This window comes from Aquarana catesbeiana, linkage group LG06 (assembly GCF_042186555.1).
Source record: "Aquarana catesbeiana isolate 2022-GZ linkage group LG06, ASM4218655v1, whole genome shotgun sequence".
Taxonomy (NCBI): domain Eukaryota; kingdom Metazoa; phylum Chordata; class Amphibia; order Anura; family Ranidae; genus Aquarana; species Aquarana catesbeiana.
Window position 1 is genome coordinate 68,740,790 of NC_133329.1, and position 123,436 is coordinate 68,864,225.

The window sequence follows — 123,436 nt, forward strand, 5'->3', positions numbered from 1 at the left end:
TCCCCATCAGAGTCCCCCCACAGCAGGTGTCCCCATCAGAACCCCCCACAGCAGGTGTCCCCATCAGAGCCCCCTCACAGCAGGTGTCCCCCACAGCAGTTGTCCCCATCAAAGTCCCCGCACAGCAGGTGTCCCCCATCAGAGTCCCCTATCAGAGCCCCCCACCAGAGCCCCCCACAGCAGGTGTCCCCTATCAAAGCCCCCCACAGCAGGTGTCCCCCATCAGAGTCCCCCACAGCAGGTGTCCCCCATCTGAATCCCCCACAGCAGGTGTCCCCCATCTGAATCCCCCACAGCAGGTGTCCCCCATCAGAGCCCCCCCTGCAGGTGTCCCCCATCAGAGCCCCCCACAGCAGGTGTCCCCCAACAGAACCCCCCACAGCAGGTGTCTCCCATCAGAGCCCCCCACAGCAGGTGTCCCCCATCAGAGCCCCCCCACAGCAGGTGTCCCCCATCAGAGCCCCCCCACAGCAGGTGTCCCCATCAGAGTCCCCCCAAAACAGGAGTCCCCCATCAGAGCCCCCCACAGCAGGTGTCCCCATCAGAGCCCCCCACAGCATGTGTCCCCCATCAGAGCCCCCCACAGCAGGTGTCCCCCATCAGAGCCCCCCCACAGCAGGTGTCCCCCATCACAGCCCCCCACAGCAGGTGTTCCCATCAGAACCCCCCACAGCATGTGTCCCCTACAGCAGTTGTCCCCATCAAAGTCCCCCCACAGCAGGTGTCCCCCATCAGAGCCCCCCCCCACAGCAGGTGTCCCCCATCAGAGCCCCCCCACAGCAGGTGTCCCCCATCATAGCCCCACAGCAGGTGTCCCCATCAGAGTCCCCCCACAGCAGGTGTCCCCATCAGAACCCCCCACAGCATGTGTCCCCTACAGCAGTTTTCCCCATCAAAGTCCCCCCACAGCAGGTGTCCCCATCAGAGTCCCCTATCAGAGCCCCCCCACAGCAGGTGTCCCCTATCAAAGCCCCCCACAGCAGGTGTCCCCCATCAGAGCCCCCCACAGCAGGTGTCCCCCATCAGAGCCCCCCACAGCATGTGTCCCACATCAGAGCCCCCCACAGCAGGTGTTCCCCATCAGAGCCCCCCAAGAGCAGGTGTCCCCCAAAGCAGGTGTCTCAGAGTACCCCCACAGCAGGTGTCCCCATCAGAGTCCCCCCAAAACAGGAGTCCCCCATCAGAGCCCCCCACAGCAGGTGTCCCCATCAGAGTCCCCCCACAGCAGGTGTCCCCCATCAGAGTCCCCCCCACAGCAGGTGTCCCCCATCAGAGTCCCCCCACAGCAGGTGTCCCCATCAGAGTTCCCCCCACAGCAGGTGATCCCCATCAGAGCCCCCAAAGAGCAGGTGTCCCCCAAAGCAGGTGTCTCAATCAGAGTCCCCCCACAGCAGGTGTCCCCATCAAAGCCCCCCAAAACAGGAGTCCCCATCAGAGCCCCCCACAGCAGGTGTCCCCATCAGAGTCCCCCCACAGCAGGTGTCCCCCATCAGAGTTCCCCCACAGCAGGTGTCCCCCATCAGAGTCCCCCCACAGCAGGTGTCCCCATCAGAGCCCCCCCAAAACAGGAGTCCCCCATCAGAGCCCCCCACAGCAGGTGTCCCCATCAGAGCCCCCCACAGCATGTGTCCCCCATCAGAGCCCCCCAGAGCATGTGTCACCCATCAGAGCCCCCCCCACAGCATGTGTCCCCCATCAGAGCCCCCCCACAGCATGTGTCCCCCATCAGAGCCCCCCACAGCAGGTGTCCCCATCAGAGCCCCCCACAGCAGGTGTCCCCATCAGAGTCCCCCCACAGCAGGTGTCCCCCATCAGAGCCCCCCCCAGCAGGTGTCCCCATCAGAGTCCCCCCACAGCAGGTGTCCCCATCAGAGCCCCCCAAAACAGGAGTCCCCCATCAGAGCCCCCACAGCAGGTGTCCCCATCAGAGCCCCCCACAGCATGTGTCCCCCGTCAGAGCCCCCCACAGCAGGTGTCCCCATCAGAGTCCCCCCACAGCAGGTGTCCCCATCAGAGCCCCCCAAAACAGGAGTCCCCCATCAGAGCCCCCCACAGCAGGTGTCCCCATCAGAGCCCCCCACAGCATGTGTCCCCCATGAGAGCCCCCCACAGCATGTGTCCCCCATCAGAGCCCCCCACAGCAGGTGTCCCCATCAGAGTTCCCCCCCAAGCAGGTGTCCCCATCAGAGCCCCCCAAAACAGGAGTCCCCCATCAGAGCCCCCCACAGCAGGTGTCCCCATCAGAGCCCCCCACAGCATGTGTCCCCCATCAGAGCCCCCCCACAGCATGTGTCCCCCCATTCTCCACACAGCGGTACTTACCTTCAGTCTCCTGCGGTGTCCTCCTCCTCACACTGGCAGCAGCATTCTTCCTGTTTCCTCTCTCGGGCTCAATGAAAGAGAGAGACAGGAAGTGACATCTGACTCAGGGCAGATGTCAATCAAATCTGAAGTGCCAGGTAGCTTCCGCCCGGCGCCTGTAGTATGTATTACTATGGCCGGGCGGAAGCTACTTGGCGCTTCAGAAAATGCCCCAAGGCGGGCTAAACGCCCGCAAATGCAGCGCCACGTCTGCAATCTCATGATTGCATAGACGTGGCGCTTCCTATAAGTGCACTGTGTCCGGCGTCCGAACACAGTGCACTTAAGGACCTTTTTTTTTCTTTTTTTCTTTTTTTTAAAGGGCCAGTAGTTAAAAAAAATATTTTTTTTTTACTTTTTTTTTTGCTGCCTGGAGGGGGGGGGGGGGGGCGGTGCCCAGGTGCCCCCTATAGACGGGCCGCCACTGCACATGGATAACTTTTGGTAAGTGCCTCAGGGTCACCCTGAAATGAGGCTCGAGACCGTAAAGTATGATAACAAGTTATATTAAAGTTATTCTAAAGGTTCTTTTTTTTTTAAATAACAAACATATTATACTTACCTGCTCTGTGCAAGAGTTTTGCCCCTATCCTCCTCTTCTGGGGTGCCGGGCGGCGCTCCTGGCTCCTCCTTCCATGGGGGCACCCATGTGTGGGCACGCTCACAAGTCCCGCTGCTGCGTCCATTAACACAGACAGCAGGACTCTGCCCCGTCCCCCGCTCCGGTGTCAATGGATTTGATTGACAGCAGTGGGAGCCAATGACTCCCGGTGCTATCAGTCTATACAATGAGCGTGGAGACAGCGGCTGGAGTTGCTGGGCTCGTGCACATCGCTGGAACGGACGGACTCAGGTAAGAAAAAAAGGGGGGGGGGGCTCTAGGGGGCAGCTGCAGCACAGAAGGTTGTTGTCCATCTTTTGGCAGAAAAATGTAACTTCTTGAAAGAAAGGGTAACCATGACATGGCATTATTAAACCAGCACATTTCAGTTATAATGAGCCTAGTTACAGTATCCCAAGGGTTCTTTAGAGCATAAGAAGGATGAGAGCCACAATGCTCGATTCAGCCCCATAAGAATTTTATTTTTCAGGACACGTAATCAGAAACCAACGTATTTCAGGGGTAAAATCCCACCCTTCATCAGGTCTTGTGTGCTGACAGTAAATTTATATTTGTACCTTTCATTTAGAGTGAATTTTGTATTGGATTTCAATATTATTCTGGGACACTGATTTAGTGGAAACATATTATATTATATACTAAGTGAACTGTAATGTGTCACATTTTGAAAGTGGCACATTTTGGAGGCCAATAAATCTCTCTTCACCGAGCCTTAAACAACATATCAAAGTATTTAGTTGACTCACAGAACAGAACTCCCAGGCAAACAAATCTATAGCAGGAGATGTTCCTAACAGTCAATGAGTAGCTCTGCTATCAAAAGCATAACTACTCCTCTTCCTACCAACTACTACTATTGACTGTCCTTCCCATAGTGAGGGGAATCCCCCTCTCAGATTACTGTTCGCGGAACAGGTGCCCGCATGCAGTGGCGGCCCGCCCATTAGGGGTGCCGCCCTCCTTTCTATGCATCCAGCTCCTTAATATACATGCGGGGCACCAGACACGTGGATTCCAATAAGAGTTTTTTTTTTTTTAAGCAACTGATTTGAGCCTGAGGCTCTAATAGGCTTCCAAAAAGGGTTGGCCCAGGGTGCAGACCACTGTGCCCTGAGCCCACCCAGTTGTGTGACAATAGCGAATGAATATTCACTATTGTCACGCTGATTCTCCTCCCAGCCAATCAGGAAGTGGGTCCTGAGACCCGTTTCCTAATTGGCTGAAAGGAGAAGCCATCCTATTGGCCTAGGAGGAGGAGGGAGGAGACAGCCACTGTTATGCCGAGGACATGCAGGGGAAGCCCAACTGCTGGAGGGGGGACACGGAGGAGACTGAGGGGGGAAGCCCCTGCATCAGTCCGGGGGGCAGCACAGGGTGAGTAAGCCAGCGACCAGGAGGGGGTGGGGTGTGGGTATGGTGTGCGGTGCAGGCTGGAGCAATGGGGGTGGGGGGGCTGTCCATGGTCAGGTCCGCTGCCGCCCCCCCCTGACTGATGGAACTCCAACCGCCACTGCCCGCATGAGAAGATTTCTCCTCATTTCTTGCTCCAGGAACGGAGTGATGATAAAAGAGACACTCCAGCAAGCATGAAACCACCCATAAAAGGGAATGTATTAAGTCTAAGCACTTACAACCGTCCTGAAGTAACACAGCATATCACATGGTACAGCAGCATGGAATTCCAGCATCAAAATTGGCACCGTTCCTTCGCACATGCTCAGTAGCGTGTATCCGGGTCCGCCCTACCAGTTTCCTCACAGATTACATCGTTAGGGGCACGGATACATGCCCATACTGAGCTGTTTAAATAGACATATCCGGCCAAGGAGGATCACAACCCATTGGCTAAGAGAAACATCAATCAAATATTTAAAACAATGCTATCCACGGCGCCCTTGGATCAATGGATCAACACAAGCACTTGACTCAGCTCTATTCAGGGCCGGACTGGGAATGAAAACCAGCCCTGGAAAAAATGTCATACCAGCCCCATAGCATTAATACACCAGCCCAACAGCATAACGTCATTATTTTCTTGTTCATAAAATGGAAAACCATGCATTTTAAAGCACATTTAAAGAGTGCATTATATATAGATAAGACACATATAAAAGCACATAGGGCTTTATATATATATATATAGGGCATCGGGCATCTGAATTACAGCGGCGGGGGTGTTTTTAGAAGTGCCTGATTAGAGCCGTCGGCTCTAATAGGCTTCCAAATTGGTAAACAGCGGGCACACTGCTGTGCGTTCGCTGCTTAAACAGTGCTGTGTTAGGAAATCAAATAAATCACTTCCCTAAAACTGACCCGCCTCTCAGCCAATCAGGTGCACTGGGTCTGGTTACCTGTCACCTGATTGGCTGAAGCGACAGGCGCTGTGATTGGATGCCTATCGGAGGGAGTGTGGAGCAACGCGCTGACCTGAGACAGGTAAGTGCCGGGCGGGGGGGACACTGGCAGGATTTAATGGGCAAACTGGTGGCAATCGATGGGGCAAACTGGAGGCAATTGATGGTTACAGTGGCTGCGTTTGATGGGCACAGTGGTAGCGCTTAATGAGCACAGTGGCAGCAATTTATGGGTACAGTGGCTGCATTTGATGGGCACAGTGGCTGTGTTTAATGGGCACAGTGGTGGCAATTTATGGGTACAGTGGCTGCGTTTGGTACAGTGGCTGCGTTTGATGGGCACAGTGGCAGCGTTTAATGGGCACAGTGGTGGCAATTTATGGGTACAGTGGCTGCGTTTGATGGTACAGTGGCTGCGTTTGATGGGCACAATGGCTGTGTTTAATGGGCACAGTGGTGGCAATTTATGGGTACAGTGGCTGCGTTTGATGGTACAGTGGCTGTGTTTGATGGTACAGTGGCAGCGTTTAATGGGCACAGTGGCTGCAATTGATGGGTACAGTGGCTGCGTTTGATGGGGCACAGTGGCAGCAAATTATGGGTACAGTGGCAGCGTTTAATGGGCACAGTGGCTGCAATTGATGGGTACAGTGGCTGCGTTTGATGGGGCACAGTGGCAGCAATTTATGGGTACAGTGGCTGCGTTTGATGGGCAGGGCACAGTGTTGGCAATCTATGGGCACAGTGGCTGCGTTTGATGGTACAGTGGCTGTGTTTGATGGTACAGTGGCAGCGTTTAATGGGCACAGTGGCTGCAATTGATAGGTACAGTGGCTGCGTTTGATGGGGCACAGTGGCAGCAATTTATGGGTACAGTAGCAGCGTTTAATGGGTACAGTGGCAGCGTTTAATGGGCACAGTGGCTGCAATTGATGGGTACAGTGGCTGCGTTTGATGGGGCACAGTGGTGGCAATTTATGGGTACAGTGGCTGCGTTTGATGGTATAGTGGCTGCGTTTGATGGGCACAGTGGCTGTGTTTAATGGGCACAGTGGTGGCAATTTATGGGTACAGTGGCTGTGTTTGATGGTACAGTGGCTGCGTTTGATGGTACAGTGGCAGCGTTTAATGGTGCAGTGGCAACGTTTAATGGGCACAGTGGCAGCAAATTATGGGTACAGTGGCAGCGTTTAATGGGCACAGTGGTTGTGTTTGATGGGTACAGTGGCTGCGTTTGATGGGGCACAGTGGCAGCAATTTATGGGTACAGTGGCTGCGTTTGATGGGCAGGGCACAGTGTTGGCAATCTATGGGCACAGTGGCTGCGTTTGATGGTACAGTGGCTGTGTTTGATGGGCAGGGCACAGTGTTGGCAATCTATGGGCACAGTGGCTGCGTTTGATGGTACAGTGGCTGTGTTTGATGGTACAGTGGCAGCGTTTAATGGGCACAGTGGCTGCAATTGATTGGTACAGTGGCTGCGTTTGATGGGGCACAGTGGCAGCAATTTATGGGTACAGTGGCAGCGTTTAATGGGCACAGTGGCTGCAATTGATGGGTACAGTGGCTGCGTTTGATGGGGCACAGTGGCAGCAATTTATGGGTACAGTGGCTGCGTTTGATGGGCAGGGCACAGTGTTGGCAATCTGTGGGCACAGTTTGATGGTATACAGCTTTTCAAAGGAGAGAGAGAGAGAGAAGAGAGAGGAGAGAGAGAAGAGAGAGAAGAGAGAGAAGAGAGAGATTTTTTTTTAATAACTTAATTCTTGTGCTGCAGCTGGCCGGCCATTCACTTCTATTCTCCTCGTGCAGTTAGTGGGCGGTGCTGAAGCAGCACGGCGTTCTCCTGCTCCTCCCCCTCAGGCACACAGGCAGATTACTTTAGGGAAACACTGCTCTAGATGATGAATGTGGTGGGCGGCGCGCCGGAACGGAGGACACACAGACAGTGACTGACCAGTGACACAGTGACACAGCCACAGTCATTGCATACTGCAGCGGCCGCCGCTGCTCTTTAGATTGCTGACACAGGCAGCGAGCGGCCCCAGCGGTACTTAGTGCAGCCAGCCTACCGGGATATTTCCCGGTATCCCGGTAGGCCAGTCCAACCCTGGCTCTATTAATCGTGAGAGAGTGCTAAATATCCCCATCTTGTGCTCAAATAGTAAAGTACACTCCAGAAAAATAAAGAGTGCTCAATATCACTATCTTGTGCTCAGATACCATAATATGCTCTGGCAAAAATACACTCCATAAAAATACAGTGTGCTTAATACTTCAAAAATATTATAAAACATATAAAACCTCGCTTTATTAAAAATATTTTTAAAAACTGGAATCAATCCTCCTTGGTCAGAAAAATAAATAAATTGCAACATTATCAATAAAAATAAACCATTAGGACAAATAAGAAAACAAAAATGAAATAAAATTGCAAATAAAATCAAATTAAAAAAACCCTGTAAGATGTCACATAAAATACATGTTTAATTGTATGTGAATCTGTGAGATGTCTGCCCTGAATGGGAGCAAATCCGTCTCACATAAAAAAAAAAAATCAATTTTAAACATAGAGTCAACTTGACAGTTAAGTAAACGTATGAAGCCCACGCTAGGTTTCCATTCTGCTACTGGGAGTGAGGTAGCGGAGATACACTGCACAGGTGGAATGGGCATAGGCTCATCATGTCCCTCCTAAATGCAACTGTCTACAGTGAAGGTATACCTTAACACGGGAACAAAGAGTTAACTAAAGGACAGTTTGTTGTCAAGTGTACATGGTGCATGGCCATCTCTAAAGTTAGAGATCTGCCTTACAGTTGAGTATTCCCTGATGGCAGCCTCAGCCTTTTCCTAGGGCAATGATGGAAATGGTACAAGTAAAGGTACTCCATTTGCAAGAATGGCCCTGTTACAGTAGCCTAGCATAGCCCAGAAGATCCCACCCCAGGAATAGCCCTCTCATGTGACCCGTACTTGGTGCCCAACAAGTTAATAAGACAACATGGAGGAAGATCCATCACCTGCCCCACTGTTTACACATTTTTTGCCTTTCATTTCTATTTTAAACTGCATGGGTTGTTTTACAAGGTGAGGGTTCACATATACTATATGAACTTTTGCAATGTATGAGCTTTTGCATTATTATAAATCAGGTTAGGGCCCCTAAAACAAGAAATTGTCCAATTAACATGACTATTGTCCTGGACAGCAAAGACTGTGTACCTACAGGCTCCAATAATGGGAATCTAGCCCTGCCCTTCCCAAATTCTCTGGGTCACGGTTGATAAGTTAAACAGACAGCTTCATTGACTAGTACAGGCATGCTCAACCAGTGGGCCTAGGTTCCAGCAGAAGATAGCGAGTCTCACTCATCTGACCTAAAACACACATGTAAATCAGACACTGAAACCTTGGAAAAACATAAGGAGGATAAACCATAATATAATATGGCTAGTGAGAAAGAAGATAAAGGAGATCAATATCCATCAGGTTAATTGCCTGATCAAGAAGAACACACTGTTGAGTGGTAGTTCTTCTAAACTGGAGGCATAAGAACTGATGCAAAGTTCTTTCCTTTCCTCATATGCAGAAGAGGATCCAGGAAAATATTCTGTGAAGTTGGATGAGCAAGGTAGGAGAGGCCCAACAAATCATTCACCTCAGCAAGACAAACACACTGACACTGTCATGTCAATGGATAGTTCTTCATCTGAACTGAAAGAGAGAGTAGGGTGAATCCATGGATCTCCAAAACGTGGAGGTAGAACTGATGGAAATTCTTTGTTCCTCACATGGTTAAGAAGATTCAGGAAACTATTCTATCTAGATTATGAAGAAGGGAGATAAATGAGAAACTTTAGCAAGTCTATAATTGAACAAGTAGCATGGGCAGTTTGTCCTTTAGCTTGGAAAAAGACAAAGATTATTGATCTTCTAGTCTTGATAGCACTGGAGTTAAATAAATAACACAATATTCTTCCCATCCCCTTGTCCATTGCAAACAACAGGAGAATCTGCCAGGCTTGATTGTGTTAAAAGAGCAGTATCCCCATTATTATTAAAACCATATGTTTTCATATTAGAGAAGTGGAATTAAGCTCAAAACCACCAGTTAAATTTAACCATCCAGCATAAAGAAGATACTAGTGACCCAAAAAAGGTTTTTGCCATCCACTTTACAAAGAAATTACGAGTCTGCTTTTAATAAATCATAAAATGTCATTTATTGCATTATACACCACTGGCCCTCCTCCCTGCTATGAGAAAAAACATATCATAGGATATATTTAACTGAGTGGAGCACTGCAGGGATCATCACCCCACTGTCTGTCAAGAGCTGAACCACCGGCCTTCAGAATTTTGCCAGCCTTTTGTGCCATTTGACGGATGATAGGCTGTCCATTGGTCCTGCATTGTCTACGTGTCGTATCGTCATCTACGTATTGTCTAAGTGTGGAGGGGGTAAGAGCTTCCATCAGGTTTATATTACTGCCTGTGTACCTATTGGGAGATTTCAACTCACTTCCTGTCAGGACAGGAAGTAGGGGCAAACTCTCCAATGGGAACGCAGCAAAAACACACTTTGAGGAAAGTGAGAACGGGCTAGAATTACTGTTGTTATTGCTGTCTGTGCCTTCCTGTCCCTGTGACTACCGCACCGCTCATTTCTTATACAAGCATCACAGGGACACAGGATAGATGAGGAGTAATCTCCAAAAAGTAGTCTTTGATAGAAAGCACAAAAAATATTAACTCTTTCCTGTCCTATGTGAAACTTGTGTAATAGATGCTTACAAATGTTTGCAGAATTTTGTTCCCCTCATTTTTCAGGTTTTTACTATAGAAACCTGTCTGTAATTAATTTCTGGTATCTCAATAAATTATGTAGATCACGGTGATTGCCAAGAGTCAAATTTTGTTTCACAAATATTATATTTATGATGTGTAAAATGACAATTTCAATTATATTTTATTTATGTAAGCTTAAATTTATCAAAAACTGTTCTATATTATGTTTTCTTTTTTTCGGGAAAGGGGGTGTTCCAAAGAAGACAAACACCTTGTGCTCCTGCCCATCTCCTGTGTGCTTCCCTGCTTTCTGCTCTTTTTTGTCAATGCTCACAAAAGTATCATTCATAGCATGGGCAGACATGTGCAGTCAATCTATCACAGGTGAAAGCAGGATGACACACATAAGCACAGTGAGCTTCATGTCCTCTATCACTTGTTCATAACCCAGTGATACTCCCATATTTTAATGATATGCCCATAGTCCATAAAGAGTGATAGCTGCTCCCAACCACCTAAAGTATGCAGACAGCAGAGCAGTTGAAACAGCTACTTTGATATGTGACTTTGGTGGAAGCCGCCGTTCATCACAAAGAGTCGTGACCCCTGCCCCACAGAGCCCTGAAATACTAACTGCACTGAACTGTGGTAAGGTGATCACTTTACAACTATCATCAAAAAAATATTTATTACTTTTTTATTTTTCTTTAATGATGTGAATGCAATAAAAAACACTTGAATGCATTGTAAATTTTATCTTCTGTGTTCATATATACTTTCATATTATTTTAAATGTTTGCAGAAAGGATTCGAGGTAAAAAGAAGAACAAATTATGTGAGAGTATAAAAGAAGGAAAGGACCAATGTACAGAATCTCCTACAACCTTAGCAGAAGACAACAAGCCTCAATCATCTGACCAACAACAAACATGCAAACCAGAAAATGAAACCTCAAAAGAAAGTTCTGAAGAGCAACCAAAATGTCCTGTGAAAGTGGAGAAAAAAGACAACACTGACACTGTCTTAGCATTGTAAAATTCAAATATTCCACGCTTAGGACAAGTACCAACTGCAGCCCCCCAGAAAAAGAAAACACCAAGGTGAAATCCAAATGATAAAATACTCTGATAGGGGAATTGGCGCTGTTCACAAAAAATGTTTTGAATCCTCAACGTGAAAAAATGTGTGCATCAAGGTGCATCAACAAACTAGGTGAAAAATCCTGTAAAAGTGCTAAGACCCTTTAGAATGTATGTGCCATATAAGATGTTAGGTATACAAAACACCAAAAAATCATATAAAGTGAAATTAAAAACTTGTATAGGTGAAACTAAAACATCAATTGTATCCACTTTAAAAGTCCCAATAATGAATGTTCAAAACAATGTGACACCAAAAACGGCAGCTATAAATCCTCTGATGGTGACTGAAAAATCCCAAAAATGATATAAAAATGACAAAGTAAATAAAAAATGTTCAATTTTGATGAATTTTTTCGTGAATTTTTTCAATCAAAAAGAATATGTGATAAAATAATACTATGTGCAACCAGATACTGCAATAAAAATTGTCCAATAAAAATTGTCCTATGAGTGTGGAAAATATCCCTGTGAACAAATGGTGTGTGCATCCAAGTAATCCCAAACAGGTTTGCTGTGACTGATGCTATTCGTCTTTTTGTTGAACCCCCACTTGTGCCCTCACTCACCGGAACGCCCAACCCCTGCAGGGGTAATAGGCATGTGTATGTGAATCCAGTAGCCAGAATCCTGATCGATCGATATCCCTCTCTACGATTCTGTGGTCTCCTTTACACATATATCACTGTTGTCCTTTTAATGGTTTCCACCAGAAAGTGTCCATATATGATGAGAAAAGAGGAGCCTTATAGCGTAAATCCAAAAAATGTTAAGTTTATTAAAACAATACAATTGATGTTTTAGTTTCACCTATACAAGTTTTTAATTTCACTTTATATAATTTTTTGGTGTTTTGTATGCCTAACATCTTATATGGCACATACATTCTAAAGGGTCTTAGCACTTTTACAGGATTTTTCACCTAGTTTGTTGATGCACCTTGATGCACACATTTTTTCACTGTCTTAGCATTGGTTAGTTCTTCCTCCAAGCCAGTAGCGGGCCATCCATAGGGGGCACACGGGTCACAAAAAAAATAAAAAAATAAAAATAAAAAAATTATTTTTTTCAAAAACGCCCTTAAAAAAATTTGAAAATAATGTCCTTTAAGTGCACTGTGTTCGGGCGCCGGATACAGTGCACTATGGGAAGCGCCACATCTATGCAATCACGAGATTGCAGACGAGGCGCTTCATTTGCAGGCTTTTGAGTTGGCTTGTGGTGCAGTCCATCGCACCGGACAACTTCCGCCCGCCTGTAGTATCACTTAACTCAGAGGTGCTTTGTTCTCCAAGTTAAAACATCACTTCCGGTTTCCCTGTGCCAGTGGTAAACCGGAAGTGACGTCAGAAGCTCCGTGGAACGCACAGCCCGAGCAGAGCTGGTAAGTAAGGCTCTAATAGGCTGCAAAATAGGTCCACTCAGCTGTATTAGGAAAGAAAAGGACTATTTGCATTCCTAACACTGAACTGCCTCTCCGCCAATCAGGTGCTCGGGTCAGTGACCTGTCACCTGATTGGCTGAAAAGACAGGCACCGCTATTGGACGCCTATCAGGAGGAGAGGACGGGAGATGAGGCAGGAGATGCATGAAGGACCCTGCTCGTCGCCGTCACCCGCTGCCCCACAGACACAGGGTAAGTGCCGGGCAGACAGCAAGCGGCACACTGGCAGCATTTAATGGGCACACTGGCATCATTTGGGCACACTGGCAGCGTTTGGGCACACTGGCAGCACTTGATGGGCAGTTGGGCACACTGGGAGCGTTTGAAGGGCACACTGGCAGCATTTAATAGGCACACTGCAGCGTTTGATGGGCACAGTGGCAGCATTTAGCACAGTAGCTGCATTTGATGGCACAGATTTTTCCAACATTTTGAGCACCAGCCGCCACTGCTCCAAACTGGAGCTAGATAATCAGGTGGAATTCACTAATCTTGATAACATGGAGGAAAAAAACCTTTAACAAAATACTCCCCATTCCCCATACACAGAAGAGAATATAGGAGACGCATCTTTAATGGGAAAAGACCATAAAGCAGATCAAAGTCTAGGAAGTCAAACACCCAACCAAGAAGAAATCATTGACTCCAGCTTACCAATAGACATTTCCTCCCCTAAATTGGAGGGAGGTGATACAGAGGAACTCACTTTTCTTAATAACACGGATGTAGAGGACCTGACACAAAATTCTGCCATTCCTTTTATGTAGAAGAAGATCTAGGATAATTGTCTATGAAGAAGAAGGACCATAAAGAAGATCAAAGCGTAGGAAGTAAAACATCTGACCAAAAAGAACTCATTGACACCATCTTACCAATAGACATTTCCTCCACTAAATTAGAGCGAGGTGCAAAAGGAATTCACCATTCTCGATAACATGGATGTAAAAGACCTTACACAAATTCCTCCCAATATGCAGAAGAAGATCGAGGAGAATTGTTGATGAAGATGGAGAAACAACACACAGATGACCACATTTACTTAGTACCTATCACTTGTGTAGGAGATTGACCTAACGCTGTGAAGTAAAAATTATACAATAAATATTATTGTACCTATATATTAATTTGTCTAATCCCTATAGTTAGCTAGTCTATATTAAACTCTGACCACATGTTACTGTTGATATCACCATAATACAAGGTTAGCTATGAAACCAAACATGAGTAATAAAGTCTTATTTATTCCCAAGGAAATAAGAAAGCTAACATGAAAGTATTAAAAGATACTGTATTACAATATTACAAAGCTTACAATCAGAACATATAATACAAGAACATCAAGGATACTTATTACAAAGCTCTCCGCGAGGCTTTGTATCATCAGCTTTGCTCAGATATTGAAAAGAGGGCCAGAGCCATGAGGCTTAGGCCCAAGCCATGATCCAAAGGGAAAGGGACTATTTTTCTCTTCCTTGCTCAGTCTTTTATACTTCGATCACACACCATTCAAACCTAAGCCCAGTGCCATCCCCTTTCGACTTTCGACAAATCAGCATTTATTGGGGCTGTACTTTTCCACAGATTATATTAATGTCTGTCCTGCTGTACTTTGGCCTCTAGGGGTAGCATTGACCATGTCATCTCTGGGTGCCTGTTGATCCTTTGATCATTGTCACCCACCATCATCAATCATCTGTCAGCCATGGCTCTCTTTGAAGCTTGTAATCACACACATCACAGCAGGTGGGCTTGAGCCAGGCCCTTGTTATTCTGATATGCTACAAAGACAGGTAAATACACGGTGGTGAATGAGACATGTTGTGAAGATGCCTCACTCTGTGTTCTAGATGGGGAGAACATTGCCGGGAAGGGAACACCGGTGTATTATTTGGGACATAGGAGAGTGTGTTTCTTTGTCCAAGAGGATACCGATGTAACATTAGTCATGGAACTAGGGTGTTCCTTGAACCTAACAATAGGTAGGGGTGCATGGTATACCCTGGGCATGGTCTCTGAAATCCAGGCACAGGGATGGAATTTTGTGGTTTGTCATGGTTTCAGGTTCATATGTGTTAGACTCGATAGTTATATAGAAGGGTCTCCTATTTATCTATGCAAGTTGAGGGACAAATTGACGGTAGTGTCTCTGCGTATAAGTTAGAGGCTTTGCTGCCAAGACAGAGCCCCGCAATACCGCTGACACGCCAAAAGTGCGGTAGGAAAGGCCATTGTGAGCAAGCCTGCCTAAACCTGACCCGTATTTACAGTAAAGGGTTATAGGAGGTTGGGAGCGGGATGCGTAATTGGATGGGACACATATATATGCATATATTATGGTAATGGGTTGATTTACGTTATGGTATAGTGTGACGTGTATTTTAGGTTGGTAATATGGGTGAGTAAGGCCCTCCTCGAGACTGTATCTGAAAGCTGGTTAATATGTTGCTCTGAGTGTGTGCTGGTGAATGGTGAGTGAGTGGACACTCCTTGCCTGTAATGCACCCCGTTCTGAAGATACCGGAAAGGAGAAGATACCAAAGATACAGAATGGTGACATGGAAGCTGTCACTGAAGAATTATGGTGGTGTGTCACTCAGTGGCAAAGCGGCACATGTTGGGAAGCACAACCTATCAAGACCATTATGGACTGTTCCATAGGAGCTGTTTCTTAAGGACCTGTTGGAAACCTAACACATTAAGACAGTTATGAACTGTTCCATAGGAGCCGTGTCTGAAGAAGGGTGGTATGCGCCCTTTAGGCGCAAAGCGGCTTATGTTGGATAGCAACATGGTCTATATTTCCTGGTTGATACAGCCAGGTGGTCTAAGTTGGAATGTAACCAGTTACACATCAAAGCTTTGTAGCATATCAGAATAACAAGGGCTTGGCTCAAACCCACCTGCTGTGATATGTGTGATTACAAGCTTCAAAGAGAGCCATGGCTGACAGATGATTGATGACGGTGGGTGACAAAGATCAAAGATCTTTGTCACCCACCGTCTGGGTGCCTGTCATGTCAGGCACCCAGAGATGACATGGTCAATGCTTGCCCCTAGAGGCCAAAGTAGTGCCCTACACTTGCAGTGCACTTGTAATGCAAAGTGGATTTGCCTTTAGTAAATAATCCCCAAAGCGTAACAGTTCCTTTTACTTCCACTACAATCCCCTTGTAGTTCTTTAGCCCACTGACCTCCCAGTCTCTCACTAGACTCACTGATTCACTGTCACTGAATCCCTTGAGCTTCTCCAATCTTCACGGTGGTATCTTCCTCCAGCATCACCCACGCCTCTCTGCTGGGTCCCTAGCTTGGCACTCACGATACCTCTCAAACTTCACCCCCCTGGCCTGCTTGGTTACTGGCTTGAGCCACAAGGCTGCTCTGCAAGCTCCACCTCCACTGGCTGGGTCCCTGGCTTTATATCCACTGAAGTTTCCCAATTCCTCACCGTCCCCGGTTGGCGAGAATACTGCTCCGGTACTTGCTTCAGCTACTCACTGTGGTCCCTGGTAATAAGATGGTTGGTCCCTTAGTGGTGACAGCTTCCCCTCTACGTCCGACCACGACAGGTTCTCCGGCCGGCAGACCTGTCACTTCTGGTTGGACTGCAAGCCACAGTATCAACCCTGCGCTGCTCTCTTGCTTCTGCATAGGCCCTCAGACAGGCACCCCAGGCAGTACAACACATGTCCACCCAGACAGCCGCCCAGGTGGCACAGAACACCGATCACCTGACTCCATCCAAATATATAGGTTCTCCCAGCAGGCCAAGGGATTCAAGAAAACCCCTGCCCATTGGCTAAGATACCCCATATACCCATAACCTGACCTTGTGTTGCCCTCTTCGTATCTAGCACCACCAGGTACCCGACCACCTAGTGGTAGAAGAGAAAAGTGCAACAAGGCCAATCTTAGGGAGAAATCAACGGATCTCTAACAATTAGCCAAGATGACTATTCCTGACAAGTAAATTTTGGGGAGCAACCCTGCCTAAACCCCAGGGTGCTACATCATTAAGCCTTACGCAGTATGTCATCAAAAATATGATTCCTATTTTTTTTTTTTTTTTTTTATCTTTTTTTTTTTTTTTTTGCCACTTCAGCGAGGTGTTTTCCGGGGGATGTTACTTCAACTTTACAGTTCAGTATCTTTTTGCTTATGTCATCACATCATTGTGGCTTGATTATCATCTCAAAAAAAAGGAGAAACCAAACAATTACATTACTTTCAACAATGATTTGCCCCCCCCTTGTTTATCCCCAATTATTACCCGCCCCTACCCCCCTAATCCATTACCTCCCCTTATCCTGCCCCCCCTTTTAAGTCCCCCATACTTGTTCATACTTCTTTCTGTACCTTCTCTCCTGCTCCTTCACTCCTATCAGATCTTCAACTGCGTATTTACTGTTATCTTACCTGTCTAGCTTCTTTAATTATTTTTAATTATTTTGGGGCCTCTATCTAAATACCGCACACCTCTGCTGCTCTTATTGAGTATCTATATTTTACCCACTTACTCCAAGTCGTTTCAAAGGCTTCCAATCCCAACCCTTCGCTAAACCTCAAGTATTCTAAGTAGTATATTTCATTGACTTTGTTGAACCACTCCCGTATTGAGGGTCTTCTTTTATCCTGCCAATGTCTAGGAATAAGACTTTTGTCCGCGTTTATAAGGTGTGGTAGCAATGACTTCAAATATGTTTTCGTGGACATTTCACAGCCGTGGAATAAGCATATCCGGGGATCATCTGGGATGGCAATCTCAGTAATCTCCGCTATAGTACCCCTTATCTCTTCCCAATATTTCTTAATTTCCGGGCACAACCACCAAATGTGTGCCATTGTCCCGATATCGTTACATCCCCTCCAGCATAGTTGTGAGGTTTCCCGCCGAATCCTATGTACTCCTATGTCCTATGTCAGGTGTAAAATACATTCTGGCCAGTAGTTTGTAATTCATCTCCACTATCCTACAATCCACCGAGGTGGTGTTGACCCTTTTCAATATCTGCCCTAACTCCCGTTCATCAAACTTGAGACCCAGTTCGTTCTCCCACTTCACCATGAATGGAGGGAATTCTGCACCCCCCAAATCCGTTAAGACTCTATATATCTTCGAGACCCCCCCCCCTTTCCCTTTTTTCTCCGTGCATATTTTCTCCAGGGATAACAAGTTCTTTGTCGACCTAATAGGCTGAGGAATTGAATCAACAAAGTGTTTCAGTTGTTTATAACACCAGGGGTTTTTAATGAACCATGCGTCTTTATCTTTTAGTTCTTGGTATGTGCAAATATTGCCCTGTCTCATGATATCTTTTAATTGGGCATCTTCCTTCAGTATTCACTTCCCAAACATATCCTCCTTCCCTGGAGTGAAAAATTCTGTGTCTTTAAGTGGGATCAGTGGTGAGTTAAATTCCCATTTTTTCCCTTTTATGTAATTTACTAACAGAATTGACTAACAGATTTACGAATCATTTTGTATCAACGAAAATATATCTGTAAAATACAAATCCGAATATAAAAACTTGCTTCTAACGAATTTACGAATCATTACAAATAAACGGAAACGTAAAGAAACAAAACAAAACAAATTTTTATGTTGTGCACATGTCTACTAGAGACTATGGTCTACAGTTAATTTCCTACAGACCATGGTCTACAGTTAATTTCCTAGAGGCCATAGTCTACAGTTAATTTGTGTGCGTTTATGCACAGATGTCTATTGAAATTGCCCCCGAAGTCACCAAAAGTAATGCAGGAACTACTTTTGGAAACTGGTGAGTCGCCGCGAAGTCAGCATCGCACCAATTGGGACGCTCCTATTGCGGGCAATAGTCTGCGATTTGACATGCAATTTGACCTGTCAAATTGCACCGATGTGAATGGGGCTAGAACCTAGAAGCTGATTGGGTTCTATGCACAGCTGTACCAGATTCAGTGTGCACCATTTTTAGTAAATCTCCCCCAAAGAGTACTGGTGGGTGTTTTTCTACAAGAATTAAAAGATCGTAGATAATACAGTAGTGTAATGCCGCGTACACACGAGCGGAATGTCTGACAGAAAAAGTCAGACGGAAGCTTTTCATCATCTATTCCGATTGTGTGTATGCCTCATCGGACTTTTTTTTTGAAAATTCTGACGGACCTAGAAATGGAACATGTTCTAAATATTTCCGATGGAACCATTTCCTATCGGGAAAAACGCTCGTCTGTATGCTGTTCCGATGGACCAAAAACGACACATGCTCTGAAGCAAGTACGAGACGGAAGCTATTGGTTACTGGCTATTGAATTTCCTTTTTCTAGTCCCGTTGTACGTGTTTTATGTCACCTCGTTCTGGACGGTCAGACTTTGGTGTGACCGTGTGTATGCAAGACCGCTTGAGCGGAATTCCGTCTGAGAAACCTTCGGAGTTTATTCTGACGGCAAAACCGGTCATGTGTACAGGACATAAAATTGGCCAGCAGCAGGATAATTTTAATGAGCAAAAATAAGAAATATTAGGGGATAAATAGGGAAAAACGGTGCTACCCGAAAGACCTGTATGGCTCAGCCTATACAGGGAACGTTGTATAAACGTAATTTTATATATATCACAAGATTTCAAACCAATATGGGTGAAAGGGTGTTGTAATTAAATGGAAAACGAAAAATGTTGCAGAGTCACACTCCATTGGCTAAAGTACATATGTGTGGGTCAGTATATAATCGCATACAGAGATAATCAGAAAAGACTCTGTATGTGCTAAAATATCATATGCTTTTCATAGGACAGTGTAGTTTTACCCATCACAACACACATTCAGCACTTAGTACAAAATAAAGACATCTTGTTTATAGCGACAAAAATGCATGAAACATGCGTGGATCCACTTATGTTGGTTCCTATGGATGAACCAAGTATATAGGCCAAGTGTTTACAGGTTGCTGCCTCCCTTAAACAGAGACACTCCCTAGGAATGTCCTGCAGAAATAAGAAATATTAGGGGATAAATAGGGAAAAACGGCGCTACCCGAAAGACCTGTTTGGCTCAGCCTATACAGGGAACGTTGTATAAACGTAATTTTATATATATCACAAGATTTCAAACCAATATGGGTGAAAGGGTGCTGTAATTAAATGGAAAACGGAAAATGTTGCAGAGTCACACTCAATTGGCTAAAGTACATATGTGTGGGTCAGTATATAATCGCATACAGAGATAATCAGAAAAGACTCTGTATGTGCTACAATATCATATGCTTTTCATAGGACAGTGTAGTTTTACCCATCACAACACACATTCAGCATTTAGTACAAAATAAAGACATCTAGTTTATAGCGACAAAAATGCATGAAACATGCGTGGATCCACTTATGTTGGTTCCTATGGGGAAAAGAATTCCATATACAATATCGCAACAGTATCTCTATATCTCAGTGCACATATAGTTCATATGTTGTAGCAATTGTACAAATGTGTAATAGTCTCTTGTATTTCATGTGGCAATCAGACTTCATATTATCCCCAAAGTGACTTGGTGTGTACAGGGTAGGATGGTGACTTCTGTGATCCCCCTCAGATTGCTCTCTCACCAGATGTCGGAACCCCTACAGGGGTATCAGGCCTGTAATGCTGCACGGAAGACTGCTACTGCTGCGATGCTTCAGATGGCTCCAATGATCATGTTGCAATTAGCCCTCATATCAGGGAAAGAAAAAGGCTTCCATAGTATAATATAGTCCCAAAAAGTATTTATTTAAAAAGTAGTATAAAAGACAAAAAAATATAAAACAAAAATAAAAATAAAAAAAGTTGCAAACATCCAACAGGTCCCGTTCGTTCACCCCCCTTGGCCACTGGGGAGGGATATCACTCAAAAATGGGTTTTGTTGGTGTTTGGTTGTTCAGTCACTGTTCAGTCACTGAAACCCAAGCAGGTACAAATGGGGGAAGTAGCGATCAGCTGGAGATGTATTCCTCCCACTGTGCTGCCAGGAAGTGATGTGTAGGCGCTGGTCCGTCGTGCGCGCTTCGTTCTCTAACGTCTTCAGCGGCGGTCTAATACAGTAGTGTAATGCCGCGTACACACGAGCGGAATGTCTGACAGAAAAAGTCAGACGGAAGCTTTTCATCGTCTATTCCGATTGTGTGTATCCTCATCGGACTTTTTTTTAAAAAATTCTGACGGACCTAGAAATGGAACATGTTCTAAATATTTCCGATGGAACCATTTCCTATCGGGAAAAACGCTCGTCTGTATGCTGTTCCGATGGACCAAAAACGACACATGCTCTGAAGCAAGTACGAGACGGAAGCTATTGGTTACTGGCTATTGAATTTCCTTTTTCTAGTCCCGTCGTACGTGTTTTATGTCACCTCGTTCTGGACGGTCGGACTTTGGTGTGACCGTGTGTACGCAAGACCGCTTGAGCAGAATTCCGTCTGAGAAACCTTCGGAGTTTATTCTGACGGCAAAACCGGTCATGTGTACAGGACATAAAATTGGCCAGCAGCAGGATAATTTTAATGAGCAAGGCTAGGCCCAAATTTACTGGAGACAAAAAGCACAGGCTGGGACTTTACCACAAGAATTAGAATACTGCATGGGAGCAGCGTGCTGTGAACAAAGGGTGGCTCCAAGCACAGATGGTCAGCAACAAGTGAATGCTCCACTTTGAGTAACATAAACTAAAAAAAAACACAAAAGTCATGAAAACCCCAAAATACCACCCTTGAAACACTTTTATAAAGGAAAACCTTGCAGCATAAAAAAAAAAAAAAGAAGAATTTTTAAAATTAGGGCCATATCAACATAAAGCAAAAACCATCATACCCTGCAAAATAAATTAAAAACCTCAAAATACAAAATACCACCCCCTGAAACAAAACCCCAACTTTTTAAAAATTCCATCAGGGACAATATCTACTCAGGCTTTCTATAAAATATAATGTAATTTTTGTTGCATTTTGGTATTGTATGTACTATCGGTAAGTACTGATGGGGGGGATTAACAGAGATTGACGCACAGAGAAAAATACACAAATTTATATAAGCATGCATATTTAGCATTTTAGACACTAAATAAATGTGTGTGAGCGGGTATGTGTGTGATAATTCAAGATGAAGCCACGTGTGTTGGTGGCGTAATGCGTAGAGGTTGAGCCTGGCGACGGGATGTTTATTACATGCTTGTTTTTACCAAATAAAAATTAGTGTATTTTATGAAGTGGGGTTTGTGCGGTTTGATGAACGTAGTAACCCAGGTACTGCACTATTTGAGGCTGTTCTATTCTGTTTGTTGCCTATGACCTGTTTGTGAGCTGTGTGGAGCCATTTTGTAGAGGGAACCCTATCGCTCTTAAAGGAACCTGAACACCAGTGTTCTATCCATCAGATTGATTTGCCTACATGCTTAGTTGACCCTTTTGGGGCCTATAAAGAAGGTGAGTTTGCACTTCACCTGGTGAAAGGAGCACAAGTTAGAACTTGCTGAAACACTGAGGTGTTTTTCTGTGAAGCACTTTATTGAATATACTCTCATTTATATTCAAGTGGACTTTTTTCTTTTTTTTTTTGCACTATTTATTTATTTATTTTCACACATATATATATATATATATATATATATATATATATATATATATATATATATATTGTTCGCACATATATTTTGCACTGGCACTGTATACAGTTGTGCTCAAAAGTTTACATACCCTGGCAGAATTTATTGGTCATTTTTCAGAGAATATTAATGATAACACAAACTTTCATTCATGGTTAGTGTTTGGCTGAAGCCATTTATTATCAATCAACTGTGTTTACTCTTTTTAAATCATAATGACAACAGAAACTACCCAAACGACCCTGATCAAAGTTTACATACCCCAGTTCTCAATAACGTGTATTGCCCCCTTTAACATCAATGACAGCTTGAAGTCTTTTGTGGTATTTGTGGATGAGGCTCTTTATCTTCTCAGATGGTAAAGCTGCCCATTCCTCTTGGCAAAAAGCTTCCAGTTACTGTAAATTCTTGGGCTGTCTTGCTTGAACTGAAAGTTTGAGATCTCCTCAGAGTGGCTCAATGATATTGAGGTCAGGAGACTGAGATGGTCACTCCAGAACCTTCACTATACTCTGCTGTAGCCAATAACAGGTCGACTTGCCCTTGTGTTTTGGATCATTGTCATGTTGGAATGTCCAAGTACGTCCCATGCACAGCTTCCTGGCTGATGAATGCAAATGTTCCTCCAGTATTTTTTGATAACGTACTGCATTCATCTTGCCATCACTTTTGACCACATTTTCTGTGCCTTTGTAGCTCACACATCCCCAAAACATCAGCGATCCACCTCCGTGTTTCACAGTAAGAATGTTTTCAGAGAGTTCTGTATTTCACCTGAAGTTATTGTGGGTTTTTGTTTGCATCCCAAACAATTTTCCTGGCAGTTGTGGCTGAAATTTTAGTTGGTCTACCTGACCGTGGTTTAGTTTCAACAGAACCCCTCATTTTCCACTTCTTGATTAGAGTTTGAACACTGTTGATTGACATTCTCAATTCCTTGGATATCTTTTTATATTACTTATCTGTTTTATACAGTTCAACTACCTTTTCCCGCAGATCCTTTGACAATTCTTTTGCTTTCCCCATGACTCAGAATCCAGAAACGTCAGTGCAGCACTGGATGAAAGATGCAAGGGTCTGTCTGGAGTCCAGAAACTCATTGACCTTTTTATACACACACACTAATTACAAGCAAACAGATCACAGGTGATAATAGCCATTCAAACCCCTTTGTGTCAACTTGTCTGCATGTTATTAGGCCAAAATCACCAGGGTATTTAAACTTTTGATCAGGCTCATTTGGGTAGTTTCTGTTGCCATTATGATTTAAAAAGAGTAAACGCAGTTGATTGATAATAAATGGCTTCAGCCAAACACTAACCATGAGCGAGATTGACACAATATTTCGGTCATCTACTGTATATGAAATGTCTACATTTTTAGTTATTTATTGTCACGTTCCAGTCAATACTTTACTATGTTATTGAGGCAGAGCGATTAAACTTTTTCATATTGATTTCCTGTGGATGTGGGAACACATTTAGTGATTGCAGTAGCTGTACACTATTTATTTCTATCAGTAGGTGGCAGCGCACTACTACCTTATTTATATTTTTTATTTCTGATCATGCTGGGATGCTGTAAATCACTGTAGTAGTCCTGGCTACTACAGTGACAGCTGCAACCTTCCGGGTTCTGTACAAACGGCTCCCCCCCTGCACATAGAAGACTCGGAATTGGACGCTCAGCGTGGCTGCCCTTCACAGAGCACCTTGAATTTATTTTCAATGAAAATAAGGCATTCTCTGATTGGATGATGTCGAGAGGAGGGAGCTGACATTACGATCTCCACCTCATCCAATCAGAGAATGCCATGTATACACATTTCAGTGGGTTACTATGCACATTGATATCAGTTTACATGTGTGATTTTTATGTGCATTTTCACACTACATCACGTGTCATCACTTTTTCTTCCCTTTTGTGGGTTAAAAAAAAGGTAGGGTCAGATATAAACATGAAGGATAAGCAAAAATTAAAAAAAACATGTGGGGTCCCCCTTAATATCCATGCCAGACCCTAAACCTCTAATATGAATATTAACACAGAGGTACAAAAAAATAAAAATGGGCTTCCCACTTAAGGCAGTATTAACCTCAAAACATAGAATTGAATATATTGCAGCTTACCAATCATTAGATGTGGTGGCTGTATTGGTTTTCTTTTTTAGGCTTTTTTCCCTCTATTTTCACCTGATGATCTGGCGAGTAACACACCACCTGTATTAGAGAGCCTCCGCTCTGGATGAAAGACACCTCTGTACAGCAACATTGTCAGTCTGCGGGGAAGGGAGTGTTAAACGTACTAGCAGATTTTGATACACTAACAAATTGCAGCCAAACTCCAGCTAATACTTTTTAAGCAGTTACAGCAACTGTTTTGTTCCTTTTCGGAATAAATGTTTTACATAAATAAAAGCTGATCACTGAAATGTTTTTTTCTCAACCCTTTAACTGCTACATTTGCAGGACATCTTGTTCTGTTGAAAAACAACAGACTTACTGGCAGGATCACGAGGAGAAAACAAAAAGATAGAAAGCCTAAAAAAAGAAAACAAATGCAGCCACCACATCTAAGACCTCTGCCAGGTTACCCCCCCCCCCCCCCATATCAAAATTTGTGAAAAAATCTTATGCAGTTTGTTAGATCTTTGTTAGATCAGGTTAGATCAACCATTGTTTGCATTAGATCTCACACAGAAGAAGCAATATTAACAGTTATTTAATGGCGGGGGCGGCTAACCCGTCATCAGCCCCCCCTTATCAAAAAATTGACCAAACAGTTAGCTATTTTGGAAGCTATTTGTTAGATCCGGTAAGATCAAGTGGTTTTAACAATAGATCTCACATAATTTCAGAGATATTCCACATCAAAATAGAGATATTAGGTGGTACATATGGACGGGTTAGCCCCCTTATCAAATTTTCTGGCCAAAAATCATTCAGGCTAATAGATATTTGTTAGATCCGGTAAGATCAAGTGGTTTTAACATTAGATCTCACATAATTTCAGAGAAATTCCACATCAAAATAGAGATATTAGGTGGTACATAAGGACGGGTTAGCCCCCCCCACATGCAATTTTCTGGCCAAAAATCATTCAGGCTAATAGATATTCGTTAGATCCGGTATGATCAAGTGGTTTTAACGTTAGATCTCACATCATTTCAGAGATATTCCACATAAAAATAGAGATATTAGGTGGTACATAAGGACGGGATGACCCCCCACATGCAATTTTCTGGCCAAAAATTATCTAGGCTAAAAGATATTCCTTAAATCCGGTAAGATCAAGTGATTTTAACGTTAGAGACATTAGGTGGTGGTACATAAGGATGAGATTAGATCTCACATAATTAGAGACTTGACCCCCTCTTATCAAATTTTCTGCCCAAAAAATCACCCCGGCTAATTGATATTCATTGGATCCAGTAGGATTAAGTGATTTTAATGTTTGATTATCCATAATTACAGGGATATTATGGATATTTGGTAGCGATGCACGGATATCCACACTAGTGTCTATATCAGAGCCGATAATGAGCATTTTCATGTGTACCAGTGAGGAGTGCCCTTGAGCAAACCGAGGTATGCTGAAATTATGTGGGACATTAATCGACAGGTGTGTCCAAGCCCAGTGAAGCCTGAAGCACAGTGCCAGAAGCTAGGGGGAAACTTTGGAGGGCTCTGGTGAAGGAGCCAACCGGGTGCCCATCTACGATAGCTGGCTCAGAACCAATGACACGGAGACAGCAGCAAAAGTCCAAACCCTTGCAGAGGGCCCCCTGTTGTTGCCTCCAAGCAACCCAGTGTCCCGTTTCCTTTGACACATGCTGCCTGGTGTCGGAGGGTCAATGCACACCAGACTCCCAGAACTTAGCGCAGACTTAAGCCCGATCAGAATCAGACAGGAGTGCGGATACAAACCACCAAACAGGCCAGGGCCACCACTTCCTCTATGCTCCCTGACAAGCTGGTTGGGCCTTCTCCTGTTGTTCCCATCCAAGTAAAAAGGGAGTCTACACCAAGGCCCTTCTGGATACTGGAGCTTAAGTGACCCTTCTCTACAAAGACTTCTATGACAGGCACCTCAAGCACCTTATCCTTGGGCCCCAGCCTATGCATGCCTACATCTTGGACTGTGGGAATTGGAATGCGTCTATCCCTCGTCTCTGTACCTCAGCCACTGTCTCCTGTGGCTGAGGTACATTGATGACATGATCATGATTTGGGGAGGCACACCCCTTGAACTAATCACTTTCATTGAGGAACTTAAAAATAACAATCGGAACATAAAACTCACCTTTTCCTACGATCCTGTATCCTTACCCTTTCTTGACCTTACAATCCAAATTAAAGACGGCGTACTATCCACTAAAACATTTAGAAAAGAGACGACAGCAAATACCCTGCTATTAGCCTCGAGTCACCATCCCTGATCACTTATTCAGGGAATTCCAGTAGGTCAATTTTTACGCAGTAGGAGGAACTGTTCAGAGGAATTGGACTTTAAAACTGAAGCCTGTGAAATGTATGGGAGATTCCGTGAACGGGGATACTCCCATGGATGCATTAGAAAGGCTAAGAAAAGAGCTATGGTAGCGGATAGATCGTCCCTCCTTACCGAAACCACAGAGGGGCAGCAACCAGATAGAACCACATGTGCCCCAATCAGAATCATTACTAAATTCGGGGCCCAATGGGAACAGCCGCCATTGGCACATTCTAGCTGAGTCTCCCATTCTCGGGAATATTGTTGGCGACAGGCCCCTACTCACAGCTAGAAGAGCTACTGATCTTAGAGACTGTCTGGTTTACTCAGAGTACCGTAGACACAGAAAACGGGACTGGCTTACTAGCCTTCCCCCCACTCAAGGGCATGTATCAATGTGGTAGATGCCACATATGCAAATACGTGGACAAGACTGATATGTTCACCAATTCTGACGGTACTAAACAATTTAAAATCAATAATTTCATAAACTGCCAAACAACACGTGTCATATACATGCTCACTTGTCCATGTGGACTAATTTATGTGGGAAAAACAAAGAGGCAGCTCAAAACCAGGATTGGTGAACATATACAAAGCATAATTAATAAAGATGATGATCGTCCGTTATCTCTACATTTTTTTAAAATGCATGGAGGAGAACCGAGTGGCCTTAAATGCAAAGGTATCTACAGACTTAATCTACCCTCACGTAGGGGAGACTTTGATAGGATTCTCTGTCAAAAAGAAAAAATGTGGATATTTACCTTAAATAGTATGCAACCGCAAGGCTTAAATAACGAATGTAATTTGTCTGTTTTTCTTGAACAATAACAGATAAAGAACATTCCTTTTGCCCTAGCTTGGTATCCACACATGGGGGCCTAGGCTCGACTACATATTCTAATATACAAAACTGCCTCTCTTTTCACTCTAGATTGGATGTAATGAATGCCCCCTATGAGATGGGTTGAAAGAAGAGGGTAAATAAAAGGTTCTGTACACAAAACAGTATGAGCTGCAATAAGGATAGAACCTTGATCTACAACAGAAAAGGCCTGAACCGGACAACGATAGAGACACCTCCTACTACTCCAGGGTTGTAGGGAATTTATTCCTACTATCAGTAACCTGTCCACGAAATGAAATCTCTCTTTAACTCCATCTATCAAAGCTTTTTGCTTCCTCTACCATATTTGAGCTAATTCTCTACCAAAATGTGGTTATTCCAATTTCTATTAATTCTGAGACGAAATAATCCTCTTAATTTCCTCTTTGTGTTAAAAAATCCATGTTAAAAAATTTGTCTAATTAACTTTCTATATATTTTTTTCTTCTTTGAATCCTTATGAGTTAATTTCCAGTATTGATGTGTAATTTTGCTCAATATTTTATATATCTAGCTACCGATCGCCCCTGTATGAGTGTGTGTCACTGCACAGGTGATGTATGATACCCTGATCGAATCACAGCGCACATAGAATGTCTCCATATGAAATTGTTCAATCCCTGATTGACTGAAGATTTAAACAGGGATTTGAAACTACTGCGCATGCTCTGAGGAAGCTTTTAACAAAGCGAAACATGTAAGCATGATCTTATCATGGTATCCGTGATGAGGACACCGAGACCCCCATTCATCAACTTGACTTACCCCCTCAACTTTTTTTCTCGGGCCGCCACCATGCACTGGAGACCGGCTACTGATGTAAGCCACACGGGTGATATTACAAGGGTACATCTTCTGCTGTGAACCCTGGCTTCTTTGGAGGACTTATCCTCTCCTCCCTCCCTGATACAGACAATTGCTTCAACTCCTCACGGAGGAAACTACTTTGCTATCAGGTTTATGGATTTCCCTGCAGCGGCTGTAACAGTGACAGATGAATCACGGAAACCATACATAGATGTCTGAGGCTGTGATCAGCTGTACACATGAAGACATGGTGAGCTGTATCATATTCCTATTACTTGTATAAGGAAATACTATCAGCATATCCCATGAAGCATCTAGTTGAAATCCTGTTTTGATACAATCTGTCACTAGTCTCTGATCTCGAGATATAGCGTGTATCTGTTGAATACCAAGAGTTTTTGAAACAAAGTATCCACAGCGGCTAAACACTGAGGAATGTTCACACAGCACTAGCACTCTGTATGTTTCAATCCCCTTCCCCCCCCCCTGCTATGAACATTTACTAACTTTACAGAGGATAATACCCCTCATCTAGGCATAACTATTAATATATTTTTCCAATGTTCAGGGCTATTTTTTCTACCGATTTGAGGATCGGTCCTGGTCTGCCTGTGCATGTGTGAATGTGAGGGATATGAAAGGTGTGATCAAGGAATGGTGGCCACCGGTGTCCTACCAAGACATTAAGTCTTTTTAATTATGTGTTGGAGATAGTTGTATTTTTTCACCTAGTTTTTGTAATAGTTTTCTTTATATGGATAATCAATAAATGATCAATAGCTTTTCCACTGGTTTGTCCTCCTTAAAGAATTTCTCTGTGGTCTTCACAAATTTTTTTCACCTCAAGCACCTGCCTTTGCAGAAGTTGGAAGAGCTGCAGATATGGGGCATTGTGACTCAAAACTTCCTCTATGATGGCTATCTACCGGTCAAGCTGACCTTCGATCCCTCCATGGCTGGGAAAGCCGAGACTTTTGACACTCAGGCAGTGGTCTGTCCTCGCCCACCAGGAGCCAGTAAGAGTTCTCTCATCATAGGGCCCAATACTGATCTTGTGAGAAGGCTGTTGACGCCTCTTGTTCTGGAGCCGTGCACTTCAACTACAAGTGTGCACCCCATGCTGAGACAAGCCTACTAGCACCTGGTACAATAACAGAAGGCTCCAGCTGAAGGAGTGGGAAATATCTGGCGCTTGGACCAGTTTGAGAGGTGTTACAGCCTGGTAAAGTGGCCTATTTACGAGCATCTGTCAAGCTAAATTGGAAGCAACCAGACCCTTTCATTGTCCTTGAATTGGACGGACAGAGAGAAGACATGGGAGTGGAGATAATTCCTGAGGTGGTTTCAACCAAAGGGTTGCAAAGAAGTCACGGGAAGATCTTGGTTAGTGTCCGCAACATAACAGCCTCGCCAGTGAAGATGCCAGCTCAGATGTTGCTGGGACAAGTGAATCTGGCCATCCCAGTCTGATTTAGTGGGGGGAACAAAGGGGAGGGATCTCTGTGGAGGAGTTCTATCTGAAGAATACTCCCCTTTTGCCTGAATGAAAAGAAAGGGCCAAGACTCAGCTCCTGAGATGGCAGGCTGCATTCTCCAAGAGTGAATTTGATGTGGGGTGTGCAAAAAGTGCCTAATACCGGATCCATCTCTTCGAGTGCATACGCCGTTCAGGGAAAGAGTTTGATGGATTCCTTTAGGGCACTTGGAGGATCTGTCCCAACAACTGGCAGGGTTGAAGAGGGCAGGTATCATCCGAGAGTCCCAGAGTCTATGCGCTTCCCCAATAGTGGTGGTATGGAAGAAGAATGGGTCACCGAGGCTGAATATTGACTACCGGACGCTGAACCGAAGGACCATTCTCGACCAATATACCACCCCAAGGATAGAAGTTGCCTTGCAGAGCCTCTCAGGAGCGAAGTGGTTCAGCATGCTGGATTTGAAGAGTGGGTATTACCAAATCCCCATGCACCCTGAGGATCAGGAGAAGACCATTTTCATTACCCCGGAGGGGATCTTTGGATTTGACCGTATGCATCAAGGCCTGTCTGGTGTCCCAGCCACCTTCCAAAGGCTAATGGAAAAGACCGTGGGTGACATGAAACTGATCAAGGTGGGGGTTGAAGCTGTCTGGAAAAGTGCCAGTTTTATCAACCCTCAATCAACTACCTTGGCCACATTGTGTCTGCTGACGAAATGGCCACCGACCTCCAGAAGCTGGAAGCTGTCACCTCCTAGCCGAGACCTACTAACGTGACTGAGCTTAGGTCATTTCTGGGATTCTGCTCTTATTACAGGAGATTTGTCATGGGATTCGCTAAGATGCTGACCCTGATCTGGCGAAGCCTGTCAGACCAGCTGGAGGGCCCAGAAAACCCAGAGAGTCCATTCAGGAACAATGGACTCCAAAGTGTGAAGAGGTTTTAGACAGCTGAAGTGAAGCCTAACAACCGCTCCAGTCGTGGCCCAACGACAGATCCAACCAAACCATACGAGCTACACTTTGATTCCAGTCGAGATGGGTTGGGTGGGGTGCTATATCAAGAGAATGAGCAAGAGCCCCGCCGAGAACTACCCCATGCACAAACTTGAGTTCCTGGCCTTAAAGTGGGCAGTGGTGGATAAGCTGAGGGATTACCTGTATGGAGCGGAGTTCGTGATCAAGACTGACAACAATCCTCTCATCTACATCCTCACTACCACCAAGTTGGACGCCACGGGTCACAGATGGTTGGCTGCTCTATCAGGGTTTATTTTCAGCCTGAATTATCGACCGGAGTCGGGAAACAAGATGCGAATGCTTTGTCAAGAAGGCCAGATTGTTCCAGAGACCCTCCAGAAGAATAGGCCCAGCTGACACCTGAAGGGGTACAAGCCTTATGTCAAGGAGCAGAACATTAACCTGGAGTAGGATCCAGGACCGAAGAGGTTGGAGTGTCAGCCGCTGGTGTCCCCAGATGTTATTGCAATGTCACCCAAGTCGGGGATGATGGTCTGCCCAGACTGTCAAAGAAAGACCTGTGGAGGGACCAGTTGGAGGACCCTCCCTGTAGCTTGGCATTGAAGGCCTTGGAGAGCCAATGCCCTGACTTGCTCCTCACTGACTCCCCGAAGGAAACCCATCTGCTGCACCAAGAGTGGGATCGGTTTCATGTGCACAGAGGGTTGGTCTACCGAAGGGGCCCCTCTGACGATTCTGAAGAAAAATGGGAGCTATTCCCACCTGAAAAACATAGGGAGATAGTATTAACTGCCCTACATGACAACCATGGCCACCTAGGGCCCAAGAGGACTTTTCACCTGGTGAGGAACCAGTTCTACTAGCCCTGCATGCAGGCTGAAGTTGAGGATAGGGATGAGCTTCGAGTTCGAGTCGAACTCATGTTCGACTCGAACATCGGCTGTTCGCAAGTTCGCCGAACAGCAAACTATTTGGGGTGTTCGCGGCAAATTCGAATGCCGCGGAACACCCTTTAAAAGTCTATGGGAGAAATCAAAAGTGCTAATTTTAAAGGCTTATATGCAAGTTATTGTCATAAAAAGGGTTTGGGGCCTGGGTCCTGCCCCAGGGGACATGGATCAATGCAAAAAAAGTTTTAAAAACGGCCGTTTTTTCAGAAGCAGTGATTTTAATAATTCTTAAAGTCAAACAATAAAAGTGTAATATCCCTTTAAATTTCATAGCTGGGGGGTGTCTATAGTATGCCTGTAAAGGGGCACATGTTTCCCGTGTTTAGAACAGTCTGACAGCAAAATGACATTTCAAAGGAAAAAAAGTCATTTCAAACTATTCGCGGCTATTGCATTGCTGGTCCGACAATACACATAAAAGTTCATTGATAAAAACGGCATGGGAATTCCCCACAGGAGAACCCCGAACCAAATTTTAAAAAAAATGAAGTGGGGGTCCCCCTAAATTCCATACCAGGCCCTTCAGGTCTGGTATGGATATTAAGGGGAACCCCGGGCAAAATTTAAAAAAAAAATGACGTGGGAGTCCCCCTAAATTCCATACCAGACACTTCAGGTCTGGTATGAATCTTAAGGGGAACCCCGCGCCAAAATTAAAAAAAAAAAAAACGGTGTGGGGTCCCCCCAAAAATCCATACCAGACCCTTATCCGAGCACGCAACCTGGCAGGACGAAGGAAAAGAGGGGGGGACGAGAGAGCGCCCCCCCTCCTGAACCGTACCAGGCCACATGCCCTCAACATTGGGAGGGTGCTTTGGGGTAGCCCCCCAAAACACCTTGTCTCCATGTTGATGAGGACAAGGGCCTCATCCCCACAACCCTGGCCGGTGGTTGTGGGGGTCTGCGGGCGGGGGGCTTATCAGAATCTGGAAGCCCCCTTTAACAAGGGGACCCCCAGATCCCTGCACCCCCCCTGTGTGAAATGGTAAGGGCCTACCATTTCACTAAAAAACTGTCAAAAAAGTGGAGCGGCCCGGAGAAGAAGATGAAGAAGAGAAGAAAAGAAGAGAAGAAGATGAAGAGAAGAGCGGGAGCCTCCCCCCATGCCATGGGTGCGGAGCGGCCCGAGGAGAAGAAGATAGAAGATGCCGCAGGGGAGTTGCTGGACGAGAACACCGGAGGAAGAACCAGAAGAGCCAGAAGAACCGGAAGAAGAAGAAGATGAAGGAAGATAGAAGAAAGAAGAAGCATTTAAATAAAGGAATTGTCAAAAACTGTCTCTTGTCATTTTTAACATTCTTGACAGTTTTTTAGTGAAATGGTCCCTTACCATTTCACACAGGGGGGGCCGGGATCTGGGGGTCCCCTTGTTAAAGGGGGCTTCCAGATTCTGATAAGCCCCCCGCCAGCAGACCCCCACAACCACCGGCCAGGGTTGTGGGGATGAGGCCCTTGTCCTCATCAACATGGGGACAAGGTGTTTTGGGGGGCCACCCCAAAGCACCCTCCCAATGTTGAGGGCATGTGGCATGGTACGGTTCAGGAGGGGGGGCACTCTCTCGTCCCCCCCTCTTTTCCTGTGGCCTGCCAGGTTGTGTGCTCGGATACGGGTCTGGTATTGATTTTTGGGGGGACCCCACACCGTTTTTTTTTTTAAATTTTGGCGCGGGTTCCCCTTAAAATCCATACCAGACCTGAAGGGTCTGGTATGGAATTTAGGGGGACCCCCCGTCATTTTTTTTAAAATTTTGGCCGGGGTTCCCCTTAATATCCATACCAGACCTGAAGGGCCTGGTATGGAATTTAGGGGGACCCCCACGTCATTTTTTTTTTAAATTTTGGTTCGGGGTTCCCCTGTGGGGAATTCCCATGCCGTTTTTATCAATGAACTTTTATGTGTGCTGTCGGACCGGCAATGCAATAGCCGCGAGTAGTTTTAAATGACTTTTTTTCCTTTGAAATGTCATTTTACTGTCAGACTGTTCTAAACACGGGAAACATGCGCCCCTTTACAGGCATACTATAGACACCCCCCAGCTATGAAATTTAAAGGGATATTACACTTTTATTGTTTGACTTTAAGCATTATTAAAATCACTGCTTCTGAAAAAAAACATCCGTTTTTAAAACTTTTTTTTGCATTGATCCATGTTCCCTGGGGCAGAACCCAGGTCCCCAAACACTTTTTATGACAATAACTTGCATATAAGCCTTTAAAATTAGCACTTTTGATTATTCATGTTCGTGTCCCATAGACTTTAACGGTGTTCGCGTGTTCGAACAAACTTTTTTCCTGTTTGCATGTTCTGGTGCGAACCGAACAGGGGGGTGTTCGGCTCATCCCTAGTTGAGGACTATTGCCACTCCTGCATCAGAGTATCCAAAGGAAGACTTTGCCTCACCGAGCTGCCCCAATGGGCCATCTTCAGAGTCAGGGACCCATGGAGCTGGTGTGCATTGACATTTTGTGCTTGGAGCCTGATCTGAGCGGGCAGGGAAATATCCTGGTAGTGACTGACCATTTCCCTCGGTATGCCCAGGCGTTTTCCATGATGGACCAACAAGCATCCACGGTGGCCAAGATCTTCGCTGAGAAATTCTTTGTGCACTACGGTCTGTCCCAATGCATCCACTCTGATCAAGGGAGGGATTTCGAGAGTGGACTCATCAAGAGCTTTTAGACCTGTTGGGCATCAGGAAGTCTAAAACCACCCCGTATCATCTTCAAGGTGATCCTCAACCAGAGAGATTTAACCAAACCCTCCTGGATATGCTCGGAACTCTAAGTTCAGAACAAAAGCAGCACTGGAGCAAGCATATAGTGGCTATTGTGCATGCTTATAACAGCGCCGCCAATGATGCCACAGGTTACTCTCCCTATAGTTTGATGTTCGGACCGTAGACCCGGCTGCCAGTAGACTTGGCCTTCAGCACATCCCTCGACCATACCTCAGCAACTTCCCACAGAGCGTATGTGGATCGCCTGCAGAGACGTCTGAAAATTGCCTATGATAAGGCTCAAGCTTCCTCATATGCCCGAGGACAGAGAAACAAAATAAACTTTGACCTCAGGGTACGAGTGCAGGACCTACAGCCAGATGACAAGGTACTGCTGAGAAACCTGGGTGTCCCTGGCAAGCACAAATTGACTGACCACTGGAAGTCGCAGCCCTATGTCGTTTGCATGCATCTGCCAGGACACCTAGTATATCAAATCCGGCCAGAGGGAAGCACAGACCCGCTGAAGACTTGGCATCGCAATCATCTGTTGCCTCTGTCAGAAGCAGTTCATGTACCACCACAGCCAGATTTACAGTCCACACCCACGGCCTCTCAAAGATCCCAGCAAGGATGAAGTGAAAGATTGTTTGTGGCTGTCTTAAATGAAAGGGCCTGCCCCCCCCTTTTCTTCTCTTCCCAAGGTGACTGAGGTGACTCTCAGGCCAGAGGCTCCTGAGTTTGTACCTCAAAGTCCACCTTTTGCAGGGTTGGAAGACCCTCAATCTTCCCTGCTGACAACAGACCCCTAAGACTTTCCATCCTTCATTGAGGAAGCTGAAGCTGATATGCAGGAAGAAGAAGAGACCAGTGTGCCTGTAACCCCAGAACCTAAAGAACAGCGAGAGCGAAGGGTTATTCACCCGCCCTTAAGACTAACATATTATACTTTGGGTGAAAGCTCTGAGGAGGTTGTTCTCATTGTAAAAAGGACTCTTGAAGTAACTGACCCTTCCACCACAGATTTGGTGGTGGACAATCCCAACTCACTGTCAGGGCTGTGCTCAGCCCTTCTTCTCTGAGCTGACCGCTCAGCTGTCGGCTAATTGCCAGCTCCTATCTCTCCAGAGTTACTCAGCTGTTGATGATATCCTGCTCGTCAGTCCTGCCTACTTAAGCCGTCCAGTCCAGAGGATCTCTGCCTTCGCCTTGGTCAACATCACAGAAACAATCTCCTGTGATCCTGTTCAAGACTTGCTTTGCTGACATCCCTTCTGGCTCCAGATTCTGTTGCTGTTCCACTACATTGATCCCTGACTTCTGGCTTGGCTGACTATCCGTTCTGGTTACTGAACTTTGGCTTTGACTATGTTTGTTCTTTTTACTTTTATTATTAAACAAGTGTGATTTATTGTACTTCTGTCTCGGCCTGATTTCTTGGTTTCTGACACTCACCCCCTGGCACATCTAACTGGGCCATTCCAGTTAAGGTGGCCTGTAGGCAGGACAACCTCCCCTCCTATGTTAATTGGGGGGATGTTCCTCTGCCAGGGTTTTTTGCAGATGTAAATTGTATGGTTTCCTTTGCATACTAACCTGTTTTTTTTTTTTCGTGTGTATATCAAAATCATGTAACAGGTCATAGACTCTTTACCTCTTTTGGCGGACCAAAGGTTCTTTGGTGGGGGGAGTGTGTAGCGGGGGCTACTCTATCACCTGTGCTCCCGCACCTCCCGCCATTCCCGCCAGCGACCGCCGGACTGAATAGACATTGACCCAGGCACTCACTGAGGGAGAGCACGCCTGTCAGTCCCTTTGGGGGATTTTTCCCCCTCCCTCGCCTCTTCCTGTGTCCCTATTGGCAGGGAGAGGGAGCCAATCAAGCAGCAGCAGAGGACCACGGGACTTGAAGTCTCATCACAATACAGCCCCACTGATTTCTACAGGGGGTGGAACTACCAAGCCCAGTCTGCTTTGCAAGAAGGGGGGCTAGCTAAAGACTTAAGCTTGTTGGTCTGAGTAGAGATCACCATGAGGCAGGTAGGTGAGCGGAGGTGTGAGGAGTACAGGCACCCGCTGAAGAACCATCCAAAGACGGTTCCAGAGACCATCCGGAGGCGGTTGAAGATGAATGTATCTTTTGTACCACCTAATATCTCTATTTTGATGTGGAATATCTCTGAAATGATGTGAGATCTAACGTTAAAACCACTTGATCTTACCGGATCCAACGAATATCTATAAGCCTGAATGATTTTTGGCCAGAAATTTGCATGCGGGAGGGCTAACCCATCCATATGTACCACCTAATATCTCTATAGCCTGAATGATTTTTGGCCAGAAAATTTGATAAGGGGGGGGCAGCCCATCTCATTAATCACTTAATAAGTCTTTAATTATGTGAGATCTAACGTTAAAACCACTTGATCTTACCGGATCTAACAAATAGCTTCCAAAATAGCTGTTTGGTCAATTTTTTGATAAGGGGGACTGATGACGGGTTAGCCCCCCCAGCAAATAACTGTTAATATTGCTTCTTCTGTGTGAGATCTAACGCAAACAACGGTTGATCTAACCTGATCTAACAAACTGATACGATTTTTTCAAAAATTTTGATATGGGGGGCTAACCCGGCAGAGGCCATCTAAGTATTGGTAAGCTGTAATATAATAAATGTTTCCTTTTGGGTTTAATACTACTTCATACTAGGCCCTAATCTGAGCATACAACCTGTCAGGCCAGGAAACAACAACAGGAAGTCTGTTTCCTGAACCATACCTTTCTAGGGGAGCCCCCCTGGCAAACCTCGTCCCCATGTTAATGAGGACCTTTTCCTGCTAACAGGGGACATGAAATCTGTAAGCTCACTTTCCTACCGGGCACTTTTACCCCCTTCCTGCCCAGGCCAATTTTCAGCTTTCAGCGCTGTCACACTTTGAATGACAATTGCGCAGACATACAACACTGTACCCAAATTAAATTTTTATCAGTTTTTTTCACACAAATAGAGCTTTTTTTTGGTGGTATTTATTCACCACTGGGATTTTTTTTTTCCTAAATGAAACAAATAAATGAAAACTTACACAACACTCCTTTTGTATGTAAGCACATACTAACGCCATCTTGGAATTCAAAGAGCCGTGGTTTGTGTTTCAATTGGCGGATATGACATCACCGGAAGTATCCACCCACCCAATGCCTTTCGCTCTGCCTGGAAGCATCATCAGACACAAACTGCGGCTCTTTGAATTCCAAGACGGCGTTAGTCACACCTCCCAACATTTTGAGATGGGAATGAGGGACACCTTCTAGAAAACGTATGTAGGCATAGGACATGCCCCCCCTGCCATGCCCCCTTAACCACTTCCCTACCCAGCCATAGACATATGACGTCCTCAGATGGGATCTCCCATCCTGGGTGGACATCATATGACGTCCTGGGATTGCCGGCCGTCTAGGGGGCGCGCGCGCGCGCGCGCCGCGCTGCTCGGACCCGGTGCATGTGCCCAGCGGCCGTGATGCCGCCAGGCACCCACGATTGCCCGTTAACCGGGCCGGACCGTGGATCTGTGTGTGTAAACACACAGATCCACGTCCTGTCAGTTGTGAGGAGAGCGATCTGTGTTCCCAGAACAGAGGAACACTGATCGGTCTCCTCCCCTTGTGCGTCCCCTACCCCTACAGTTAGAATCATTCCCTAGGAAACATATTAACCCCTCCCCGCCCCCTAGTGGTTAACACCTTCACTGCCTGTAACATTTACACAGTAATCAATGCAATTTTATGTGATCGCTGTATAAATGTGAATGGTCCCAAAAATGTGTCAAAAGTGTCCGATGTGTCCGCCATAATGTCGCAGTCACGAAAAAAAAATCGCGATCGCCACTAAAAAAATAAATAAATATATTTTTTTAAAATGCCATAAATCTATCCCGTATATTGTAGACGCTATAACTTTTGCGCAAACCAATCAATATACGCTTATTGCGATTTTTTTACCAAAAATATGTAGAAGAATACGTATCGGCCAAAACTGAGGAAAAAATTTGTTTTTTAAAAAAAAAAATTGGGATATTTATTATAGCAAAAAGTAAAAAATATTGTGTTTTTTTCAAAATTGTCGCTCTTCTTTTGTTTATAGCGCAAAAAATAAAAACCGCAGAGGCGATCAAATACCACCAAAAGAAAGCTCTATTTGTGGGGGAAAAAGGACGTCAATTTTTTTTGGGTACAACGTTGCACGACCGCGTAATTGTCGTTTAAAGTGCGACAGCGCTGAAAACTAAAAATTGGCCTGGGAAGGAAGGGGGTGAAAATGCCCGGTATTGAACCGGTTAAAGGGGAAATACCCAAAAAAAAGGTTAATTAAATCCACAAGTGCTTTTTTTTTACCACTACTATTCCTTTATATTGGCTTTGGAAAATGCAGCAATTTAGAAATCAGATGAAAGGTTTAGCACTGGGAAACACTTTTTGAAAGATAAAAAGTGCATTTTATATACAAATATATAGATCAGACCAGAATGAGGGACAAATGAGGAGGAAAGAGGGACAGAGGGACATTGCTCCAAATCAGGGACAGTTGGGAGATATGGCGTTACTATATGCTTGCATACAAGAGGAGTGTTGTGTAAGCTTTCATTTGGCTGATTTTAATGTAATAAACTCGATTTTAATGTAATAATGAAACAGTATTACACTATGGATTATTGCTGGTTATAATTCCCATAACATACACAAGGATCTATCCTTACCTGCTGGAGAACTACAAGGATAAGTGGACCATCCATTGGGAAGACCATCTGATGAATAGCTTCTTTTCAGGCGCAGAGTCCACCATTATCTGATGAGTGTGGGCACATAAGGAGGTGTGTGCCTTATGGTCAAAGAGGAGGAGTCAGGACTTTAAATGAGGCATTGGCTGACAACCAGATAGAAAAGATAACAATAATGTTTAATAAATAGGTGTGTACAAATATATTCATATAAAACAGATAATGAATATGTACCATACCATAATCATACATAGTTGTACATTTAATAATTTCCATTAACACAATTAATCCTCCCTTATTCCACATGGGCAATATATAAAAAGAAGATATAAAATCATTCATGATCCTAAAGAGACCCCAATGGGTATTCAGGTGATATCAGTATGATGACGTCGCATCTAAGAAGCTCTACGCGTTTCGTGGAACCCTCCACTCATCAGGAGCAATGCGATGTACGTCTGGTTGCATCTGGAAAATACATAACCAGAAAACTAAGCCTTAAGTGGGGGGGGGGAGATGAGTTGATTGGAAAGGTAATAAAAATATATAAAGAAGGGGCAAAACCACAATAAATGCACCACCACTGTACCTGGCAAAACCACCCTGTATGCCAACCCATGAACATGGAGCCGAGAACAAGGCGGAGGCATCTAACCGGGAGCTGAGGTAATGGTCCGGCAGTAGGATCAGCACATACAGCAATGGGCAAGCAAATGTGAAAGGGACCTGAAATGCCAAGAGAAGTAAAGGATAAGTAATTGAATGGAAAAATAAGAAGACTAATGAAGAGTGGAATGGGAGTGTGATAGGACCAAGAGCCCAAAAGGATGTCAGAAATAATAGGCTAAGTACATAACATAGGGTGCATAAGAATGGTGACAAGTGATTGTTGTTTACCATATGTGAAATACAGATATAAGCACCAAGTATAGCCTAGGATAGCCCGATAGAGGGGAACAAGGATAACTGAAATATTATAACAGGAAACATAAAAACATGTGCAAGTGCTGGAAGATAGATAGAGGAAAGTGAAAGTAGCTGCTTCCCAAGATGTATGTACCCCGCCGGTATTCCACACCAACATCACGCAAGGTGTGCAGAGGTAGCACTGGGCGTGGGTAGTACCGAGCCTTATGCTGGCCACACGGATCAATTTTCAGACGAGAATATTCAGACGAAAAATCTTTATACATTCGCTGAATGCTTTTAACATTTCTGTTTAAAATGAATGTAATCCTTGAACGAAAACCACATACACTGTCTGAAAATTCCTTTAACCAAGAAGTTTTCTATTATTTCCAAATTTTCCCGTCACTGTGGTTGAAAATGAACGTCAATTTGACCCCACTAACAATTAGAAAATCGAAGTGAACGTTCTTAAAATTATATTATTTTTTTGAAGGAAGACTTTATTATTATTAATACAAAAATGTGATCTCTGAGTCTGATATTTACCAGATTTACTCTTTAATAGTACATACAGTATATCTCTTCTGTCTGTTAATCTCAGAGTGGATTAGAGATTTTGCTCCCTAACCATATAGTTGTTTTTTTATATTTACCACTGCATAGAAATATTTAAGAATAAATTGCCATTTAAAAAAAAAAAAACTTTACATATTAACTAAATTATAACCACACTTTTTTTTAATGTTATTAATCGATTAATCGAAACAATAATTGGCCAACTAATCGATTATGAAAATAATCGTTAGTTGCAGCTATAATAAGAAGGTTTAGCTAGCTGTCCCAGAGACAGAACACTTGTATTTGTGTTAATTCATTGTGATTTTTGTATGACGTTGTTAATGTTAAAACAGCGCTAGGTTTACATCTCATACTGTGATTTTAACCACTTCAGCCCCGGAAGATTTTAACCCCTTTCTGACCAGAGCACTTTTTACAATTTGGCACTGAGCCACTTTAACTGACAATTGCAAGGTCGTTCGATGCTGTACCCAAACAAAATTTACATCCTTTTTTTCCCACAAATAGAGCTTTCTTTTGGTGGTATTTCATCACCTCTGTGTTTTTTATTTGTTGCGCTATAAACTTTTGTTGATGAGGAGGAAAGAGGGACAGAGGGACATTACTCCAAATCAGGGACAGTTGGGAGCTATGGCGTTACTATATGCTTACATACAAGAGGAGTGTTGTGTAAGTTTTTATTTGGATGATTTTAATGTAATAAAGTAATGTAATAAACGCGATTTTAAAGTAATTAGAACACACTGAGGGAACACACAATTAACGCCTTGACTAGTGTTAACCCTTTCCCTGCCAGTGACATTTACACAGTAATCAGTGCATTTTTATAGCACTGATTGCTGTATAAATGCCAATGGTCTCAAAAAAGTGTCAAAAGTCTCCGATCTGTCCGTTGCAATGTTGCAGTACCGCTAAAAATCTCAGATCACCGCCATTACTAGTAAAAAAATAATAATAATAAAAATGCCATAAATCATTCTCATCGTTTGCAGACGCTATAACTTTTGCGCAAACCAATCAATATATGCTTATTGTGATTTAAAAAAAAAAAAAAAATTCTTCATCAGTTTAGACCAATATATATTCTTCTCTATATAATTTTGGTAAAAAAAAATTGCAATAAGCGTATATTTATTGGTTTGCGCAAAAGTTATAGCATCTGAAAACTATGGGAAAGATTTATAGCATTTTTATTATTTTTTTTTTACTAGTAATGGCGGTGATCTGCGATTTTTAGCAGTAATGCGACACTGCAACGGACAGATCAGAGACTTTTGACACTTTTTTGGGACCATTGTCATTTATACAGCGATCAGTGCTATAAAAATGCACTGATTACTGTGTAAATGTCACTGGCAGGGAAAGGGTTAACACTAGAGGGCGATCAATTGGTTAATTGTGTGTTCCCTCGGTGTGTTCTAACTGTATGAGGATAGAATTGACTAGGAGAGGAGACATACAGTTTTTCCTACTTAGTAGGAACAAACGATATGGCTAACCCATCCATATGTACCACCTAATATCTCTATTTTGATGTGGAATATCTCTGAAATGATGTGAGATATAACGTTAAACCACTTGATCTTACCGGATCTAACGAATATCTATTAGCCTGAATGATTTTTGACCAGAAAATTTGATAAGGTGGGGGTTAATCACTTAATAAGTCTTTAATTATGTGAGATCTAACGTTATGCCACAGTGGCAGTCAATTAGGCAACCTAAGCACAGAAAAAGATATTATATAGCGCGGGGATCACAATTTCTATAAGTAATTTTTCTCCTTCACTGATGGGCACTGATGAGGCAGCACTGGTGAGCACTGATGAAGAGGCACTGATGAAGAAGCACTGATGAAGCTACACTGATAGGCGACGCTGATGGGCACTGGTAGGTGAAACTGATGGGCACTAGTAGGCGACACTGTTGAGCACTGGTAGGCGACACTGATGGACACTGGTAGGCGACATTGATGGGCACTGGTAGGTGACACTGATGGGCACAGGTATCTTATGGAAAATCGGACCCTGTTGGAGGCTTTGAGCGGAGGTGAAAATGGGGCCTTAAAGGGGTTGTAAACCCTCGTGAAAAAACACCTGGCAGTGAACGGCCCCCCAGCCCCCCCGTTTTACCTACCTGAGCTCTAGAACTTGACCCACGGGGACACGCTGTCTCTCTGCCCAGGGTTCTCAGCTCTTGATTGGATAGATTGATAGCAGCGCAGCCATTGGCTCCTGCTGCTGTCAATCAAATCCAATGACGCGAGTTCCGGGGGGGCAGGGCCGAGTCCTGCATTTGGCCTCTATGGACGCCGAATGCTGGACTTACAAGGTAACCCCTCCAGGAAAACGCTTCTCCCAGGGGGTTATCTGATGTGGGGAGGAGCCGCTAGAGCCGCCAAGGGACCCCAGAAGAGCAGGTTCGGGGCCACTCTGTGCAAAACGAGCTGCAAAGTGGAGATACAGAAAGTATGATATGTTTGTTATTTAAAAAAAAAATGAACCCTTACACTCACTTTAAGATATATGCGTCTTGTTCAGTCACCTCCCTCTCTCGGAGCTGTGGTGGTCTCTCCCCTGTGATTCAGGCTGTGGTCTGGGGGTGTCTGTGGGGTCCCCCAGAGCTCTCATTAGGTTCTGATCACCGTCTTCCTCTCTCTGTCCTTTCCCTAACGAGACAAGAAAAGATATGTCATTATTGGGGGGGGGGGGGGCAATGGAAACACGGAGTGAATGCTGCAACCCAGCTGTGGCCCTGGATTGACTCCGTTTCCCGTTACTTTGCCCACACTGAAGAGAAGACAGCTCTCATTTCCACTCCTCCCTGAGCTTCCATCCATACCACCACTCAGTCCTTACAATGGTATCCTGACTTTACTGAAATCCAGAGTGCCCTCTATATACAACCTTGCCTCTGCTTGTATCTTCGGCTGATGCCACCTCCTGACTTCACACAGAGCCAATCCCAGTGCACAGCTTTGACCCAATCTACCATTTCAGATTTCCAGGGCCGTCTTTAATTTTGATTGGGCCCTGGGCAAACATTTTCTTGGGGCCCCACCCCTCCATTCTGAGACATACAAAAAATAGCAGGTAGACTCAAAATCAGTTTACTGCAGCAGATCACGCAGCAATTGCAATTGTTTGCCAGAGGTTACAGCCTATCCTTACTGCTCACTGGCTGGTTTCTAGAGGTTACAACACATAATTTCTGCTTGCCGATTGGTTGCTAGAGGTTGATGTACATTATTAGCCCTCACTTGCTTGCTAGGGGTTACAGTACATCATTATCACTTACTGATTGGTTGCTAGAGATTAAAGCAGATCACTACTGTTCGCTGATTGGTTGCTAGAGGTTAATGCACATCATTACCTCTCACTGAGCAGTGGAGCAATCCCAAATAATTGAGCAAGTAAAGGGGCACATTAATACACATATTACAGGAGAGTGTCAGAGAGTGCAGACATACTGCAGGAGACAATCAGAGACTGTGGACATACTGCAGGAGACAATCAGAGACTGCGGACATACTGCAGGAGATTACCAGAGACTGCGGACTTACTGCAGGAGATTACCAGATACTGCGGACATACTGCAGGAGACAATCAGAGACTGCGGACATACTGCAGGAGATTACCAGAGACTGCGGACTTACTGCAGGAGATTACCAGATACTGCGGACATACTGCAGGAGACAATCAGAGACTGTGGACATACTGCAGGAGATTACCAGAGACTGCGGACTTACTGCAGGAGATTACCAGAGACTGCGGACATACTGCAGGAGATTACCAGATACTGCGGACATACTGCAGGAGACAATCAGAGACTGTGGACATACTGCAGGAGACAATCAGAGACTGCGGACATACTGCAGGAGACAATCAGAGACTGCGGACATACTGAAGGAGACAATCAGAGAATGCGGACATACTGAAGGAGACAATCAGAGACTGCGGACTTACTGCAGGAGATTACCAGAGACTGCAAACATACTGCAGGAGATTACCAGAGACTGCGGACATACTGCAGGAGATTACCAGAGACTGCGGACATACTGCAGGAGATTACCAGAGACTGCGGACATACTGCAGGAGACAATCAGAGACTGCGGACATACTGCAGGAGACAATCAGAGACTGTGGACATACTGCAGGAGACAATCAGAGACTGTGGACATACTGCAGGAGACAATCAGAGACTGTGGACATACTGCAGGAGATTACCAGAGACTGCGGACATACTGCAGGAGACAATCAGAGACTGCGAACATACTGCAGGAGATTACCAGAGACTGCGAACATACTGCAGGAGATTACCAGAGACTGCGGACATACTGCAGGAGATTACCAGAGACTGCGGACATACTGCAGGAGATTACCAGAGACTGCGGACATACTGCAGGAGATTACCAGAGACTGCGGACATACTGCAGGAGACAATTAAAGACTGCAGACATACTGCAGGAGACAATCAGAAACTGTGGACATACTGCAGGAGACAATCAGAGACTGCGGACATACTGCAGGAGATTACCAGAGACTGCGGACATACTGCAGGAGATTACCAGAGACTGCGGACATACTGCAGGAGACAATCAGAGACTGTGGACATACTGCAGGAGATTACCAGAGACTGCGGACATACTGCAGGAGATTACCAGAGACTGCGGACATACTGCAGGAGATTACCAGAGACTGCGGACATACTGCAGGAGACAATCAGAGACTGTGGACATACTGCAGGAGACAATCAGAGACTGCGGACATACTGCAGGAGACAATCAGAGACTGCGGACATACTGCAGGAGACAATCAGAGACTGCGGACATACTGCAGGAGACAATCAGAGACTGCGGACATACTGCAGGAGACAATCAGAGATCGCGGACATACTGCAGGAGACAATCAGAGACTGCGGACATACTGCAGGAGACAATCAGAGACTGCGGACATACTGCAGGAGACAATCAGAGACTGCAGACATTATACAGGAGATGGTCAAAGAACTTTCAGCAACGCACAGCTTTACAGTTGAATAACACAGCTCAGGGTTTCAGCAGTCAGGCATTTTATGGGTGTAAAGACATACCTGGCCAGCCAAACTCACTACATACATTCAGGTGTGTGGGCGGGGCTTCCACTCTCTGCTCTCACTACAACAGTTCCACTGATGCTTTGTGTTGGGGGCTGCATCACCTATGAATTGGGGCCCCGATGACAGCTTTGCAGAGCGCACAGAGGATACAGGAGGATGTATTCCCGCGCTAGTCAGCTGAGAGGGGCGGGGCTGGGAGCTCCACTGACGCCGCCCACGTGCAGCCTGTGTACTCGCATCTGTAGTGAGAGCCAGTGATCGGAGTGGGAGTGTCATTGGAGCTCCCGGCCCCGCCCCCGGACCTCTGTATTCACCAGCCAGTATAGAGGAGGCGGGGCCGGGAACTCCAATGACACTCCCACTCCGATCACTGGCTCTCACTACAAGCCGTCACGTAGGCGGGGTCAGAGCGTCAGTGGAGCTCCCGGCCCCACCCCCTCTCAGCTGGTTAGCACGGAATACATCCTCCCGTGTCCTCTGCGCACTCTGCAAAGCTGTCATCGGGGCCCCAATTCACGGCTAGCGCGGGCCCCCCAACAAAGATTGGGCCCAGGGCAAGTGCCCCGTTTGCCCTGCGCTAAAGACGGCCCTGCAGATTTCCCTCTCTGAACACTGAGATCCAATATACTTTTTCACATCACTCAATGTAATATCTGTTTATGTGTATATTCTGACTTTATTTCATTATCCTAAGCGCCAGGTCTCACCCTTTGTTTCTTTGTACCTTTAATCCTTTGGACTTGTCCTAGGTCCAATAACCTTAATTAGGTAGCTGGGTGTCTCCAACCCATCATTTTTCTACAACTTATAGCAAACTATAATTCCATAATTTCTTGAAACAAGCGCCAGTAATTTCCACATACAGTATCTCGCAAAAGTGAGTACACCCCTCACATTTTTGTAAATAGTTTATTATATCTTTTCATGTGACAACACTGAAGAAATGACACTTTGCTACAATGTAAAGTAGTGAGTGTACAGCTTAAGTTACAGTATAACTGTGTAAATTTGCTCTCCCCTCAAATTAAAGGGGTTGTAAAGGTTCCTGTTTTTTCACCTTAATGCATCCTATGCATTAAGGTGAAAAAACATCTGATTACCGGCTCCCCCAGCCCCCCGTTTTACTTACCTGAGCCCTGGAAAGTCCTGCTACGCGAATGCGCTGGATCTTTGCCCAGAGTTCTCGGCTCTTCATTGGATAGATTGATAGCAGCGCCGCTGTCAATCAAATCCAATGACCCAGGTGCCGGGGGGCGGGGCCGAGTCCTGCACTCAGCGGCTATGGACGCCAAATACTGGGCTCGGGAGCGCGCCCGCAAGGTAACCCCCTGGGAGAACGCTTCTCCCAGGGGGTTATCTGAGATGGGGAGGAGCTAGGAGAGCCGCCGGGGGACCCCAGAAAACCCCTTTCGGGGCCACTCTGTGCAAAACAACTGCACAGTGGAGGTAAGTATGGGATGTTTGTTATTTTAAAAAAATATAAATCGAACCTTTAGTGTCACTTTAACTCAACACACAGTCATTAAGTCACTTTTGTGAGATACTGTACCTGCACAAATATTTTTCCTAAAACTTTCTGTATACTTCTGACCTGCTCTATGATCGATGGTTTCAGCAGAATGAAATGTTATGTTATGTAGATATGTGGGCATGTGCTAGGAGTATGTATGTGTGGTTTTCTTGAGAAATGTTTTATTGCTGCTGTAAAGGGTATCCGAAAAAATTTTGTTGTATGTATACAATGACAATAAAGTATATCTCTATCTCTATCTCAACCTATATGTCACAAAGTGCAAAGGTGGGATTCAGACACCTTTGTAAATTTTTAACTGGAACTACTACAGTTGTAAGAAATATTGAAAGTAAGCACATCTGAGCAACTTAAAGAAAGCCAAAAATGGTTTGAGACACTCAGAACAACATGGGGTATGGACAGGCAGCCGTCCTCCTCTTGCTTCTCTATTATACAGGTCAGTTTGATTTCACTATTCTTTTGTTCATTCACTGAGAGGAGCATCATTGTTATATTATGGGAGGTATTGAACAACGGACTTAGGCTGGCCATACATTATACAATTTTCTTGTTCAATTTCCTTTAGATTTACCTTTAACCATGTAGTGAACGGGCCTGCCTGGTTTCATACAAATTGAATGTGTTTATATCTGACCTCATATTATATGGTTTTGGTAAACCTGAAGGAAATATTTTTTCAAGAAAATTGCATAATGTATGGTCAGCCTTAGTTTAGTTGCATGATGTAGGGAACGCTATCAGTATATACTGACACAGAAACTGCCACTTAATATCTATCTATCTATCTATCTATCTATCTATCTATCTATCTATCTATCTATCTATCTATCTATCTATCTATCTATCTATCTATCTATCTATCTATCTATCTATCTATCTATCTATCTATCTATCTCTATTTATCAGCTGATGCTAAGGCTGGCCATAGATTATACAATTTTCTTATTCAATTTCTTTTAGATTTACCTTCAACTATGTAGTACAAGGACCTGTCTGGTTTTATACAAATTGAAAGGGTTCAGGTCTGACCTCATATTATATGCTTTTGGTAAATCTAAAGTAAAATTGTATAATGTATGGCCAGCCTAAACTTTCATGTCTGTCTGTGTATCTGTCTTTTTCTATTTATCAGCTGAAGCTAAGCTCTCATTGCTAACTATTTGTCTATCTTTCTTCCTTTTCTTTTTTTCTTTCTTTCCTTCTTTCCATCCTTCCTTCTGTCCTTCATTTCTTCCATCTTCCTTCTGTCCTTCTTTTATTCCATCTTCCATCTTTGTTTCTTTCCTTCCTTCTTCCCTTCTTTCTTTCTTTCCTTCCTTCTTTCCTGCCATCTTCCATCTGTGCTTTTCTTTTTTCTTTCCTTCTTTCTCTCCTTCTTTCTTTTTCTTTCTTTCCATCCTTCCTTCTGTCCTTTTTTCCATCTTCCATCTTTCCTCCTTTCATTCTCTCCTTTCATCTATCTAGTCGATTACATTGTAATCACTCCACTTACATCACAGTTGCTTTAAACAACACCCTTCCGGAGTAAACTTGATAGTAAGACTTGTGATAGATAGCCATGAACAGGGCTTTTTTTCAGTGGGAACGCAGTTCCTGCACCTCCAGCACTGAATGTACTGTGTGTAATGGCAATGGGTGCTGGGGCGCGCTGAAGGGTCTATTAATGCTGGCTGCTGGGCGATCTATTGTTGCTGGAGCAATCTATTTTTGAGTGGCGGTCTATTGTTGCTGGGAGGCCTATTGTTGCTGGTGGGGGATATATTGCTGCTGGGGGTCAATTATTGCTGGAAGAAATCTACTGTTGACAAAGGAGGGGTCTATTGATGCTGGTGGCATCTGTTGTTGTTGATGGGGTGGTATTTTGTTGTGGGGGTCCGTTGTTACTGGGGGGTCTATTGTTTTTGATCAAATCTATTGTTGCTGGGGGGTCTATTACTGCTGGCTGTGGGGGATCTATTTTACTATTTTTCTTGCTATCATTAAAAAATTCCATACAAATTACTTAGCACCACAAAACGATACTTGGCTCTGAAGAAGTGGCTCAAAGGGGGGGGGGGGGGTTCCTGCACCTATTCTCTGAGAAAAAAAGCCCTGGCCATGAATGATATCTGCCTTTCTTATGCATGGTTGGGATTTGCTTGTGTCCAATGTGACTCCCCCATCAGACAAGGGTGTTGTTCTCATTCCACGCCTTGTCTCCATGATCAAGCAGACCTGCATGTCCCTGGAACAGTTTCACTGTTGCTTGCCATACTATTTCTAGTAATGAATTTCTACTTACCGTAGAGGTAAGATGGAGCAGAAGCGCGTTTCCCGCGCTTTACGTGTAGGGCAGCCCATTCATTTCAATGGGCTGCCCTATAAGCGAGAAACACACCAAAGAATTCCCTGAACCGTTTGCAAAATTGGGATGCGTTGTGCGCACATTAGGAGATGTGGGGGGTGTTATTAAGAATTAATTGCACTGCTGAACATCTGCAAAAGGCAGCACGTTTCTGTGCATGTCAAGAAAGTACGTGACTTTGCATGATTTCCCAACATGCAACAGTGTGAATGTAGCCTTCATCTACCTTGTTCTGGCCATTGTCTATCACCCTTTGTTTCTTCGTTTAGTGGAATTCAATCATGGCCACTTTTCTTACGGGTGAGACACCAGAGGAGTTTATTGGCACACATGGATATATGTTCAGTATATATTCTGTAATATAATTATTTATACAATGACCTAAACACATAATTGGTGAGCAGTATTTACAGGCATTGAAAAGCTTTGACAGAAAAATAATATGAATAGATTAGCAAAAGTGGGACCACATAAAAAGGTGACTCCTACAAAGGTTGCACTTTGAAGGATATGAGCCTGTCACTGAGGTGAGCACACAATCAAGGTAATATAAACTTGTTTATCTCCTTAGTGCCGACTGTACGCACATATGCAGCCTCGGCTTTCAGGGGTTATACCGGGGTGATGCCTGCAGCTGCAGGCATCACCCCAGTACCATTTTTTAGAGCGGTCGGTCGGCTCTTTAGGGATAACAGCCAATGCGGCTAAAAGCTGCTCGGCTCTTATCCCAGAGAAACGGGAGGGCATGCCCCCCCTCATGCCACCTTCTGCCGCTGTTCCCGGGCCTCCCGTCCCACCGGGAGACCTGATCCATGATCCGACACTTCCACCGGCTAGAGAGAGACTGAATCAAAGCCGGAAATGGCTTTGTTCCGGTCTCCTATGTGCAAACACAGAAGCGACGTCACAACGTCATTTCCAGTTTACTCAGAATCGTTGTTTTTGGCGATCTAAATACTTTGAAGTGCAAAGGAGGTGATTTGGGGTCTTTTAGATCCCTCCATAAAGAGTACCTGTCACCATCTATTACTGTCACAAGGGATGTTTACGTTCCTTGTGACAGCAATAAAAGTGATCAGAATTTTTTTTTTACAGGGACAGTGTAAAAAAATTAAAAATAAATAAAATAAATAAGAAAAAAATTTTTAAAAAATTTAAAGCGCCCTCATCCCCGCGAGCTCACGCAGCAAAGAAAACGCATATGTAAGCCGCGCCCGCATATGTAAACGGTGTTCCAATCACACATGTGAAGTATCCCCGCAATCATCAGGGCGAGAGCAATAATTCTAGCACCAGACCGCCTCTGTAACTCTACATCTCTAACCTGGTAACCACTAAGAATTTTTAAAGCATCGCCTTTTTTTAGGTACCAAGATTTGTAACAAAGTGTTATGCAATCTCATAGTGCTCTGTAGGTGGGGGGCTTACCCTGTCCAGGATGGAAACAGAACCGCCGATGTGCCATTGGAATGTAATGCCACGATCGCCTTGTGTCAGCGGGAAGTTGAAGCCTCGTGAGACCTCGAAAGGATGCCAACTGGATTGCTCGGCGTAGAGGTGATCCGGAGTTGTCACACTGGCCACTGATTGGCTATCACAGCGGTGGGCGGCTCCCTAGCCCTGCTGTAAGCCCCCCACCTACAGAGCACTATGTAAGTGCATAACACTTTGTTACAAATCTTATTTTTAGAATTAAATCTTTTTTATGCTGCCCTGGCGCTTCTTCCTCTTTTTCCTGCTTCCTTTATCTTAAACAATAGCACAAAGCTAGAGTTGATATTAATACTCGTTTCCAGCAAGAATAAATTGAGTTCATTAATACAGAGTAGTCCAACGTGTTTCGCAGAGTGGTGTCTCCGCTTCTTCAGGGAAACTCAGTATATGTCAACCTCATCAAAATATAAGTGTGTATGTTTTGATGGATGCAAAGGACTGAGACTGCAAGCTGGCCAAGTAGTCCATGGCGTCAGTACCCAGGACCAGGTTTGACAGCACTGCATCGCACACAGGTGGATTCAAGCTGAAGCAGTTTATATGCCCAGAATGCTAACAGATCAGCTCAGCAAAGCACCGCACACAGCCTTGCAAACAATGTCCACCGCCGGATATCAGCTCTGATATCCACGTAACCGACGGTGGAAATTGTTTGCAAGGCTGTATGCGGTGCTTTGCTGATCTGTTAGCATTTTGGGCATATAAACTGCTTCGGCCTGAATCCACCCGTGTGCGATCCAGTGTCTGCCAGACCTGGTCCTGGGTACTGAGTCCATGGACTACTTGGCCAATCTGCAGTCTTGGTCCTTTGCATCCATAGAAACATACACACTTACAGTATATTTTGATGAGGTTGACATATACTGAGTTTACCTGAAGAAGCGGAGACACTACTCTGCGAAACATGCTGCACTACTCTGTATCAATTAACTCCATTTTTTCTTGCTGGAAACAAGTATCAATATCAATTCTAGCTTTGTGCTATTGTTAACACTTTGTGATATGATTTTAGCTATCTTTATGGAATTTTTTTTTTTTTTTTTAAATTCTTTTTATTTGAAAAAAAAAAGTTTTCCATTACAACAAACATATAAGCAGGGAACAAGGGATGGTATCATAAGTAAAAACATAAAAATACCTATCCCTATATTATCATTCTAATATGCAACAGTTCAACCCGTCCTTGTGCTAAAGGCTTCGAGAATAATTTTCTTCCTTTTTCCCCCTATTCACTCTCCCACCCCTCATCCACTCCCCATCATACACTTTGCCGTACATTTTATTATTCATTCAACCATCCCCCCCTCCCCAAATCATCCACCACCCACCCCTCCTATTACTCCAACTCTTCCAGATCCAGCCAAGCTTTCCATATTTTTTCGAATTTCTTAAAGTTACCCCTCTTTTTGTATATATATTTCTCTCTGCAAATTACCTCTCTAACTGCATTCACCCATTCTGAAACCGTCGGTGCTTCCTTTCTCTGCCAATACTGTGCGATAAGCTTTTTGCCCTGAAACAGGCATCTAATCCTTGCTGTCTGTATATCCCTTGAGGCCACCTTGTCCCCCGTTAATCCCAGCAGGCACTCCCTCGCCTCCACTCTCAATGACGTCCCAAACACCAAATTTATCTTTTCCACAACCCCTTTCCAATATATATATAGTTTGGGGCATCGCCAAAACATGTGGATCAGGTCTCCATACCCTCCCCCACACCTTTGGCACTTTGGGTCGGGCCTCTTACCCCACTTAAATAAATTCAATGGTGTGTAATATGCTCTATAGGAAAGATAAAAATGGGACATCACCTGTGAGGGAGAAAGAGTAACCCTGGGCCCCAGCGACAGAACCTGCTTCCATTGATCATCGGACAGTGCCCCCACATCTCCCTCCCATTTGATCCTATTTTTGTTTTCCACCATGCCCCCCTGGGCTGAAGCCTTCAGGCATCCGTACATTTCAGAAATCAACCCTTTCGTAGTATGTACATCAATAAGCTTTCTCAAAGAGGTCATTTCGCACCAAACTGGCGCATCCTTCCCAAATTGTGCCTCTAGGGCATGCCTGAGTTGCAAATACCTGTAAAAAGATCTATTAGAGATTGCATACTCCTCTACCAACTCTTTAAAAGATTTTAACCTCCCCTCTCTATATACCTGAGCCAGGCAATGGATACCCTGGCGGTCCCACTCCACGAAGTGTCCCATTTTTTTAAGCTCATTGAGGTTGTTATTATCCCAAAGTGGGGAAAATTCCGCAAAGCCCGTATATCCCAGAGTTCTTTTGGCTTGTACCCATGCCTTAACCATCAGTTGGGTAGTGGGGCATTTAGTACTAAATGAGTCTGCCTCTAGTGCCTCTGCGATCGTGTCATGGCCGATGTCATTCCACAAGACGCTACCATCCACTCCTTCCTCCCATGGCCTATTACTACCTCCCATTTGCTGCAATTGGGAGGCCAGAAAGTATCCATACGGATCCGGTACTGCCAGGCCGCCCTTCTCCTCTGGCTGTCGCAATGTCCGCAAACTGATCCTGGCCGACCCACCTTTCCAAATAAGTTCTCTAAACACACTGTCTATTTTTTTAAACCAGTGCTTAGGAATCCACACAGGGGCGTTTTGCAAAACATATAAAAGTTGGGGTAGCCAGACCATCTTGATCAGGTTGCAGCGTCCGACGACCGAGAGGGGCAAGCGACCCCACACCCGACACTTCTGTTTCATTTTTTTCATAAGTGGGACTAAGTTACCGGATATATACTGTCCTGGATCATTGGTTATGTTAATACCCAGATATTTCATTTGGCTGACTATTTTAACCTGGGATACTTGACAAGGGAGGGGTTCGTTCAACGGATCTATGGGTAGGATTACTGATTTCTCCCAGTTAATCAGCAACCCGGAAAAAACGCCGAATTCCTCAACTATCCCTATGCCTGTTTTTAATGAATTCTGCGTATCTGCCAAGAACAGCAGGATGTCATCTGTATACATAGCTACCTTGTCCGTCCCCTTCCTTCTTTTAAATCCCTGCACCCCTTGTGCCGCTCTCAGGGCTATCGCCAAAGGCTCAACTGCCAGGGCAAAGAGCAGGAGGGACAGAGGGCACCGCTGTCTCGTGCCCCTGCTCAGCTGGAACCCCTCCGAGCACTGGCCATTGATCCTAACCCTGGCCCTCGGGCCACTGTATGACAGCCTTAACCATTGGACAAACCCAGGGCCAAACTGGTATTCCACTAAGACCCTCCACAGGTAGTGCCATTCCAGGGAATCGGAGGCTCTGGCCGCGTCCAGTGAAAGAGCCGCTCTCCCCCCACTGTTTTCCACGGGTATTTGCATATTCAGGTACACTCGTCTTATGTTCGTACTCGTAGATCTATTCGGGATAAACCCAGTCTGATCCGTATGTATTATTTTGGAAATTATCTTATTCAGCCTTGCGGCCATTACTTTTGCCAGAATCTTCACGTCCGAACATAAGAGCGAGATAGGCCTATATGAGGTCATATCTATTGGGTTCTTCCCTTCTTTCAACAGGGTTATTATTATAGCTTCTGACATGGACGGTGGCAGGACCCCGTCCTCCCTGGCTCCGTTAAACACCTCCAAAAGTAGGGGCAATAATACCTCCCCATATTTTTTGAATACTTCTATGGGCAGGCCGTCGGGACCCGGTGACTTCTGGCCTGCCATATCTCCCACTGCCCTCTGCAATTCTTCAAGGGTCAGTGGAGCATCCAGCATTTCCCTATCTTCACTTGTTAATGGGGTTATCCTTAGCCCCTCAAAAAAAAACTGCATTTCGGCCTCCACATTTACTCTATTAGAGCTGTACAACTTCTCAAAGTATGTCCTAAATTCACACAGTATATCGGGAGTGGTTTTTTTCAATACTTCATCCCCCCCTTTGATTGCTGCTATTGTACCTAGGGGGCCATTAGCCTTGATTATTAGAGACAGAGCCTTCCCAACTCACTCCCCCTCACCAAAAAAGCACCGCCTCTGAAATAATTTCCTCTTTTTCCAGCCCTTCCCGGAGCACCCTACTGTACTTGTCCTGTCTCTCCACCCAGAGCTTGTAGCTGGATTGGGATGGTATGTCTATGTACTGCGCTTCTGCTACTTCTACACTCTCTTTAGCTTTTTGTTCTTCTGCTTGCGATTGCTTTTTATTGAATGCGATTTTCTGGATTAGTATTCCCCGGAGATATGCCTTCAGGGAGTCCCAAACAACCCCCACTGAGGTCGAGCCCAGGTTTATTCTAACAAACTCCGATAGGCTCTCCTTCATTCTCTCCTCTTCTCCTATTAAATCAAGCCAAAAGGGATTGACCTTCCAGCTCCCCCTGATATGGTGCTCTCCTACCTTCACAACAGTAATAACAGGCGTGTGATCCGAAACGGCCCTTGGCTCATACGTTATTTCCTCCACTACGTTTAATGCTTCCTCGTTTCCCAGAACCAGGTCGATTCTGGATAAAGTGGCATGGGTCCTGGAGTGGCATGAATATTGCTTCACCCCAGGATACCTCCTCCTCCAGATATCTACCAGTCCTATTTCATCGCAATATTGCAAAAGGGGGCTCTTAGGTGCCACTCTAGATCCAATTTTGGGGGGGAACCTATCTATACTGTTGTCCATTGTCATGTTAAAATCACCCACCACTATGACCGGGGTCCCGGGGGAGTTCATGATAAAACTGGCTAAGTCATCTAGTATTGCCATGCTGAATGGGGGAGGGATATAAACGTTGGCCAGAATAAATCTTTTATTTTCTATCAAGCAGGAAAGAAAGATATACCGCCCGTATTCGTCCACCTTACTCTGACTGCAGGAGAAGGACAAACCAGTGCTTATCAATACACTCACCCCTCTAGAATAGGAGGAGTGGGTGGAGTGATACTGTGTCTGAAATTGCGTGTTGTCTAAGATTTTAATTGAGTCCTTTACCAAATGGGTCTCCTGCAGGCAAAGTATTTTGACTTTCCTCCTCTTGGCTATTGAAAAAATTATCTGTTTTTTAAAATTATCCCCAATCCCCCTTACATTCCATGCGCATATATTAACCATTCCACCACCTCCTGGGGTTTTATTACACCTCTTTTCGGTTATCATCGACCCTTAGGTCTAGTGACCTTACCACACACATATCTCCTAATAAACTAAACCACCATCTTTTGTGAACATTGTGAGTAACCCTACTTTTAATTATGTCCCTTTGCTGTGATAGGCTAGACCAACATTCATCCATCCATAACCATACTCCCCCCCCTCTACCCTCAGTGTACACCCCCCTATTCCAAATCTCCCCCCACCCCCCCAATCTCCTCCCCCCCCCCAGCACCCCCCCCCTCCCCCCCTTATCCCAAACCCCTGAGCCCAAATTTGGGCCTACCCCTCGGGCTTCTATAGTGACCTTCAAAAACTCTCTAAGGCTAAAAGAAAAAAGCCGTGCACCAAACCTAGTAGGAGGGGAACTATCCCCTGAGTGTTATCCTTATTAATATTATAGTTAATGTGCCAATAATTTTAAAACTAAACTAATACCTCTTATTAATACTAATATATATGCATTTATCACTTATATTTATATTTAATCCCCTACCATCCCCCCTCCCCCCATGCCACTCCACTCCTGTTTACATTCTAAAAAACAATGAATATAGAGCAAAAAGCTGAGAAAGGGAGAGAGAGAAAAAAAAAAAGAGAAAAGCAACAATGTCCAAAAAAAAAAAAAAAAAATCTAAGTTTCTTCTCCCCGTCTTATTCTCTCTTCATTCTTCTCTAACCAAATTGACACATCCTTAGGGGTGGAAAAGAACCTGACCTCCCCCAGAGCCATGACACGCAACCGTGCCGGGTACAATAGCGCATAGTTAACTCTTAGTTGTTGAAGCTTCCTTTTACAGTCTCCAAATTTGGCTCTTTGTCTCTGTAGCTCGGGGGAGAAGTCCGGGTATATCGAAATCCTGGCACAATTATGCTGGATATTTCTTAATTCTCTTGCCTTCTGCAGGATAGTGACCTTGTCACGAAAACATAAGAGTTTAAAAATATCTTTATGGAATTTTAATAATGTTTGTACAATAAACAAGTTTATATTACCTTGATTGTGTGCTCACTTCAGTGACAGTCTCATATCCTTCAAAGTCCTACCTTTTTACGAGTCAATCTCCTTTTTATGTGCTCTTGCTATTTAAGGATGTTGATGTGATAGCTGGCCCCAGAACTGGTAAACTACAATGTAAATTTAGCAAAAGTGGGATGTCACACTACAGATAAACCACAAAATTACCGTATTTATTGGCGTATAACACGCACCCCAAGTTTAGGAGGGAATTTTAAGGAAAAAAACTTTTAGGAGTAAACTTTAAGGAAGAAAAACTTACATTAAAATGCCCATCAATGCAGCGTTATCGGTGTCCATCTGCAGCCTTGTCAGTGTCAGTGCAGCCTTGCCCCAGTGTCCATTGCAGCCTTGTCAGTGCAGCCTTGTCAGTGCAGCTTTGCCCCAGTGCAGCTTTGCCCCAGTGCAGCCTTGCCCCAGTGCAGCCTTGCCCCAGTGCAGCCTTGTGTGATTGCAGCGATCGCCGCCGACATACACAGCCGTGTGTAAATTCAAATATGGCGCCGAGACTGCAGGGACTCGTCCGAGCCGAGATACACATACCCGAGTGTCCTCGGCTTTTCTCAGGGCCGCTCACAGTCACGCCCAGTCCCGCCCTATGATGGACATAACACAGGTCCAATGGCGGGACTGTGAGCGGCGCCGAGAAAAGCCGAGGACACTCGGGTATGTGTATCTCGGCTCCGACGAGTCCCTGCAGTCTCGGCGCCATATTTGAATTTACACACGGCTGTGTATGTCGGCGGCAATCACCCCGATCGCTCCGATCAGAACGAAATTGGCGGGGATTGGCCTATAACACACACCCATGATTTTCCCCTGATTTTAAGGGGAAAAAAGTGTGTGTTATATGCCACTAAATACGGTAATTTCTCCTTTAATTGTGGCTCAATAATGTATAAGAAAGCCTCCAAATCCTGGTTAAGGGGCCACATAAAGACATAAGTATGGCTTTACATTAAAGTGATTGTAAAGTATTTTTTTTTCTTTAAAAAATAGGAAACCTGTTATACTTACCTCCTCTGTGCAGTTGGTTTTGCACGGAGCAGCCCGGATCCTCCTCTTCTCGGGTCTCTCTTTGCTGCTCCTGGCCCCTCCTATCGAGTGCCCCACAACAACCAGCTTCCTATGGGGGCTCTGGAGCCGAGTCACAGTCCATTCAGGCACAGAGCTTCGACCCAGCCCCACTCCCTCTCTCCCATGATGATTGGCTGACTGAGTTTGATTGACAGCCATGGAAGCCAATGGTGCCACTGCTGTGTCTCAGCCAATCAGGAGGAGTGTCTCAGATGGCTAAGACAATCGTGGACATCGCTGGAGAGAGATGGGGCTCAGGTAAGTAATTAGGGGGTGCTGGGGAGTAACCAGAATCTACTAAGATCATTCTACTTGTTCTTACAGGCTTGAGAAGATCTGCGGGGACATTGCTGCAGCTGTTGTCAATATACGGTACGAGTATACCAACAGGGCAGATATCAATGTCCTCTTACAAAAGCAGATATGTTTCTGTGAATTCATAGGTAAAAATTGTTGTACCTGGATCGGGGATACTAGTGACAAAGTTCAGGCTCATATGGATAAGGTTAGATCCCTGCAAGGCAAAGCCAGAGCTATAGCTAGTGAAGGTTGGAATCCTTTTAAGGGTCTGGGAATCTTTGGGGATTTATTTTTATTTTTCAGCGGATCATGGTTGAAGGAGGTAGGGGTATATATACTCATGTTGTTTTTGTATCTATTCCTTCTATATGTCGTGATTAGGGATGAGCCGAACACCCCCCTGTTCGGTTCGCACCAGAACATGCGAACAGGAAAAAAATTCGTTTGAACACGCGAACACCGTTAAAGTCTATGGGACACGAACATGAATAATCAAAAGTGCTAATTTTAAAGGCTAATATGCAAGTTATTGTCAATAAAAGTGTTTGGGGACCTGGGTCCTGCCCCAGGGGACATGAATCAATGCAAAAAAAAGTTTTAAAAACGGCCGTTTTTTCAGGAGCAGTGATTTTAATAATGCTTAAAGTCAAACAATAAAAGTGTAATATCCCTTTAAATTTCATACCTGGGGGGTGTCTATAGTATGCCTGTAAAGGGGCGCATGTTTCCCGTGTTTAGAACAGTCTGACAGCAAAATGACATTTTGAAGGAAAAAACACATTTAAAACTACCACGGCTATTGCATTGCCGACAATACACATAGAAGTTCATTGATAAAAACGGCATGGGAATTCCCCACAGGGCAACCCCGAACCAAAATTAAAAAAAAAAAATGATGTGGGAGTCCCCCTAAATTCCATACAAGGCCCTTCAGGTCTGGTATGGATATTAAGGGGAACCCCAGCCAAAATTTTAAAAAAAAATTGACGTGGGGTTCCCCCTAAATTCCATACCAGACCCTTCAGGTCTGGTATGGATTTTAAGGGGAACCCTGCGCCAAAAAAAAAAAAAAAAAAAACGGCGTGGGGTCCCCCTAAAAATCCATACCAGACCCTTATCCGAGCACGCAACCTGGCAGGCCGCAGGAAAAGAGGGGGGGACGAGAGTGCGGCCCCCCCCCTCCTGAACCGTACCAGGCCACATGCCCTCAACATTGGGAGGGTGCTTTGGGGTAGCCCCCCAAAACACCTTGTCCCCATGTTGATGAAGACAAGGGCCTCATCCCCACAACCCTGGCCGGTGGTTGTGGGGGTCTGCGGGCGGGGGGCTTATTGGAATCTGGAAGCCCCCTTTAACAAGGGGACCCCCAGATCCCGGCCCCCCCCCTGTGTGAAATGGTAAGGGGGTACTTACCCCTACCATTTCACTAAAAAACTGTCAAAAATTTTAAAAATGACAAGAGACAGTTTTTGACAATTCCTTTATTTAAACGCTTCTTCTTTCTTCCTTCATCTTCATCTTCTTCTGGTTCTTCCTCCGGCGTTCTCGTCCAGCATCTCCTCCGCGGCGTCTTCTATCTTCTTCTCCTCGGGCCGCTCCGCACCCATGGCATGGGGGGGGGGAGGCTCCCGCTCTTCTCTTCATCTTCTTCTCTTCTTCATCTTCTTCTTCATCTTCTTCTTCTTCTTCTCTTCTTCCTTCTTCTCCTCTTCATTTCTTCTCCGGGCCGCTCCGCAGCCATGCTGGCATGGTGGGAGGCTCCCGCTGTGTGACGGCGTCTCTTCGTCTGACGGTTCTTAAATAACGGGGGGCGGGGCCACCCGGTGACCCCGCCCCCCTCTGACGCACGGGACATGACGGGACTTCCGTGTGGCATTCCCCGTGACGTCACAGGGAAGTCCAGTCAAGTCACCGTGCGTCAGAGGGGGGCGGGGTCACCGGATTGCCCCGCCCCCCGTTATTTAAGAACCGTCAGACGAAGAGACGCCGTCTCTTCCGCAAAATTCCGCAAAGCCCGTATATCCCAGAGTTCTTTTGGCTTGTACCCATGCCTTAACCATCAGTTGGGTAGTGGGGCATTTAGTACTAAATGAGTCTGCCTCTAGTGCCTCTGCGATCGTGTCATGGCCGATGTCATTCCACAAGACGCTACCATCCACTCCTTCCTCCCATGGCCTATTACTACCTCCCATTTGCTGCAATTGGGAGGCCAGAAAGTATCCATACGGATCCGGTACTGCCAGGCCGCCCTTCTCCTCTGGCTGTCGCAATGTCCGCAAACTGATCCTGGCCGACCCACCTTTCCAAATAAGTTCTCTAAACACACTGTCTATTTTTTTAAACCAGTGCTTAGGAATCCACACAGGGGCGTTTTGCAAAACATATAAAAGTTGGGGTAGCCAGACCATCTTGATCAGGTTGCAGCGTCCGACGACCGAGAGGGGCAAGCGACCCCACACCCGACACTTCTGTTTCATTTTTTTCATAAGTGGGACTAAGTTACCGGATATATACTGTCCTGGATCATTGGTTATGTTAATACCCAGATATTTCATTTGGCTGACTATTTTAACCTGGGATACTTGACAAGGGAGGGGTTCGTTCAACGGATCTATGGGTAGGATTACTGATTTCTCCCAGTTAATCAGCAACCCGGAAAAAACGCCGAATTCCTCAACTATCCCTATGCCTGTTTTTAATGAATTCTGCGTATCTGCCAAGAACAGCAGGATGTCATCTGTATACATAGCTACCTTGTCCGTCCCCTTCCTTCTTTTAAATCCCTGCACCCCTTGTGCCGCTCTCAGGGCTATCGCCAAAGGCTCAACTGCCAGGGCAAAGAGCAGGAGGGACAGAGGGCACCGCTGTCTCGTGCCCCTGCTCAGCTGGAACCCCTCCGAGCACTGGCCATTGATCCTAACCCTGGCCCTCGGGCCACTGTATGACAGCCTTAACCATTGGACAAACCCAGGGCCAAACTGGTATTCCACTAAGACCCTCCACAGGTAGTGCCATTCCAGGGAATCGGAGGCTCTGGCCGCGTCCAGTGAAAGAGCCGCTCTCCCCCCACTGTTTTCCACGGGTATTTGCATATTCAGGTACACTCGTCTTATGTTCGTACTCGTAGATCTATTCGGGATAAACCCAGTCTGATCCGTATGTATTATTTTGGAAATTATCTTATTCAGCCTTGCGGCCATTACTTTTGCCAGAATCTTCACGTCCGAACATAAGAGCGAGATAGGCCTATATGAGGTCATATCTATTGGGTTCTTCCCTTCTTTCAACAGGGTTATTATTATAGCTTCTGACATGGACGGTGGCAGGACCCCGTCCTCCCTGGCTCCGTTAAACACCTCCAAAAGTAGGGGCAATAATACCTCCCCATATTTTTTGAATACTTCTATGGGCAGGCCGTCGGGACCCGGTGACTTCTGGCCTGCCATATCTCCCACTGCCCTCTGCAATTCTTCAAGGGTCAGTGGAGCATCCAGCATTTCCCTATCTTCACTTGTTAATGGGGTTATCCTTAGCCCCTCAAAAAAAAACTGCATTTCGGCCTCCACATTTACTCTATTAGAGCTGTACAACTTCTCAAAGTATGTCCTAAATTCACACAGTATATCGGGAGTGGTTTTTTTCAATACTTCATCCCCCCCTTTGATTGCTGCTATTGTACCTAGGGGGCCATTAGCCTTGATTATTAGAGACAGAGCCTTCCCAACTCGCTCCCCCTCACCAAAAAAGCACCGCCTCTGAAATAATTTCCTCTTTTCCAGCCCTTCCCGGAGCACCCTACTGTACTTGTCCTGTCTCTCCACCCAGAGCTTGTAGCTGGATTGGGATGGTATGTCTATGTACTGCGCTTCTGCTACTTCTACACTCTCTTTAGCTTTTTGTTCTTCTGCTTGCGATTGCTTTTTATTGAATGCGATTTTCTGGATTAGTATTCCCCGGAGATATGCCTTCAGGGAGTCCCAAACAACCCCCACTGAGGTCGAGCCCAGGTTTATTCTAACAAACTCCGATAGGCTCTCCTTCATTCTCTCCTCTTCTCCTATTAAATCAAGCCAAAAGGGATTGACCTTCCAGCTCCCCCTGATATGGTGCTCTCCTACCTTCACAACAGTAATAACAGGCGTGTGATCCGAAACGGCCCTTGGCTCATACGTTATTTCCTCCACTACGTTTAATGCTTCCTCGTTTCCCAGAACCAGGTCGATTCTGGATAAAGTGGCATGGGTCCTGGAGTGGCATGAATATTGCTTCACCCCAGGATACCTCCTCCTCCAGATATCTACCAGTCCTATTTCATCGCAATATTGCAAAAGGGGGCTCTTAGGTGCCACTCTAGATCCAATTTTGGGGGGGAACCTATCTATACTGTTGTCCATTGTCATGTTAAAATCACCCACCACTATGACCGGGGTCCCGGGGGAGTTCATGATAAAACTGGCTAAGTCATCTAGTATTGCCATGCTGAATGGGGGAGGGATATAAACGTTGGCCAGAATAAATCTTTTATTTTCTATCAAGCAGGAAAGAAAGATATACCGCCCGTATTCGTCCACCTTACTCTGACTGCAGGAGAAGGACAAACCAGTGCTTATCAATACACTCACCCCTCTAGAATAGGAGGAGTGGGTGGAGTGATACTGTGTCTGAAATTGCGTGTTGTCTAAGATTTTAATTGAGTCCTTTACCAAATGGGTCTCCTGCAGGCAAAGTATTTTGACTTTCCTCCTCTTGGCTATTGAAAAAATTATCTGTTTTTTAAAATTATCCCCAATCCCCCTTACATTCCATGCGCATATATTAACCATTCCACCACCTCCTGGGGTTTTATTACACCTCTTTTCGGTTATCATCGACCCTTAGGTCTAGTGACCTTACCACACACATATCTCCTAATAAACTAAACCACCATCTTTTGTGAACATTGTGAGTAACCCTACTTTTAATTATGTCCCTTTGCTGTGATAGGCTAGACCAACATTCATCCATCCATAACCATACCCTCAGTGTACACCCCCCTATTCCAAATCTCCCCCCACCCCCCCAATCTCCTCCCCCCCCCCCAGCACCCCCCCCCTCCCCCCCTTATCCCAAACCCCTGAGCCCAAATTTGGGCCTACCCCTCGGGCTTCTATAGTGACCTTCAAAAACTCTCTAAGGCTAAAAGAAAAAAGCCGTGCACCAAACCTAGTAGGAGGGGAACTATCCCCTGAGTGTTATCCTTATTAATATTATAGTTAATGTGCCAATAATTTTAAAACTAAACTAATACCTCTTATTAATACTAATATATATGCATTTATCACTTATATTTATATTTAATCCCCTACCATCCCCCCTCCCCCCATGCCACTCCACTCCTGTTTACATTCTAAAAAACAATGAATATAGAGCAAAAAGCTGAGAAAGGGAGAGAGAGAAAAAAAAAAAGAGAAAAGCAACAATGTCCAAAAAAAAAAAAAAAAAATCTAAGTTTCTTCTCCCCGTCTTATTCTCTCTTCATTCTTCTCTAACCAAATTGACACATCCTTAGGGGTGGAAAAGAACCTGACCTCCCCCAGAGCCATGACACGCAACCGTGCCGGGTACAATAGCGCATAGTTAACTCTTAGTTGTTGAAGCTTCCTTTTACAGTCTCCAAATTTGGCTCTTTGTCTCTGTAGCTCGGGGGAGAAGTCCGGGTATATCGAAATCCTGGCACAATTATGCTGGATATTTCTTAATTCTCTTGCCTTCTGCAGGATAGTGACCTTGTCACGAAAACATAAGAGTTTAAAAATATCTTTATGGAATTTTAATAATGTTTGTACAATAAACAAGTTTATATTACCTTGATTGTGTGCTCACTTCAGTGACAGTCTCATATCCTTCAAAGTCCTACCTTTTTACGAGTCAATCTCCTTTTTATGTGCTCTTGCTATTTAAGGATGTTGATGTGATAGCTGGCCCCAGAACTGGTAAACTACAATGTAAATTTAGCAAAAGTGGGATGTCACACTACAGATAAACCACAAAATTACCGTATTTATTGGCGTATAACACGCACCCCAAGTTTAGGAGGGAATTTTAAGGAAAAAAACTTTTAGGAGTAAACTTTAAGGAAGAAAAACTTACATTAAAATGCCCATCAATGCAGCGTTATCGGTGTCCATCTGCAGCCTTGTCAGTGTCAGTGCAGCCTTGCCCCAGTGTCCATTGCAGCCTTGTCAGTGCAGCCTTGTCAGTGCAGCTTTGCCCCAGTGCAGCTTTGCCCCAGTGCAGCCTTGCCCCAGTGCAGCCTTGCCCCAGTGCAGCCTTGTGTGATTGCAGCGATCGCCGCCGACATACACAGCCGTGTGTAAATTCAAATATGGCGCCGAGACTGCAGGGACTCGTCCGAGCCGAGATACACATACCCGAGTGTCCTCGGCTTTTCTCAGGGCCGCTCACAGTCACGCCCAGTCCCGCCCTATGATGGACATAACACAGGTCCAATGGCGGGACTGTGAGCGGCGCCGAGAAAAGCCGAGGACACTCGGGTATGTGTATCTCGGCTCCGACGAGTCCCTGCAGTCTCGGCGCCATATTTGAATTTACACACGGCTGTGTATGTCGGCGGCAATCACCCCGATCGCTCCGATCAGAACGAAATTGGCGGGGATTGGCCTATAACACACACCCATGATTTTCCCCTGATTTTAAGGGGAAAAAAGTGTGTGTTATATGCCACTAAATACGGTAATTTCTCCTTTAATTGTGGCTCAATAATGTATAAGAAAGCCTCCAAATCCTGGTTAAGGGGCCACATAAAGACATAAGTATGGCTTTACATTAAAGTGATTGTAAAGTATTTTTTTTTCTTTAAAAAATAGGAAACCTGTTATACTTACCTCCTCTGTGCAGTTGGTTTTGCACGGAGCAGCCCGGATCCTCCTCTTCTCGGGTCTCTCTTTGCTGCTCCTGGCCCCTCCTATCGAGTGCCCCACAACAACCAGCTTCCTATGGGGGCTCTGGAGCCGAGTCACAGTCCATTCAGGCACAGAGCTTCGACCCAGCCCCACTCCCTCTCTCCCATGATGATTGGCTGACTGAGTTTGATTGACAGCCATGGAAGCCAATGGTGCCACTGCTGTGTCTCAGCCAATCAGGAGGAGTGTCTCAGATGGCTAAGACAATCGTGGACATCGCTGGAGAGAGATGGGGCTCAGGTAAGTAATTAGGGGGTGCTGGGGAGTAACCAGAATCTACTAAGATCATTCTACTTGTTCTTACAGGCTTGAGAAGATCTGCGGGGACATTGCTGCAGCTGTTGTCAATATACGGTACGAGTATACCAACAGGGCAGATATCAATGTCCTCTTACAAAAGCAGATATGTTTCTGTGAATTCATAGGTAAAAATTGTTGTACCTGGATCGGGGATACTAGTGACAAAGTTCAGGCTCATATGGATAAGGTTAGATCCCTGCAAGGCAAAGCCAGAGCTATAGCTAGTGAAGGTTGGAATCCTTTTAAGGGTCTGGGAATCTTTGGGGATTTATTTTTATTTTTCAGCGGATCATGGTTGAAGGAGGTAGGGGTATATATACTCATGTTGTTTTTGTATCTATTCCTTCTATATGTCGTGATTAGGGATGAGCCGAACACCCCCCTGTTCGGTTCGCACCAGAACATGCGAACAGGAAAAAAATTCGGTTGAACACGCGAACACCGTTAAAGTCTATGGGACACGAACATGAATAATCAAAAGTGCTAATTTTAAAGGCTAATATGCAAGTTATTGTCAATAAAAGTGTTTGGGGACCTGGGTCCTGCCCCAGGGGACATGAATCAATGCAAAAAAAAGTTTTAAAAACGGCCGTTTTTTCAGGAGCAGTGATTTTAATAATGCTTAAAGTCAAACAATAAAAGTGTAATATCTCTTTAAATTTCATACCTGGGGGGTGTCTATAGTATGCCTGTAAAGGGGCGCATGTTTCCCGTGTTTAGAACAGTCTGACAGCAAAATGACATTTTGAAGGAAAAAACACATTTAAAACTACCACGGCTATTGCATTGCCGACAATACACATAGAAGTTCATTGATAAAAACGGCATGGGAATTCCCCACAGGGCAACCCTGAACCAAAATTAAAAAAAAAAAATGATGTGGGAGTCCCCCTAAATTCCATACAAGGCCCTTCAGGTCTGGTATGGATATTAAGGGGAACCCCAGCCAAAATTTTAAAAAAAAATTGACGTGGGGTTCCCCCTAAATTCCATACCAGACCCTTCAGGTCTGGTATGGATTTTAAGGGGAACCCTGCGCCAAAAAAAAAAAAAAAAAAAACGGCGTGGGGTCCCCCTAAAAATCCATACCAGACCCTTATCCGAGCATGCAACCTGGCAGGCCGCAGGAAAAGAGGGGGGGACGAGAGTGCGGCCCCCCCCCTCCTGAACCGTACCAGGCCACATGCCCTCAACATTGGGAGGGTGCTTTGGGGTAGCCCCCCAAAACACCTTGTCCCCATGTTGATGAAGACAAGGGCCTCATCCCCACAACCCTGGCCGGTGGTTGTGGGGGTCTGCGGGCGGGGGGCTTATCGGAATCTGGAAGCCCCCTTTAACAAGGGGACCCCCAGATCCCGGCCCCCCCCCCCTGTGTGAAATGGTAAGGGGGTACTTACCCCTACCATTTCACTAAAAAACTGTCAAAAATTTTAAAAATGACAAGAGACAGTTTTTGACAATTCCTTTATTTAAACGCTTCTTCTTTCTTCCTTCATCTTCTTCTTCTTCTGGTTCTTCTGGCTCTTCTGGTTCTTCCTCCGGCGTTCTCGTCCAGCATCTCCTCCGCGGCGTCTTCTATCTTCTTCTCCTCGGGCCGCTCCGCACCCATGGCATGGGGGGGGGGAGGCTCCCGCTCTTCTCTTCATCTTCTTCTCTTCTTCATCTTCTTCTTCATCTTCTTCTTCTTCTTCTCTTCTTCTCCTCTTCATTTCTTCTCCGGGCCGCTCCGCAGCCATGCTGGCATGGTGGGAGGCTCCCGCTGTGTGACGGCGTCTCTTCGTCTGACGGTTCTTAAATAACGGGGGGCAGGGCCACCCGGTGACCCCGCCCCCCTCTGACGCACGGGACATGACGGGACTTCCCTGTGGCATTCCCCGTGACGTCACAGGGAAGTCCCGTCAAGTCACCGTGCGTCAGAGGGGGGCGGGGTCACCGGATGGCCCCGCCCCCCGTTATTTAAGAACCGTCAGACGAAGAGACGCCGTCACACAGCGGGAGCCTCCCACCATGCCAGCATGGCTGCGGAGCGGCCCGGAGAAGAAATGAAGAAGAGAAGAAGGAAGAAGAGAAGAAGAAGAAGAAGAAGATGAAGAAGAAGATGAAGAAGAGAAGAAGATGAAGAGAAGAGCGGGAGCCTCCCCCCCATGCCATGGGTGCGGAGCGGCCCGAGGAGAAGAAGATAGAAGACGCCGTGGAGGAGATGCTGGACGAGAACGCCGGAGGAAGAACCAGAAGAGCCAGAAGAACCAGAAGAAGAAGAAGATGAAGGAAGAAAGAAGAAGCATTTAAATAAAGGAATTGTCAAAAACTGTCTCTTGTCATTTTTAACATTTTTGACAGTTTTTTAGTGAAATGGTAGGGGTAAGTACCCCCTTACCATTTCACACAGGGGGGGGGGCCGGGATCTGGGGGTCCCCTTGTTAAAGGGGGCTTCCAGATTCCGATAAGCCCCCCGCCCGCAGACCCCCACAACCACCGGCCAGGGTTGTGGGGATGAGGCCCTTGTCCTCATCAACATGGGGACAAGGTGTTTTGGGGGGCTACCCCAAAGCACCCTCCCAATGTTGAGGGCATGTGGCCTGGTACGGTTCAGGAGGGGGGGGCCGCACTCTCGTCCCCCCCTCTTTTCCTGCGGCCTGCCAGGTTGCGTGCTCGGATAAGGGTCTGGTATGGATTTTTAGGGGGACCCCACGCCGTTTTTTTTTTTTTTTTGGCGCGGGGTTCCCCTTAAAATCCATACCAGACCTGAAGGGTCTGGTATGGAATTTAGGGGGAACCCCACGTCAATTTTTTTTTTAAATTTTGGCTGGGGTTCCCCTTAATATCCATACCAGACCTGAAGGGCCTTGTATGGAATTTAGGGGGACCCCCACATCATTTTTTTTTTTTTTTATTTTGGTTCGGGGTTGCCCTGTGGGGAATTCCCATGCCGTTTTTATCAATGAACTTCTATGTGTATTGTCGGCAATGCAATAGCCGCGGGTAGTTTTAAATGAGTTTTTTCCTTCCAGATGTCATTTTGCTGTCAGACTGTTCTAAACACAGGAAACATGCGCCCCTTTACAGGCATACTATAGACACCCCCCAGGTACGAAATTTAAAGGGATATTACACTTTTATTGTTTGACTTTAAGCATTAATAAAATCACTGTTCCTGAAAAAACGTCCGTTTTTAAAACTTTTTTTTGCATTGATCCATGTCCCCTGGGGCAGGACCCGGGTCCCCAAACACTTTTTATGACAATAACTTGCATATTAGCCTTTAAAATTAGCACTTTTGATTTCTCCCATAGACTTTTAAAGGGTGTTCCGCGGCATTCGAATTTGCCGCGAACACCCCAAATTGTTCGCTGTTCGGCGAACTTGCGAACAGCCAATGTTCGAGTAGAACATGAGTTCGACTCGAACTCGAAGCTCATCCCTAGTCGTGATGAGGTGCTACTGTTGCCTGATTGGACGAGTGAACAGAGCCAGAGCAGATGACCACATCTGCCTCGCTGAGATGAGATGCCCCGAAGCCCAACCTACGTACAAGAAACAGAGGATCCCAGACCGACCAGCTTTCATGTCCTCCTCTAAGTCATCCTTACTGAAGAACAGAGTATACAAGTCAAGCCGTGTTTTCCTTTCTATGGACTCATATGGACTGTAAGGACTGATTCATTTCCAGGTGTAAGAAGATCAAGATTAATCAAGGGACACATGGGAGCATATGACAAAAAGGAGGAACTTTTGTGGAAATTTTATTATATGGACTCATGTGGACATTTTATTCTAGGATGTGTGCTTTATAGATTGTCATCCGTCTTCCTGTGTCTGATTTAACTGAGGAGCGCTCTAGCAGAGCGCACTTGGGATGAATCGGGACAAGCAGTAAAACCGTCAGTATGAAAACCTTCTCATGGGCTTGGAGACATGTTCTCTGTGTGTGTGGGCGTTTGCCGGTTTGTAAGTATCAAGTGCAATGGGCTGGGCTTCTTGCCTTCAAATATCTATGCACATTAGAGAAGCGATGTCCGCATAACGAGAGAAACATATTATATCTCTGTTGTGGCTATTCTATTCCTTTTGGATACATATCTGCTTTTGTAAGAGGACATTGATATCTGCCCTGTTGGTATACTCGTACCGTATATTGACAACAGCTGCAGCAATGTCCCCGCAGATCTTCTCAAGCCTGTAAGAACAAGTAGAATGATCTTAGTAGATTCTGGTTACTCTGAGCAGTATTGAATGGGCTCCATGCTGATCAAAATGGTGGATGTGCATGCATGTGGCTGGGCGGGGGGCAGTGTACATGCCTCAAGTGGGTGGGACATGTGAGCTCTCCCCCCCCACTCCTTTGGATGCCCTCCCCTTTATTGTTGTCATTTCCTGTGTTGTCATTTCCTGTGATGTCATTTTGCATGGAGGAAGAGATTGGCTGTTGGGGCCATGACTTCCTGTTTGTGATTCCTTTTGTTGCCGATAAATAAAAGGTGCCTGTGCATGTGAGGGTAGGCAGTCGAGTTGTGGAGCTGAGGATGTAAGAATGGTGGTTATGTCTGTGTTACTTGGGAAGAAACGGGAAATAGGGTCATACTAAGATGCATTATACCAAAAGGCTGAACATGACATGGAATACACGTAGCGTATAGTGGAATTTCCACGTCAAGCTGAAGTGGTTAAAATATACTCATGATAAAAAGTTGCTTCTCTTAAAAAACCTCCACTTCACTTTACCCAGAAGAGCAGAAAGATAACCTGACATATTGTAGTGACATACAAGCCTGTGAGAGGAACTCCAGGTGGTGGTACTCACCTGGAAGCCTTGACCACAGGGTCACTTTAGGCAATACAATTCGACCAAGGACCCACCTCTGGATTACTGATTGGACAATGAATGTCCAATACCAAATAATGACGTCACCCTGATACTCTTCTTTCATTGTTAAAGGGTTAGTTCACCTTTAAGTGTAAAATGTATCCCATGCCCTGCAGCATCCCATGTACATTACAATCCACTCTTCAGCTTTCAAAAAAATGCTCATGTATCTACAAGGCAGAATTTACAAGCGTGCTCCCAACATGGAAGGACCAAGCATGCCAGCTCTTTCATAGACCATGCATGCGCCGTGTGCAATCCCTCCCTGTGTTGCCACAGTGGCTGAGCTCTGGGAGGGAGAGATGGCACACTGCACATAAACAGTATTTTATCAAATTAAATATGCTTACTTGTTGAACTATGCCACGCAATTTAATACTATGAAGGTTCCTTTGTTGCAAAATGCTTCTTGTAAAACAGTACATTGATTCTATTAGTTGTGGGTTGAGTCGAAAACCTCTTATAGCTGAAATCCGGGCAGATTTAAAAGACACAAATGACTGCAGCTCTGTAATCATTAATACATCATTAAATGTAGTTTTAACCGCTTGTGGACCGCCCACCATACATATACTTTGGCAGGGCGGCCGCTCTGTGCCAGATCATGTACCTAGTACGTGATCTGACACTTCCTGGTCTGGTCTGCGGCGACCTGCTCCAGCTGTGATTGGACACAGCAGGAGCCAATCAGTAGGTTCGGCGGACGTAATGTCCACCGGAACCCACTGATCGTTTGGGAGAGAAACAGAATGGCGATCTGCCTGCATGTACATGAGGAAGATCGCCGATCTGTGAGAGGGGAATGTACTGATCCTGTGTTTCTGATAAGAAGGAACACGGATCTTTACATTCCCCCAAACAAGTCCCCCCCCCCCCACAGTTAGCAAACACTCCCTAGGATCACATTTAACCCTTTGATCGCCCCTGATGTTAACCCCTTCCCTGCCAGTGTCACTAGTACAGTGACAGTAGCACTGACAACATTATTAGTGTCACTGGTCCCCAAAAAGTGTCAGCAATGCCTCGTTTCCACTGAGCGGATTGGTTCGGTACGCTATTTTGGGTGTTTGCATTACGAAAGCGGCCCATACAACCGAACCGTACCGCTCCATTCAGGGTCCTTCTTCAGATGTGGGGCCATAGAAAATGGAACGGTTCGGTTAAGGCGGAGCTACCGGCGTCACACGATACTTTCCACTGATTGGCTGACACAAAACACTCTGCTGTGCTATGATGATGTCAGAGGAAAGCGCCAAACAAACTGCATATAAAGGAGAATTAAAGGAGAAGGATGCCTGCAAACAACAGCTGTGTTTGGTCATCACAGGAATTATCTACTTTCCTAAGCATAATTTGTGATAGCGTTATTCAGAGTGAGCTTGATGGATCAGTAAGGAACGAAAAGGTGTACAAAGATATTTCTCAGCGGATGGCAGCAGAGGGATTTGAACGCACGTCGGGTCAATGTAGGGCAAAGCTTAAGAAGCTTAAAGGCCAATATAAAAAATTTAAGGACGACAACAGCCGTAGTGGAAACAGTCAGAGTACTTGGAAGAGGTACAACGCCATGGAAGCCATTTACGGTCTTAGGCCAGCAAACCAAGGCAGGGAGGGAGGTCTGGACTCTGCAACTTCAATGCTGGAATCCATGATAGACCCCTTTGGTGAGTTTTTTTGTTATACATAGGATTTTGCTCTGCTAACCATTTAAAAAATATATATAACCATATGTGCATTTTCAGAAACAAGTGATGGGAGTTTCCAATGATGCATCAAACGTTTCCGACGATGGACCTTCAACCTCTTTCAGCAGCACCAGTACTATTTCCTCAAGCCAACCACAAAGTAGCCAACCACAGAGTAGCCAACCACAGAGTATGCCCAATGCACCCTGGCACAGTGGTAAGACATGATGATAGTTGTAATTGTGCATTTTCTTAAAATAAATCAGCAGTGTGGCAGATGTGCAGGGGGTACAGTGGTGGAAGAGAAGAGCAGGGGGTTCAGCAGTGTGGCAGATGTGCAGGAGGTACAGTGGTGGAACAGATGAGAAGGGGGTTCAGCAGTAGACAGAAGAGCAGTGGGGCAGATGTGAAAGGAGGTGTATTGTCGGGGCAGATGAGCAGGGTGAACAGAGATGGGGCAGAATATCAGGGGGAACAGAGGTGGGACAGGAGAGCAGGGGGTACAGTCTGGTGGGGTAGATGAGAAACGGGGTTACAGTGGTGGGACTGATGCTTCCAAAAACTATTCTGGTCTTTTGTATATTACAGGTGAAAGGAGACGGTTGCAGATGGATCTGCGCACAGTCATGGAGGATATGCGGGCATCAGAGGAAAGGCAGCTGGAAAGGATTGAGAACCTTTCTGAGAGTCAATTTCAGGCACTGCGTCAGGATGCACAGGAAGCTATGTGCCAGAAGGCAGAAATCGCCCGGCAGCAGATGGAGCAGTTGGCTACCTTCAATCAAGCCTTCCTTGGTGTCCTGGGTCAGCTTGTTCAAGTGCTTGGAGCCAGTCGTGATCCCAGGTTACCACCCAGATAGTAGGGCCTTTCATGCAGCACAGGAATTGTGCACTTGTACACGTTTCGTTAAAAAAAAATTTAGTTACGTTTTTATAAAAAAAAAGCTTATTTTAAATATATTTTTCACATTTTGACTTTCTAGAATATATAGAATTTTTTTTTGTGAAATAAAAATCATGAGAGACTTTTTTGAGTATGTCTGATTAATGTAACACTTTATTAACAATACAGTAATACTTTATTAAAACTTGTAAAAATGAATGGTAAGAAATTAAACATTGAGGTGCCGCATCAGAGCCTGACGTATTTCACTGCACTTTTCTTCCATATCCTGTGCTGCTATTACTAGTACTGGCTCTTCTGAATATGTATTCCAATCCTGGTGGAAGCCTTCTCCATGACTTTCACAAAGATTGTGAAGAGCACAGCAAGTAAGCACCATGGATTTGGCAATTTTAATGTCACTGTCATTCCTCTTCATAAGACACCGCCATCTACCCTTAAAGTGGATGTAAACCCAATGTCATCCTTTCTAAACTACTGCCATAGGGGTTATCTATAAGGATATACACGCCTCCTGCATGTATCTTTAACTGTCAAATGTCTCCCCTCTGTCTGTTATGAGACCCGAAAAACTGCATATTCTGTGGGTGGGTCTGTTGTCTGGAGTTCAGTGGGTGGAGTCGTGATGTCAGTAGACTCCCCACTCACCTCTACACTCCTTGTCAATATGCATGTTCTCCTTTCTAACACTGAACTTCTGTTGAACTTCTGCTATGATCTCTAAGGCCTGATTCACACCTATGCATTTTTAGTGCTTTTTACATTTTGCAGATTTGCACTACAGTCCATCTAACACGGTTTCCTATTGAACACGTTCTGTAGAGCAAATCTGCAAAATGCAAAAAGCACTAAAAATGCATAGGTGTGAATCCAGCCTAACATCCAGTGAAAAGACAGGAAAGTAACCACATGACTTCAGCATGCCAAATCATGCTGAGGTGTGAAACAGCCAATCCTTGCAGAGCTGCTGAAGAAAGGAGTGGGGGAGGGAATTAAAAAATAATGCATGTCTTAGGCTGTCACTCACAGCAAGGGGGAGTATTTGACAAAGTTTTTCTCAGTTTGTCAAGATTTTTCTCACTGAACAATAAAAGGGGATTGCTCAGATATGGATTAACTCTGTGTGGCAAGCCTGGGCTCAAATGATAGGAAATTTTATACTCTACGGTATGATGAAAAAAAATTCATGTTTACATCCACTTTAGGTCTTCCAAAAGCATTTTCCACTACAACCCGTGCCCTGGATGTTTTCTTGTTGTAGGTTTGTTATTCTGGTGTCAGGCGGCCATTGTCAGGAAATGGTTTTAGGAGCCAATTTTGTAAAGGGTAGGCAGAGTCCCTGAGCACATAATAGCCAACATTCACCCCACAAATGTTCTTAGTGCAAACAGGGCACAAGCCTCCCTGGCCAACCCAATCCCAAAATGTGGACAATCGTAGAACCCGAGCATCATGCAAACTCCCAGGCTTTCCTACATTCACATTCCAGAACAGTCCTTTTCCATCCACTACTCCCTGGAGGATGATGGAATGCCAGCCTTTTCTGTTGAAGTAGTCAGTGTGGTATTCTTGTGGTGCTATTATTGGTATGTGTGAGCCGTCAATAGCACCAACACACTGTGGAAGGCCCCACCTGTTCTCAAAGTAGTCAGCCATGTCTTTAAGTTTTTCCCTATATGGAAAACGAACAATTTCAGGAGTTAGCAATGTGCAGACAGCCTTACAGAAGTCCTGCACACACTGGCACACTGATGATTTACTGACACCAAAAAGATGACCTATACTTCTGTATTCACTGTTGGTAGCCAGCTTCCACAGTGCAATGGCAACTCTTTTCCTCATAGGCAAACTGGCTCTGAAGTTGGTGTTTTGCTTCTCCATCGCAGGACGTAGCTTTGTACAAAGGTAAGAGAAGGTTTCCTCAGACATTCTGAAATTGTGCACCCACTGTGTGTGTGTGAATCTCAGGACGGTCACACCCCACCACTCATTGGCGCGGGTGAGAGCCCAAATGACTGATCGGCGGCGCTGCTTTGCCAAGAGGAGAAGCATCTAAAAAAATAACAAACACAGATGGTAACAGATCATAAAATAAAAAACATATTCATACAACATATACATTTTTCATTATTCTTGGTAAGTGTATCAGGTAGGTGGGTCAGTGTGTGTTTCAAATAGGTAGGACAGTGTGTCAGGTAGGTGAGTCAGTGTGTGTGTGTCAGGTAGGTGAGTCAGTGTGTGTGTGTCAGGTAGGTGGGTCAGTGTGTGTGTGTGTGTCAGGTAGGTGGGTCAGTGTGTGTGTGTCAGGTAGGTGGGTCAGAGTGTGTGTGTCAGGTAGGTGGGTCATTTGCTTACCCTATAGCGCTGCCGTCTTTGTCTTTGCCGCACAAAGGTGTACTTCTCCTCTCGGCTACATATCCAAGCTAGAAGTTTTCTTTTCTGCTGTGTTTCTCATTGCCGCTCGCAACCTTCTCTCATACAGTGCGGCATGTTTTTTAAATATGAAGAACCAAAAGGCAACTAGAGAAAAGATGAGCTGCTGGATGACCTCCATTGTTGTTGATTCTCAGGTTTCCTGTCGCACTAATATGACATCACACTAGGCATTTTTTCTAAACCCTGCATGGCCCCCTTGTGGTCCCACTTGCAGTGGAAACGCTCACCAGAATAGACCGGACCATTCTAGGCCATTCAAACTGTACCGAAGCGAACCAATCCGCTCAGTTTAAACGAGGCATTAGTGTCCGATTTGTCTGCCGCAATATCACAGTCCCGCTATAAAATAAAATAAAGAAAAAATAAAGAAAAATATCCCATAGTTTGTAGACAATATAACTTTTGTGCAACCCAATAAATATACGCTTATTGGGATTTTTTTTTTACCAAAAATATGTAGCAGAATACATATTGGCCAAAACTGATGAAGAAATTTTTTTTTTTTATTTTTTTTTTTATTGAATATGTTTTATAGCAGAAACTAAAAAATATTTTTTTTTTTCAAGATCTCAGTATTTTTTGGTTTATAGCGCAAATAAAAACTACAGAGGTGATCAAATACTGTATGACCAAAAGAAAGCTCTACTTGTGGGAAAAAAAATTACATACATTTTATTTGAGTACAGTATCGCACAAACGTGCAATTGTCATTTAAAGTAACGCAGTGCTGTATCACAAAAAATGACCTGGTGAAGGGGGGCAAATCTTCCAGGGCTGAAGTAGTTAAATACTAGCAGATTTGACCTGGTCTCAGCCTACAACAGTCCCTGTACAGCAGGGCCGGAGTGTGAGAGGAAGTACCAGCACAGGTAGCCAATCTGCTCATGTACTGACAAAAGATAGGGGGAGAAATCAGAGTGACAGAGAGATGAACTCATGTTGCATCTCTTTCCGCTATCCAATCACAGACTGCGGTGGATTCAGGATGACCTGGGCTCACAGAAATTAGGTTAAATTATGCTACCCATACCGAATGAGGACATCTAGTGGCAGAAAAAAAACTCCTGCATGGAGCATTTCTGTATTGAACCTGGATATTGCAGCAAAATTGGTTTTGCCGCGTTGTCTTTTAATGGACTATTCATGTCAATTGTGTATTTTTTACTGGAGTTCTGCTTTAACATTCCTTGCAACTACTGTATGGTCACAAAAGGACAAAAGGAACCAATGACTTGGAGCACTAGGATCCCTTGTGATCAGGCCCGGACTGGCCATAGGGCAGACCGGGCATTTGCCCGGTGGGCTGGGACGTCCAGCTCCATAGCCTGTTGATGATCAGGCCGCACAGCGGGAGGTAAGCGGCGCCCGCGGCCTGGACAGGGTTAACACAGGCCACGGCCGCCGCTCACCCACCGCTATGCGGCCGTGCCTGTGTCATCTCTGGGCTCCAGCGCAACTACAATAGCGGCTGAGCTGTGTGTCTCTCTCACACACAGCTCAGCCAACGCTGACAGTTCCACTGATCCTCCTCTTCCCGCCCCTCTACTCTATCTGCTCCACCCATACCCACTGCGTCTGCCCCGCCCACACATCCCTGGGGTGAAGGAAGGAAGTTTTTTTTTTTTTTGGTGCCGAGATTTAAAAGCTGCAGGCAGCCCTCTCCGGAGCCTCATCCTGGGGTGAGTAAGCTCACCCTCTCTCCTGCCTTCCAATGTGTATATAAAAGGAATTTAAGGGGTGTTCTGTGGACTCTGATACAAAAGGGGGACTTTGGTGAGCAGAGACCCCCTTAAATCAGTGTTCCCCTTTACATTAGAGTCCACAGAGCTCCCCCTTATAGTAAGTGGGGGCTTAGTGCAGATTCTGATGTAAGACACCTCAGTGCGGACTCTGATGTAAGGGGGCTGAGTGCGGAATCTGATGTAAAGGGGCTCAGTGCGGACTCTGATGTAAAGGGGCTCAGTGCGGAATTTGATGTAAGACACCTCTGTGCGGACTCTGATGTATGGGGGCTCAGTGTGGAATTTGATGTAAGGGGGCTGAGTGCGGAATTTGATGTAAGACACCTCTGTGCGGACTCTGATGTAAGGGGGCTCAGTGCGGAATCTGATGTAAGGGGGCTGAGTGCGGAATTTGATGTAAGACACCTCTGTGCGGACTCTGATGTAAGGGGGCTCAGTGCGGAATCTGATGTAAAGGGGCTCAGTGCGGACTCTGATGTAAAGGGGCTTAGTGTGGACTCTGATGTAAAGGGGCTTAGTGTGGACTCTGATGTAAGGGGGCTCAGTGCGGACTCTGATGTAAGACACCTCTGTGCGGACTCTGATGTAAGGGGGCTCAGTGCGGACTCTGATGTAAGGGGGCTCAGTGCGGACTCTGATGTAAGTCACCTCTGTGCGGACTCTGATGTAAAGGGGCTCAGTGCGGACTCTGATGTAAGGGGGCTCAGTGTGGACTCTGATGTAAGACACCTCTGTGCGGACTCTGATGTAAGGGGGCTCAGTGTGGACTCTGATGTAAGGGGGCTCAGTGCGGAATCTGATGTAAGGGGGCTGAGTGCGGACTCTGATGTAAGACACCTCTGTGCGGACTCTGATGTAAGGGGGCTCAGTGCGGACTCTGATGTAAGGGGGCTCAGTGCGGACTCTGATGTAAGTCACCTCTGTGCGGACTCTGATGTAAAGGGGCTCAGTGCGGACTCTGATGTAAGGGGGCTCAGTGTGGACTCTGATGTAAGACACCTCTGTGCGGACTCTGATGTAAGGGGGCTCAGTGTGGACTCTGATGTAAGGGGGCTGAGTGCGGACTCTGATGTAAGACACCTCTGTGCGGACTCTGATGTAAGGGGGCTCAGTGCGGACTCTGATGTAAGGGGGCTGAGTGCGGAATCTGATGTAAGACACCTCTGTGCGGACTCTGATGTAAGGGGGCTCAGTGTGGACTCTGATGTAAGGGGGCTGAGTGCGGACTCTGATGTAAGACACCTCTGTGCGGACTCTGATGTAAGGGGGCTCAGTGCGGACTCTGATGTAAGGGGGCTGAGTGCGGACTCTGATGTAAGACACCTCTGTGCGGACTCTGATGTAAGGGGGCTCAGTGCGGACTCTGATGTAAGGGGGCTGAGTGCGGAATCTGATGTAAGACACCTCTGTGCGGACTCTGATGTAAGGGGGCTCAGTGCGGACTCTGATGTAAAGGGGCTTAGTGCGGAATCTGATGTAAAGGGGCTCAGTGCGGAATCTGATGTAAAGGGGCTCAGTGCGGAATCTGATGTAAAGTGACTCAGTGCGGAATCTGATGTAAAGGGGCTGAGTGCGGAATCTGATGTAAAGGGGCTCAGTGTGGACTCTGATGTAAGACACCTCTGTGTGGACTCTGATGTAAAGGGGCTCAGTGCGGACTCTGATGTAAGGGGGCTCAGTGCGGACTCTGATGTAAGGGGGCTCAGTGCGGACTCTGATGTAAGGGGGCTCAGTGCGGACTCTGATGTAAAGGGGCTTAGTGCGGACTCTGATGTAAGACACCTCTGTGCGGACTCTGATGTAAGGGGGCTCAGTGTGGACTCTGATGTAAGGGGGGTAATCATTGCAGTGCAGTCCCCTTTATATTTATATCAGTGTTCCTGCACATTACAGTGGAGGACCGATACACCCCCCCCCCCGGTCCATGGAAAAATTGGCTGCTCAGTCTAAAATGCCCGGGCCTATTTTTTGTCCCAGTCCGGGCCTGCTTGTGATTGTATGCAGTGTGTGTATTTATCTTATCATACAAACATAACCACTTTATTTATTGTCATCTCATGCAGATGCTGATCTAAAGATGACCGGACCTTCTACATATACAGCCACCCTCGGATCAAATGCTCACATTCCCTGCACATTCACATCGGATCAAAATCTCAAGGATTTTCCACAGTTTGCAGTTTTTTGGTATTATAATGAATCAGTTATTCTAAGAACTGATGGTTTGGTGGGGTATAATACGTCCAAATATTCCATGGATAAGTACCAAGCTTTAAATGGCATTGCAAATCTGAGGATCTCTAACATATCTGTGGCAGATCGTGGAATCTACAAATGTTCAGTGAGCTATACACAACTCCGACAGCAAACAATTACAGTGAGCGTTCTAGGTACGGTATATTAGATGTGTCCACACATTAAAGAGGAACTTCACCCATGTTTAATATATAAGCGTGTAGCTCTGACCCTAAAGGAGCTGCTGGTATTTGATTGGGCCTGTATTCTGCTCTTACAACCCCGATAACTTGACTCAATCCCCTTGACACAGCTGTGGTGCAGTATTGATGTGAAGTAAATAGTAAAAAAAAAACAACCCCACACTGTGCAATAAAGTAATAATATACCTTTGTTATTACCTGGGCATCCGATGTTTCACCTGCTGAAAATAAGAACAGCACTCCACACCAATGGTACTTAACCAGGAACGGAATTTTACTGGAACTGGTATAGAATAATAATGACAGTATTTGCACCGTCACATAAACGTAATGCAATAGCCCAAAAGGTTTTTCACAACAGTCTATACACATGAGTTTGTCTTAACTGATCCCTGGAAGTGAGTCTCCAAGTGGGACTAATGCCCAGAGAGAAAACACCTTAACTCTGGGCACCTTCCCACTTCCAGCAACCTCTGTTAACCACAAGAAGACAAATGTTATTCAATAAAGCACAACACAATTCCTAGGGAGCTCCCCCTGCTTTATAATGCAGTCCCTCTGATAATCAATAGGATGCAAGGCCTTGTTGTAATGAGAGATGCAGTCCTTTCTTTCTTCTTTCTTCTGCTAGCTATTTGTGTGGTACGAATTGTAATCCAATAGTTGAACAAACGAGGATTAAAGGAAAATGGATGTTGGAACTATTCTTGTAATGCAGTACACCTGCAACTGCCTCCGGTTTTTAGTAACACAGTGTCAGTAGTACAGTGAAGGATAGGCTTGAGGCCTGTTCAAACTCAGTCCTTTTGCTTAAGATCTTCTCTGTGGGTTTACAGGTCCCAGCAACACTGTGTTAAAAGTTTATGTGTATAAAAGTGCGTTAATAAACTATGGGCGGCAGCCCTCTCACCTAACCAGGTCTGGATAATGAATAGAACAGCTCCGCTCCGGTGCACTCAGTCTTGCTCCTCACCAGCTGGCGCCGTTTCACCACTCTGCTCTGCAAGATGGACCGGACCCTCAGATGGCTCCGACAGGTATCTCTTGATCCTTCCCAGTTCCGTCACACCATCTTTCCAGCTTACAGGTACAAAGCAGAGTCGCTGATCGTGCCGCGCCACAGCAGGTGTAGGCTGCGCTGTCTGGAAACATCCTCACAGGTCCTTGTAGGCAGGCCACGCGTCCAGAAGAGACCCAAGATGGCCGCGCATGGTCTTTTATACCCTACCCAGCATGCAATTCAGTACTAAGTATTCATGGGTAGGTCACTTGGCATTCTGGGTAGGTAGATCCTTGTACTATGTAAACAGTCACTTCCTGTAACATTTCTCTATGTTCTTGAAATAGAAAATAAAATGAAGTCCATTTCACGTTTGGGCCACTAGATGATGCCAAATACCAATAAAGGCATTGTCCATACTTTTACATTACATGGCATTAGGAAACAAAAATGTCAGTGCTACAAGTGCATACTCCATGAGGAATGTGTAAATGTAATTATAGCTTACATATATTTGTAGTCATGTATTTTACATATACATTGGAACTGACCTCACAATACTGGTTTTGTACTTTTTTTTAATATATTTAACAGCTGTTCCGAAGATCACAGTTGTTAATGATGATGTCATGATAAATAAGACGAGTTTCCTGTGCTGTGAAATCTCTGGATTCTACCCGAAGGACATTTACATCACATGGCTCCAGGATGGAGAGCCATTGGGCAATGTTCTACAAGGAGAACTTCAAAACAATCCGGATGAGACATACAGTATAAACAGCTCAATAATACTAAGACTCACTGAGGAGGACAGAGAGCAGAACTTCTCCTGCAGAGTCCAACATGTGTCTTCACCTACACCTCTGAATAAAGACCTTCAACTGCACATATATGGAGGTAATGACGCTGTTTATTTTGCCTAAAGCAGCCTTTCTAAATCTCTTCTTCTTATTTTTTACCCCAGAGGAACCCCTAAAATAATTTTCAGGTTTTGAGGAACCCTTACTAAATCCAATTTATTCAGGGTCAATGGGAAAGATGTCCCTTACATTATTAACCACTTAAGGACCGCCTCACGCCGATGTACGTCGGCAAGGCGGCACTGGCAGGCAAAATCACGTACATACACGTGATTTGCCTCCCGCGGGTGGGGGGTCCAATCGGACCCCCCCCCGTTGCCCGAGGCGGTCCTCTTTTGTCCCCTGGTGATCGGAGGTGAGGGGGAGGCCATCCGTTCGTGGCCCCCCCCTCGCGATCGCCGCCAGCCAATGGGAACATTCCTTTGCTGTTGTATGCTAAACAGCAGCAAAGGAAATGATGTCATCTATCCTCGACTCGGTATTTTCCGTTCCGGCGCCGAGGAGAGAAGACTGAAATGTGAGTGCACCAACACTACACACACAGTAGAACATGCCAGGCACACAAAACACCCCGATCCCCCCCCCCCCGATCACCCCCCCCCCGTCACAAACTGACACCAAGCAGTTTTCTTTTTTTCTCTGATTACTGCATGGTGTCAGTTTGTGACAGTTACAGTGTTAGGACAGTTAGGGTTAGCCCCCTTTAGGTCTAGGGTACCCCCCTAACCCCCCCTAATAAAGTTTTAACCCCTTGATCACCCCCTGTCGCCAGTGTCACTAAGCGATCATTTTTCTGATCACTGTATTAGTGTCGCTGGTGACGCTAGTTAGGGAGGTAAATATTTAGGTTCGCCGGCAGCGTTTTACAGCGACAGGGACCCCCATATACTATCTAATAAATGTTTTAACCCCTTGATTGCCCCCTAGTTAACCCTTTCACCACTGATCACCGTATAACTGTTACGGGTGACGCTGGTTAGTTCGTTTATTTTTTATAGTGTCAGGGCACCCGCCGTTTATTACCGAATAAAGGTTTAGCCCCCTGATCGCCCGGCGGTGATATGCGTCGCCCCAGGCAGCGTCAGATTAGCGCCAGTACCGCTAACACCCACGCACGCACCGTACACCTCCCTTAGTGGTATAGTATCTGAATGGATCAATATCTGATCCGATCAGATCTATACTAGCGTCCCCAGCAGTTTAGGGTTCCCAAAAACGCAGTGTTAGCGGGATCAGCCCAGATACCTGCTAGCACCTGCGTTTTGCCCCTCCGCCCGGCCCAGCCCACCCAAGTGCAGTATCGATCGATCACTGTCACTTACAAAACACTAAACACATAACTGCAGCGTTCGCAGAGTCAGGCCTGATCCCTGCGATCGCTAACAGTTTTTTTGGTAGCTTTTTATTGAACTGGCAAGCACCAGCGGCCTAGTACACCCCGGTCATAGTCAAACCCGCACTGCAGTAACACTTGGTGACGTGGCGAGTCCCATAAGTGCAGTTCAAGCTGGTGAGGTGGCAAGCACAAGTAGTGTCCCGCTGCCACCAAAAAGACAAACACAGGCCCGTCGTGCCCATAATGCCCTTCCTGCTGCATTCGCCAATTCTAATTGGGAACCCACCACTTCTGCAGCGCCCGTACTTCCCCCATTCACATCCCCAACCAAATGCAGTCAGCTGCATGAGAGGCATTTTCTTTATGTCCTCCCGAGTACCCCTACCCAACGAACCCCCCCAAAAAAGATGTCGTGTCTGCAGCAAGTGCGGATATAGGCGTGACACCCACTATTATTGTCCCTCCTGTCCTGACAATCCTGGTCTTTGCATTGGTGAATGTTTTGAACGCTACCATACACTAGTTGAGTATTAGCGTAGGGTACAGCACTGCACAGACTAGGCACACTTTCACAGGGTCTTCCAAGATGCCATCGCATTTTGAGAGACCCGAACCTGGAACCGGTTACCGTTATACAAGTTAGTTACAAAAAAAGTGTAAAAAAAAAATAAAAAAAAAAAAATATATAAAATAAAAACTAAATAGTTGCCGTTTTATTGTTCTCTCTCTCTCTATTCTCTCTCTATTGTTCTGCTCTTTTTTACTGTATTCTATTCTGCAATGTTTTATTGTTATTATGTTTTATCACGTTTATTTTTCAGGTATGCAATTTTTTATACTTTACCGTTTACTGTGCTTTATTGTTAACCATTTATTTGTCTTCAGGTACGCCATTCACGACTTTGAGTGGTTATACCAGAATGATGCCTGCAGGTTTAGGTATCATCTTGGTATCATTCTTTTCAGCCAGCGGTCGGCTTTCATGTAAAAGCAATCCTAGCGGCTAATTAGCCTCTAGACTGCTTTTACAAGCCGTGGGAGGGAATGCCCCCCCCCCACCGTCTTCCGTGTTTTTCTCTGGCTCTCCTGTCTCAACAGGGAACCTGAGAATGCAGCCGGTGATTCAGCCAGCTGACCATAGAGCTGATCAGAGACCAGAGTGGCTCCAAACATCTCTATGGCCTAAGAAACCGGAAGCTACAAGCATTTTATGACTTAGATTTTGCCGGATGTAAATAGCGCCATTGGGAAATTGGGGAAGCATTTTATCACACCGATCTTGGTGTGGTCAGATGCTTTGAGGGCAGAGGAGAGATCTAGGGTCTAATAGACCCCAATTCTTTCAAAAAAGAGTACCTGTCACTACCTATTGCTATCATAGGGGATATTTACATTCCCCGAGATAACAATAAAAATGATTTAAAAAAAAAATGAAAGGAACAGTTTAAAAATAAGATAAAAAAGCAAAAAAATAATAAAGAAAAAAAAAAAAAAAAAGCACCCCTGTCGCCCCCTGCTCTCGCGCTAAGGCAAATGCAAGCAGCGGTCTGTCGTCAAACGTAAACAGCAATTGCACCATGCATGTGAGGTATCACCGCGAAGGTCAGATCGAGGGCAGTAATTTTTGCAGTAGACCTCCTCTGTAAATCTAAAGTTGTAACCTGTAAAGGCTTTTAAAGGCTTTTAAGAAAGTATTTATTTTGTTGCCACTGCACGTTTGTGCGCAATTGTAAAGCATGTCATGTTTGGTATCCATGTACTCGGCCAAAGATCATCTTTTTTATTTCAAACATTTGGGCAATATAGTGTGTTTTAGTGAATTAAAATTTTAAAAAAGTGTGTTTTTTCCCCAAAAAATGCGTTTGAAAAATCGCTGCGCAAATACTGTATGAAAAAAAAAATGAAACACCCACCATTTTAATCTGTAGGGCATTTGCTTTAAAAAAATATATAATGTTTGGGGGTTCAAAGTAATTTTCTTGCAAAAAAAAAAAACTTTCATATAAACAAAAAGTGTCAGAAAGGGCTTTGTCTTCAAGTGGTTAGAAGAGTGGGTGATGTGTGACATAAGCTTCTAAATGTTGTGCATAAAATGCCAGGACAGTTCAAACCCCCCCAAATGACCCCATTTTGGAAAGTAGACACCCCAAGCTATTTGCTGAGAGGCATGTCGAGTCCATGGAATATTTTATATTGTGACACAAGTTGCGGGAAAATGACAATTTTTTTTTTTTTTTTTTGCACAAAGTTGTCACTAAATGATATATTGCTCAAACATGCCATGGGAATATGTGAAATTACACCCAAAAATACATTCTGCTGCTTCTCCTGAGTACGGGGATACCACATGTGTGAGCAATATATCATTTAGTGACAACTTTTTGTACATTTTTTTTTTTTTTGTCATTATTCAATCACTTTGGACAAAAAAAAAAAAAATATTCCATGGGTTCAACATGCCTCTCAGCAATTTCCTTTGGGTGTCTACTTTCCAAAATGGGGTCATTTGGGGGGGGGGGGGGGGGTTGTACTGCTCTGCCATTTTAGCACCTCAAGAAATGACATAGGCAGTCATAAACTAAAAGCTGTGTCAATTCCAGAAAATGTACCCTAGTTTGTAGACGCTATAACTTTTGCGCAAACCAATAAATATACGCTTATTGACATTTTCTTTTACCAAAGACATGTGGCCGAATACATTTTGGCCTAAATGTATGACTAAAATTGAGATTTTTTTATAATAAAAAGTAGAATATATCATTTTTTTTCAAAGTTTTCGGTCTTTTTCCGTTTATAGCGCAAAAAATAAAAACCGCAGAGGTGATCAAATACCATCAAAAGAAAGCTCTATTTGTGAGAAGAAAAGGACGCAAATTTCGTTTGGGTACAGCATTGACCGCGCAATTAGCAGTTAAAGCAAAGCAGTGCCAAATTGGAAAAAGACCTCTGGTCCTTAGGCAGCATAATGGTCCGGGGCTCAAGTGGTTAATAGAAAAAGGTTACCATCCAGCTAGATCATGTATGTTGCCAACATCCCTAGATTGATAGGTGAAAAAAATACCCCCAAATAAGGATGTGGGACTTTAACGGCAACAGCGTAATGTAAAAACAATTTATATATGTATACAAAACATTAGCATAGTTAATAAACATAACACAGTGAACACAATAAAAAGCTGAAACACAGCTGTACTGATGTGCATTGGATAAAGATGCTTGTAATGTCTTCCACGAAGGCCTACGCGTTTCGGGACTGAAACTGACCGTCCCTTTGTCAAGGGCGACTTGTGGGACAAGCTCTTACTGTATGGTGAAATACAAGGTTAGAAAAAATATAAATAAATACAACATTTTCTACCGCATAATATTGTCATAGCATTGCATAGAGAACATGAAGTCTATGAAAACAAAACAAGAGAAACAGCCTACCCAAACATGACAGTGTTGGAGCACCCATTGCCCAAATCACGGTGGCGGATACATCAAAACCACCCACGGATCCAAAAACCGGAGCCTGGGTGTGTGCGGCTGGCCCCACTCTGCCCACAATGATCCACCCCCAAAAAAGAGATAACGAATCACGGAGCCCGTCCAAGAGGGTACTGTGTCAGGAAGGCAGAGACCCAAGTGGATGTCTGAAAAGGATAATAAAAAATATGGTATTCAATTAAAGATTATCTAAGTCAAAAATGTCAGTCCAAAGGTCATAGTCAGCTCAGTAAATAGTATCGTACCTGAGTGCTAGAGAATATACAGTGGTGAATCTAGGGCGAGTAGAAAAAAGGGCTATATGAAGGGAGTGTGGGGTACCAATTGAATGGTCATTGATTAGCTTGCATGAACATATTGATCTTCACACCAGCAGAGCCTGCAAACAAACAGAGAGAGTGCTGTGTGAGAGAAGGTAAATCAATGTAAAGTAAGTAAAGTGCCTGGACTTATATAAAGCGACAAGGTAAAAGCTTACATACCGGTATAAGGCTCTTTAGTTAGTGGGCGTCAGCTCTTGCAGCATCTATGTTCAAATGGGTCGCCTCCATTCAGGGCAATGACAGACTGACACTGATCACTGCAGCATTTAAAAAACTGAGAGGGGAGGGGTCGGGCGTGACACTGATCTGTCAATAAGGCTCGGTTCACACGGGGGCGACTTGTCAGGCGACCTAGCCGCCTGACAAGTCGCCTCCCGTTCTGTACAATGGAACCGTTCTAATCGGAGCGACGCAAGTCGCTCCGACTTAGAAGAAAGGTTCCTGTACTACTTTGGGGGCGACTTGCATAGACTTCTATACAGAAGTCGTCTTGCAAGTCGCCCCGGCAGTCGTGTGCAGGTCGCCTCGACGAGGCAACCTGCAAGTCGTGCCGCATCTAGTGTGAATCGGCACTTAGCATAGATCACGTCAATTAGCATGGAAGAGAGCAAAGAAAAAGGAACCTCCGGGTGAGAGTGATTTCGCGGCGACACCGCACTCTCTGCGGCATCCCCACATTCTCACTCCAGCCAGGATTAGCCCAGAACTCCTCCCACTCTTCTGTGAGAGGAGACAGAGCGCAGCCAACTGTATCTTAGCAGCCAGGAGCGTCGTAACAATATAATAGCCGGCTACATAGTAAGACCACAGGATAGGAGGATCATGTCAAGCACAGATGCATCCATGGTTCTCCATGTTTATTATGTGAACATATTAAACAAAAGAGGGGACCTACTGTATATTCAGAGCTTTTGGAAGTAGGGGGCAACATGTAAAAGGTGTCAAACAGGATGGGGGGGACCCCGAGCCATCACTGCACGGCGCACCCCACAGGCGTAGGCCTTAGAGGTGGGTCATGCAGTGGCGACCCACCGACGCAGAGAGGGGGGCCGAGCCAGGCATCTAGATGCCCGCAAGGACGCCACATGAAAAAGGCCCCCCAAGAGGGACACAGAGTCCCTGGGAAGCCCCCCTGCGCCGGGCGGGGCAAAGAGGGGCCAACAGATGTACCCGAACATATAGTGCGCCATAAAATGACATGGAAATGAGAAATCCAACAACTGCAGGGCATGAAAACAGGTCAAATGTACATCATCAAGGAACTAAAACACGATGAGCAGGTCAGGGATAGACAAATCTAAGTAGATGATTTAAACATAACATTACACAGGTGACCAACCTAGATTGGACGATCGGACAGTATGTTAGATCAAAGGAGGGGGGGGGATGAGGGGGAGAAACCACGATATAGGAGACTATATATCTTTCTCACATTCTCCTGATGTAGACCCCTCTAAAAATGGCCTATAACTAAGCTGTTCATTTAAGCCCGGGGGCGAGGTGGAAGCAAGGTCAGCAATCCAACGGACTTCCCGTTGTAAGTGGACCTTGTTCCAGTCCCCGCCCCTGGGGTTGGGATGGATTCTATCCAGGATCAAAAATTGAATTCCTGGAAAGATCCCATGATGTTCATGAATTACGTGCCTTCCCAGAGGGAGATCTGGGTTTGCCTTTTTCATGGAAGCGATGTGCCTGGAGGCTCGCAGGGAGAACTTCAGTTTGGTCTTCCCAACGTAGAAGCATTGGCACTGACAGGTAAGAAGGTATATCACCCCCTCGGTCTTGCATTTGAAAAAGTGATGGGGTTGGTACGGTGGCCATTAGGGAGAATGATATTTTTAATAGTGTTCATATATCTGCATATAGAGCAACCACCGCAGGTGAAGGGCCCAAACCTTTTACATGGATCGTTTCGGAAGTCGCCTACAAATTCACTCTGGACCAATTGGTCTCTTAGTGAGCTGGTGCGTCGATATGTAATGGCCGGTCGTGCAGTTAAATGTGGGCGTAGCATGGGGTCATCAAATAAGGTATGCCAAAACTTGTTAAGAATTAATTTTATGGATTCGTGTTGATTGCTAAACCTCGTAATGAGCCTGACTGTAGGGTAGTCATCGGACTTCCTTCGATGGCTAAACAGTAGCTCGCATCTGGTATGTCCATTGGCTCGCTTGAATGCCTTTTTCAGAGTGGAAAGAGAGTAACCTCTACGAAGAAGTCTGTCTCACAGTGCGGAAGCCCCATGTAGGTATGATTCCTGATCGGAGCAGTACAGCTGTGTTTCAGCTTTTTATTGTGTTCACTGTGTTATGTTTATTAACTATCCTAATGTTTTGTATACATATATAAATTTTTCTATGGAATAAAATTGTTTTTACATTACACTGTTGCCGTTAAAGTCCCACAACCTTATTTGGGGGTATTTTTTTCTCCCTTACATTATCGGTCAGTAGGAAGAATGCAACCCCTACAGACAGCTTAAAAGATCATTGGTGTCATGCTGCTGGCTCTGCCAAGTGGTGTTGGCCCGGGAAGTATGGAAGCATCATCAGTGGGGAGAAAAATCAACCACAGTTCAAGGAACATCCCTGGAGGAATCCTGGACAAGAATGGCTGGCCTAAAGCTTCTTTCAGATAGGTGGTTACATTGCATCTTGCAGTCTTGTCTTAAAGAGAAGCTCCAGGATCCCCCCAAAAAATTAAAAGTCAGTAGCTACAAATACCGTAGTTGCTAACTTTTTATTTTCAAAATATTTATTAGATTTTTCAAAAATGAAGACATATATCGTACATTCGCTGAGTCATATATGCACATTGGTCATATCACATACAGTTAGACCCCTGTGGGGTAGGTATTACCAAAGGAAGAAGTATCACTATCGAAACACAGACAATAAAAGAAAAAAAATAATAAGTGTGAAGGGTTATGTTCCGGCCTGTGGTTTTAACAGATAAACTGAAGGAACAATACCTGTTACCATAGGAAAGGAGCTAAAGAGAGGATAAATCTCTGGGATAACCAAGGGGCGGCTGTAGGCGGCCACGGGGGTTCCGTCGGCACCCCAAAAGGGAACTCACTGTGACCGGCAAAACCTCCGTTAGCCCCCCCCCTCGCCGCCCTGTAAACATTGCTGAAAAAAAAAAAAAAAAAAAACAACCAGCTAAAGAACAGCATTATAGTATTAGAGCCCCTTATAGCCGGAACCAACAGGGAATAAGAGTGATACTAAGACCATCTGCCTGTCTTATTCCAACAGGGAATAAGAGTGATACTAAGACCATCGGACTGTCTGTGGTTCGGAACTTTACGACAGCTGAAAAGCGAGAAAGAAAAGAGTGTAGAAAAGAGAGGGGAGGGGGGGAGAAAGAAGAGAGGAAAGGGAGCCAGCCCGCGGGGAGGCGCCCCGCACCCCCGTGGCAATCAGCTGAGTTGTGGTTGCACCCCCGGAATCAGGGAGATGCCAACGAAACTTGCCCAGGGTTCCCAAGTAGCCTCAAACCGGTCCACTGAGTTGTCGAGAATGCTAGCAAGCTTCTCTTGGGCCATGATCCAGGAAATTTTCCGGATCGTCGCCTTAAGGGATACTTTGGGTTTCTTCCAAGCCTTGGCTATTGTGAGCTTAGCGCCCAGGAAAATAAAATGTATGAGTTTGCTGGCAAGCTTCGGGACCCTGGGCAAATTGTCATTCAGGAGAGCCATCGAAGGTGTTTTCGGTATATGGACCTTGGTGATTTTCTTTATCAGGAGGAAGATCTTATTCCAGAATGTCCTCAATCTTGGGCACTCCCAGAATATATGGACCAGTGTGCCCCTAAGTAAACATCCTCTAAAACAACCAGGGTCAGCCGAAGGGAACATCTTGGCTAATCTATCAGGAGGTAGATACCACCTGGTAAAAACCTTAAGACTAGACTCTGTCATGGAAATGTTCTTAATGCCCCTGTATGCCCTGAAAAAGGTGGTCCTCCATTTATCAAGATCCCACTGCATAGACAGGTCTGCCTCCCACGCGAGCATATATGGGGTCTTGGTTGACTGATTGGCTAGTGACTGATATATGACGGAGATGCCTCCCCTCTGCTCAGAAGACCCGCCGCACCATAGTTCGTAAGGCGTGAATGAGTGGGGGACCAATTTTGCCTCCCCGTTGTGGGCCAGGAAGTGGCGGATTTGGTGAAATCTGAATCTCTCCGAGGTAGGCATCTCCAATTTGCTCACACAAAAGGCCAGGGTAATAGGGCCTGAACTCGTATAGAAATGTCCGATCCGGTACAACCCCTTATCCAACCACCAACGGAATGCTTTGATGTCTAGACCTGGAACGAAGTCCGGGTTATTAAATATGTGAGCAAGTGGGTGGCAACTGGAGATCAAGCTCCGATTGTTTCTTAGAGAGTCCCACAATTTAAAGGATTGAGAAAGAGTTGGTGAGAGAATCGGGGGGCGTTTTCTAGGAGGGACCCACATTAGGAAGTCTAGGGTGTATGATGGTACAGCCTGTCTCTCTATTTGGATCCAATCTGGTTTTTCTGTCTTCGCATACACTATTGAAAACTGGGCGAGTCTAGCCGCTTGATAGTACCAGAACAGTTGAGGGAGACCTAAGCCCCCCTGAGATCTAGACAAGTATAAGGTATTTCGTTGGAGTCTATGCCCCTTGTCTCCCCAGAAGTTGCTAACTTTTATTATAAGGAAAATTACCTGTCCAGGGATCCAGCGATGTCCTCACCCGAGCCCATTCCTCAGGTTTCAGGTCCAGGCTTTGGCATTTTAGGTATGGGAAACCGGCAGTGAAGCCTTGCGGCTTCATGGCCAGTTTCCTACTGTGCATGCCAGAGCCGTGCTGCACCCTTGTGAATGGTCCCACAGTCTTCTGGGACCTGTCATGTGTCCCAGAAGGCTGTGGGGGGAAGGAGGGGGGCTCTGACCAGAAGTAGGAGTGGGTCAAACCCAGGTACCCACTCCCCCCTCCTCCCCAAAAAGTGCCAAACGTGGCCCTGGAGGAGGGGAAAGATGCAAACAAGCAGAACTCTCCTTTTTGGGTAAAGTTCCGCCTTAGTCCCGGTTCACACTGATGCAGTGTGGGGAACTGTATGTGATTCGGACAGGAATCGCACCACATTGAACCAATTAATTTTATATGCATGTGCACGAAAAAGGTGCATGCACCTTTTGTTGCCACACTGGAATTGCACTTTTGCAAAAACGTTTTTGGGGTGTCGCATGAACAGAGTGCGATTGTGATGCGGAAAACGCACAGGAATCGCTGCAAATCCCACACCACATCAGTGTGAACTGGGACTTAAGCTGTCCATAAATGGACCAAATTTTGTCTGGTTCAGCAGAGATCAGTCGAATTTTGATCAATGTGTCGTCACTCCCACTCGATAGAAGTCGATCTTAGGCCTCATGCACATGCACTGCTCCTAAAACCTACATTTTTTGCCTAAGCCCCTGAACACAACTCTATAAAAGCCTATGTGTCCATACACACATAGGCTTTTACCAGAGTTTAGGAGCAACAGCATTTAAAGGCAGTGAATGCTTCTTTCCTGAACGCAGAATCATGTTCAGGAGAGGAGAGCAAAAATGCATGTAAACGCGTGTTAACGCTAAGCACATTTAGCGCTTGTGCATTAATTATTTTCAGTGGCTAGTTTTGCCCAGTGAAATGAATCAACGCCCAAGTGCTTGATGCTGCTAAACATGACATGCGTTTACCAGTGTCCATCGTTTTTCTGCTGCCAGAGAGAGGCACCTAGGGAGAGTCCAGTGTGCATGAACCCTAACCTTCCTCACAGGGGAGACCTGCACAGCAAATCAGGACACTGATTATCAGTGCAGCCCCAACAGTGCCCATCAGTGTAAATCAGTGCCATCTATCCATGTGGCCCATCAGTGCTGCATATCAGTGCCTACCCATCAGTGCCATCTCATCTGTGCCCATTAGTGCACATCAGTTCCATCTATCCATGTGGCCCATCAGTGCTGCATATCAGTGCCATCTCATCAGTACACATCAGTGCCATCTATCCATGTGGTCTATCAGTGCCAATCAGTGTGGCATATAAGTGCCTACCCATCAGTGCCACCTCATCAGTGCCCATCGGTGAAGGAGAAAAACTACTTATTTACAAAATTTTCCAACAGAAACTAAGAAAAACATTTTTTTTCCAAAATATTCAGTGTTTTTTGTTTTTTTTAGCAAAAAATAAAAACAACCCAGTGGTGATTGAATACCACCAAAAGAAAGCTCTGTCTCAAAAAAACTATAAAAACGTCATATGAGTAGTGTTGCATGACCGTGCAATTATCATTGAATGTGCAACAGTGCTGAAAGCTAAAAACTGGTAAAAGTGTCCGGTATTGAAGTTGTTAAACTCCTATTTATAGGTATATCAATCTGTACCTGTATATATTATACATTTCTTCCATCTGTTGCCCTCAACTTTAAGTCTGTTCTTAACTATATACCAGTGTTACCAACCTACCAGATTGAAATTCACTGACACAACACCCAAAATTTACTGGCACAGTCAAGTTTTTACTGGCATATCCAAAAGTTACCAAATGCCAGTTTTAAGTGCAAATTTCAGTATTTAGGCTACAAATAAGTACAATATGCAATTAGCAATGTGATTTAGGATAGATATTAAGGCAAAAACATATTTCTTATTTTATTTTCGATAAAGTAAGTAGCTCAGGGACAGGAATCGAGAGATCAAGAAATTAGAATGGGCGGCACACACACATGAAATTGACTCTTAAAATGACACAGACAGCAGTGTGCAGCAGCACAGATGATGATGGCACCTCACCAACATGACACGCAGTGGCGTCGCCTTTAGGGAGAATTGCACGGGGGAGGGTTACATTAAGGGGATTACACAGGGGGGAGAGCTGTGCTGATGCGCTAGCTTGCTCAGAGCCCCGGATTGCTCAGTGGCCCCGGGGGGGGGGGTGACACCAAAGTTTAGTGCACCAGGTGACACCAACCCTAGTGACACCACGTCCCCTCCTGAGTGACAGTGACCCCCACTCTCTGCATGCCAGGTGGTCCTTTCAGTCCACTCCCGGCTTGCCTTCCTTCCCGTTCCACAGACCTGCACATAAGGCTCCGGCTGCTCTGTTCCCTTGCACTATGATGTCACGTGACACACTGCCGGCACAGTCCGAACACACTGTAGCAAGCATTTGGATGGTCTCATCCAAGCGTCACAGCCATATTTTTTACTGGCAACATTTTTCTTTTACTGGCATTTACTGGCAGAAGAAAAGTGTCCATTTTTTACTGGCTGCCAGTAAAAATACTGGCGGTTGGAAACACTGCTATATACAGTACTTTAGATTCAATATCCAGCCTTGATTCCAATTTCCTGTCTGTTGGTCTTGGTTATTGCCTTCTGTCTGTGTGCATAAACTCTATCATTACAGCTTAATATATACCCGTGTTTTACATTATAATTCACCCCTTTTTTGCTGGGTTTTTTTTTTTCATCACATATTGTATGCACCTTTTTTCACTTCCAGGGAGTAGAGAAAATGCCCAATAACCAAGTACCGAAGAGTATATGACTAGTTCTATGCAATGTCCTAGTGCTTGGTAAACAGCCCAGTGCTGTAACATAATGGCAGGGAGAGAATCCTTAGAACCATAAAGACTCCTTTCACACGAGTCCATTTGCACCCACCTAGTGCCGACATCCAATCCGATCTGCTCCATTCCCCTTTCATCTGGTGGATCGGATGGCAGTCAGGTGCAAACTGACAGGCGGTTTGTTTACATCTGACCACCAATAGAGGAGAGAGGACTGTGTCTGTGTCCCCTCTGCATAGCGGAGCAGGGATCAGCAGACAGATTCCCCGCTGAGCAGGCGGACTCCATGTGGAGTAACGAGAGTCTACACAGTCATAGTGCTGTGTTTCTTCATTCATAGTGGCTGAGCAGGTGGCGCAGCAAAGAAGCAGTGACTGTGGAAACCTTTAGTTCCTCAAGAGCGGGGGCTAGCAACCCATTGATCGCAATCTACCAGTCGATCACAGCCAGGTGACTGGTAGATCGCACCCTGAGCTTGCCGACCCGCCATTTTCCAGAACAGTGAAGAGCGGAGCCTGCACTGCTGGAGTGAGAAGGCGGCCACACTCCAGCAGAGTGATACAAACTGCCCTCCGCCTCTCTGTATCTGGCCTAGGAAAAGGTTGCGCCTGGATGGGAAAGGTGCCCCCGGGAGTAGCGCTCACATGTGTGGAAGGGGCACATTGTGCTGCACACTCAGTGCCGCGGTCTTGCAGAACAGGACCTGAAACACTCACTAAGTGAACTGCATAGGAGGAAACACACTTCTCCAGCATACTGTTCTACACTCTGCCCACTGGCTTCTGCTTTCCTAGGTCCCTCGTAGTAAATACCTTGCCCAGCCACAGAGTGGTAAACTAACAACCATTGGAGGCTGCAGAAACCTTGCAACCCTGTGCAGTACAATGATAAGGTGGTAAGGAGGTGTTGTATCTCCTACTTACCACCTGCTTTAACCACTTGGACCATGGGCGTAGCATAAGGGGTTGCAGGGGGTCACAATCGCAACCCCGCCCCTAGCTCCAGGGGGCCCCTGCAGCCTCCCTGTCATATTATCATATCCTCCAAAAAATCCAGCTTCGATCTGCCCTAGTGCCCCACAGCCACGCTCCAGTACTGGGCTTCTACTTTGCCTTCCACAGTCCACACCCCTCTGTTCCCATTGGCTGGGGAGAAGCTGTGAGCCATTTCCTGAATGGGGAGGAGCACAAGGTGAGAACAGCCCAGGATGGGGAAGTGTCTGTGCTGTGTGCTGGCAACATAGAATGGTAACCAAGCTCAGCGAGGCAAGAGGAGGAGAGTGCCATCCTGTAGCCATGATGGGACCGATGTCACTGGTGAGGTATGACACTGCTCAGTGTCTCCTAGTCACCAGCTGGGATTCTCTGTACCCCTTCACCTGGGGATGTCTACTTACCCCACTTCCCTGACAACTGGGGAAAAGACACACACCTCTGGGATGTGACCTTCACCCAACACCTGCCAACACTGACAGAAAAACCTTCAGAAATTGCTAAAACAAATCCCTTAACACCTCCTCGGGGGGCCCCTGAAGGGCTTCAGGCTCCAGATTTTGTGTCACATGGTTTTGCCCTCCCAGATCTAAGTTGTCCCCCCAAGCCCCCTGACCACCCCCTCCACCCTGCATGCTATGCCTGGCTGCTGAGCTTCTTTCCCATTACAGCACTCTATACTGCTCCTCCTCCGCAGGGCTGAAATCACATTCCTTTACAACATAGCCAGTTATCCACGATCTGCACAAGGTGTATCTGCCTACTGCAACTACACTGCCATTCCAACCAGAGAATTTCACAGGTCAGAAGGGCAACATAAAAGCCAGATACACCCTGTGAAGACAGACTGTGTGTAAAGGAATGTGATTTTAGCCCTGTGCAGTGTGGGGGAGCTGTATACAGTGCTGGGATGGGAAAGGACCTCTGCCAAGTGAGCTGCCAGGTGTCCCTGTCCTCTGATTCTCCAGCAGTGATCCCTGGCCTCTGATGTAAAGAGGAACTCAAAACTCTTAAGCCACTTTGTGTATATTGGTGTGCGGTGGATGTGTCTGCACGCATGTTGGAAGTAGTGGCCCACAAGCTTCAAGCTACGCCTCTGCCTTTGACCCTGCACTGGCATGCTGCAACTGCATGCAAAGCACATGGTTGTGGGGCATTTGTGGAGAGGTGCCATTCATTTGAATGGGTTGCAATCGATAATAGGTAGTACAACTTCTGCCGCAGCATGTGTACCAGTTGTGGCTGGTGCTCAATATTTTGGGGGGTTGTGGCAATCTAATGGCAACCACCACCCTCCAAATCCCCGTCCCCCCCTGGAGTTGGATGGAAAGAGGAGCGGTCCCCCCCACCCGCGGGAGACGGACAGGGTGGCAGCGATTAGAGGCCTCCTTACCTTAGGAGGCAGATGACAAGGATCCGGGGTAGAGCTGCTGCTCCTTGCTGCAGCTACCCCAGAAGAAGAGCCACGGCTGTTGCTTCTCCTCCCGGCAGAACAGGAAGTGGGACTTAGGACTCCCTGGAAAATCAGGTCTCAGGACCCGCTTCCTGATTGGCTGGGAGGAGAATCAGGAAGACAATAGCGAATATTAATTCGCTATTGTCACACAACTGGGTGAACTCATGGCGCAGTGCTCCCCTCCCCCCTCCCCCACCCTTTTTTTAAGCCAATTCCAGCCTCAGGTTATATTCATGTACTTAAAAAAAAAGCCCATTGAAATACATGCACCCAGTGCCCTGCATGTAGATTAGGGGCCGGGCACATGGATTAGGAGGGGCAGCGCCCCTGTGCCCCTTATGGATGGGCTGCCATTGTGTATAACCTCGGCTGCTGCCTCTGCAGCTAAAGGGGGTAGGAGTCTGTGTTCCTGTGTGATTCAGTGTCCATTCATTTAAATGGGATGTGTATTGCACACAAAAAAACACTACTTTTCAAAAACACAGTGCACCAAATTGTATGATACTGCATGCAATCTGGTGCAGGCAAATGTACTACATTTGCAATGTGCAATTGGGGAGCCATTAACAATGTATTGCCACCCACAGCAGATCCAAAGGCAGTGTGGTTTGCAGTGCAGGAAGCGCGCTCTGAACGCACCTTTCCTGTAACCACGCTCTGCTGTGAACTGGACCTACCAACAGGACACTGTGCCCGTTGATTCTTGACTTTTCCCACATTATTCAGGTAGATCTCCATACCTCCCAACTTTTGAACTTCAGAATGAGGGACACTCAAAAAGAATGAAAAGCTTTCATTACAAATGGTCTTGCATGAACTATGGAAGTGCAGAAGGATTCAGTCCATTACGTACAGTGTTCAGGAATGCGTTACGTGCAGAGTGAAGGGCTCAGGAATGCGCAGGGTTCACTATGCACACAATGCAGAGATCATGAGTTGTGCGCTAGGTACACAATGCAGAGATTAGGAGTGCACTACGTACTCAGTGAAGGGATCAGGAGGGCGCTACATTCAAGAGCCCTTGTTACTAAAGTGTATTAAACATAGGTTTAGTAGAATGCCACCAGACAATATCCTGTCATTTTTCAATACATTCTTCTTGTATTGTGACACCAGCAACATTAATGTTAAATTTATGGATGGATGGATGGACAGAACACTCAGACATCACAGATTATTTTCTCCCTGTTATGTCGCATACACATGAGCGGAATGTCCGACAGAAAAAGTCAGATGGAAGCTTTTCATCATCTATTCTGATCGTGTGTATGCCTCATCTGACTTTTTTTTTCAAAAATTCTGACGGACCTAGCTAAATATTTCCGACGGAACCAATTCCTATCGGGAAAACCGCTCGTCTGTATGCTGTTCCGACGGACCAAAAACGACGCATGCTCTGAAACACGTACGAGGCGGAAGCTATTGGCTACTGGCTATTGAACTTCCTTTTTCTAGTCCCGTCGTCCGTTCTGGACGGTCGGACTTTGGTGTGACCGTGTGTATGCAAGACCGCTTGAGCGGAATTCCGTTGGAGTTCCGTCGGAGAAACCTTCAGAGTTTATTCCGACGCCAAAACCTGTCATGTGTACAGGGCATAAGAGTCTCTGTAAGTACCATATGACTTGTGCTGGCAGGAAGGAATACAGTCTCTGTCTGTGTTCTGTATGCCCCACAGACAATCTTTATCACAAGTCTTGCTGGTGTCAGTATACAAGCCTGGAGGGATTGGATGAACGATTTTGTTCTCTGGAGCTCCATGCTGGCAGCAGTGCAGGGTAACACAACTCACTGTTTGTCAGTGCTGGGGCTGAGGAATCTGTCTGCTCCTTACAGTGTGTCCCCATAGCAGGCTGTGTTCTCTCCTCTCTCTCCCCCTTCAATGCAGCTGCCGACATCTCCTCTTCTTAAAGCGGAGTTCTGCCGAAAAAATAAATTCTTTTTTTTTTTGCATCCTACTATTATTGCAATTAAATTTCAAAAAGACAATACAATGATCAAGATCGCTTTTTAAAATATATATTTATATTACCTGTATCTTTTATGCCCCCGACTGTGGCCGTTTTTATCCTCAATGTGGGCATGTGAAGCCCAATCTAGATCGCTTCCTGGAATACCTTGGGAGAGGTGCATGCTGGGTAACCAGCAGGCACCTCTCGATCTCGCGCATGCACGATTCAACGGCTGTAGCGACGAGCACAGTACTGCCCACAAACTCCCGGGAAATGATGTGTCATTTCCCAGGAGCACAGTTTAGGGAGGAAGTCTCGAGGAACTCCACGGATCAGGAAGTGGCAGATTACCAGGACTACATAGCAACAGGCCCTTTCTGATAAGTATAAAAAAATGTTTCCCTCCAAATGATTTTTTCTAGGTTAAAAGGAGTCTTTTAATGTAAAAAATTCTTAGGGTGGAACTCTGCTTTAAAAGTCAAAGAAGGCGGGCCGGGTACAGTGTTTCCCATTGGCTGAGGAGGCAGAAAAGAGATTGTATATCAATCCGCCTCTGAAATCTTCTTGCGGGGTCTAAGTAAAGATCATCAGATTATGCGGCCAGGCTGCTGTATCACTCCACAAGAAAAAAAATAGTCCCCAGTTTCCAGGCAGCAATAGAGGATATGCAGGCAATGACATTAAAAAAAAAAAAAACACAGTAACATCTACAAATACTAATGTAAATTTTGGGGGTGCTTAACCACTTCAATACAGGGCACTTAGACACCTTCCTGCCCAGGCCAATTTTCAGCTTTCAGCGCTGTCGCAATTTGAATGACAATTGCACGGTCATACAACACTGTACCCTGTAACTGCACTGTAACAAATTTTTTATCATTTTGTTCCCACAAATAGAGCTTTCTTTTTTGCGCAACAAATAAAAAAAGACCGAAAATTTAGTAAAAAAACAAGCTTTTCTTTGTTTCTGTTAAAATGATTTGTAAATAAGTATGTTTTCTTCTTCAAGACGGGCACTGATATGGATGCACTGATGGGCACCGATGAGGTGGCACCAATGAGGTGGCACTGATGAGGTGGCACTGATGGGCACTGATGATGGGCACTGATAGGCGGCACTGATGGGCACTGATAGGTGGCACTGGTATACAGCACGGATGGGCACTTATAGGTGGCACTGATGGGCACTCATAGGCGGCACTGATGGGCACTCGTAGGTGGCATTCATGGGTACTTATGGGTGGCACTGATGGGTACTTATGGGTGGCACTGATAGGTGGCATGGATGGGCACTGATTGGTGGGCACTGACAGGTGGCACCGATGGACACTGATGGGTGGCACTAATGACACTGATTGGTGGCACTGATGACACTGATGGGTGGCATTGCTGGGCATCACTGATATATAATGGTGCCAGTCAGTGCCCATTTGTGGGCACTGATTGGCACAGATTGGGCATAATTTGCACATGTGGATGGCCATAGGGTACAAACTTGGCCATCCACATGTTGCCGCCTTCCCTGGTGGTCCTGGCGGCTTCCCTGGTGGTCTAGTGTGGGCATCCAAGGGGGGGCTGCGCTGATAAACAATCAGCCCAGACCCCCCCTGTCAGCAGAACCGCTGATCGGCTCTCCTTTACTCACGTCTGTCAGACGCGAGTGAGGAAAAGCCGATCAACGGCTTTTCCTATTGACATCGTGATCAGCCACGACTGGACACGGCTGATCACGTGGTAAAGAGCTTCCGCCTGAGGCTCTTTACCAAGATCGGTGGAGCGGTGTGTCAGACTGACACACTGCTCCACCGATTGCTGCGATGCGGCGGCTGTTATCCTGCTGGACGTCATATGACAGCCCGGCTGTCAATCTGCTATAGGCTGGACGGGAAGCGGTTAAATAATTTTTGACGGACCTTGAAGTACAAATGCCTCTCTCCCTCTGCAGTGGTTGCTTTACAGAGGGGGCGGGTCTGGGTAGCAGTCCCACCCACACCCGACATCATAGCTTGGATCTGACAGCTGCACTCTCTCATGGGGGCTGCACAGTGCACACCCAACCATCTTGCTCACCAATCTCTGGCTGTTCCGAATGTGCACACTGCTGCAGGTCCTATTGAGCTAGAAGGCAACATTAATCAACAGAATAATGTGGGACAAAGCCCCTGCATCGCGGGACAGGGACAAACTTGTAAATGTGGGAAAGTCCCGCTCGATCCAGGACTGTAGGGAGGTATGGATCTCTCACCTCTCTAAGGTTGCCTACCCTTGCTCTACAGGTTTCTAGGAGACCTTGAGTTGTGGATTACTGACATCCAATTTGATGGTGCCTTCATAGTTGTTGGGACAATGCCACTTGATAGACCCAATGCCATGACACCAGTGACCCTTTCTAGCTATCTGTAAGTGGGACATTCTTCTTACCGTCCACCAATGTAAGGGGCATTCTTCCCACTTGTTTTTAGCAGAGGTTATCCTAGAGCTGAAAACTATTTTAAGAGCTCTTCTGGGGTAAAAAGGTTATCTTCTTATCACCCACGTAATGCATATGTGCAGCAGAAAAAAAGGTGTCCCTTAACACCCACATGGCAAACATATGCGTTCATGGACAGCTGAGGTTTCTGTGCTCACTACACACTCCCAGCACAGAGACTGAGTGGTCATGGACAGTTCTTGGTCTCTAGGAGTGTTCAGGAACCAGTGGGATGGGCTCCTAATTTTGTGACCACTGTGACATCCAATCACAGTGGTCATGTGATTGGGTAGCCAGTCCCCTACTGCAAGCATAAAGATTGACTAAAAGGGATACTGGGGCTGGGCAGGGAGGGGTTAACAAAGGCTGGTATGAAACCATTTTTATGACTTTAACCTCTCTGGGACAAATGAGAGAATTGAACATTACAGTATTCACCGTGTCCGACTGCTCTTCACTTCTCTATCCCTACTCTCTGTTTTACCTGCTTATCTGCAGCATTTTATGTTTGTGGTTAATTAGGAAACACCTTGAAGTTTAATCTACAGGTAAACATTTTTCTTTCTGCAGATGAGAAGATGTCCTCCTTACCTTGTACCAATGACTGTGAACAATATAAAATTGCAACTTATGTTTTTGGCTCGTTTCTTGGGTTCTTCCTATTAGCCATAATAATCATTTGTATTCTTATTGGGAGAAAAAAAACACCAGAGGAAGAAGGTAGGAAACAACATCTTTCTTAATGACTCAACTGTTTGATCTTTGAAACCCACTATCACATGACTATGGCAAAACTGCACCTACACTATATCACCAAAAGTATTGGGACGCCTGCCTTTACACGCACATGAACTTTAATGACATTGAAGAGCATTTGTGAGGTCAGGCACTGATGTTGGACGAGAAGGCCTGGCTCGCAATCTCCACTCTAATTCATCCCAAAGGTGTTCTATCGGGTTGAGGTCAGGACTCTGTGCAGGCCAGTCAAGTTCTTCCACCCCAAACTCGCTCATCCATGTCTTTATGGACCTTGCTTTGTGCACTGGTGCGCAGTCATGTTAAAAATAATAATAAAAAAAAATAATAAAAATTATATATTAATTTATATATTATACTTTTTTTTTTTTCATTTTAATTTTTAATTTTAATATTATTATTTATATTTATTTGTTATTGTTATTTTCATTTTCCTACATATACACATATATATATATATATATATATATATATATATATATATATATATATATATATATATATATATATATATATATATATATATATATTATTATATTATATTAATAATTATTATTTTTATTATTGTTATCTATATTTATTTTTCTTTTCTTTTTTTTCTTTTTGTCCAAATCACTTGCTCTCATGATCTCCCCGACCCTCACAATCTTTGTTCAATCAATTTGGCTCATGATCAATGATTTCACTCTATGTGCATACAGTGCATGTGTTTATGTTTGCGTTCCACTGTTATGTGCTGCATTATAATGCCGGTTTTATAAGAGTAATTTTAATGTTTTTAATGTTTCTTATAAGTTCCTTACTTTGTATGCCCAATTAGTCAGGTAGTTTTACATCTTGATCTGCATAGCGCTCTCTCTCTATATATATATCCACATCAAGCAATTAAAAATGTGTGTATAGATGTATATAGCCGTGGGATCTTAGGACCCAGTAGCAACGATTCCTGTGCTTATAAGCCCTCATCCAACATGGCCCCCGTTAGGCCTGAAGAAGGAGCCCATGCTCCGCAAACGCGTCGCCTATTGGTTCTCCTCTACCTGGAAGTGACGACATCCCTCGGCTCCCTGTGAGTGTACCAGACCCAGGAAGCGTCACGAATACATCTCCTTCACGGATGTTTGGAATATTGTGCCTAAATGCCTGTTACTTACTTGTCAGTACCCATATCTATTTTTGAGAAAAAAATCTACTGTCATACTTAGAGTGGCGCCTGTGTTTTATTCTCAGCTGTTCCGGAAGACCCTTCATATCTTCCACTGGGCTGCCTTCAAGATGCTTTTAAATGGACTTCATGGTCTTTTTATGAGTCAGCTTTTAATTTCCTTAAACCATTAATTTCCCCTATGAGCTTAGGTTGGTCGGCTCACATCGAGTCTGGTGCAAGCGCTGACTTATTTTCTAAGGTGTAAACCTTGTGGACAGCATTCCCAGAACAGTTGAAGCTGTTATAGCTGCAAAGGTGGGCCAACTCAATATTGAACCCTACGGACTAAGACTGGGATGCCATTAAAAGTTCATGTGCGTGTAAAGGCAGGCGTCCCAATACTTTTGGTAATATAGTGTATTTCAATCTATCAGTAGCTTGCATAGATTAAAGTAGAACTATGGGCAAAACTTTTTTCCATTTTGGATAGAATAAGGGAGGGTTATATCCCCCGTCAGTTTTTACTTGCCATCATTGTCCCATTGAGGAGATTTCCCTTCACTTCCTGTCCATAGCCAAACAGGAAGTGAGAGGACATCCCTGCAAATTAAAGGAATCCATTGGAGCCTCCCACGTCACCAGAACTAGTGCCCCCATTTGAAGCTTTCCCCTCTATTACTTTTCTGGGGACAACCCAAAATACTTTCACTTTTGATGATAACATTAAACAGGACATGCTAGGGGGGCGTGGCCAGATGTTGGTCTGAACAGAAGCGTGGGTGATTAGCTCCTGCCATCCTGATCCTTTATCCTTGGTTTTTGGACTCCAGCAGACCTGCCTTGCACCCTTGGCAGTCCTCTTAACCTCCTCATAACCTCCCAGCTTGTTGGAGCGCTGCCTGGAGTCGCCAGCACAGCACTTCTCATACCTGCAGCTGCCTGGGAGACAGACCGCGCCTCCGGCGGCCATCTTGACTCACCCGGCGGTGGCCCCAGCAAGATCTCCTGGCCTCCCTGACTGTCCTGGGCCCGATCTCCTCCTGCTGCAGCCGCCCGGCCGCCCGGGGCCACCATTACGGAGTTTCCTCTCCTCATCTTGCAGCTGCCTGAGGGACGGATCGCGGCTCTGGCCTGCATTCCGGAGCGGCGACCATCTTGGTGCACCTGGAGACAGCCCAAGCAAGTACTCCTGGCCCCCCTGCACATCTCGAGCTCAGTTTCCTACAGCTGCTGCCGGCCGCATCATCCGGGCCGCCATTGCGGTGCTCCCTCGCCCTACAGCTGCCTGTGGGCCTAGTTCTCGGTGGCCATCTTGCTTCACCCAGTGAAGGCCTCGGCGGATTCTACGGGACCCTCTGACCACCTTGAGCCCAGTTTTCTCTAACCACAGCCATCCGACCTCGCAGCTGGCCGATCGCTGCGCGCTGGCCCCATTGTGACATTCCAACTAAACGGCAAAGGGGGGAGATTAGGGATCTGACCTGGTAAGAGGCGGCCATCTTGATACCCTCGAGCGATCACCTGCGGCTCTCCTGTCTCCTTGGCACCAGCTAGGGGACAGAGGTGTTCGGCCTGAGCTCCTGCCCTCTGTGACTCTAATCTATCTCCATCCTGGTTCATTTTCAGCAACTCTGCTCAGCAAATACCTTCCTCCGGTCTGGGGGGCTCCCCCGGTCCTTCCGATGACCAGGAAACGGCAATCGGCAAAGAAGGCAGCTACTTCCATCTCCCGGATCTCGCCGCCGAACACATGTGCAACGGCCGCCTTGCCTATAGCATCATCCTCTCCGGCCTCTGTAGCGGTACAGACACCTGGATGGTGGCACTCACTGCCTCGGGTCAAGAGGGGCCCCCGACGGTTATGGAGGAAACGTAGGAGCGGCTGGGTGAGGGGTCCACCGCAATGATACTGGCGGCCATTGCAGATAGTAAGTCATCCGTGGAGGGGAAAATAGATACCCTGACGATCGAATGTGGGCTGATAAGGCAGGATATGGACAAAACTAGGGGCCATTTAACAGAAACTGAGCAGCGCATTTCTACAGTGGAAGACGTGGCGGCCTCCACGGCACAATCGGTGGTGGAGCTGCAGCAGCAGGTCAAAACTCTAATGGCCCGTTCAGAAGATGCAGAAAACCGCCTCAGGCGCAATAATGTCCGGGTGGTGGGGCTCCCTGAGTGTGAGGAGAGCCCCAACCCTGTGGAGTTTGCGAAGGCCTTTTTCAAAAAGCTCCTGGGGACTGCAGCATCTATCTCCTGTCTATGTCATGGAGCGGGCGCATAGGGTACCCACGGGCAGGAGCGTGGCCATGTGCGTTTCTTGTGCGATTGCTGAATTTCAGGGATAGAGATTTGATCCTGGCGGAAGCCCGCAAGCACCCTGAATTGAAACATGAAAATGCTGTCATCCATTTGTATCCTGATTTCTAGCCAGAACTGCAAAAGAAAAGACGCTCCCTTACAGATATCCGCAGACGCCTGAGGGAGAAAGGTCTGATTTATAGCATGCTGTATTCTAGCCATCTAAAAGTACTTCATCGTGGAGCTGCAAAATTCTTTAAATCCCCTGCGGAGGCGGCTGAGTGGCTGGATGCCATCGCCTAATGCTAGGATCTGGTGGTGGAACCTGTCTCATGGAAACATGTGGATTAGGCCCAGAAGATACTTACCTTCATGTGGTACTAATGCTGGGAGTGGTGGTTCCTGCTGATACGGCACCTTTTTGGAATCCTGTTGTCCCAAAAAAGTTTTTTTGTTCCCCTAGCGGTCTGCAATGGAGGACAATCTCTGGAACTTGCCATCCGTGCACTGCAGGAGCTTCAGGTACTGTTCTAAATGTTTGCACTACCTACAAGTCTTCCCACACCCCCTTTTTGAGTGGATAGACTCTTGGAACATTCCACCTTTTGCTCACCAAATTTAAACGTTCATTGGTCCTCCAGTACCTCAAATCCCTGAATCCCCATATTATCCTCCTGCAGGAAACCCACCTAGAGGGTAACAAAATTTTATCCCTGAACAGGAACTGGGTACAGAGAGCCATACATTCTACGCACTCCTCCTATGCCAGGGGAGTGGCCATTTTAATACATAAGAACTTAGCATGTGCTATAGAACATGTAATAACGGATCCCTATGGGAGATATGCAGTGGTGGTCCTTGCCATTGAATCTCAGTTACTGGCAATAGCGAATGTATATGTTCCACCCCCCTTCAAAAATGAGGTTCTATACCTGGTTTAAGAGAAGATTGCCAGTTTTGGCCCATTAAAAGTGCTTGTGGCGGGCGATTTTAACAACATCCTAGATTATGGGCTGGACACCTCTAACCCAACTCGGGTGCGGAATCTAGAACTAGGCCACTGGGCAGACACGGCGGCGTTGGAGGAGGTGTGGAGGTGGAAACATCCTGGTGAGCGCAGTTATTCTTACCTTTCCCATGACAGTGCCCCCCCATCCCGTCTTGATCTGGCTTTTGCTAATTCAGCACTGTTACAACAGCCGTTTACCTGGTGGGGGGGCTTTCTGATCATACCCCCCTACAGGTAATGTTGGGCCGATCTGCAGGCAATAGTCGTAGGAGTTGGAGGCTGCACTCGGGGTGGGTGAGTGAGCCCTCGGTTGAGGCATTGGTCTCCCTACACATACAGGACTACTGGGACAACAATGAGGGTTCAACAGATGGGCTCACAGTCTGGGATGCGTTCAAGGCATCCACCCGTGGGGTATATATAGCTGCCATTAAAGCCGCTAGGGTGGAGAAAAATTCAGAGTCAGAAGCGCTTCAGGCCAGTGAAATACGCTGTGCAAAGCTCCATGCTGATGTGCCCTCCTCCTCCACCCTGGGGGAGTTACAGATAACCAGAAGGGCCTTGTTGGTCCATTTTCAAACTCATACACAATGTACATTTAATAGAAGGGCTGAGGAACTATTTGAAAAAGGTGATAAGAATGGGAAGCTGTTGGCCTACTTGGCGGCAGACACCCAAACACATACAGCTATCCCTTGCATTTATTCAGCTGGAGGTAATCTAGTGAGAGATGGAGAGGGTATTATGCAGGCTTTTGTGTCGTACTACTCAGAGTTATATACTGCTATACCCAAATATGACGACCAAGTGCTAGTGGACCTGTTGGGCTCCCTTCAGATCCCGGAGCTGCCGGGGGAGGTGGCGGCGGAGTTGGAAGCTCCTTTTACTCCTAAGGAATTGGCTTCGGCCGTTGCCTCCTTCCCCAATGGTAAAGCTCCGGGTCCGGATGGGATACCAGTGGAATGGTACAAAACCTATATGGAGTTGTTGTCTCCCAGACTCTTGCAACTTTATGGAGAATGCTTTGAAGCAGGAAGACTGCCACCTTCGTTGTACGAGGCTCATGTGGTGTTACTTCCAAAGCCTGATAAAGACCTTCTTCAATGCTCCTCCTACAGCACTGTTAAACATGGACCTCAAAATTTTGACCAAAATGATTGCCAGTAGATTGATGAAGATTCTAGAGCACTTGATATCACCAGATCAGACAGGGTTTATGCCCAAAAAAGCCACTGACATTAACATCCGCAGAGTGTACACCCACACGCAAATAGATAAGGAGATATCTTCTGGAGGGGCTCTGGTGTTTTTCGATCTAGAAAAGGCATTTGACTCCATAGATTGGGGATATTTGACCCAGGTACTTCAACATATGGGATTTGGTCCTATATTCCTAAAATGGATATCAATGCTCTATGAGCAGCCGGTGGCAGCACTCTGCCTAAACGGAGGGGTATCTGACAATTTTCCAGTATCCAGGGGCACCAGACAAGGGTGCCCATTGTCACCGGGCTTATTTGCGTTGGTCATGGAACCTCTGGCGATTGCACTGCGCTCCTCCTCTCAAATTCAGGGTATTAGGGTGGGCACCCTTACCGAAACTACAGCCCTTTACGCAGATGACCTAGTCCTCTTCATTAGAGATACTGGACCTTCTCTACAGGCTGCACTGGTGCTACTGGAGCCCTTTACTGGGGTTTCTGGACTCCGGGTCAACTGGAATAAATCCAAGATACTTCCGCTACGTTCTCACCGGGCAAATAGACAGGCAGAACCAAGTAATCCCTTGCAATGGGTAACACAAATTAAATACCTGGGCCTTCAAATTACAAATTCGGTGACGGAATTCATCAGTCTTAATGTGTCCCCATTACTAGACATCATCTCTAAAAAACTACATTCCTGGAAAAATCTTCCATTGTCACTTATTGGGAAGATAAATCTACTCAAAATGAAAATACTACCTTTACTCCTGTATACCCTTAGAAATTCTCTGGTGTGGATACCAAAAACAGTCTTCAAGTCAATAGACAGTATGATCTCTTTTCTGTGGCAGGGAGGAGTCCCCTGCATTAAACTTACCATTTTGCAGCAACCGTGTGGGGAGGGAGGCCTAGTGGTACCAAATTTCCAAAAATATTTTTTTAGCTGGCCAATTAACGGTGGCACACCGTTGGTTGACCACGCCTTCGGATGACGCTGCGGTGTCGTTGGATGCTGCATGTGTGGGTTCATATGAAGCACTATCCCATTTGGTATATAGGGGTTTATGGGCCCCCTACCCTCTGACGCCCTCCATGCGCTCTGTAATTAGGGCATGGTCTGTGACTCAGGGGCTCCGGCCTTCTAGTCATGATAAATTTTCTCCAAATCTCCCCTTGTGGAGGAATCCTAGTCTTCCGCACTTCTTCGACTACCCGGATCCGATAGTGTGGACAAAATACGGAATTAAGACACTAAATCACATTGTAGAAAATGGCACCCTAATGTCCTTTGACGTGTTGAAATCACGTTATGAACTACCAAACACGCATTTTTTTCGGTACATTCAATTAAGGCATGCCTTTCAATCCCAATTTGGAGGAGAACCTCTTGACCTTGAGCCCAGTGATTTAGAACTGCTGACTCACAGTGACTCGTTATCTAAAACAGTTTCCAGCCTATACAGAGATCTCTTTCAGGAAACAACGAAACTGTTATAACCCTGCAGACAAGCGTGGGAGGCTGCAACCTCGGGGTTGGATAGTGATGATTGGGACGATGTATGGGGAATTGCAATTCAGACCCTGGTCTCCACTAGAGACAGACTAATTCACTTTAAATTCCTGCACAGGATTTATCTGACCCCAGCTAGACTTGCTAGGATGTTTGGGAATCAGCATTCCTCTTGCTGGAGGTGCTCCTCGCCACTAGCGAATTTTATGCATATCTTTTGGGAATGCCTACAGGTCAAAGCATACTGGCAGGATGTAGCCAGCTGCATAAGGTCAGTCACCTCTATTTTGATTCCCATGACAGTTGAGGTATTACTGCATCTGGTAGAGCCCCTAGCTACTACCAGGGCTATTAGAACTCTTCTTACCCTATTGTTGTTTTATGCCAAAAAGAGGATTATTCTCTTCTGGAAGAGTTCCTCAGCCCCAACCCTAGAGTCCTGAAAGGCATTGGTTAATAAGGCAGTACCATTTTACAAAGCCACTTATTTGAGTAGGGGGGCACTGACCAAATTTGACAAGAAGTGGGGGGGTGGTTGGATGGCATCGGTGGATACGGTGTCAGACTAATTACAGATAACCTATAGCTATTGATATTGGTGTATGAGGCCACAAAGGAGTATGTATATGACTGACATACAGGAGAAATATTGATAATTCTGCATTAGGATAACTGGTCACTTGTAGGGGGGAGAGTTATTTATTTATACGAAATTCTTGGTGCTGGGGGGGGGAGCCGGGTCATGCTTTGGACTGTATTTAGCATCACGACCCAAGTTGTTAGACAGCGAGGGTGCAGTGTCTCCTAGTGCCTTCCTCCAGGGTGGAGGCCAACTTGGACAGTATATATCTAGGCAAAAGCTTTGTTGTTTGGGGGGAGGGAGGGGGGAGTTCTAAATTTATGTTTGATTTATGTTTGTGTTTTTGTATGTAAATGTCCTCCGGCAACTGCGTTATAGTCGGTGGTTGTCGGCCGCAAATGTGGCCTGTTGTTATTTGAATGCCTTACAAATGAATAAAAAAGAATTTTCAAAAAAAAAAAACAGGACATGCTAGTCCATCTAACACTTCCCTCCCCCCTATTAACAATGCTACTGTCCAAATCTGACCCCTGTGCTCCTTCATCTAGAGTAGGTGCACCCTAATACAGGAGGAGTGTTACTGTCTAAATTACTGGGTGAAAATAGAAGGGAAAAGGTGTAATAAGGTAAAATAATGCAGCCTCCTCATCTAAGGATTTATAAGCTGCAATATATTACATTTTTGGTTTTGGGTTTAATACTGCTCCGTCACCATAAGATGTTTTAGACAGTAGATGCTACAAGAAGCGGTCTCCCTCTAACCCTAATATCAATCTTCCCCATGGCTTTGATTCTAACAACAAACCTCTCTGTAACTCTAGCATTAACCCTAACCAAAATTCTAACCCTAATGCCCCTAATGCCCCGTACACACGGTCGGATTTTCCGACGGAAAATGTGGGATAGGACCTCGTTGTCGGAAATTCCGACCGTGTGTACACATTTTCCATCGGATTTTCCGACACACAAAGTTTGGCTATAAAATTTTGTTGTCGGAATTTCCGATCGTGTGTACACAAATCCGACGCACGAAGTGCCACGCATGCTCAGAATAAATAAAGAGATGAAAGCTATTGGCTACTGCCCCGTTTATAGTCCCAACGTACGTGTTTTACGTCACCGCGTTCAGAATGATCGGATTTTCTGACAACTTTGTGTGACCGTGTGTATGCAAGACAAGGTTGAGCCAACATCCGTCGGAAAAAAATCCTAGGATTTTGTTGTCGGAATGTCCGATCAATGTCCGACCGTGTGTACGGGGCATAACACTAACCCTTCCTTTAACTCCAACCTTAATACTAACCCCACCTGTATTATTAACATGAACCCTTCCCATAACTCCAACCCTAACACTAACCCCATCTGTATCACTAACATGAACGCTTCCCATAACTCCAACCCTAACACTAACCCCATCCATAACACTAACATGAACCCTTCCCATAACTCCAACCATAACACTAACCCCATCCATAACACTAACATGAACCCTTCCCATAACTCCAACACTAACACTAACCCCATCTGTATCACTAACATGAACCCTTCCCATAACTCCAACCATAACACTAACCCCATCCATAACACTAACATGAACGCTTCCCATAACTCCAACCATAACACTAATCCCATCTGTATCACTAACATGAACCCTTCCCATAACTCTGACCCTAACCCCATGTATAACCCTAACATTAACTATCTCCATAACTCTAATCCTAACCCTTCCTTTAACTCCAACCCTAATACTAACTCCATCCGTAAAACATCAACATGAGCCCTTCCAATAATTCCAACCCTAACACTAACTCCATCCGTAAAACGCCAACATGAGCCCTTCCAATAACTCCAACCCTAACACTAACTCCATCCGTAACACCAAAATGAACCCTTCCTTTAACTCTCACTCTAAACATGTAACCCTAACATTAACCATCTACATAACTTTAATCCTAACCCTCCATTTAACTCCAACCCTAACACTAACCGCATCCCTAACACCAAAAGGAACCCTTCCTATAACTCTCACTCTAAACATGTAACCCTAACATTAACCATCTCTATAAATCTAATCCTAACCCTTCCCTTAACTCCAACCCTAACACTAACTCCATTCATAAGACACCAACATGAGCACTTCCCATAACTTTATCCCTAACACTAAACTCATTGGTAACACCAACAGGAACCCTTTCCATAACTCTCACCCTAACCCCAAGTGTAACCCTAACATTAACCATCTCCATAACTCTAATCCTAACCCTTCATTTAAGGTGTTCTTTTGGGCTGAGGTCAGGACTCTGTGCAGGCCATTCATGTTGGAACAGGAAGAGGCCATTCCCACAAAGTTGGGAGCATGAAATTGTCCAAACTGTCTTGGTATGCTGATGACTTAAGAGTTCCCTTCACTGAAACTAAAGGGCCAAGCCCAACCCCAGAAAAACAACCCCACATCATAATCCCCCCTCCACCAAATGATTTGGACCAGTGCACAAAGCAAGGTCCATAAAGACATGGATGAACACATTTGGGGTGGAGGAAGTTAACTGGCCTGCACAGAGTGTTGACTTCAACCCGATAGAACACCTTTGGGATGAATTAGAGCGGAGACTGCGAGCCAGACCTTCTCGTCCAACATCAGTGTCTGACCTCACAAATGTGCTTCTGGAAGAATGGTCAAACATTCCCATAGACACACTCCTAAACCTTGTGGGCAGCCTTCCCAGAAGAGTTGAAGCTGTTATAACTGCAAAGGGTGGGCCAACTCAATATTGAACCCTACGGACTAATGCCCCGTACACACGGTCGGACTTTCCGACGGAATATGTGCGATCGGAGCTTGTTGTCGGAAATTCCAACCGTGTGTGGGCTCCATCTGACTTTTTCCATCGTAATTTCCGACACACAAAGTTTGAGAGCAGGCTATAAAATTTTCCGACAACAAAATCCGATCCTTTCAATTCCGATCATGTGTAGACAAATCCGACGCACAAGGTGCCACGCATGCTCAGAATAAATTAAGAGACGAAAGCTATTGGCTACTGCCCCGTTTATAGTCCCGACGTACGTGTTTTACGTCACCGCGGTCAGAACGATCTGATTTTCCGACAACTTTGTGTGGCCGTGTGTATGCAAGACAAGTTTGAGCCAACATCCGTTGGAAAAAATCCATGGATTTTGTTGTCGGAATGTCCGATCAATGTCCGACCGTGTGTACAGGGCATGAGACTGGGATGCCATCAAAGTTCATGTGCGTGTAAAGGCAGGCGTCCCAATACTTTTGGTGATATAGTGTATATCAGTCTGCTACCACCCCTTGTAGCTTTTTCTTTCCTTCCTCATCTTTCTGTGTTCAAACTATCTGAACCTACTGTAACCCCTTTTTGGCATTTTGAATGCTTCTACAGATGAAATTCCGTTTTATCATTCTTTTATTGTGCTGTATATGGTATACATATTTAATAACATTTTTATTTACATTACTGATGTTTAATTTATTATTTTAAATATGTGCTGTAGATGCCGGCATTCCCATGAACCCTGTTCAAAGAAATGATGGAGAAAATGCGAATGCAGGGGAAGAAAGTGACTCAGAGCCCTAGCAAAATAATGCAGAATAGATGGAACGCTTGAACCAAGAATAAATCGGCACACCCCAGAGGAGAGCCATAAGGCAACAAGACACAGCTCTATGAACATGGACAATGCAGACCAGATGATCAAAGTTCAGCAGCCAAGGAAGCCAAAATCACCACCACATCCTTATTGAGAGATAATCCATCCTCTAGATCAGGGGTCTCCAAACTTTTCAAGCAAAGGGCCACTTTATTGTCCTTCAGACTTTAGGAGGGCCGGAATTTGTGGCCAGCAGGGGCAGAAAATGTCACGGGCCAGCATCAGTGAGCATAAGCATGGCCTCAGGGTTGGTGGTCAATAGGAGGAGGAGTATTCCCCCTATTAGTAGGAGGAATAGTATCACATCATTGGTATCAGTGGAAGATATAGTGCCCCATTGTTGGTGTCAATGGAAGGAATGGTGCCTCATATCAGTGGGTGGAATCAGGGCCGGTGCTACTACTAGGCAAACTAGGCAGCCGCCTAGGGTGCACTGCTGCCTAGGGCGTCCGGCCACTGGTGTTTCTACTCTTTTCTCTCTGCAGAAAGGAACTAAGTCTCAGCATCAGCAGGCAGCCGCCGCTCCGTTCGCACATAGTGTCAGTGCACAGCAGCGGCAGAGGAATGTGTTTGTGTCCCGACTCCCGAATGAATGGAAGCAAGCAAACATTCATTGATGGATGCTGGTAGGCTGCATTTGATGGGCGCTGGTGAGGCTGCATTTGATGGGCGCTGGTGAGGCTGCATTTGATGGGCGCTGGTGAGGCTGCATTTGATGGGCGCTGGTGAGGCTGCATTTGATGGGCGCTGGTGAGGCTGCATTTGATGGGTGCTGGTGAGGCTGCATTTGATGGGTGCTGGTGAGGCTGCATTTGATGGGTGCTGGCAGAGCCGGTACTAGGGGTGGGCGGGACGGGCAGCTGCCCTGGGCGGAATGATTTAGTTATAGGAAGAGGGCGCTGTCTGCAGGGTGTAACCACGCCCAGCACAGAATGTGCTGCCGAGTGCCATATCTAACAGAGTAGGCAGAGAGCGGCTTTGTTCCTGTGTGTAGGCTAGATCGTAGCACTACACCCACCCCCTGCCTGCACAGTGCACTGTACTAGTCCCTAAGCGACAGTAGAGTCAGTGGAGTGGGCGGGGCGCATGAGGTTGGGAAAGCATATGAATGCTTTCCTATGATTCCAGATACATGCAGCTTTCCTGCTCCTCTGCTTGCCTGGACAGCGGCTCCTCCCCCTCTCCATTTATTCCTATCACTCCTACTCTCAGAGTGTTCCGATGTCTGTGTGACATCACCAGCTCCGCCCCCTAGCCTCCTGTTTTTTTCCTTCCTGCTCTGGATAATGTGGAGGTGACTCCTCCTCTGTGTTGTGACACCTCCCCTCCTGTGACCTTTCCCTTGGGTCCCCTCCTCTCCAGTCCTACTGTAAAGTGAGTGGTGTCTCTCTCCTCTGTCTCTGTGCTGCTGAGGCTGCCACTACTCAGCTAAGTAGTTTGTGTGCATGCAGGGATCCGTTAGATCCCTGCATGCACACAAACAAGGTGGATTCAGAAACTCCCCTCTGCCCTCTGTTCTATTGTACTCTGACAGCAGGACTCCTCCACTGATCAGAATACAATGATCAGCACTGCAGCCCGCTGATCAAAGGAGGATTTCCAGCAGGACCATTTGACAGAAGCCAAGATCAGCTTCAGCTAGTTCTTGAGCTCCATTTACAGTCTTCAGAAATCAACCTTGGGCAGCCATTACTGGTGTACTCCGCAACCATTACACATGCTTCAACTAGCTCCGCCCCCTGCTCGGGGGGGGCACATTTTGGCATCTTCACCCTGGGCACTGAATTACCTTGTCCCACCACTGGGTGCTGGTGAGGCTGCATTTGATGGGCGCTTCATTAAAAAGGTGGGGTATACATGGGCAGGGCAAAGGGGGTGGTGTCATGGGTGGAGCCAAGGGGGGGCGGCAAAATGAGGTTTCGCCTAGGGTGTCAAAAATCCTTGCACCAGCCCTGAGTGGAATTGTGCCCCAAGGGCTGGATAAAGGCTAGCAAAGGGCCACATCTGGTCCTCGGGCCGCAGTTTGGAGACCCCTGCTCTAGATCTAGAGACAGACAAATAGGAGAAATAGGATATAAATTGTTTTATTACGCCCCTTTCACACATGCTGTCCGTTTGTCAGTTTTTCATCTATTGACGACTGAAAAACGGACATCAATGCATCTCTATGGTAAAACAGATGTATATGGATGATCATTCATTTACACCCGCATCCCTGAACATCCGTTTTTTGAAAGCTCTACTTTTCCATCGGACGAAAAACGGATGTAAACTGACAAACGGTCTGTTTTTTATCCTTTTTTGCATTAGTAGTGGTTTTAAATAAACTGATTTAATGAAAAAGTGATGATCACTTCATCCATTTTGACGTGACTAAACTATTGTTTTTTTCTGTTATTTTCTATTCTATTCTATTCCAATTTATTCTATTTGACATTCTAATTTCAGAAGATGGTTATATTCTATTGTATTGTATTCTATTCTACTATTTTCTATTCTATTCTTTTATTTTATTTTATTTTTTTATTGTTTTCTTTCATATTCTTTTCTATTTTATCAATTTTTTTTTCAAATTCTATTTCTTTATTCTATATTCATTTTCATTTTATTATATTTAAAAATTCAAATAAAATTCAAAAATGATTAAAAAATGTTTTAAATTTGATTTGAACTTCATCCAAAATTTAATTTCATTATTTCAGATTTGTTCAAATTTGTTACTATTGTAATAATGAAAAATGTGTCTGAATTTAGATTCGGAATGAAACAAACCGACATTTAATTGGTAGCTATTTCGTTAAGTTATGGTGCTAATAGAGATCATGTAATGTTACCTTGTTTTTACTTTTTTCTTTATATAAAGGATAACTGATCTTTCTATTGTATTTCTGGGTAATAAATTTGTTATTTGGCCACAAGATGGTGTTAGCTGGTATCATGAACTATAATTATTTGGTCACAAGATGGTGCTAGTCAGAGTAATAAACTATAACTATGAGTGGGAACCTTATTTCATGTAAGCATCAGGTGCAGGGGGAATTTGCGTTCTGGGATCACTGTATAAATGCACCTTGCGTGATGTTGTCACATAGCCATTCCCCAGATGATGTCAGCGTGTGACGAAACACGTAGGGTGGCACCTGACGTCACTTCATCACGCATAGCAGCCACCGGTTGGACCATCAGGGTTTAATTATGCTGCAGCTTTAACATTCATTTAATGCATGGTACCAAGTATTTGCACTGTAAGTGAGATAATTATTTTAATTAAAGATGTTTTAATTTATCTACTACACTATGAGACTTGATTTTCATCTCTGTCTCCCTACTCTTTAACTGACATCTGTTTTCAGAGTGGAACTTTCTTCCTTTTGATCCCACAAGTGATATTAGACATTTCCTCCCATCAATTGGAGGGGGTGAAGAAGAGGAATACACCATTTTTAATAACATGGATGTAAAGTAATGGCCCGGAGCAGAAAGTGCAACTGGGAGGAGGGCCAGCATGACTGGGGTGGGCAGTGGTGGGCAAGAACCAGGAGGCTGCACATGGATCGGGACCTGCGGTTGGATGTCCTGAGGGGCAGCGGCAGCCAGGTAAGAACTTGTCTTCTGTCCTTTCTTTGTCTTCTCTTGTCCTTACCCTGGGGGGCTCAGTGATCGGTGTTGGGGGTGCTGGGGGGTCTGTGGTACAGAAGGGTTTCCCGGATAGTTTGGCTGGTGGTACAGGTTCCCCTCCTCTAGTGGTAGCAGCGGTGCAGGAGGTGGGGGTGTGCACACCATGTCGGCTGGCTTGCGGGAGGTGCTGGCGCGCTGCGAGGTTGGTGCACGGCCGGTGGCAGAAGCTTCCCCGATGGTGGCATGGGCGGCAGCCCGCACTTCCGCAGCTCAGGGCACAACGCAGTCGGTGCCCATCCAGGTCACATCTGCCAGGGTTTTGGGGGGCGGTGGGAGGTCTGAATACTGGTGGGTTGGGGGTGAGTGATTCCCTTGTTCCGCTTACGACAGCGGCGGGGGTGGCCAGCACAACGGCGGCGGTATTGGATAGCGCTGCGGCTGGAAAAAGTACGTTGGGGGCAGATGGGTTGCGTTTGGCGGATGCCGCAAAATGCAAAGTCTATGTCTGTTTTGAGGGTCCTTTGGGCGCTTATTTAAAGTCGGAAGGAATGCATCTGGAAGGGGGAATACTTTGAAATTTTCTCTTTGTTTAACTTAGACAAAGTTAAGCCAGACCAGAGCAAGAAAGAAGAGGAAGAAAAGCGTCGCTACCGGCTGATTCCGTGCACATTTGCAAATTGGTTTGCGATTTTGGGGGATTGCTTGGCTGCGTTATGATGAGAAATTCCGCCAACGGAAGGCGGTCCGCCTTTCTTTGCAGTGGGACCATAAGGACATCAGCCTCTGGATGAAGCTGATTTCCTCTCCAAGAAGTTTGTTGCCCCCCTTTCAGGGTGGGGCCGGGGGTGCAGCCTCTGCTGTGCAACCGGCCGGGAGTCGCATGGGTTTCTGCTGGCAATTTAATGCAGGAACTTGCACATTCGGGGCCAAGTGTCGTTTCCGGCAGGAGTGTTCCACCTGTGGGGGATTTCACCTGCAGTCTCAGTGTTTTTTTTTTTTAATTTCTTTTTATTGAACATGTTTTTTCATAGCATACAGACATCTGAGTTATGTCAACATGACAATATCCCAGTACAACCGGCCACGCAGGGCCTAACATAGCTAACTGACTAACATAGTCAATCTAACTCCAGTTCGTATACCTCAACTTCCCTCCCCCCCCTCCCTCCTTGTCACAGCTCAAGGATGTCAACCTATCAAAATGAACAATGCTACACCTGATCATGGCAGGATACTTTGGGACGTGGAAAAGGGGGCGATTCTGGAAAAAGGGAAGACGCCGGTGAGGGTAAGAAGGATGGCTCTCTTTCTAAGGCGTTATCCTAATCGGGAAGCGGCTGTGTTACTGGAGTTGGGTTTTACTGAGGGTTTTAAGTTAAACAGTTATTTGCAGGTGGTCCTGCCTATGGCTGACAATTTGAAGTTGGCTAGAGCGCATCCGGAGGTGGTTGCGGAAAAATTGTTTAAGGAAATTTCGTTGGGTCGCATGGCTGGTCCCTTTGAGTCGCCGCCAGTGCCCAATCTGGTTGTCTCTCCTTTGGGTGTTGTTTCCAAAAAGGAGCCGAACAAGTTTCGGCTCATTCATCTTTTGCTCCATCCACGAGGGGGGTCCGTTAACGATTCCATTGACCCGGACCTTTGTACGGTGTCATACACATCTTTTGATACGGCGGTGGCCTGGGTGCAGCGGTATGGTTGGGGAGCGATGTTGGCCAAGAAGGACATCGAGGCTACTTTTTGCCTTTTGCCGGTGCAGCCAGGTTGCTGCTATCTGTTGGGCTGTCGGTGGCAGGGTCCGTTTTTTGTTGACAGGTGTTTACCCATGGGGTGCGCTATTTCCTGTTCCTTGTTTGAGCAGATTAGTTCCTTTCTGGAATGGGTGGTGCGGGATGTTTCGGGCCTGTCCTCCGTCATTCACTACCTGGATGACTTTCTGTGTATAGGGCCTGCGGAGATTTCGGTCTGTGCCTCCTTGTTGGCTACAGTTCAAAAAGTTTTCGAATCCTTTGGGGTTCCTTTGGCCGCCGACAAGACTGAGGGTCCGGCCACAGAATTAAGTTTTTTGGGTATCATCATAGATACCTTGGCTATGGAGTGCCGCTTACCTTTGGACATACTTGAGGATCTGAAGAGGGAGGTGGCCGGGGCCTTGCAGGGCAAGGAAATTCAGCTTCGGGCCCTACAATCTCTTTTGGGCAAGTTGAATTTTGCCTGCCGCATTATGCCTATGGGGTGTGACTTCTGCAGGCGACTGGCAGCGGCCACAGTCGGTGCCAGGGCACCTCATCATTACATCAGATTGGTACAGGATAATAGGGAGAATCTGAAGGTGTGGGATTCCTTTTTGCCTTCCTATAATGGCCGATCTCTTTCGGTGGTTTTGAATTTGGACATGGAACTTTTCACCAACGTGGCAGGTTCAGATGGGTTTGGGGCTTTTTGCCAGGGTCGATGGAGTGCCGGGGAGTGTTCGGCAGCGTGGAAGGAGGTTGGTTTAGTACGCAATCTGGCAGCTTTGGAATTGTTTCCCATTGTGCTGGCTGTTGAGCTATGGGGGGAGGATTTCAGGAATCGCCATGTATGTTTTAATAATAATACGGCTTCTTCCCCTCCAGTTGTGCACTTACTGCGGCATCTGGTTCTTACCTGTTTGCGTATCAATTGTTTTGTGTCGGCTGTGCATATTCTGGGGATTGATAATTCATTGGCTGATGCGTTGTCTCGTTTCCAGTGGGACAGATTCCGTCAATTGGCACCGGAAGCGGGGCTGCACCGGATTCCCTGCCCCGAATGGCTATGGAGCATCGCATTGCCACTCCCCAGTTCTTGATCCATAAGTCGGTTTCTGCTTCTACTTGCACAGCGTACAGCAAGGTTTGGCAGGAATGGGGGACTTGGTAAGGGAGGTTGGAGGATGCTCTCGCGATGAGGGTAGAGTTCCTCTGTTGCTTTATTTCATTGGCAGGAATTTTGAGGGCGGGGTCTCGGCCTCGGTATATGTCACGGCAGTTACCTGGGCTGGCTTTTATGTTTCAATTGGCTGGGCAACGTGACACGATCAAGGCTTTTATGGTTCGGCGTGCTATGCTGGAATACAGCGTTGCTCGCGTGGCAGCCGACACGAGACGCCCTGTTTTTTTTTACGGTCCTGGGTAGGTCAGTTGGATAAGGTTTGTGTGTCTGGGTATGAGAGGGCTTTGTTCCGGGCCGTTTTTTGTATTGGTCTTTTTTGGGGCTTTTCGGGTAGGCGAACTGGTTAGTCGGAACAGGGGGGCATGGCTTGGCGCGTGACGAGGATGGCCGGACACTAACAGAGCTCCTCAGCACACACAGCCGCTCGCAACCTGATACCCGACCCAGAGATACCAGATGCCGGGTAAGAGGCTATATTCCACACCTAAATCGGCTTCTAACATAGCGGATATCTTTAAAACTAAACCGCTTGCCAGCGGCAGCAAAACGAGACCCAAGATGGCGCCGGCTCACAACGAGGAGGAGTATAGTGAAGACTCCCAGTCGGCTCCGGAGGACTCAGGCAGGGGTAAGTCTTGGCCAGACCACCCCTTAACATACGCTGATATGTCTATGATAGCCGCAGACATCAAAGCCACATTTTCAGCCGCCATCACTGACTTAAAGACTAGCATGTTGGTCATCAATGAGAAGATGACGGCGGCTGAGGCTGCAGGAAGACACAGGGACAAGGCCATAGGCAGACTTGAGAAGGCCTCACTGACGCAGTCCCAGCATCTAATAAACATGAATAGACACATTGAAGACCTCGATAACATGGGTAGAAGGTGCAATATTAGGGTGAGGGGGATCCCTGAATCGGTTGAACATGATCAAATAGCCCCAGCTCTCCAGAGGGTTTTCAACACCCTATTAGAAAGACCCGAGGACATGGAAATTGACTTTATCAGAGCACGACTAGTGGAATGGCCTCTATGGTGGGTAATTAAAGTAGCAAGAATTGTATAAATGTACCATCATCCAGAAATCAATAATCAGAAGGGTTGGAAGCCAGATCCCCAGTCAGGCGACCAAAATTGGGGGCATGTTGGACTATTCCGGTACGATAAACAGGGATAACAATTTGAAGTATATGAAGGCAGTGATAAAAATTGAAATTGTTTTTATTGATGCAGAAGACACAACAATGGTAATAAAATAGAACATAATAAAAGTACAAGTATATCACCAGTGAGATCATTGGTATACAGTACAACACAAAATCTCAGATATCATATTCCTCGACTAGTTTCGCGGACATAAACCGCTTCGTCAGGAGGGGATCTGGAGATGATTTTGGACTAAACAGTCTGAACCTAACAAATAGAAGATGTACAATGAAATTACCAAAATACATAATAGATACAATAGTAATCTAGCATCAACATTCACAAAAGGGTAATGCAAAGTTCTGGGGGGAAGGGGAGCGAGTCTGCTTACCCAGGTCCCAACAGGTCAAGTAACCTAAATTACCACGCAAAAAAAATGTGAAACATAGAGTGATGGGGGTGATACTTAAAAGGTAGTGATGAGGGGAGTGGCTCGTGGGGGATATGAAAATAAACATGACGAGAACTTCAGTGTACAAGGGTGAAAAGAATTGGGTGTGTGACCAATAGGGTAAGAATGGGTGATGAAAGGCCGAAGGGCATAGTGGTGCATAAGATGTGAAAGTGGGAAGGTAAGAAAGGAAAGGATACGAAACCAAGGAGGGAAGAGAGGGAGGGGGATGGGGCTGGGGACGGAGGGGAGGGAAGGGGAGGTGAAGGAAAGTAAGGAAGGCCGGGGGGGAAAAGGGGAGGGGGGGGAAGGGTGATGGAGGGAATGGGGGAGAGGGGGAGGGTAAAGAAGGAGGGATGGAAGGAAGGGAAGTGGGGGGGGGGAGGGGAGGGGGGACAGGACAAGGAAGGATGTGACAGTGAGGACTAGGTGAACGAGGGGTGCAGGTACCTGATGCTAGTAAGAGCATGGATGGATGTCCAGGGAAGGCGCCCTGCCGAGGCAGATGCCATAGTGGGGTGGGTGGAAAGGTAATCAGGCTGTAAGCGATGGACGAACACAGATCACAGCGTGTTCACCTCAGCCTAGGGCAACTGCAGAGGAAGAAACAGTATGTTGGATAATAAATGCTAGTGCCCAAGGGTACGGGACTTGAGTAGAAGGTAAGAAGGTACTAACCTCAAACTTGCGCCAGGCTGATTAGGGTATAACGACCTAGGAGTCATAGACCGACCGTCAAGATAGCAGGACTAGCCTGCCATTTGTAGCTCCCAACCCCGCGACGCTGCGCCGCGCTCCTGTGGGACGCTGGAGCATAACGTCACGGGGTCAGAGGTTCCACAAGGCGCGCGCACGAAGGAATCGCGCGCGCACGCATGCGCACCGGCCATCTGGCCACGGGGACGACGTCCCCAACCAAGACCTGTGTAGGAGGAGGGGGCGGTCCCGTGTCCGAGACCAATCCCTCCACCAGGGACCTCACCAGGCCGCCGCGGGAGAACAGGGGGGAGGGGCCCGCGCCGGCGCCCTGGACGGGGCCAGGAAATGGGAAAGCAGAGTCCCAATACAAAATTTAGTAAAAAGCAACAATAAAGAGGTTTGAACAAGATGAAAAGGGATTAATAGAATGATAGAAAAGGCTTGAAAAGCTTGAATAGGTGAGCTAGGGATTGGTAAATACCCTAGAAGCCGGTGCAATAACCCCTCTGAGGCATAAACCCATAGACACCTAATTGCATAAATTGCATATAAGTAAAGGAGGGCCAAGGACAGAGCCACATGAATGGGTAAAAACATGTGGATAAGAGGGCGGGTAGCCAAGTAAAGGTGTCTGGCCAACCTAATGGGCGTCTGTCTCGGAGGGTTGCATTGGGGCTGGCAATCGGCCATAGTGGTAGTATCAAGGGATAAACTAGCATGTAAAGAGAGGCCCCCCAGGAAGAC

General features: G+C 45.8%; 2 protein-coding genes across 13 annotated transcripts in view; both read left to right on the plus strand.

Annotated features, from left to right (window-relative positions):
- LOC141148587 (uncharacterized) overlaps nt 1–13,829 on the plus strand; it is a 580,328-nt gene extending 566,499 nt beyond the window's left edge. For all 12 annotated transcript variants that reach the window (XM_073636167.1, XM_073636176.1, XM_073636171.1 and 9 more), the window contains one exon: nt 10,931–13,829. In XM_073636167.1, coding sequence (XP_073492268.1) covers nt 10,931–11,163 — 233 coding nt within the window. In that variant the 3' untranslated portion in view covers nt 11,164–13,829. The remainder of the gene's footprint in view (nt 1–10,930) is intronic.
- Nucleotides 13,830–47,821: 33,992 nt separating this feature from the next.
- On the plus strand, nt 47,822–115,250 carry LOC141147619 (natural cytotoxicity triggering receptor 3 ligand 1-like). Its single transcript, XM_073634851.1, has 5 exons — nt 47,822–47,965; nt 79,833–80,159; nt 81,802–82,104; nt 102,251–102,400; nt 113,708–115,250. Exons 1-5 carry the CDS (start codon nt 47,917–47,919, stop codon nt 113,788–113,790), a joined length of 912 nt encoding a protein of 303 aa, XP_073490952.1. The 5' UTR covers nt 47,822–47,916; the 3' UTR covers nt 113,791–115,250.
- Nucleotides 115,251–123,436: the final 8,186 nt, after the last annotated feature.

Bases quoted from the DNA above. Each gene is read 5' to 3' on its own strand.
- LOC141147619 (XM_073634851.1), top strand. From the start codon at position 47,917: ATGGGGTATGGACAGGCAGCCGTCCTCCTCTTGCTTCTCTATTATACA. The intron at 80,160-81,801 runs GTACGGTATATT...TATATTTAACAG, and splicing joins AATTACAGTGAGCGTTCTAG to CTGTTCCGAAGATCACAGTT. The intron at 102,401-113,707 runs GTAGGAAACAAC...TATGTGCTGTAG, and splicing joins AAAAACACCAGAGGAAGAAG to ATGCCGGCATTCCCATGAAC.